This window comes from Capra hircus, chromosome 28 (genome assembly GCF_001704415.2).
Source record: "Capra hircus breed San Clemente chromosome 28, ASM170441v1, whole genome shotgun sequence".
Classification (NCBI taxonomy): domain Eukaryota; kingdom Metazoa; phylum Chordata; class Mammalia; order Artiodactyla; family Bovidae; genus Capra; species Capra hircus.
Window position 1 is genome coordinate 42,752,892 of NC_030835.1, and position 121,896 is coordinate 42,874,787.

General features: G+C 48.3%; 1 protein-coding gene across 1 annotated transcript; it reads left to right on the forward strand.

Annotated features, from left to right (window-relative positions):
• PGBD5 (piggyBac transposable element derived 5) lies at positions 23,630 to 121,456 on the forward strand. The gene is made up of 7 exons (XM_018042595.1): positions 23,630 to 23,964; positions 77,829 to 78,256; positions 83,415 to 83,549; positions 102,460 to 102,640; positions 105,519 to 105,716; positions 118,072 to 118,177; positions 119,515 to 121,456. The coding sequence occupies exons 1-7, from the start codon at positions 23,631 to 23,633 to the stop codon at positions 119,708 to 119,710; spliced, it is 1,578 nt and encodes a 525-aa protein (XP_017898084.1). The 5' UTR covers position 23,630; the 3' UTR covers positions 119,711 to 121,456.

A 121,896-nucleotide genomic window follows, 5' to 3' on the forward strand; every position in this document is an offset into this window, starting at 1 on the left:
GGATTGAAAGAACTATATGAACTCAAGTTCAAAATGTATAGCTATATAGAAGTAAATACAAATGGAAATGTTTATGCATGCTCAGAAACATGTGTACACTGACATACTTACATGCATATATGTACAAAGCAGAGCCCCCTGTGGCTCAGATGGTAAAGAGTCTGCCTGCAGTGCAGGAGACCTGAGTTCGATCCCTAGGTTGGGAAGATCCCTTTGAGAAGGAAATGGCAACCCACTCTAGTATTCTTGCATGGAGAGTTCCATGGACAGAGGAGCCTGGAGGGCTGTAGTCCATGGGGTTGCAAAGAGTCGCACATGACAGAGCGACTAACACTTTCATATATACTGTTCACGAAATCGCTCAGAAACAATGACATCTCAATATCAACAAGCACATCTAGGGTGCAGATCTTGGCTTCTATTCTATTGCTTTTTGCATTTAAAGGTTCCAGGAGAAGTTAACTGATTCTAAGACTGGGCAGGGAAAGTACAAACCTGGGACATGTTGCTGTGTAGCAATGCTGCAAGGTTGATGGGACATGTCAAAAGAACACTGAAGTCAGCTTGAAGGGTCCCCCCACTGGTCAGATTGGGGACGACATGAACATCAAATAAATAATGATAGTAACAGATTGCATTCCACTAAACAAACAGGAAAATGTGCATCCATACAAATACAAAAAATAAACAATAAATTAAATGCTTGATGAGGAATGAGATATTTTCATCATATTAAAATAATTCTGAATTCCAAAGGGGGGAAATGTATGCTCTACTTTAATCGAGTGATCAAAGATTATGTTACCTGTAATGGGGGCAAGTCAAAACCCTATGCCACCTCCTAGGATGCAGGGAGAAAAGCACAGCATCACTTCTGTATTATTCCTGCCAAAGACACACAACCTGGATTCAATCTTGAGGAAACATCAGACAAACCCCAACTGAGGAACATTCAAGGACATAACTGACCTGTAATCTTCAGAAGTATCAAGGTCTTGAAAGTGAAGGAAAGACTGAGGACTGTTTCAGTTTGAAGGAAACAGACTGACATCTACCTGCATCCTGTCGTGGGTTATCAGGACAATTGATGCAGGAGATGAAGGTTTGATCCCTAGGTCAGGAAGATCTAGGAAGATCATGGCAGCCCACTCCAGTCTTCTTGCCCAGAGAATCCCATGAACAGAGGAGTCTGGTGGGCTGCAGTCCATAGGGTTGCAAAGAGTTGAACACGACTGAAGTGACTGAGCACACACACATGAATGGCATCTGTGGATGAAACGGTAGTCTTGTATCCATGCGAATTTCCTGAATTTGATGCTTTTGTGGTGGCTGTGGGGGACAATATTCTCATTTATAGGAAATATATCATAAAGTATTCAGAAGCGATGGTACATCAAGACTGATGGTGCATCAATGAATTTTTAAACGGTTTACGGAAAATGGATTAGCTGAGTTTTTGTACTGTTTCAAAATACAGATAAGGTAGAGAAGGGATACGCAAAGTTCCAGAATACATGTTAAGTATGCTTCCTTAAATTATTGTGTTTTCCATGCACATTTGCACCATAGGTGCATTCCGGCTCAAATTACTTTTTCCTGCTGCTGCTGCTGCTAAGTCGCTTCAGTCGTGTCTGACTCTGTGCGACCCCATAGACAACAGCCCACCAGGCTCCTCCGCCATTGGGATTCTTCAGGCAAGAACACTGGAGTGGGTTGCCATTTCCTTCTCCAATGCATGAAAGTGAAAAGTGAAAGTGAAGTTGCTCAGTCGTGTCCGACTCTGTGACCTCATGGACTGTAGTGTCCAAGGGATTTTCCAGGCAAGAATACTGGAGTGGGGTGCCACTGCCTTCTCCTTATTTTTTCCTAGATTTGGCTCTTGTAAGTGTTTGATAGTATGTTAACTTAGAGTTCATAAAACTTTAAAGCAATTCAGTTCAGTTCAGTTCAGTCGCTCATTCATGTCAGACTTTTTGAGACTCCATGAATCGCAGCACGCCAAGCCTCGCTGTCCATCACCATCTCCCGGAGTTTACTCAAACTCATGTCCATCGAGTCGATGATGCCATCCAGCCATCTCATCCTCTGTCCTCCCCTTCTCCTCCTGCCCCCAATCCCTCCCAGCATCAGTCTTTTTCAATGAGTCAACTCTTCACATGAGGTGGCCAAAGTACTGGAGTTTCAGCTTCAGCATCATTCCTTCCAAAGAACACCCAGGACTGATCTCCTTTAGAATGGACTGGTTGGATCTCCTTGCACTACAAGGGACTCTCAGGAGTCTTCTCCAACACCACAGTGCAAAAGCATCAATTCTTTGGCGCTCAGCTTTCTTCACAGTTCAACTCTCACATCCATACATGACCACTGGAAAAACCATAGCCTTGACTAGACGGACCTTTGTTGGCAAAGTAATGTCTCTGCTTTTCATTATGCTTTCTAGGTTGGTCATAACTTTCCTTCCAAGGAGTAAGCATCTTTTAATTTCATGGCTGCAATCACAATCTGCAGTGATTTTGGAGCCCCAAAAAATTAAGTCTGACACTGTTTCTACTGTTTCCCCATCTATTTCCCATGAAGTGATGGGACCAGATGCCATGATCTTCGTTTTCTGAATGTTGAGCTTTAAGCCAACTTTTTCATTCTCCTCTTTCACTTTCATCAAGAGGCTTTTTAGTTCCTCTTCACTTTCTGCCATAAGGGTCGTGTCATCTGCATATCTGAGGTTATTGATATTTCTCCCAGCAATCTTGATTCCAGCGTGTGCTTCTTCCAGCCCAGCGTTTCTCATGATGTACTCTGCATGTAAGTTAAATAAGCAGGGTGACAATATACAGCCTTGATGTACTCCTTTTCCTATTTGGAACCAGTCTGTTATTCCATGTCCAGTTCTAACTGTTGCTTCCTGACCTGCATATAGGTTTCTCAAGAGGCAGGTCAGGTGGTCTGGTATTCCCATCTCTTTCAGAATTTTCCACAGTTTATTGTGATCCACACAGTCAAAGGCTTTGGCATAGTCAATAAAGCAGAAATAGATGTTTTTCTGGAACTCTCTTGCTTTTTCCATGATCCAGCAGTTGTTGGCAATTTGATCTTTGGTTCCTCTGCCTTTTCTAAAACCAGCTTGAACATCTGGAAGTTCTCAGTTCATGTATCGCTGAAGCCTGACTTGGAGAATTTTGAGCATTACTTTACTAGCATGTGAGATGAGTGCAATTGTCTGGTAGTTTGAGCATTCTTTGGCATTGCCTTTCTTTGGGACTGGAATGAAAACTGACCTTTTCCAGTCCTGTGGCCACAGTAACTGCTACAATACAATTAGTGGGCCAAATTATTACCAGATGGTCCACTAATTGTATTATAGCAGTTACTTTCAATGGTATGGAAATTTTGTTGGTCTATAAATTGCCTATTTTTTACATATATTATTACTTCAAATAAGTAATAATTATTACTTCAAATAAGTAATAATACATGTAAAAATAGGCAATTTAAATTTCCATACCATTGAGAGTAAGTGCTATAATACAATTAGTGGACCATTTGGTAATAATTTCTTATTTTAAGCAATATTTGGGGCTTATTAATTATAATGAATACTAGCTATTAAGTTATTTGTGTTACAACAAAAATACTTATAGATTTAAATTGGGAACTCAAAATACCATTCTGTTTTTTGCAAACCAATTCTGGAAGCTATGAACAACAAATCAACTTCAAAACATTAAATTTAGCCAGTATCTAATATTAACAGTGTTTTAATGTTACAAAGTAATGTAAAATTACTGTAGGTTGGTTTGTCAGTTTTATTTTGTTGCCAGGAGCCCAAAAACATTTACTTTGATATTGGAAGTACTTACGGCTAAAAGAACTTTGTGATGATATTGACTTTAAGTGAAATAGGTTTAAGCTTTGAGTTGGCGAGTCAGGGGGAGAGGTCTGGTCAGAGAACTGCAGCTCTGAGACTCTGATGGATGCTGCATCACAGATGGCAGGCCAGGAACTGACTGGCTTCCCTCTACACTCAGCCAGGGTGTTTCTTTAAAAAGCAAGCTCTTTTCAGACTTTCAATATTAAGCCTGGGATTTTATGGTAAAAACGAAGGTGCCCTATCTCTCTTTTAAAGAGTGTTCTCCAAAGTGAGGTTTGAAAGGTAGTCTAGTACAGAGCAGGAAGAAAACATTAGAAGTTTTTTTTTTTAATTTTGTGCTTAATTTTCATGGTATCCTTTTAAATGTTTATCTTTTATGTATTATTTATAATACACATAGTAATTTAGTGCAGCAGTAGAATCCTGGCTCCCTGTGTTCACTCTGGAGTCATTTGAGCCCCTTTGTCACCACATTTGTTTCCTGAGACACTCCTGATGCCACATCCAGACCTCATCCCTAACTCAGGCACTCACAGCCAGGGTGTGGGGAAAAGGGTGGCCCTGCTGGTTTGCTCTCCGCCCTTTACACAGGCTCTGGAATTAAAGTGAGTGCAGGTCCCTTGGTAGGGATGTGATTTAGGGAGAATCATGTGACTTCTCCCAGGATTTAGAGTTCGTCCTTAGCCTGGAGATGAGAACACTGAGACCATCACTGGGCTGCCATGAAGATGCTGAGACTGTGTGGCTCTGGTGTACCGTATTGCTACTATAGTCATTATTGGGCTTCCCTGCTGGCTCAGCAGTAAAGAATCCACTTGCAATGCAAAAGACATGAGTTCCCTGGGTGGGGATGATCCACTGGAGAAGGAAATGACAACCCACTCCAGTATTCTTGCCTGAAAAATTCCATGGACAGAGGAGCCTGGAGGGCGATAGTCGATGGAGTCGCAAAAGAGTTGGACACGACTGAGCAACTAAACAAAAACAACAATTACTCATGATAACAAAATATAATTTGAGATGACTTTAAAACAAAGTCTTACTGCCCAGATACCCAAGATGAATCTGTTTTAGGATAAATTCAGCCAGTTGTCAGTGGGTTTTTTCTGAATCCTTTCTAAATTTTTCAGGATTTTCCCTGGAAAAAACGATCTCAAGGAAGACAAAGTAGAGAAATGCTCTCTCTTTAAAAGAGTATGAGGTAGTATGAATCCTTATATAGACTGAATGCTTGTATTCCCCTAGAATTCCTAAGTTGAAACCTAACACCCAAGGTGATGGTGTTAGGAGGGGGGACTTTGGGGAGGTGCTTGTGTCATGAGGGTGTAGCCTGCCCACAAAGGATTAGTACGTCCATAAAAGAGAATCTAGAAATATCCCTCACCTATTCCATCAGCTGAGGTTACAGCAAGGAGATGGCCACTATGAAATAGCCACGAGCCTTCAGACAGACGTGGAATCTGCTGCTACCTTGATCTTGGACTTCCCGGTCTCCAAAACTACCAGCAATATATGTGTGTTGTTTAACCTATCCAATCTGAGCTAAGATAAATCTTGTCTCTTATGTTTAAAAAAAAAAAAATAGTAAAAAACCACATTGTGACCAATAACATGTCATCCCTCCTCTATGAAGCCAAGAACTTAATTAGGTTTGGACGGCTGAACAGATTTTTATTAAAAACAAACACCAGTGTTTGATTCCTCTTCCTGCTGATTTTCTGCTAGAACAAAAGAAAAGCCCCAGGTCTCTGTTGCCACTGAACAGAAAGAGGCCAAATCCCAAATTAGGAAGCCTCTGGGTCTGTTTCAACTGCAAATGTGTGGAATTACATCAAAGCTCTATTGTTCAATCCAAAGGATGAACCCTGCAAGGCTGCAAATACATCTCAGTCCATCAATCGAGGGGCACAAAAAATATAATTTTGCTTCTTTTTAAAAGTGTAAATTTCTGTTTTAAATCCAACTTTTCCAGTTGTCATGGGCTCAGCTGTGTCACCCCACTTTCACAGGTTTGAAGCCCTAACCCCCAGGAGCTCAGAATGTGACTGCATTTGGAGACAGGGCCTTTAAAGAGGTGATTAATATAAAATGGAGTCATTAGGGTGGGTTCTAATCCAATATGATAAGAAGATATTAGGACACAGACAATATAGTCCACAAGACACTCATCTGATAGCCCAGCGAGAGGATGGCCATGGAATAGCCAAGGAGAGCAACCTCAGAAGAAATCAATCCTACTCACACCTTCATCTTAGAATTCTGGCCTCCAGAACTATGAGAAAATAAATGTCTAAGCCTCCCAGTCTCTGGTCTTTGTTATGGGAGCCAGAGCAAACAAATACAGCTGTGTTTCAGAAATGGTTTCTTTCAGTCTGAGGATTCCCCCTTCCTACCCTAAAGCTTGGCTTCAGTTTTGGGGAGCTTGTGTCAGAGCAGGGGGTTCATGACATTTCCCCAATGTGCCTTTAAAGACACTACACAGTTGTTCCCAAGGCGGACTACATAATTTGCAGACACAGCGCATCATGAAAATATTGGCCCTTTCATTCAAAAGCATAAACAAAGCTTCGTTAAAGGTTCAGTTCAGTTCAGTCACTCAGTCGTGCCCAACTCTTTGCGACCCCATGGACTGCAGCATGCCAGGCCTTCCAGCCCATCACCAACTCCCAGAGTCTGCTCAAACACATGTCCATCGAGTTGGTGATGCCATCCAGCCATCTCATCCTCTGTCATCCCCTTCTCCTCCTGCCTTCAGTCTTTCCCAGCATCAGGGTCTTTTCCAGTGAGTCAGTTCTTTGCATCAAGTGGACAAAGTATTGGAGCTTCAGTTTCAGCATCAGTCCTTTCAATGAATATTCAGGACTGATTTCCTTTAGGATGTAATGGTTTCATATCCTTGCAGTCCAAGGGACTCTCAAGAGTCTTCTCCACACCACAGTTCAAAAGCATAAATTCTTTGGTGCTCAGCTTTCTTTATGGTCCAACATTCACATCAGGACTACTGGAAAAACCATAGCTTTGACTAGACAGACCTTTGTCGACAAAGTAATGTCTCTTCTTTTTAATATGCTCTCTAGGTTGGTCATAACTTTTCTTCCAAGGAGCAAGCATCTTTTAATTTCATGGCTGCAGTCCCCATCCGAAATGATTTTGGTTAAAGGTACTACTACTAAAATATAAAGCTCCAGTCCTTCATGGACTCTCCTTGACTCGTTGTGAATGGTGTTTCTTGCTATTTAATGTCATTCTAAATAAATAAAAATTTAATTATTAGCATGAGTTTTACTATTTTTCTTTCTATTGGGTAATACCAGTTTTAAATAATTTGCATGTGGATTTATGGTTCCTATCTCATACCTAGTAGGTGCACAAGTATCTTTTTCTCAGAACTGTAGAAATTCTGGACAAGACTAGCTCCGTTGTTTTCATCTGATACAGCCATCTGCTACCAACCCGCCTACCTTCAGCTTGCTGATGAATAAGGAACAGCTGAATGGTCAGAAACAGGGGGTTGCTTTTCTTTTCTTTCCCTACCATGTCCCTGTTTTCAGCTTTAGTGGTTGGTTACCATAGTGGCTACCCACTCCAGTATTTTTGGGGCTTCCCTGCTGGCTCAAACGGTAAAGAATATGCCTGCAACATGGGCATCACAGGTTCAAACCCTGGGTCAGAAAGATCCCCTGGAGAAGGGAACGGATACCCATTTCAGTACTCTTGGCTGGGGAACTCCATGGACAGAGGAGCCTAGCAGGCTTGTCCATGGGGTCGCAGAGTCTAACATGACTGTGCGGCTAACACAAACACCAGAGGAATATCACTAGTGAGAAGTGTGCTTGGTTGTTCGAAGAAGGCCTTTGTCTCCTTTCTGTGTTTAAAGTTCTGGTTTGCAGGTAAGGGTAGGGAAAGCATGGGTGTTCATAGATATGACTCACTTTGAGTTTCACTGAGCATCGCATGTCCACTTCAATGCTGTGTTCGCGGGCAGGGTGACCACTCTGCGCTAACGAGGTAACCGCTGACAAGAACAAGGGCAGTGGCTCACGCATGTGCTCTGCTGTCCCATCCACTTCACTCACAAAACACAAGTTCAAAAATAAAATTACTAAGAACTTCAAGGGACAGCAGAGCACTGAGTCTAGTGTGGGCCCCTTCCAAGGGTGGGCCTTCCAAGGGTGGGGCCTTCTGGGGATAGGGTCTTTGGGAGGTGGGGCCATGTGCAGTTGCAAGTATTGTCCACTGTGAATTCTAGGCTTCCTCCTCTCTGCTGCCCCTCCCCAAGGACCTTCAGGCTTTGGAGACTAGAGTCAGAACTAAAGAAATATGTTTTACTGCTTTACTGCTTTGGTGGGTTGGTACTTTTCTAATGTTTTCCTAACGCTTTACTGCTATGGTGGTGTTTTTCCAACACCTTGACTCTCTTCACTCAGCGTTTTCAGCACCCTCCCAACCCCCAGGCTTTCTCCTATAATGTGGTGTAAGTCTGGCTTTCTATTGAGTCGAACTGTTTGGTGAATGACCGCAAAAACCTGCCCCTCTTCCATTGCTCAAGAGGGTAGTGCTGCATCTCAAGGTAAACATAACTATATATATATAACATATTTACATGTTCATTTACATATACACACAGAACTATGGTGTGTGCACGCTCAGTTGTGTCTGACTCTTTGTGACCCCATGGACTGTAGCTCACCAGGCTCCCCTGTCCTTGGGATTTTCCAGGCAAGAATACTGAAATGGGTTGCCATTTCCTCCTCCAGGGGATCTTCCCAATCCAGGGATGGAAGCCATGCCTCTTGTGTCTCCTGCATTGGCAGACAGATTCTTTACCACTTATGCCACCTGGGAAGCCCCATATTCATATTTTAGCATTTACATATATAAATACAAAATATAAATATTATTTAAAATATGTGTGTTCAGTCATGTCTGACTCTTTGTGACCCAATGGACTGTGACCTGCGAGGCTCCTCTTCTGAAGGGATTCTCCAGGCAAGAATACTGAAATGGGTTGCCATTTCCTCCTCCAGGGGATCTTCCCAATCCAGGGATGGAAGCCATGCCTCTTGTGTCTCCTGCATTGGCAGACAGATTCTTTACCACTTATGCCACCTGGGAAGCCCCATATTCATATTTTAGCATTCACATATATAAATACAAAATATAAATATTATTTAAAATATGTGTGTTCAGTCATGTCTGACTCTTTGTGACCCAATGGACTGTGACCTGCGAGGCTCCTCTTCTGAAGGGATTCTCCAGGCAAGAATACTGAAATGGGTTGCCATTTCCTCCTCCAGGGGATCTTTTCAAGCCAGGGATGGAAGCCACGTCTCCTGCATCTCCTGAATTGTAGACAGATCCTTTATCGCTTGAGTCATTAGGGAGCTCCATTTAAAATATGATTTTTCCCTCTGTTTTGATAAGATGGAATGCACTGCATTCCAGAGACCTTTCTCAACTCCATGATAACAATTTGACATTGTCTTAATTAGTCCTTATACATCCCCACCTTTCAGATGTTACAGTCAAGGTTCAGTGAAGTCCAATCACTTGCCTAACATGATACACTCAGTGTATGGCCTCTGGCCTCAGTCTAGACGTGCAGATGGATGCTTGGGGTGAGTCTCTGGCCAGGGAGACAAAGCCAGAAGATGAAGGGAGGGGAAGTCTTGACTGGTGTTTCTTCTTGTGCTAAACTTAGGGTCCTTAGAAAGAGTCCTATTGGTCCTGGCTGGTCAGGAGTCTAAGAGCAGAGATCTCAGCCATGCAGGGTGCAGGCATTCCTGGGGAAAGCTCAAGTTGGTAGGGAGCACTGGGTTTTCCTCCATGCCAGTGTCTTAGTTGCCCTCCCACCTGATACTGTAACTTGTCACATGTTTGCCCACTTGTCACTCTTACAACAGTATGTTCAGGAAAGGGCCTGAGAAATACATTCAAGCTACAGAAACACAGCATATGGGCTACCATGTTGATCCATCTTGAGAGCTTTTATTGTGAGTGGCCAAGTGATCTTAGGGCAAATTAATATATTTAAAGAAGCAGGAAAATGACTCCAAGAATAACATAAGGGCTAGTGATCATTTACTGGTCCAGAAATGCTTCTGGGAGTGCTTCTATTAAAAACTAATTTATTTATTTGGCTGTGTAGGGTCTTAGTTGAGGCATGTGCGATCTAGTTTACCAATGAGGGATCGAACCAGGGCCCCCTGCATTGGGATCATGGGGTCTTAGTCACTGGACCACTAAGGTAGCCCCTCTAGTAGTCCTTCCTAACATTCCCCACCTCGCATCACTCCTCTTGTTGACAGTAAGCACTATTCAAGTTTTCTGAAAGAAATATGGATGACACAGTACACTGTGTGTGACCCTAAAGCTTAATTCATTTCTGAACAATGATACGCACAGTATGGAGGATGGATACTTTCCTGCGCAGAGAAAGGAGCTGAGCAGAACATATGAGGCAGCCCTGGATATAAATAATTGAAGCCAGCAGTCACCCGCTCATGCACAGCCACTGTAGTTTAGATACTTAACCCCAAATGGAAGTGGGGTTCAAGAAGGGGACAGTCAAAAAACTTAGTTTGGCCTGGAATTGGATGGTCTGAGTTCTAATTCTGATTCCATCATAGATAGACTACTTGTATGGCTGTGGAATGTGGTCTACTTGAGAAGGGAATGGCAAACCAATTCAGTATTTTTGCCGTGAGAACCCCATGAACAGTATGAAAAGGCAAAATGAAAGGATAATGAAAGAGGAACTCCCCAGGTCAGTAGGTGCCCAACACGCTACTGGAGGTCAGTGGAGAAATAACTCCAAAAAGAAGGAAGGGATGGAGCCAAAGCAAAAACAATACCCAGTTGTGGATGCGACTGGTGACAGAAGCAAGATCCAATTCTGTAAAGAGCAATATTGCATAGGAACCTGGAATGCCAGGTCCATGAATCGAGGCAAATTGGAAGTGGTCAAACAAGACATGGCAAGACTGAACGTTGACATTCTAGGAATCAGTGAACTAAAATAGACTGGAATCGGTGAGTTTAACTCAGATGACCATTATATCTACTACTGCGGGCAGGAATCCCTCAGAAGAAATGGAGTAGCCATCATGCTCAACAAAAGAGTCTGAAATACAGTACTTGGATGCAATCTCAAAAACAACAGAATGATTTCTGTTCATTTCCAAGGCAAACTATTCAATATCACAGCAATCCAAGTCTATGCCACAACCAGTAATGCTGAACAAGCTGAAGTTGAATGGTTCTATGAAGACCTACAAGACCTTTTAGAACTAACACCCCGAAAAAGATGTCCTTTTCATTATAGGGGACTGGAATGCAAAAGTAGGAAGTCAAGAAACACCTGGGGTAACAGGCAAACTTGGCCTTGGAATGTGGAAAGAAGCAGGGCAAAGACTAATAGAGTTTTGCCAAGAAAATGCACTGGTCATAGCAAACACCCTCTTCCAACAACACAAGAGAAGACTCTAACATGGACATCACCAGATGGTCAACATCGAAATCAGATTGATTATATTCTTTGCAGCCAAAGACTGAGAAGCTCTATAGAGCCAAAAAAAAAACAAGACCAGGAGCTGACTGTGGCTCAGATCATGAACTCCTTATTGCCAAATTCAGACTGAAATTGAAGAAAGTAGGGAAAACTGCTAGACCATTCAGGTATGACCTAAATCAAATCCCTTATGATTATACAGTGGAAGTGAGAAATAGACTTAAGGGTCTAGATCTGATATAGAGTGCCTGATGAACTATGGAATGACGTTCATGACATTGTACAGGAGACAGGGATCAAGACCATCCCCATGGAAAAGAAACGCAAAAATGCAAAATGGCTGTCTGAGGAGGGCTTACAAATAGCTGTGAAAAGAAGAGAGGCGAAAAACAAAGGAGAAAAGGAAAGATATAAGCATCTGGATGCAGAGTTCCAAAGAAAAGCAAGAAGAGATAAGAAAGCCTTCTTCAGCAATCAATGCAAAGAAACAGAGGAAAACAACAGAATGGGAAAGACTAGAGATCTCTCCAAGAAAATTAGAGATACCAAGGGAACATTTCATGCAAAGATGGGCTCCACGAAGGACAGAAATGGTCTGGACCTAACAGAAGCAGAAGATATTAAGAAGAGGTGGCAAGAATACACAGAAGAACTGTACAAAAAAGATCTTCAGGACCCAGATAATCAGGATGGTGTGATCACTCATCTAGAGCCAGACATCCTGGAATGTGAAGTCAGGTGGGCCTTAGAAAGCATCACTACGAACAAAGCTACTGGACGTGATGGAATTCCAGTTGAGCTATTTCCAATCCTGGAAGATGATGCTGTGAAAGTGCTGCACTCAATATGCCAGCACATTTGGAAAACTCAGCAGTGGCCACAGGACTGGAAAAGGTCAGTTTTCATTCCAATCCCAAAGAAAAGCAATGCCAAAGAATGCTCAAACTACCTCACAATTGCACTCATCTCACATGCTAGTAAAGTAATGCTCAAAATTCTCCAAGCCAGACTTCAGCAGTACGTGAACCGTGAACTTCCTGATGTTCAAGCTGGTTTTAGAAAAGGCAGAGGAACCAGAGATCAAATTGCCAACATCCGCTGGATCATTAAAAAAGCAAGAGAGTTCCAGAAAAAACATCTATTTCTGCTTTATTGACTATGCCAAAGCCTTTGACTGTGTGGATCACAATAAACTGTGGAAAATTCTGAAAGAGATGGGAATACCAGATTACCTGATCTGCCTCTTGAGAAACCTGTAAGCAGGTCAGGAAGCAACAGTTAGAACTGGACATGGAACAACAGACTGGTTCCAAATAGGAAAAGGAGTACGTCAAGGCTGTCTATTGTCACCCTGCTTATTTATCTTATATGCAGAGTACATCATGAAGACCGCGGAGCTGGAAGAAGCACAAGCTGGAATCAAGATCGCCAGGAGAAATCTCAATAACCTCAGATATGCAGATGACACCACCCTTAAGGCAGAAAGTGAAGAGGAACTAAAAAAAGCCTCTTGATCAAAGTGGAAGTGGAGAGTGAAAAAGTTGGCTTAAAGCTCAACATTCAGAAAACGAAGGTCATTTCATGGGAAACAGACGGGGAAACAGTGGAAACAGTGTCAGACTTTATTCTTTTGGGGGCTCCAAAATCACTGCAGATGGTGACTGCAGCCATGAAACTAAAAGTCGCTTACTCCTGGGATGGAAAGTTGTGACCAACCTAGATAGTATATCAAAAGCAGAGACATTACTTTGCCGACTAGGGTCTGTCTAGTCAAGGCTATGGTTTTTCCAGTAGTCATATATGGATGTGAGAGTTGGACTGTGAAGAAGGCTGAGCACTGAAGAATTGATGCTTTTGAACTGTGGTGTTGGAGAAGACTCTTGAGAGTCCCTTGGACTGCAAGGAGATCCAACCAGTCCATTCTGAAGGAGCTCAGCCCTGGCATTTCTTTGGAAAGAATGATGCTAAGCTGAAACTCCAGTACTTTGGCCACTTCATGCGAAGAGTTGACTCACTGGAAAAGACTCTGATGCTGCGTGGGATTGGGGGCAGGAGGAGAAAGGGACGACAGAGGATGAGATGGCTGGATGGCATCACTCACTCGACGGACGTGTGTCTGAGTGAACTCCAGGAGTTGGTGATGGTCAGGGAGGCCTGGCGTGCTGCGATTCATGGGGTCACAAAGAGTCGGACACGACTGAGCGACTGAGCTGAACTGATGGCTGTGGAAAATCATCTCTTAGCATCAGCTGTGTCTTCCATAGTTATAATATTTTTACTAGAAATTTTAAGAACTATTATCTTGGAAACTTTCAGATATACAATATAGTATTATTAACTATTGTCACCATGCTGTACGTCACATCTCCAGAACTGATTTACTTTATAAATGGAAGTTTGCGTCTTTTGACCGCCTTCCATCTTTACCTGTTTCACCCACTGCCAACTCCCTGCCTCTGTTCTCTGCATCTATAAATTCAAGTGCTACTGTTTTTATTTTTTTGCTTTTTTTGTTTGTTGCTTGTCTTTTAGGATTCCACATATAAGTGAGATGATACAGTATTTGTCTTTCTCAGCATGACTTATTTCAGTTAGGACTGTGCCTTGGGGATCCATTCATGTTGTTGCAAATGGGAAGATCTCCTTCTTTTTATGGTTGAATAATATTCCATTGTATATATTCAATATGTCTTTTCTGATATAGCAAAAATTATTTTGTGATTCAAAGAAACACTCTGTACTGATATTTTGTAAGAAAAATAGAAATATTATGCTACTTTAAATATTTCTGAATACCTAAAGAATGTCTTCTTTTGTGCTAATAAACTGGAATGTACATATAAATGTACATTAAATGTAGACTAAAGGGTAAACTATTGTTTTTTAATACAAAATGAAATTAGTGATCTCACAGGGTTTGTCCTGAGGATTACATAAGATCCTCAGGCAAACCCCTTAGCACAGTCCCTGGCTTACAGAAGGCACACATCAGAGTTGATTATCATTTTTATGGACCGCCATTTGCTTTAGCCTTCTAAAAGAACCAAAAGTTATCTCTGAAAAATATCAACGGCTTTGGATGCTATGGGAAAGTGATATCTGTGTTGACCTAATTAGAATGAAGTGAAAAATCCTTTTTGTGTAAAACTTGTTGAAAGTCTAAATTCTGTTAGTTCTTCTGCTTTAGCAATTAGGAGAAATGTTAAAGTATTTTTGATAATTGAATCATTCACTGTAACCAAGGGCATTATTAATTTCGACATTAATGCTTACAAAAGATTACCGCAAACGCAGATAGAGAAGTAATGGGAAGTTGCAGAAAATTCAAAGGGGCCCCTGACAAGAGTGTTTCCCCTTTAATTCTCTTCTTTTTCTTCTACAATTAGAATGCATCTGACATTTTACTTAGGTTCAGGTCTGCTGAGTGGGTTTCCAGGTGCCTGGCCTTTTACAGCCAGCCTCGTAAAAACCATCCTCCGATCCTTCTCACTGTAAGAAGCCTGAGGGACAGAGGTGCTTTAACACCAAGTCTACGACAACATCAGTTCAGTTCAGTCACTCAGTCGTCTCCGACTCTTTGCGACGCCATGAACTGCAGCATGCCAGGCCTCTTTGTCCATCATCAACTCCCGGAGTTTACTCAAACTCATCTCCATGGAGTCAGTGATGCCATCCAACCATCGCATCTTCTGTCGTCCCCTTCGACCCCTGCCTTCAATCTTTCCCAGCATCAGGGTCTTTTCCAATGAGTCAGTTCTTCACATCAGGTGGCCAAAGTATTGGAGTTTCAGCTTCAACATCGGTCCTTCCAATGAACACTTAGGACTGATCTCCTTTAGGATGGACTAGTTTGATCTCCTTGCACTACAAGGGACTCTCAAGAGTTTTCTCCAACACCACAGTTCAGAAGCATTAATTCTTCAGTGCTCAGTTTTCTTTATAGTCCACCTCTCACATCCATACATGACTACTGGAAAAACCATAGCCTTGACTAGACAGACCTTTGTTGGCAAAGTAATGTCTCTGCTTTTTAATATGCTATCTAGGTTGGTCATAGATTTTCTTCTAAGGAGCAAGTGCATCTTTTAATTTCATGGCTGCAGTCACCATCTTCAGTGATTTTGGAGCTCCCCAAAATAAAGTCTTCTACTGTCTCCCCATCTATTTGCCTTGAAGTGATGGGGCCAGATGCCATGATTGTAGTTTTCTGAATGTTGAGCTTTAAGTCAACTTTTTCACTATCCTCTTTCACTTTCATCAAGAGGCTCTTTAGTCCTTCTTCACTTTCTGCCGTAAGGGTGGTGTCATTTGCACATCTGAGGTTATTGATATTTCTCCCAGAAATCTTGATTCCAGGCACTGGAGCAGCAGAGTGGTGGCTGCCTGGCACTGGAGCAGCCAGCGGTGAAGAGGAGATATGCCACGTCCAAGGTCAGAGAAACCCCAATAAGAAGGTAGGCGCTGAGAGAGGGTATCATAGGGCAGACAGCATGAAACCACAATCACAGAAAAGTAATCAATCTAATCACATGGACCACAGCCTTGTCTAACTCAATGAAACTATGAGCCATGCCGTGTAGGGCCACCCAAGACGGATGGGTCATGGTGGAGAGTTCTGACAAAATGAGGTCCACTGGAGAAGGGAATGGCAAACCACTTCAGTATTCTTGCCTTGAGAACCCCATGAACAGTATGAAAAGGCAAAAAGATGGGACACTGAAAGATGAACTCCCCAGGTCGGTAGGTGCCCAATATGCTACTGGAGATCAGTGGAGAAATAACTCCAGAAAGAATGAAGAGATGGAGCCAAAGCAAAAACAACACCCAACTGTGGATGTGACTGGTGATAGAAGCAAGATCCGATGCCGTAAAGAGCAATATGGCATAGGAACCTGGAATGTTAGGTCCATGAATCAAGGCAAATTGGAAGTGGTCAAACAAGAGATGGCAAGAGTGAATGTCGACATTTTATGAATCAGCAAACTAAAATGGACTGGAATGGGTGAATTTAACTCAGATGACCATTATATCTACTACTGTGGGCAAGAATCCCTTAGGAGAAATGGAGTAGCCATCATAGTGAACAAAGAGTCCAAAATGCAGTACTTGGATGCAATCTCAAAAACGACAGAATGATCTCTGTTCATTTCCAAGGCAAATCATTCAATATCACAGTAATCCAAGTCTACAACAAAGTATCACTTCAATAATCCAGACAGAATCTGACCCCAAAATTCCAATTTACACTTTCAGTTGCGTCAGTGCCAGCTATAGATTTGTGAATTTAGCAACATTGAGAAGGTCTGCTCTCTTGCAAGGATCATCTTTCCCTCTTTCTCAGCATATCTGAGTTTCTACTACTAAGTGATCTATTATCTTGTGTTAAACACCGACCTCTCACTACAGTTTCTCCTCTAAAAGCAAATGAATTTTAGGCATGGTCTTCATATCAGAGCTCTTTCTTTGGTAGAACAGGTGTGTGTGTTTGGCGAGGTGGGGTGGAGTGTTGGATGTGCTAAGAGGGAAAATGTCACCAAGGGAGAAGGGAAAGGACACTAGACAATAGCACAAAACTGTGGAATGGGCTTCAGATTCAGCCCTGACTTCGTAAGCGACACTGTTTTCTAAGAACATGAAAAGTTAATGAGAGAGTCAATTCCTAGGCAGATGGATAAGAAGTCCAGGGTCCCCAAGGAGGAAAAAGGGGTCTGGGGCTCTTGAAGTGGAGATAGGGGTCTGGAATTCTCAAGAAGGAGAAAAGGACAATTTTTTTTTTCTCTACATTCCTTAGTCTTAGTCAATTATACAACTCAGTTTAAACTCTGTACTAGGGATTATACTGCCTCCCTGGTGGCTCAGATGGTAAAGCGTCTGCCTGCAATGAGGGAGACCTGGGTTCGATTCCTGGGTCAGGAAGATCCCCTGGAGAAAGAAATGGCAATCCACTCCAGCACTCTTGCTTGGAAAATCCCACGGATGGAGGAGCCTGATAGGCTACAGCCCATGGGGTCGCAAACGGTCGGATAGGACTGAGCAACTTCACTTCAGGGGTTATACAACAACAGTGTATCCTGCTTGAGGACAGTTTCTCCTTCCTGAAAACCTTCTGGCTAATTCTGTTATCTTAAAATGTAAATTATGGGAGTGGGTCTAGTAAGATCTTTACAACCTCCAGACATTCTTTTGATTCATTGTAATAACTAATTAAAAGGTATATAACTCCAATGCTAACACTAGCAGGGGGGTACTCTTTATGCTCTCTTCTGATGTCTATGCCAGAAGCTTTCTCTATCCCTTTTATACTTTAATAAAACTCGATTACACAAAAGCTCTGAGAGATCAAGCCTCGTCTCTGGCCCTGGATTGAATTCTTCTCCTCCGGAGGCCAAGAATCCCGTGTCTTTCGTGGTTCAGCAACAACCTTTCATTAACTTGCAGTGTGTACTTGTTTTTCTCTTTATTCTAAATGTCTCATGTGTTCATTTGATGAAAAAACTTATTTCAAATAAAAGGGAGGTTGAAATACTAATCAGAGTTATTTGTGATGCTTTGCAGGGGTTTAGCTGCCTTGAATTATTTTGTGGAAATATTAATTATCTAAACCACTTAGAAGAGAAAAAAGTCCTATAATTAAAAAGCCTTTTAACTAACTCCTTTTTAACATCCTTTAATGTTTCTCCAAATTCTCACTTGATAGATTCCAGGTCTATCATTAAAATCATTCCCTTCTGCTGTCACCCTTCACTGTACACACCTTGAAAAATCCCACTTGGGTAAAACCCAATAGTTGTTTGACCCCATGTCTCTCCTTGGCAGCTGAACACAGTTGGAGAAAAATACAACCATGCTGGCAGGTTTCATGTTAAATTCTCCACCACAAATCCAAGTGTATTTCTCTAGTTGACTGAGTCCCCACTCTTCTAGAGAACTGTTTCACACCTCTTTCCTCAAACCCCTCACCCAGGGATCCTTACCTCTGGCCACACCTTTGAATCACCTGGGAGCCTATAAAATGCACCAGTAGCCATGCCCCACCTCCAGAGATTCTAACTGTGTAGAACAGGGGACCTGGATATGAACGTGCTTTTAAAAATCTCCAGGTGACTCTCACGTACAGTCAGGATTGAGGATCAACTGCTTCCTCAGACACAGCTAATCACCCTTCCGATGACTGCACTGAGAAAATCGAATCAGTAAAGAAAGAACAGCCACAGATTCCCACCGAATCTACCTGCATGGAGCCTTTCCTCCACTTCATTCTGAACTAAGACCAACCCCTCTGCTTCTTCATTCCAGCCCGCCACCATTCAAGCCAACTAGGGCCTTGTTTGTCATTGCCCCCTCTCTCACCAGCATCTCTCTTGTATTCTTTCTTCTGAATCATGCCCACCACTATTCAAACATCTCTTGATTTTAAGAAATCTCTTCTCCAGTCCCCAAAAGCCACCTCTGTCACTCCCCTTTTCTCTGCAGTAAAATTCCTCCTCAACATTGATCTTTACTCAATACACAAATTTCTTTTCCCATTTTCTAAAATCCACTCCAATCACAGTTTCACCCTCCCCCCCCCACCCCATTGTCAAACCCAGTGGTTAATTCTCAGCCTTCATCTTACTAGATCTCTCAGCAGCATTTGGTCATTATTTCTTCTTTGGAATATGTATTTAGCCTCTAAAGCTTGGCTGTGTCTCAGTTTTCTGAATTCTCAGTCTCCTTTGATGGTTTCTTCTCATTTCCTTCATGTTTAAGTATGAGCGTGCTCTCAGACTTTCTAATCCTTGGGTGATCTTGTCCATCTACCATCTACCCGCTGATGATGCCAACATTTACCTCCAATCCAGGTGATTCTTCTCTTCAACTCCCTGCTTTCCAGATCCACTTAGATATATTAAATCCAACATGTTCACAACCAAATTCTTATTTTTTCTCTCTCTCTAATCCTGGTGCTCTTGCAGTAGCTCAAGCAAAAAAAACTATGGAATCATTCTTGACCCATCTTTTTCACTGTCCACTTTTGACTCTCTGTAAAAGCTGTGGGTTCTACCCCTAAAATATATTCTCAACCTGATCAGTTCTCATTACCTCATTCACTATCATTCTGGGCCAAACACCCCTTTCTACTGGTCTTTAGGATTCCATCTTTGCTCTGCTCCTTTGTTTCCTACTCAGCAGCTAGAGTAATTATCTAAAACACAAGTCAGATCTTGTTATTTCTTTGCTTTCAGCTCTCCAGTGGCTCCCCACTTCACTCAAAATAAAATCCAGTCTTATAAGATTTAACAGCCAACTTCCTCTCCAATTTCATCTCCTACACTCTGCCTCAGCTGCACCAGCCTCCTTAGTGTTAATTGAGTATAGCTAGTGTGCACCCACCTTGGGGGTTTGCACTCGTATCCTCTTCCTGAATGCACTGGGCTTGCTCTTAAGGATCTGCCCAATGTCGTATCAGAGCAATGTCCTCTGAGCATACACACACACACCCCACCACACACACACACACACACACACACACACACCCCAATTCCACTGCCATCATCACAATCACCATAATGACTGCCCATCTACTACCCTTTACAAAAAGTGATATATTACATGTTTATTTGTTTCTCTTCTCCCCTTCTGTTTGAATATACAAACTTTTTGGCCAGCCCAATGTGTGTGTGTTGTGTGTGGGTTAGTCTCCCAGTCATGTCTGAGTCTTTGAGACACCATGGACTGTAGCCCACTAGGCTTCTCTGTTCATGGAATTTTCCAGGCAAGAATACTGGACTATGTGTGTTAGTTGCTCAGTTGTGTCTGACTCTGTAACCACATGGACTGTAGCCCATCAGGCTCCTCTGTCCATGGAACTCTCCAGGCCAGAATACTGGAGTGAGTAGCCTTTCCCTTCTCCAGGGGATCTTCCCAACCCAGGGACTGAACCCAGGTATCCTGCATTGCAGGCAGACTCTTTACCAGCTGAGCTACAAGGGAAGTCCCTAGAAAGATGAAGTTTTACGAAAATGCTAGTCAATTATTTTACCATATTTTCATGTGTTCATTAGAGTGATACATGATAGAAATCTGTATTTGTGTTTAGATTTGATAATCTAAACAGTTGTCAACTATTTTTTTCCAATATGTTTAAATTTAAATTATTAGAGAAAAGGAAACATTGTATCATAGTTTAAAGTGGTAGTATTTTTTTTTTTGTAGAGATACATACAACAAAAGTGTACTATGCCATGAAAGGAGAAATACAGCTATTAGCCCCAGGTACCTAAAAGTATACACTCCTGGTTTAACAAATCAAATCCTAAGGAATCTATGACACAAATGAATTGCTTTTGCAATTTGGAGCTCATTGAGAAGACTATAAACCAAAAGCTCAGTATTAACCTAAAATTACTTATATTATGAAGCTACATTACTTGGAAGATGTTTTCAAATGACTCAAAATTAAAAGATCTTAGTGTAATATTGGTTTTGTAATTATCCTCACAAATACATTAATTATAAAAGTTAATGATGTGGAATCATCATGGTAGCATCAAGTAGGAAGTTGCCAGGTAGATGGGGAAGCTTTTTTGCCTTTTATTTTCCAGTTGTTTTCCTCCGTTTCCTCTCTTCCCTCCACAATGAGAAGCAGCCACCTGTCTTAAAAGTTTGGAGTATTTTTACTTTTCTTGGTTTTTCCTTAACTGGGTTAAACAATGTAATATGCTTAGCAGTGATTCTAAACTGGAATAGTCCTTTAATTTTTATTTGACGAGCTTTGGGGTAGCAATTTGATTTCCAAGTCTTTTGCGACCATATAATCCTCTTCCATTGTTATGTGCTGTGTGAGCTACAGGCACTTTGAGCCTAGGAAGCACAAAGCCTCCCTGGGATTAGTGCCATACAAATGCAGACTAAGGACAGTAGAAGCCTGTGTCCATACTTGTAGCTGTCATTGCTCAGTTTTGTGCTTCCTATGGGCAGCAAAGCAATCTATTGTTTTAAAAACACACAAGTTACCTTAGCTGCTGACTTTTTCTGAAGAAGAGAAGAAACTCTTTCCTATAGAATAAGCCTCTCTGGATCCCATTCAATTATTTTAAACTGTGCTGTGCTTAGTCACTCAGTCATGTCTGACTCTTTGTGGCCCCATGGACTGTAGCCCACCAGGTTCCACTATCCATAGGGATTCTCCAGGCAAGAACCCTGGAGTGGGTTGTCATGCCCTCCTTAAGGGGATCTTCTCAACCCAGGGATCGAACCCAGGTCTCCCGCACTGCAGGCAGATTCTTAACTGTCTGAGCCATCAGAGAAGCCCTGAAGAAGAGAAGAAACTCTTTCCTATAGAATCCAACTCTCTGGATCTCATTCTATTATTTTTAACAGATAACATGAAATCTTACAGGAGTCTTAGACAATTTCTAATTTCAGAATTTGCACTTAAGGTATGGAGTCTTATTTTACTCCCTGTGCCTTCAATCTATGTTTTACATGACCCTTTGTGGTAAGCATGAGAACCTGTACATATCTTCAAACTTTTTGGCTGGTTGGCACAGTATGTAGATATGCTGGAAATTACTTCTTTTCTGTGGCATAATTCTTCTAACAAAGTTGAAAGAATCAGTCAATCATGTAGCAAACAATGTGATGTGAATCCCTTCCTTTTTAATATATTGTCTTTTGGTGATTATCATGAATTTCTGCCTATACAGTGGCTCTGGCTTGGGAATAGGAATCTTGGGGACTGGGATGAGAGGTCAAGAATGGAATTACCTGCCTGTTGGTGGCAGAATGGTCCCCACATTTTCATTCTTTATGCATGCTTATAAATAGCAACATGCCTTTCCATTTTTGTGTAATTATTTAGTTAATACCCAGTTGGATTTGTAACCCCTCACATTGCCATGGGTTTATTTTATTTCAGAGCAATAGTGACTTTATGGCCCAATTACCATCAATGTGACTTATTGCGCTATTTGTGGGAGGGAGAGGGGAGCAAGAAGATAAGACAGAATGATCATATGTACCACCATCAACAGGATGACAGCCACACACTCCTGCCAAAGGAAAAGGGGCAGTTGGAACCTTTCTGTTCTACTTATCAAAGCACTTAAGTCCAGGTGATTGTGCTATATTTTAACAGATGACAGTGTTTCAAATGTGTGAGTGAAGGAGATACTGAGATAGTGTTGTTAGAATAATCAATGTGTTGGTTATTTTGATTTAAAAGATGTCAAATGTGAAGAACGATGACGAATGACTGTCTACCTAACTCCAGATGCTGCCACTGTCGAATTACAGGGGCGTTAAAGGGAGACAGAGTGAGCATCTGACCTCAGAAATGGACCGGTGAGGCTGGCTCCTAATTGGAACAAGGTTCCCTGAAGCCAGAAAGCCCTGTATTTATAGGAGCAAGCGGCGCACCCCACCGTGACCCATGGGCAGCAGCCAGGGAACTGTGACCCTCCGCCTACCTGGAGCGTTTCCGTAGCGCCTGATTCAGAACCAATGGGATGGACAGCTCCCTGGCGCCCGGCTCAGGGCGCGGACTGCGGAAGGGAACAAGAGCGCGGAGGGTCCGCGCACCGTCAGCGGGATTGGGCGGCGGAAGAGCACACTGCGTCTCTCTGCCACCTATTTGGTTCCTCCCTTCCCCTCAGAGGGCAGCGAGAGGCCTGCGGTGGCTGTCCCGGGAGGCGAGTGCCTACAAGCGAGGGGACCGGCCGGAGCCGCAGCCGTCCTCCCCCCGCTCACCGCCTCTGCCCGCTAGCAGTGCCAGATCGCAACGCCTCGCCCAGCCCCGGCGGGCGGACGGGTGGGCGTCCCTGGCGCAAGACCCGCCCAGCCCCTCCCGCCCCGCCAGAGCCGGGCACCCGATTGGCCGGCAGGCTGGAAGTGCGAGGAGGCGGAGCCCGCCTCTGCCGGCTCGCGCCCGGAAAGGTCGGCCGGCGAGCGCGGGGTGCCGCCGGGAGGGCGCGCGGGTACGCGGCGGGCGCCTAGGAGACGCAGCGGCGGTTGGAGCGGCGGCGCTTGGCTCGGGTCGCAACCTCTGCCTCCCGCCGCGGCCCGCAGTCCGCGGCGCCCGAGCTCCGAGGCGTTTTCCCGGGCGCTGGGCCCGCGGCGGCCAAGACGGCGGGCCGGCCGGGCACGGGGCGGCGGGCACTGTGCTGCGGGCTGCGGTGGTGGGGGACGGCGGGCCGCGGCGCGGGCCCGGGGCCCGGCGCGTGCGGCTGGGAGGCGCTGTGGGGGGCTGGCGCGCGGGCGGCGGCCGGGGCCATGGCCGAGGGCGGCGGGGCCGCGCGGAGGAGGGCGCCGGCGCTGCTCGAGGCGGCTCGCGCGCGCTACGAGAGCCTGCACATCTCGGACGACGTGTTTGGCGAATCGGGCCCGGACAGCGGCGGGAATCCCTTCTACAGCACGTCGGCCGCCTCGCGCTCCTCCTCGGCCGCCTCCTCGGACGACGAACCCGAGCGCCTCGGCCCCGCGCGGGGCCCCGGCTCCCCGGCGCCTGGCGCCCCCACCGCGCAGGAGTCGGAGGAGGACGAGGCTGGCGCGGGCTGGAGCTCCACACTGCGGGACCGCCCGCCCCCGCGCTTCGAAGACACTGGCGGTAAGGCGCGGCCCGGGGGAGGCCAGGCTGCCCCGGCGCGAGAATTCCAGATGCTCCGCCCGCCTGCTTGCGGGTGGCAGCTGTGCGTTTCAGGAAACACACGAGGCTGCAGGAGCAGGGCGCTAAAGTGCAAGCGAGGCTGCGTGCGGGTCTCGGCCGACTCTTCGTGGGTGGACAGGAAGAGGCGAGGCCGCGGCAGCACTTTGCGGCTGGCGAGGACGGGGCAGGGGGGTGCTTCCCTCACTTGCTAGAAGTGTCCTCGCGTCCTGCAACGGAAGCCAATCACACCTGTAGGGTCTCTCCTTAGGGGTGAGTTAGACTTTACTAGTTGAAGGAATACTGGAAACTTGACGTGTCTTGGGACTGGGGGAGTCATTTTGTATTGCTGGCTCCAGAGCAAGCTTACCCAGATGCTAGGTGTGGGGCAGGTAGCCGATGGAGGGAGGCTGAAAGGTTACCAGTGGCGTCTTCACTGGACTTTAGTTTTCTCCAGTTAATCAGAGAAACTTTCCGTGTCTTGCCATTCAGGATTTCTTGTGAAAAACAGGGAAGAGTGAAAGGATCAGTTTAGCAGCGTTAAGGTGCTTGCTTCAACAGAAGGAGCTTTCACGTGTTTCCTGCTTATTGCTATGGTCATAGACCAGCTGGAGAAGGTCGGAGAAAGGCTGGCAGCTCTGCTGTCTGAGATCCTCTTTGCTGCCTCCTTTTGGGGAGTTGGTTTTTAAATATCTCCACTTTCCCTTCAGAAGCTCAGCAGCCTCTGTCCTCTCTGGGAGGTGGAGGCCCACCGTTCCCACTTGTCCTCTGATGCTTTTGTTCCTTGCTCTGCGGCCTTCTTGGTCTTTTGTGGCAGTCCCTTGTTTCTGCACACTATTTTCATGGATGGACTTGCGTGCAGCTTGTAATGTTGACCACCAGGGAGTGGCTGCAGTGGGCTTGATGCTGGACGTTATGCAACTTTTCCTACCGCTTTCCCTGATGATTGTTCAACCAATGGGGAACATAGCACATAGGAGGACAGGCTCGAGGGACTCCTGGCTGGTCCTGGACTGGGATCAGGACATCATGCTGCAGCCTGCTGGTAGGGCTGGCTGGCTTCTCAGCAGGGAGTGGTCTGCAAACCTTAAGCAGGCTGGCTGCAGTGTGACTTTACTAAGCTACAGCTGGCCTTCCAGAGTCCAAGTTAGCTATACAGTGTTTGGGGTGGATCAGTTTAAAAGCATCTTCTTATTTGGGCTTTGATTAAGAGTTTGGGAGTTTTCAGTCACATCACTCTGTATAATCCTTTTCCACCCCTATTTTCCAAAATGTCATACGGTCTTCCAGCCCCAGACAATTGATTTCCTGTTGGCTCTTAAGAATTGTACCTGCCCAGAGCCCTGGTTTGGCAGGCCTTAGGCTGTAATGTCTGTGATCCAGTTTTTGATCTCAGAACACCTGAGATGTATGTCTGCTTGGGCAGATTACAGCATTCTGTATTGGGGAAAATAGGGAAGTTGTGTTAGGTTAAGCCTGGTTATGAATCAGATTTGTGAGGGCTGGTTTGAGAAGGTTAACATTTTTAAAGCAATGTTATGTTTCTTAGTAACCTATAAATGGGAGAAATTCTGCAGCAGAGCAATTTACCACTGCAGCAGTTAAATGGTCATGAAGAGCAGTTGGTGTTAGGTTTAAATTCTGCTTCCTTCAGATGTCTACTGAGTTCACACCTAGATCTGAGAATCACAGTCAAGCACTTTAACCAGACATTAGTGGTTATTTGTGGAGAAGGCGATGGCACACCACTCCAGTACTCTTGCCTGGAAAATCCCATGGACGGAGGAGCCTGGTGGGCTGCAGTCCATGGGGTTGCTAAGAGTCGGACATGACTGAGTGGCTTCGCTTTCACTTTTCACTTTCATGCATTGGAGAAGGAAATGGCAACCCACTCCAGTGTCCTTGCCTAGAGAATCCCAGGGACGGGGGAGCCTGGTAGGCTGCAGTCCATGGGGTCGCACAGAGTCGGACACGACTGAAGTGACTTAGCAGCAGCAGCAGCAGTGGTTATTTGATGCTATTTACACCTAGTTTTGTTTTCCTATTTTGTGTAGGAGCGCAGCTCTGCTTAAGAATTTTCTTTCTCTTTGCAGCACTGCTCCCTGAGGGAAGTTTGGGTGGTGGTGGAGGGATGAGGTTGATGGTTTATTATGCAAGAATTCAGGTTCCCTAAAACAATGGAAATGATTTATGGGGGCTGAAAATAGATGCAGAAATATGCTGCTGGTTAGAAAAAAAATCCCTGTATCTTAGTGGTATGGAGACAGATGTGTGCTTAGAGGCTTGAGAGCTGCACCCAGGTCACCCTGAGAGCAAAGAGGGTCAACCTGTGAAGTTTCCCAAGACTCTCCAGCCAGAGTGGGTTCCCCAGTTCCAGGAATGCAAGCTGCATTTCCCTGCATCTTTGTTTCCCAGTTTATTGATGGGTCTCACTGGGCTGATCTGGTGGGAAGAGGACCAAGCAAGAAGGTGACATTTTGATTTGTAATCAGCGCTCATCAGAGAAAACCCCTAACAGAAATTGCTGTTGTTGCTAGACTCAGATGAGGAAAGCAAAGGATTCTAGACTCATGGAACAGGTTTCCTGCTTGCCTCCTGCTATAAAAACAAACAAAAAAAACAATACATGTATGGAAATAGCATATACGCATGTGATTGTCTTAATTGTAAATGTATATCGCTTGTGCTGAGTGTGGGTGGTTTCTTCTGTCAGAAGGAACTTAATGACCGATGTCTCGGGACCCTCTTGATAACCTGGAACCCTTTTCAGACAGTCCCTGTGTAGGAGAGAGACACTGGGCACCATTTTGCTTTTCATCTGCATTCAGAGCTGCCTTTGGCCCCGTGGGAGGAGAGCACACAGTAGGGAGACTGAGGTGGCAGAGTGAGGAGGGTTGAGACTCTGACTGCCGTTCAAGCTGTTCTGGTTCCTCAGCCTCCTCCTTCTGTTTTTTACCCAGTGTATTTAGCTTCCTGGATCAGGCTCCCTAGAAGTGCAGCTGGCACTTATAGGAGGGGAGGTCCTCTCCCTCACATCCCCTTCTCTTCTTTCCCCTCTTCCTGGATCCCCTGGGATGATTTAAATACAAGGACATCCATTTGCTGCGCTGGCTGGCTGACAGGCTTTTAACCCCTATGTGGATGGAAGGTCAGCCTGGGAACAGAAAGTGGTTACTGGGGGCTCAGGGCCCAGAACTCTATCCTTGCAGGCACCCCCCCCCCAACCCCCCACCAAGACAGTCCCTGTCAAGCTCTCAGCCTCATCTGCCTGCTGTGGAAACAACCAACATAGCATGCAAACTCACTCTTTGGAAGCAGCGTGAAATTCAGCTGCTTTGGGGCTCCTGCCCTTTCTGAGCAGTCTGGTGATTCATTCTCTCTGACGAGGCAGAGGAACGGGCAGATCCGCAGACACTCAGGACCCTTCTGTTCACTTTGTGAGTCCTGTGTTGTGGCAGGCTGGAGTATGAGCTTGCTCTTTCCGTAAGAGGTTGGACTTCGCAGGAGTCTTCTTCCCGTGTACCATGTCATCATCAGTCATCATTCAGTAGGGAGCTTATGACCTTGAGAAGCTAGGGAGGAACATACTGCCTTGAAAATCAACACTGTGAAATGTCTCATCTCTTGAGTTTGTTGTTGGTTTATTTGGTTTAGAATCTTTTTAACTAACAAGGAAGAGAAACATCTTTTTCTTAAAACCAGAATTAAACCAATACCTTCTACTGTAATGGAATTTGTGAGCTAAGATCCTGGACCCCTCTCTCCAATGTCAGGTAAGCAGCTGCTCCCACCTTTAGCTCTGTAGCTCCAGGAGGAGCTCAGATCATGGTAAGCTGTGAGATGAATCGCATGCAGTCCTACCTGATACTGAAGTGTGTTCCCAGTCACAGAATTCAGAGAGGGGAGCTTTGTGGAGGAGATGTTTTGCTCTTTTTCCAGGAGTCTTTTCCTGTGATGGGGAAACGAGCTCACGATGAGGATAATAACACACAGTGTGCATCTGCAACTTGCTTTATCATGCATTATTGCACTGAATCTTCACAGGTACTTTGTGTGGGAGAAATTCTCTTCTGCACTTTACAGAGAAAGAGGTTGGTTTTTTCTGCCAGAGTCTTGGGGGTAATGAGATTACCTTGGCTAAGTGATCAGCACCATCTAAGTACTCAGACTTGATAATTCAGGAAAGGTAGTGAGTTGTTTTGTTTTTAATCTAGACTTTTTTCCAGTAAAAAATATTTATATTTATTTTCATGTTATGCATGGATGTACTATTTACTTTTTTGGAAGCATACATCGTTCTATGAGGCTTAATGCAGGTATGGATTTGTGTAACCAGTCCCACCATTGAGGAATGAAACAGAAGAGCTAGGATTTTATGTCATTTCTAGTTTAACCCCTGCGCCGCTGAGCACAAGGAGGTCAGAGCTCCTCTGCAGGGAGCAGGACTTTGGACACACCAGCCCCTGGGAGTACAGTGTGGTCTACTAGTCTTAAAGTCTAAAACTCACCCTTATTTTTAAAGAGCTGTGATTGTGTATTTTTTTCTTATTATATGTAATATATGTTCATTTTAGGAAGAAATGAAAAAAAAAAAGATAAAACTTAAAAATCCCATAATCTCCTGTTACTCAGAGATAATCACAGTTATCACTTTGAATGTATCCTTCATATATCTTAAGTTATGTGTTATTGGGTGACCTACTTTTAAATTCTAAGTAATATATTGTAAACATTTTCCATTTAAATTATAAAATGTCTTTTTTAAAGAATCTGTTCCCTTTGGGTGGGTATTGGGCTCATTGCCCCCCTCCCTTGTGCTTACAAATATTTATTTGTATTTTTTATGCTGTTATAAATATTCTTGAAGTTTAAGTTTGTGTGCACATTTTTAATATATTCCTCAGGATAAAATGATCAAAACTGAATTGAATGAAGATTTTGTACATTTTCACTTTTTCTTAATATCTGTGAAACAGCCTTCTGGAAATGCACCTATATAGACTCTGGTCAGCAGTGTACCAGAAAGTCTGTTAGAAAGTCTGGCTTCTAAGGCAGCAAATCAGTGTGTAATTCCTGCTAGCAGTGTGGTCCTGAGTGAGTGTTCCCTGTGAAAAAGCTCAGAGGTGTGATACACACAGTGCTCAAGTCATGCAGAGCATGACCGTAAGCCCCCCAGGCCCAGGTGAGGAGAATCCCTCCGTGCCTTTCCAGGCAGCACCTCTCTGCCCCAGGGGTAGCCATGCTCTGATTTCTGTCACCATCAATTACTTTTGCCTGTTATTTTGGTCTCAGTCTTAGTTCATCATTACATCTGAGATGTATGTAACAATCTATTTTTATTTTGCTGTATAGCATTCCATTGTATAAATACTACAGTTAGTTATCCATTTTTCGGTGTAAAGAGCAATATTGCATAGGAACCTGGAATGTCAGGTTCATGCATCAAGGCAAATTGGAAGTGGTCAAACAAGAGATGGCAAGAGTGAATGTCGACATTCTAGGAATCAGTGAACTAAAATGGGCTGGAATGGGTGAATTTAACTCAGATGACCATTATATCTACTACTGCGGGCAGGAATCCCTCAGAAGAAATGGAGTAGTCGTCATGGTCAACAGAAGAGTCCAAAATGCAGTACTTGGATGCAGTCTCAAAAATGACAGAATGATCTCTCTTTGTTTCCAAGGCAAACCATTCAGTATTATAGTAATCCAAATCTATGCCCCAACAAGTAACACTGAAGAAGCTGAAGCTGAACGGTTCTATGAAGACCTACAAGACCTTTTAGAACTAACACCCAAAAAAGATGTCGTTTTCATTATAGGGGACTGGAATGCAAAAGTAGGAAGTCAAGAAACACCTGGAGTAACAGGCAAATTTAGCCTTGGAACGCGGAATGAAGCAGGGCAGAGACTAATAGAGTTTTGCCAAGAAAATGCACTGGTCATAGCAAACACCCTCTTCCAACAACACAAGAGAAGACTCTAACATGGACATCACCAGATGGTCAACACCGAAATCAGATTGATTATATTCTTTGCAGCCAAAGATGGAGAAGCTCTATACAGTCAACAAAAACAAGACCAGGAGCTGACCGTGGCTCAGATCATGAACTCCTTATTACCAAATTCAGACTGAAATTGAAGAAAGTAGGGAAAACCACTAGACAACTCAGGTATGACCTAAATCAAATCCCTTATGATTATACAGTGGAAGTGAGAAATAGATTTAAGGGCCTAGATCTGAGAGATAGAGTGCCTGATGAACTATGGACTGAGATTCGTGACATTGTACAGGAGACAGGGATCAAGACCGTTCCCATGGAAAAGAAATGCAAAAATGCAAAATGGCTGTCTGGGGAGGCCTTACAAATAGCTGTGAAAAGAAGAGACGTGAAAAGCAAAGGAGAAAAGGAAAGATATAAGCATCTGAATGCAGAGTTCCAGAGAATAGCAAGGAGAGATAAGAAAGCCTTCCTCCGTGATCAGTGCAAAGAAATAGAGGAAAACAACAGAATGGGAAAGACTAGAGATCTCTTCAAGAAAATTAGAGATAACAAGGGAACATTTCATGCAAAGATGGGCTCAACAAAGGACAGAAATTGTATGGAGCTAACAGAGGCAGAAGATATTAAGAAGAGGTGGAAAGAATACACAGACGAACTGTACAAAAAAGAGCTTCACGACCCAGATAATCACGATGGTGTGGTCACTCACCTAGAGCTAGACATCCTGGAATGTGAAGTCAAGTGGGCCTTAGAAAGCATCACTATGAACAAAGCTAGTGGAGATGATGGAATTCCTATTGAGCTATTTCCAGTCCTGAAAGATGATGCTGAGAAAGTACTGCACTCACTATGCCAGCAAATTTGGAAAACTCAGCAGTGGCCACAGGACTGGAAAAGGTCAGTTTTCATTCCAATCCCAAAGAAAGGCAATGACAAAGAATGCTCAAACTACCTCACAATTGCACTCATCTCACACACTAGTAAAGTAATGCTCAAAATTCTCCAAGCCAGGCTTCAGCAATACATGAACCATGAACTTCTAGATGTTCAAGCTGGTTTTAGAAAAGGCAGAGGAACCAGAGATCAAATTGCCAACATCCGCTGGACCATGGAAAAAGCAAGAGAGTTCCAGAAAAACATCTATTTCTGCTTTATTGACTATGCCAAAGCCTTTTGACTGTGTGGATCACAATAAACTGTGGAAAATTCTTCAAGAGTTGGGAATACCAGACCACCTAACCTGCCTCTTGAGAAATTTGTATGCAGGTCAGGAAGCAACAGTTAGAACTGGACATGGAACAACAGACTGGTTCCAAATAGGAAAAGGAGTACGTCAAGGCTGTCTATTGTCACCCTGCTTATTTAACTTCTATGCAGAGTACATCATGAGAAATGCTGGGCTGGAAGAAGCACAAGCTGGAATCAAGATTACCGGGGGAAATAACCTCAGATATACAGATGACACCACCCTTATGGCAGAAAGTGAAGAGGAACTAAAAAGCCTCTTGATGAAAGTAGAGAGTGAAGAAGTTGGCTTAAAGCTCAACATTCAGAAAACGAAGATCATGGCATCTGGTCCCATCACTTCATGGCAAATAGATGGGGAAACAGTGTCAGACTTTATTTTGGGGGGCTCCAAAATCCCTCCAGAAGGTGACTGCAGCCATGAAATTAAAAGATGCTTACTTCTTGGGAAAAAAGTAATGACCAACCTAAATAGCATATTGAAAAGCAGAGACATTACTTTGCCATCAAAGGTCTGTCTAGTCAAGGCTATGGTTTTTCCAGTGGTCATGTATGGATGTGAGAGTTGGACTGTGAAGAAATCTGAGCACTGAAGAATTGATGCTTTTGAACTGTGGTGTTGGAGAAAACTCTTGAGAGTTCCTTGGACTGTAAGGAGATCCAACCAGTCCATTCTGAAGGAGATCAGCCCTGAGATTTCTTTGGAAGGAATGATGCTAAAGCTGAAGCTCCAGTACTTTGGCCACCTCATGCAAAGTGTTAACTCATTGGAAAAGACTCTGATGCTGGGAGAGATTGGGGGCAGGAGGAAAAGGGGACAACAGAGGATGAGATGGCTGATGGCATCACTGACTCGATGGACGTGTGTCTGAGTGAACTCCGGGAGTTGGTGATGGACAGGGAGGCCTGGTGTGCTGCAATTCATGGGGTCACAAAGAGTTGGACACGACTGAGCGACTGAACTGAACTTGTTATCTATTATCCTATCTGTGGACTTTTGGACTGTTTCCAGTTTGGGACTTTTATGAATACAGCTGCCACCAGGGTTCTTGTGCTTGTCTTTGATGGACATGTACATGTTTCCCTGAGGTGTACATACCTAGGAGTAGGATTGCTGAGTCATAGAGTAGATGCATGTTTCAGCCGCAGCACTGTGGACACTGTGGGCTGGGGGTCCCTTTGTTGCAGAGGCTGTCTTGTGCATTGAAGTATGTCAGCAGTACTCCTGGCCTCTGCCCATCGAAGGGCAACAGCACACCTTCGTCTAGTCACGACAGATAAACATATCACCGTGCACTGTCAGGTGTCCGGTGGGAACACAGTCTTCTGCAGTTGAGAACCACTGCTGTAGTAGATACTGCCAGATGGTTTTCCAGTTTACACACCCACCAGCAGTGTATGAAGTGTGCCATGTATTAATTCAGCAGGCATATCGAACCCTGCTGGGATAAAAGGGTAAGTAAGGCATGTCTCCTGGGGTCCAGTAAGAGAGACAAAGTGAAGAAAATGAGATAAGAGTCTGTGATCAAGGTAAACACGGATTAGATGGGATTCTAGAGGTGCCTCACCTAATCCAGCTGGGCTGGGGAAGAGGAGGTGCCTCTGGCAGAGGTGACCCCTGAGCTGCATCCTAAAGAATAAAAATGAATCCGGTGAAAAGGAAGGAAAAAGGCATCTTGAACAAGGGAGCAACTTGGGCACAGGCTGGGTGGGGTGGGCCATCTTTGCCTAAGGGCAGCCCCATTCTCCCTTCAGCTGAGCAGCCTTGGTGACAATGTCTTGAAATTTAATGTTTGTAATTGTTACCACTGCAACTAGCTGTAGCTAGAATCTGCATACTAAGTTCAGGCATAGATGCTGGATCCTGTAGGGAGTGGAATTTAGCAGGTTTGGCAAGAAATAAGTGCTCAGAGAGGGCAGAATCCTTGGAGAAGCACTGGGGTCTTTTTAAGACAGGAAGAGGGAATATGACAACCAAAGTTTCGGTGGTAAAACCTCTACTGGTAAGGGAAGCATAGCATTAGCTTCCAGAGGGGGGGAGATGTCACGCCACAAGAACAGTAGAGAACCTGAAATTTCATGTCACATAAAGGCACATGCTGCCTAGATTGGCACATCCCCACGCTCCGGGGATGGCCGGGGCCGGCCGGCGCCCCAGGCGTCGCGGGACCGCCCTCGCGTGCGGGTGGCGGTGGGATCCCGCGCTGGTGTTCCTGGGGGCCCGGCCGCGTGGCCCGGTCTTTTTCCTCTGGTCCCCGGACGGCGCCCGCGTCCCTGTCCCGCGGCCCCCGCCGTGCGTGCTTGCCGGCCCCTCCCCGCCGCCGCCGGCCTCGCCTCTCCTCTCCTTTGTGAATTCCAAGAAGAATTATTACAGAACCATGACTGGCCATACTTTTTTCAGTTTATTAAATGCCTAGTAAGTATTCGTGTATATTTAATTAATTTATTAATTAGGAAAAACAATCCTTTCACTTCTCCTATCTTTGCCATTGCTTCCAGCTTAGAACTGAGATATCCCTCATCTGGATGTTGGATCCTCTGTCAGCTGGGGTTCCCAGAGTCCAGTCTTGTTGATGCCCTGCCCTCTGCCTCTCTCTCTCTCTCTTCCCATTGTCTGTGGAAGAGTGATCTTTACAAACCTGAGCTTATCCTCTCTCTTCTCTGCTTAAAACTTTTCAGTGGCTTCAACTTCAAGTCAAAAGTAATTCCCAAGTCCTGCACAGGGCCTCCTAGCCGCCTTCCTTTCCCACATGCCTTTGGACGCTTGTCCTGCAACACTCTCCAGCCACTCAATCTGCCCATCTTAGAGCCTTTGTGCCTGCCTGCCTCTCACCTAGAATGTTCTTCCCCTCAATACTTGAATAGCAACCCTTGCTTGCTGGTCTGGTCTTGGTTCAAATGTCACTGCCTCCAAAAATCTAAAACTACCTTCTTCCCTAAGGTGCCTTTTTAAGCTAATTTTTCTCCCAGGTCTGAGATGTTGGATGTTTTGGTCACGGTAGTTCCTCAAGTTTTGTTGGATGAGCAGAAGAATAGATGGATGCAGAAGTAGATTTTTTTAAATGGCGTGGAAATTGATATCAGTGAATAAATGTTCACAAGGACCTGTGCATTTTTTAACATCCAAATTGTGGAAGTGTGGCTAGGTTGACTCACAGGGAGTGGGTTTCTTCCCAGAAAGGCACCAAAGCAAGTCTCAAGTGTGTTTTATAGGGATTTCCATCCAGGATGGAAGACTGGGGAACTCTCCAACCCTTGGGCTTCTACCCCCGGCCCACTTCCTAATTAACCCTCAAGCCAGGACTCTGTTAGGAATTTGTAGGGGAGCCAGCTGCTCGTGCTCCATTAATTTTTTAACAAACATTTGTGCATCACTTCCTATCTGTCAGATAGTGTCCTGAGTGCTTTCTAGCCTGTGTAATCCTCAACACAACAATGTGAGGTTAGCACTATTATTTTTCCTATCTTTAACTTATGGAAACTGAGTCACAGAGAGGTTAAGTGACAGAGTGGACTGGTCCTTTTGATTAGGGTATAAGCAAGCATCATGTACACCATGATTTATGCCAGTCAGATCAACTAACTAAAAAGTCCTTGTAGGGGGCTCTGAGTTGAAGGGCACTGTCATTCTCCAAATCTGTTTCACCTGTTGACTTTTATCCCAGGCATTGGCTGCACTTAATTTCCCAGCCCCCTGCAGTGAGAGGGGCGGCTGCCTGGGTTCTGGGCAATGGTAGATGAGGCAAAGTGTGGACCCCACTCTCAGGCCTGGTCAGGAGGGAGGCTCCTCTGGGCCTCCCTCTACCATCACCATCATCGTCATCATCTTCATTCTTATCATCGTCATCGTCTTCTTCATCACCACCATCATCACTGTACCCGCAGAAAACTGTGATGATTTCTTTTGCCCTGCAGGATAGAACAACGAGCGACTGTTCCCCAACTTTGTGCAGGGAGCTAGAAATTGAAGACTAGGACTCTGGACCAGGGAGTGGGTTGGAAAGGGAAGCTGGAGGGTGACCTGTGATGTGTCAGAGATACTGGGGCTACCAGGTGAAAGAACCTTGTGTCTGAATCACCATTTGGCGCAAAGCCACCCATGAATCAGTCATGTCTGCCATGGACTGCATTTATGAAGAAATGAGCTTCTGTCTTGTTTGCTCCATCATGCATTTGGCAGGGGCTTGGGGGAGTGGGTGGTTACAGCAGCCAGCAGAATTCTATTTGCACAGATGCTAAAGGAACGAGATAGATGCGGAAAAGCAAATTCAAATCAGTAGGGCTCTTATTGATTGTACAAGGATTCATAAGGAGAAATTATGAGAAAAAAACCTAGAGGGAAGAAAAATGAGTTCTTTGCATTCTCTCAGTGAAGTTCCCATTGTAACTTTGGAGCAGATGAAATGATGCAGGTAATCTGCCTGCACTGGACATTCTAGACTCAGTTATTACTTGCACGTTGGTGTTTTGAAGCAGTAGGGGATTGGAAAGAGGCTTGGTGGTCAGCTTCTGGTGGAGAGCGAGCATGCCTAGGGTAAAAGGCCCAGTCTCTGTTGAGTGCTCACCCTGCGATCTTGGGCAGGGGGCCCAGTGAAGCCCAGCCCTGAGAATCAGTAAAGACACATGGTTGAGCACAAAGCTGGTGCTTCATTCCAGGTAGCCGATTTTCATTCCTTCCAACTCCTTTTTTTCCTATGTGGCCAAATGGACATGATGGATATTATACTGCTTAGATTTTCAAAACTTTTTAGCAACCAGGAACCTCAGTACAAACCCAGGGGGGCTTCCTTTGAAGCTGGAGTGAGAGGCCCTCAGAACCTGTCCAGCTGGCCCTCCCTGGAAGCCCTGTGTGTGCAGCACCCTGTGAGTGCCCCAGGACCCCTCTATCAAGGGCTTTCAGCTGGGACCCAGGGTGAATGGAGGGAGACTTCCATAGGTGGGTGACAGACATCAGGGGAGAAGCAGTTACTGCTCTTGTATCTACTGGGCTCCATCCTCTCTGAGATGGTGGCTAGGAAGCCAGTAGGTGGATGCAATATTGATGTTTCAAAAACTCCAAAAGGCTTCTGTGGCAAAGGCAATTAAAAATTTAATGACTTTAGAAGAACCAGAACAGGAGGAGACCTGTTTTCTCAAGTTTAGAAAATAGACTTATAAAGAGAATATAAGGGATCGGGATAAAGGATGATTTCCTGGAAGAAAAAAATATAAATAAGTGGAATCATTTCAAGAATGGTTAGTGAAGGGCTTGCTTATTTGAGCTCCTACATTTGGGGAACTGGAGAATCTACATCTTAAATCAGCATCCCTGGGACCCCTGCTGAGTTGGTGAGGTATGCTGAGTAATGGTTCTGGGGTTCTGTGGTGAGCACACCTTCACTTCAGAATTCACATTAAAAAAATCTACACCTTCTTCATCTGTCGAGAATGATGCCTACTTCCCTGGCCCCCAGCATTTGAGGTAAATAAAAATGGTTCTTTGGTTTCTTCTTAATACTCATGTATTTCAACAAAATCTCCAATCTGATTTCCTTGGCTAGCTGAGGAACTGGACCATAATTATGGCATCCGAGGGGACATGCATTCTGAATTCCCAGTGGACTCTGGAAAAGTATGAAAGTGAACGTGTTAGTTGCTCAGTCGTGTCTGACTCTGCAACGCCATGTACTGTAGCCCGCCAGGCTCTTCTGTCCATGGAATTCTCCAGGCAAGAATACTGGAGTGGGTTGCCGTTTCCCTCTCCAGGGGTTCTCCCCAACCCGGCATTGAACCTGGGTCTCCTGCATTGTAGGCAGGTTCTTCAGTTTTTTTAAAATTTATTTTATTTTATTTGTGTGTGTGTGTGTGTGTGTGTGTGTGTGTGTGTGTGTGCTCGCTCTTCATTTTTTATTTATCTATTTATTTTTACTTTACAATACTGTATTGGTTTTGCCGTACATTGACATGAATCCGCCACGGGTGTACATGAGGCAGGTTCTTTACTGTCTGAGCCACCAGGGAAGCCCTGGAAAAGTATGCTTAATTGGAAATTGGAGATAACAACAGTGAGAAGTCTTTTAAGATTGAAAGAGGTGAATTTTAGGTAAATATCACCAACTGTAAATCCACACTGCGTATCTTACATTTACAGACACTTTTATCTTCAGGAACTTTGGCAGAGAAGAAATAGATTTTGAAAAGATGTAAGTACGTTCAGGGAGAAGGCAGATTACAGGAGGAAAGCTGGAGTGGCTGCCAGGGTACCGCCCAGACTCCTGAGGATGGTGTGTGGGATGCTTTGTTTTGTTGGGAGGGAGTGGGGACCTGTCCCAACTCGGCATTCAAAGCGGTACCTCCCACAGGGCAGCTCCAGGCATCCAATAATGAGATCCTGTCTGGTCTTTGCACTCAGCAAAGTACTCTCCCTGTTATCTTGTTGGGCTCCTGAGAGCAGTTCCCATTGTCCCTGCTGCCAAAGGACCAACCAAAGCCATGTGCCCCTGAGGTGTGCTAACATCCTTTCACTCCAGCAGGTTATTGGCAGCAGGGCTGGGAATCTAAAGCAGAACAGCCTCCCAAAGAAAAGTTCTTGAGTTCAGATTTCATATCTTCTTTTGAATACAGTTAATTCACCTGGCCTGTGATGGGCCAGGCAGTGTGTTAGCAACTGGGGCTTGAGAAGTGGATATAGGAAGCTTGGAGCCCAATGTTGAAAATGGGAGGTGCTCAGATACTTGGGGCCTGAGTAGTAGGTGCTGTTTTAAGAAGGGTGTCTGGTGCTGAGGGAGCAGCCGGGATCAGCACTTCTGCAGAGCTGTAGTAAACGTGACCAGGGAATGGCACCAAGGGAAGCCAGGGGTGGTTTGTTCAGATCCCTGCTCCACAGTGTCTCCCCCAGAGATAGGATCAGGAGCTGGGCAAGAAAGAGTCACTCTGGATAGAAGAGTCATGGCTGTGCCTACGTCCTGACCTGCAGCCAATACATATTTCCATTAAAGAGTCCAATTGAAGGTGATATTGACAAGAGAGTGTCTAAACTTATTACTGGGAATAAAAAAGGCCAGTGATACTTGTGGAGTTAAAAACAAAAGGAACACTTCTTTTTTTTTTTTTGTTTGTTGTTTTTTATATATAACTTTACAGTATTGAATTGCGCCACGGGTGTACACGTGTTCCCAATCCTGAACCCCCCTCCCACCTCCCTCCCCATCCCATCCCTCTGGGTCATCCCAGTGCCCCAGCCCCAAGCATCCTGTATCCTGCATCGAACCTAGACTGGCGATTCGTTTCTTATATGATATTATACATGTTTCAATGCCATTCTCCCAAATCATCCCACCCTCTCCCTCTCCCACAGAGTCCACATAGTTTTAGTACTGTACAATCTTTTAAAAATTGTACACGTGAACTGTCTAATTGTGTTTTAACTGCAATCCTGGCTTACCCCCTTTTTAAAGGATTTTTTAGAAGTCTAAAGTTTTTTAGAATCACTGCCTGCTTCCGTGCAGTCCACGTTGGCAACTTGTTGCTCATGTGTATGTGCGGGTGTTCGGTTGCTTCAGTCGTGACTCTTTGTCACCCTATGGACTGTAGTCTGCCAGGCTCCCCTGTCCACGGGATTTTCCAGGCAAGAATTCTGGAGTGGGTTGCCGTGCAACCCAAGGGATGAGACCCACATCTCCTGCATTGCAGGGGGATTCTTTCCTCGCTGAACCGTCTGGGAAGCCCTTGTTGCTCATACACAAACACATTTGTGAATGTACATCATGTGTGGGAGCTTTAGGGGTCGTTGCTTAACAAATACAGGGTCATTCTATATAGCTTTCTCTTAATGCTCTTCTCACTTAAGAATACTTTAATAACTTCCTTCTTTTTTGTGCTTACTTAATTTTAAAAGGAAGAGCTGCTAAACTTTTATCCAGTGCCTTTATTTTTATCAAAAAGCATTTATTGGTGTGGTTCTGTTTTTTTTTTTTCATATTTAATTTATTGACGAGGTAGATTTCATTGATTTCCTGGTACTGAGAGTCCCTTACTTCCCTGGAATACATCCAGGTTGGTCTCTCTGATAGATGGCTGAATTCTGTTGTTTGCTGGTGTTAGTTCAGAGTTTCTGTAACTAACCAATCATAAGCCAGATTTATTCATTGTTTCCCCTCTTATCTCTCTCAGGTCTGGGTATTAAAACTATCTGCAGCTTCGTAAAATGAATTGGTTTATTGTTTAATTGCTTGCTGCCATTCAGTGGTGTAAATATGTGTCAGACATGACTCAGCTGTGAAACTGTCTGGTCCTCCTACTTCGGAATTTGCCACATCCTGAATCATTTTGATGATTTATGTTTTCCTAGGAAATCATCTATTGTTCCTAGTCTTAAATGCAAAATTCCATGCAGTTTTGCAAAGTGGTTCTTTCTGATTTGCCTTTATGACCTGTGCTTGCTTTTGTGTGTCTGTTCTCAGTCTGGTCCTCTGGGTCTGCACAGCCTCTCTCCCCCAGCTCCTCGTCTCCTCCTGCCCTTTCCTTCAGTTTCTCCACCTTTTCTCCCCCCTGTCACCCGTCTTCTCTCTCTTACCCTTAATTGGGCATGTGAGGTGTCTTTCTATATTATTGGTCTTTTCAGAGAATTAGCTTTGAGGGAATTCCCTGGTGGTCCAGTGGTTAGGGCTCTTGTGCTTCCACTGCTGAGGGCCCAGGTTCTATCCTTGGTGGGGGAACTAAGATCCCAAGTGCCGCACAGTGTGGGAAAAAAATAAATTAGCTTTTGAGTTGTCCCTGTTGTTTTTTTAATTTAAAAATTTACCTTTGTTATAACTTCTTTCTTTTCATTTATTGAACCATCTTTTTATAATTGGTTTAGGTGGTTTCTTCTCATTTAAACCTCATGGTTTCTTCTCATTTAAAAAAATCTCTAGTGTTGAAGGCATTTGTCACTAAAATCTCCTTAGAGTGTACCTTCTGGTGTATTCTGTAAGTTTGATATGAAGTATTGTCTTTCTGTTGCTTTCAAGGTTTTTTTCAAGTTCTCCTTTTACTTTCTCTTTGATCTAAGTGTATATTTCTTAATTTATTAGTAATCAAGATTTTTTTGTTACTTGATCATTTAATTCTTTATTGGATTGTGGTCAAAGAACTGTCCTTTAAATCTTTAATTTGAAAGGTTTGTGAAGGTTTTCTTTCTTGCCAAATATCAAATTAATCTTTACAAATGTGGCATACAGAGGTAATAAAAAATGTATGCTTTTTATTTGAGGGAAATAAGGGTGTCTGTCTGTTTCCCTATCATCTGTGTGTGTGTTTGTTTTTTTCCTGTCAACTAGATATTCCCATGTGAAGAGCTAAATTTTTACCAGGAGGCTGCATTTTTAAGTCTTCATCTGCCGTGTTATTTGGTGCATGTTCACTTGACACCTTTCGTATCTCCCCGCTAAGCTGTGCCTTTAATAACACCCCCTTCTCTCGCTTTGATTCTGAGTCCAGATCGTTTGCCGTTAGTTTTGTCTTTTCTGCTTTCTCCTCCTTGGCACATTGCCGGCTGTCTTTCTCGCCTGGTGTGTTCTTCCCAACCCCATCTGCCTGTGTTTCACGAACAGCATATAGGTGGTCATATATTTTGACATAACATGATAGACTCTTTAGTTGGAGAAATCAGTGTGTACACACTTAAATCATGACACACAAGCATCACTTTCATTCTTTCAGTATTATTCAGTCCACTTTTTTCTTTCTCTCTTCCTCGTGTTTGATGTTTTGATGAAGTTATTTTTTTATGCATTAGATATAGAAATTCTTTCCATTTGGAGGTAAAAGCTCTTTCCCTTTGGAGGTAAAGTCGCAGGCCATACAATTCGCCTGTTTTTATGTGTACAGCTCAGTGGAGCTTCATATGTTCCCAGTTTGTATAAAGAGTCAGTTTTAGAACATTTGAATCATCCCCAGAGGAAGCCTGGCCTTAGGCAGCTGGGAACCTGCTCTCTGTCTCTGGGACGTGCCCATTCTGGACATGCGTGTGGGCGGCACCGCACGGCGTGTGTGGCTTGGGACCAGTTCTGTCGGTTGGTGCCATGCCCCCGCGCTCGCTCGCCCGCTGGCGGTCATGGGGCTGTCTCCACTCTTCCGCTGCCATGTTGCTGTGCTGTTATGCCCAGCTGCCCGTCGTGTCTGACTCTCCGCGGCTCCATGGTCTGCAGCGCACCAGGCTCCCCTGCCTTTCACTGTCTCCTGCCGTACGCTCAGACTCATGTCCACTGAGTCAATGATGTCCTCCAACCATCGCACCCTCTGTTGCCACCTTCTCCTCTTGCCCTCCATCTTTCCAAGCATCAGGATTTTTTCCAGTGAGTTTGCTGTTTGCATCAGGTGGACAAAGTATTGGAGTTTCAGCTTCAGCATCAGTCCTTTCAATGAATGTTCAGGGTTGCTTTCTTTTAGGATTGACTGATTTGATTTCCTTGCTGTCCAAATGAAAGTGCCATGCGTCTCTGTCCATGGAATTCTTCAGGCAAAAGTACTGAAGGTGGGTAGCCATTCCCTTCTCCAGGATATCGTCTCAACCCAGGGCTCGAACCCAAGTCTCCCGCGTTGCAGGTGGATTTTTTACCGTCTGAGCCACCAGGGAAGCCCTGCTGTCCAAGGAATTCTCAAGAGTCTTCTCAAACACCACAGTTTGAAAGCCTCAGTTCTTCAGTGCTCAGCTTTCTTTATAGTCCAGCTATCACAGCCCGCATACATACATGACTACTGGAAAAACCATAGCTTTGACTTTATGGACCTTTGTCAGCAAAGTGATGTCTGCTTTTTAATATGCTGTCTAGGTTTGTCATAGCTTTCCTTCCAAGCAGCAAGCACCTTTTAATTTCATGGCTGCAGTCACCATCCACAGTGATTTTGGAGCCCAAGAAAATAAAGTCTATCACTGTTTCCATTGTTTCCCCATCTATTTGCCGTGAAGTGATGGGACCAGATGCCATGACCCTTGTTTTTGAATGTTGAGTTTTAAGCCAACTTTTTCACTCTCTTTCACTTTTATCAAGAGGCTCTTTAGTTCCTCTTGGCTTTCTGCCATTAGGGTGGTGTCATCTGCATATCCCGGCAATCTTGATCCCAGCTTGTGCTTCATCTAGCCCGGCATTTCACATAATGTACTCTGATATAAGTTAAATAAGCAGAGTGACAATATATAGGCTTGACGCACTCCTTTCCCAATTTTGAACCAGTTCATTGTTCCATATCCAGTTCTGTTGCTTCTTGACTTGTATACAGGTTTCTCAGGAGGCAGATAAGGTGGTCCAGTATTCTCATCTCTTGAAGAATTTTCCACAGATTTTTTGATCCACACAGTCAAAGGCTTTAGTGTAGTCAGTGAAGCAGAAGTAGGTTTTTTTGGAACTCTCTTGCTTTTTCTGTGATCCAACGGATGTTGGCAATTTTATCTCTGGTTCCTCTGCCTTTTCTAAATCCAGCTTGTACATCTGGAATTTCTCAGTTCATGTACTGTTGAAGCCTCGCTTGCAGGATTTTGAGCATTACCTTGCTAGCATGTGAAGTGAGATCAGTTGTGGTAGTAAAGCCAAAACCTTCATGTACAAGTTGTAGTGTGGACATAGTTTTCATTTTTCTTGGGTATGTCTCTAGGAGTGGAATTGCTGGGTCCGCATGATAACTCTCTGTTTAGCTTTCTGAGGAACTGACAAAATGTTTTACAAGGTGGGTACCTGTTAACAATGTATGTGAGTTTCAATTTCTCCACATTCTCATCAGCATTTGTTTTTCTGGTTTTTGGTAGTAGCCATGCTAATGAATGGGCGGTGGTATTTCACTGTGGTTTTGATTTGCTTTTCCCTGATGATTGCTGATGCTGAGCATCTTTTCATGTGCTTACTGCTGTTTATGCATTTGTGTGTTGGAGAAACGTTTGTTCACATTTTTTGCCCATTTTGTCCAAATGGCTAAACATTTGCCTAAGGCAGGGTTGAAGCCAATTGTAGAATAAACTTCTAGGATAAAGATTCAGTCTGAAGTTTTGTTTTTTAAAACAATGCATTTATATTTTGTTAAAAAATTTAGGTGTCAAGATACTGGAGGTTGGCAGTGTAGTACAGGAATAGTAATTTTATATTCTGGGCAGCTCTCCTGTACCTGAAGCTGTGGCCCTGAACACTTGTGAAATGAAGAGATGTTTGCTTCCTGTTGAGCTGGGGAAGTGGCAGAGTGGCTATGTCTCCAGCATGGGGACTTACGTCATGACAGTGCACCTCCCTTCCTTGTATAAATAGTAGCTCTTGAAGGGAAAGACATGCTACTTTCCTTTCCATCTCCTGGACTTAAGAACTTGGCCAGTCCATGAGACGATGCGCTGTCACTGACAAAACCTCACGAGCTAGACCCTTGGTTTGCTGCTTACAGGTGTTCTCTTGAGTATTTTTTAGGAGTAAACTTCAGACGTTGCCTCTCATAATTTTCACTTCTATCATTTCTGACTGTAGTTGCCACTACTTCCAGCGGTCACTTGAGGAAAACTAGGAATGTGGCCGTGGACCAGTGAGGTTTTTTTCATGATAAGAAAATCATTTCCTAATTTCTGTCTGCACTTCAGATTTGGTGTGTGAGGATGGATGTGAGCATGGATTTTGGCATCTTCCTGAAGAAATGATTTGTATCATGAAAGGAACACTTGCCACACATAAATACAGGGGGAAAAAATCTCAAGTTTCATATTTTTCAGGAGGAACTTCACAACTATGATTCATAGTTCGGGATTCAACAGTTCTATATCTTCTGTTAATAACTACCCAAAATGATATTTACCCTATAGTCATCATTTCACAGCCACTTTGAGTGTAGCATTAGTTTCCATAGACTTAAAACTGCAAGAAATTGTACTCTTAGATGGCATTGTTATAAGGTAATTTTAAAACTTGGCTGATAGAAACAAAATTTTTCTACATCACTTTCTTAATACTATATTATTTTTAGTAGATTGAAAGTGATTTATTTTGGATGTTGTCCTGAAGGATTGTGGAATTTTTAATTAAGGATTGTTCCTGAATTTTTAAGCTGGCAGAGTTCACTTTGTGATTTTAATATATCTTTCTTAGGTGAGAAATTCCTGAATAAGAGTTTTCTTGGAATATTCATAGCCTGAGTGAAATTGAATGATTCTAAATTTACGTTAAATTCTTAAGGGCTGTTTGCTTTAGTCTTAAGAAAGCTAATGCATGAAATAATTCTACAAAAGTTATAATATAATCCAAACTTTTTCTGCCTTCCATCATTACTTCAACTTTATGAGTATTAGTTCTAAAGGATAAAAAATTTTTTCTAAGTTATCAAGACTACCTACTTGTAATATTTGTGTTAACTGTTATTCTGTTCCTTGATTTAAGTATTTGAAAGCTCTTAATCTCACTACATTTTAATTATAAAATTGTCAGCCATTCCGATCTTTAATTATTACAGCACTTTGAAGTAACGCCTCTTAATCGTGCCTGACTCTTTGCGACCCCGTGGACTGCAGTTTACAAGGTTCCTCCGTCCATGGAATTCTCCAGGCAAGAGTACTGGAGTGGGTTGCCATTTCCTTCTCCAGGGGATCTTCCCGACCCAGGGATCGAACCCAGGACTCCCGTATTGCGGGCAGACGCTTTACCGTCTGAGCCACCAGAAAAGCCCTTTACTCTTGTACTAATAATTACAGCACTTTACTCTCGTACTAATAATTTACATTTATACTTTAACTTATAGAATTTCACTATAGAAAGCACATAAGTTTATATTTTCAATCTGAGTTACATCTAGAATGCTTAATTGTAGTAAAAGTGACTCAGGCATTAATAATAAATCTGAATTGCGTGTCCTGTGCATGTGACTGAGATGATTACACTGCTTAGGCAAGGTGAGACTCTACACAACTAAATGGCATTGACCACTCATTGCTTCAGAGGCGTCAGAAAGGACGCTGAAGCAGGCATCAGCCTTCAGCCTTGCCAAGGCCAAGACCGTTTAGCTCATTAGTCATCAGTTTCCTCTCTTTTTCACTTCATGGAATCTTGGTTCCAGTTGTTGTTAGAACTTTCCCTTCCTTGTACTTCTCTTCTGTGGTATGTGGCGCCTGGCAGTGTATGCTCTGAATTCTTGTTTTCAGAGGCCTTTCATTTCATCTCAGTAGCTGAGGAGCCTCTATCTTGATGCCTGGGAGACTGTCTTCAAGCCCTGCGGTGCCCAGACGTGATCCCACCGTCCAGGCTGCTCCGACGTCCACAGCCAGTCTGTGTCCATCTCCGTATTCTGTTTTCTTTTTAGGTACGAGTTTGTTCTGCCCAGAGAATAGTCTTTTTTCTTTTTCTTTATCCTTAGATTCAGAAACCTTGGTAGCATATGGCTCTTGTCTTATGACATATGTCCAGAGCTGGGTGCTCTATACGGCCTGTCCTTCATCTGTCCTTTTCTCTCTCTCTCTCTGTCTTAGGATGTAGCTTGGCAGTCTTACAGCTTGTCCCCTATGCTCTTCATTTCTTCCTACTTATGGTCTCTGCTTTATTTCTTGGGCCTGATCTTCTGAATCAGTGACTTGAGAATGATTCAAGAATTATCTGTAGTCACCTTCTTCTCTTTGATGAGTTGTTTAGTTGGGAAATCTAGTTTTATAGGAAATCTTTTTTCTCCCCTGTGTGTGTTGCTGTTGCATCTCATTGAGGGCTGTTATTACCATTTTAATTAAAATTCAAGTTGGCGTCTGCATCTTCCAGCAGCCCTGTCTCCCTGGGTGAGTATTCTGTTTATTCTGAACCACTGTACTCCCTGTGCTGAGACCCTTGGAAGCGGGTTGTCTTTCTCTGTGGGCTTGTGGGCCTGGGTGTGTGGATTCGCTGAGGTGCTGGCAGGCCTGGATGGTGGAGAGAAGGCAGTCCCACATGTCCACCGCTGACAGCCGCAGTACCTCCTCCTCGTTCTCTCAGGCTCAGGCGCAGGCAGCACCTGCTCCCCAGCGGCTTCCCTGCCTCTGGGGGCTGAGAGTCTAGGTGAGCACACGGGCAAGGCTGGCCTTCCTCCCGGGCCCACAGATGTTCTCAGGCCTCCTGTGCCTGGGACCCTGGGGTGGTCTTTCCAGCTTAAGAAAGAAAAAGGAGGAGGCAGGCTCGCCTCCACCAGGAGCCTGTGGTTCTCCGTTGAGGGAGAGGCAGCGTGGGCAGAGGTAGGGCAGAGTTGGAGTCACACCATCTCCTTTCAAAGAGAAGCATGGAAGACTATCTCCAGGAAAAGAAGGAACGTTCCCTGGGTAGCATGTAAATTGTTTTCTTACACGCTTGGATAAGTACTGTTATCCCCGCCACACAGATGCAGCTGGCTTTGGGAGTTTAGGTTACTTACCCCGTAAGCAGCAGCGCTGGAAGCAGGGTTCCACTCGGCCACTGGGTCTCTTTCCTCGAGCACAGGCCTGGCCCGCGGTGAGCACCCACTGGAACACTGGCTCTTCCTGTCCTGCACTGCTCTGCATCCTCACAGTTATAAACCCGTGGAGAGGTGGGTGGCTTTCCCATGAGATGCATGTTCAGAGCTTCCATTCCTCAAACTCTAACAGGTGCTTGGTCTGGTAGTCGCCTGGATAAAGCTAAGAAACCATGATGGGGAGGAGTCTCCCTGAAGAACCTCATAAGTGTTGTTCTTGCTGGCATAAAAGGCTTTTAGTTTTGGACTTTTGGGATAGCTTAAAATTATTTTGACCTATTTTCCATACTTTCTACGTGAAGGTTAAAAGATCAGCTCCTCAGAGTCAAGAGGAGGTAGCCACGGTTTTCTGGTCCTGGCTTGGTTGGGTTCAGTGACGTTCGGCCAGCCTGTGAGTCACCATCCGTCACGTGGCTTATCAGATGCCTAAGCAGTTTCTGGTTTAATGTTGGTTGAAGTTTGAAAGTGTAAAGAATTTTTGAGTCAAAATTCCCAAGTTTGCTTTTAGTCCAGCCAAATTTTTGAATTCTCAGACTTCCCACCTCCAGTAATTCACTTGGCAACCTAAATTAATCTGAGCCTCGGTTTTCTAATCTATGACATGGAGACAGAGTAGATCCTTAGATCCTCCTGGGAAGGGATAACATGTTTGTAAAGAGTCTGTGTCTCACCCTTAGCAAGTCCTCTGACAGTGTTAGTCCCTCCTACCCTCAGCCTCTGTCCCCTGAACCCTTCCTGGGCCTTTCTTAAGGACAAAGAGGAGAGACGCTGGGCCACATGGGCAGCTTCTGTGGGCCCCCCAGGCTCACTTCCTTTGGCGCGACTACTCATGTGTGCACGTGGATGTCAGTTTCACTTAGAATCAGTTCACCTGGACTGTATTGCTCACAAAAACTGTGATTGTAGAATATATTTAGGAGAATTTGGCACAACCATTTCTTTTTTCAGCAAAGACTGGGAATGTCTGAAGATTCAGAGGTTTTGGCTGAACCCAGAGGCAGACACCCCTACGTCCATTGCTCCTAACACGTGCTCTGGTGGCAGGGGTCCTGCTCTCTTACAGCTCCAGCTCTTGGTCCGTTCTTTCCCAGCCCCCTCCGTATCATGCTGCTGTCCAGGTTGCCTCTCCTGCCTCAAGGTGTTAGGCCATTTGCTGCCTGGACACTGCTGCGTGTGCAGCGGGGGTGACGCAAGCACAGCTCTCTGGGTGCCACCCAGGAGCCCAGGCAGCTGGGGCACAGGCGGCGGCTGGAGGCAGGGAGCGAAGCCAGGCACCTCCAGGGCGGGAGACACCGGGCCAGCAGAAACCCTGATCAGAGGATGCGGAAGCGCGGAACCTGGTGACTACGCTGGCCTGTTTTCAGTGTTTCTTTAACCCTCAGGAAGTCAGGGGAGAGTGAAAACTTCATAAACGTTTCCTTCTGGGTCTGGCTGTTGTCGCCACATTTAGAAGGAAAATACTCAGTGCCGAATCCGGGCAGCTCCCTGGCATGGCCGTGGCAGCCCCCAGCTCCGAGGAGCCTCTCCCACGCCCACGGCCTCTCTCTGCCTTTGATCTCAGCCTGTGGAAGGCCTGCTGCTCTGCCTTCTCTCCCCAGGTCGGGGGCACTGAGGTCCTGCACGTGACCAGTCGGGAGTCCCCTGTGGCAAGAGCCACCTCAGTGCCGGCAAGCCATCACTCAGCTCCTACTGCGTTCTGAGGACCTGTGTGCTCTCGTGCTCCGCAGGCTGTGAGCAGGGCCATGTCTCATGGGCTTGCCTGCACCCCGCAGTGGGGGAGGGCTAGAGCTGAGGGTGGCCTGTGACCCAGGGGCCTAGGCCAGCATCCCTTCCTCACACCACACAACCTCCCTGAAGGTGGATGGCTCATCCCTGCCCAGCAGTCTGAATGGGGCCGTCCGTGCTGGTAAATGTTAGTATCAGGTGGGAGGGCCAGAGTGAGTGCTGAAGGGGACAGTGTGCTTCCCCGGTGCCTGCAGCCAACACACGTCTCAGGCGATGATGGAGTCGCCTGGCTTCCATGTCTGCAGAACCCCAACCTTATCACTTGGTAACCAAGTGACCCCCCATGTATTCAGTGGAGGCCCCTAGCCCGCCTGGCGTGTACAGCGTTTGGAAGGCCCCTTCCATGGTGCTTTGTATGTACAGGGTACCGGGAAGTGTTGGCCCTTTCTCTGCTCCTGGTCTCCTGTGGCCATGCGGTGGACGATGAAGTGTTTATTGAGCACGTTTCTGCCTCAGTCACTGTTGTAGGCTCTTAGGAATTCTTCATCAGTGAACAAGACAGTTTCCTGTCTGTGTGAGATACACATTCTTGAGGGGGATACAGATAATTAGCAATAATTGGGACAAATATATACCATGCTAGAATGAAGGCATTGGGAAAGATAGAGTGGACAGGATTAGGTGACTTGGGGGTGCTGGAGAGGGGCTGGGGTCTGCTGCACAGGGTGGAAAAGAAAGGCCCCACTGAGAAGTTGAGCTCTGAGCAGAGGTGAGAGAGAGGGATACCCTTCCCATGGAGGAGGGGAGTGGCCAGTGTAAGGCCCAAGGTTGAAGTGTGCCTGCAGGGGAGGAAGCCCAGGGGCTGAGAGCAAGTTGGGGGACAGTTCCAGAGGGAGGGAGTGGAGGTGGATCACAGGGGGACTCACTGGCCTTCATAGGGACATGGCTGTAACTGTGAGTGAGACCAGGAGCCTTTGGGGTGTTTTTAGCAGAGTAGCCTGGCCCGGCATTACTTTCAAAGAGATGCTTTGGCGTAGGTGTAGTATCTGGCCACGTGGGAACATGACAAGAAGTGGTAGAGGAGTGGAGGCCACGCGCTTTCAGATTCTGGATGTGTCTGGAAGTTGGAACCGGCTTTGTGCCCTGGTGGATTGAATGATCTGACCTTGGGGGCTGAGTGTTGGAGGAGTCGCCGGCAGTGTTGACAGAAGAAAGATCATTCCCCCAAACTTGCCTTGGTGCTGGTGCAGCTGCCATGAGCAGGGTCTCCTGGCGCCCTCCAGCCGCGTCCCCTCTGCCTCCTGTGGGTCATCATTAACGTCGTCGTTACTGGCGATGGCGTTCATAGCAGCCATCTGAGGATCAGAATACAAGGCCTGGTGTACGTTGGCTGTTATGGATGAGTTTCTAGGTGTCAAGGTGGTGGGCTTAACCGTTTCCTCTATTAGATGAGCCATATGTTCAGCATCGCTGGGCCCATGGGAGGGGCCGTGGGAGAGGGGCCAGAGTGAGGGATTCTCCCTGCTGGGGCCCCTCCTGGGAAGACCGGGCCCCCAGGCATCCCCCGCAGGACCTCCTGCTCTCTAAGTAGTTGGCACCTGAGAACATGCTGAGTGGGCATCAGCAAAGCTGGGAGGACTGTCCTCTTGGAGGAGGATTGCCAGACAGAACACAGGAGGCCAATTCAACTTGAATTTCAGATAAATCGTTGCTCATTTTTTAGTGGCAATTTGCTCCAACTATTGCATGGGCCATACTTGTATGAAAAAATTACTGTGTTTTATCTGAAATTCAAAGTGAGCTAGGCATCCTGTATTTAAATTTGCTAAATCTGTCTACCCTGTCTTGGTGTGTCCTTGCTAATTAGTGAAATGCACCTCTGTAACCTGTCAGGGTTGCCAAGGAACAGAATTGACTTTGGAAGAGTCATTTAATTTTGTGGGGAGAAGGTTCTGTATTCCTGGGTAGGTCTTTCCCCATCGTCTAGCAGAGAATCAGGCCTCATCTCAAGCTTTCATCAGAGCCCTGTGCAGCCTGCCTTTCCTCTTCTGCTTCTGCAACAGACTGCTGCTGGGGAACTCCCTGGTGCCCAGCTGCTGGGGGTTAAATCCTCCTGGATGAGGCTGTGCTCAGGCCTGAGGCATAAGGTCTTCAGCCCCAGGAAGTCCAGGACTGGGAGTCCTGGGAGTGGGGTTGGGTGCTGGGGCGCAAAGGCGGCAGGCTGGCTTTGCCCTCTGAGGGCTTGTGGTCTGTTCTCCTGGGAGACATCTGATTCCAGTCCTGTTCTGAGCTCCTGCTCGGCTAGGTCCCACCTCCCTCTCTTATGGGCTGATTATGTTTCCTCCCAAAACTTCTAGTTGAAGTCCTAGTGCCTCAGAATGTGACTGTATTCGGAGATAGAGTCTTTTAAAAAGTGATTTCATTAAAGTGAGATCATTAGACTGGGCCCTCATCCAGTGTGACTGGCGCTTCTGGGAAGAGATCAGGACACAGAGGGAGGCTCCATGGGGACACAGGGGCAAGGCTGCCGGGGGCCAAGGAGAGAGGCCTCAGGAGAAACCACCCCTGCAGACACCTTGACCTTGGACTTTAAGCTCCTACAACTAAGAGACGGTAAATTCCTGTTGTGGAAGGCGCCTGGATGTGGTACTTTGTTTTGTTTGTTTGACCAGATCATCAGCAAGGAGGCGTGAAAGGCAGATGAGAAAGCAAGGTGGGGAGGCTGCGCTCCCAGGGCTGAGATGCGGTGTCTCACTGTGTCCACCCAGCTCTCTGCCAGCTGGGACTGTGCTCGGGGCCTGTGGGGGTTCCTGGGACCAGATGTGCCCTTTCCAGCGTGAAGGTGACTGTGGGAAACAGAGACTCCCTCTCCAGAGCAGCCCTGGCCTCGGGAGGGCTTCGGGGCAGGCACTGGCTTCTGAAGAGGAGCCTAGTCCCCGGGCTGACCCCAAGACCAGCTCTGTGTTTTCATGTGCTCACAGCCGTAGAGCTGGACCCTTCCTGACAGTGTCTTGTGCTTTAGCTCTGCAGAGGACAGGTCACGTAAGGAAAGTATCACCCAGCTCTGAAGCTAGGAGCCTGTGGCTCTTCCTTGAGGACCCTGAGCTTCTCTGCATGCCTTAGTTGTCACTTACTCTGTAGCACATAACGGAAGAGCCGCGGCTCCACCCAGTTCTCTGTGTGCAGATACCCACGTGTTCTGGAGGAGGTTTTGAAAGAATATTCTCTTAGAGCTATTTTTATGGCAGTGACATCTCTGGGCAATTAAAATCATCTTTAGATCATTATTCTCAGGAATGAATCTGGTAAATATTCTTCAATCCCCTGTTGCCTAGTTTGCCATTTGAGGACTCATCTTCTTTTGTGAAAATGTCACCTCCAATGTCACCTCCAATGTAGAAAACTAAGCCTGGATTAGTTTGAGGGAGTCAGAGGAGAACTTCATTGTAAACGGTTGGTTTTGTTTTGCTTTAGAACTTCATGTTGCAAATTTTTAACTTTTTCTATGTAAATGCAGTTGGCAAGTTTTTGCTTAGATTCCACAGTTAGGAAAACAATGTCCTGACCTTAAATTGGAGAAGTTAGCCTGTGAGGTTAGCAACTTGAAAGCTGAGCTTCCCCTCCTTCTCTACAGTTTCCAGAGCTGGGATGGCAGCGGGGCTGAAGGTTTTGGGTGAGTGCACTGGCGTGTATGGGTAGCTGTAGATCTCAGGAGAGTATCTATTCCCAGCTCCTGGAGTTGGGCCACAGAGAGCTGACGATTTGGCCTAAACCAAATGGAGCTCCCTCTTTGTGGCAACAGTGTGCCTCTCAGGTGTCATCTTAGGAAGGACCCCGAGGTGTGACTCCAAACCTCCATGGCCCACAGGTGCGTGACGTTTCACGGCAGCCTTCTGATTTTAAAGCTTGAATGATGGTTTTATACGTAGTACCTTATTAATGCTTACACTAACCCTCTGGTTGTCCCATAACCACACAGGTGGGCTCTCTCCTGGTTTAAAAGGTGGAGGACCAGGTGCACCCAGGGCCTTCCTGTGATGCCCCTCAGCTGTGCTGACCTCAGCATCCATGGGGCTTCCTGGAGTCCGTGTGGAAGTTACCAGTCCAAGAGGAATGGGGCAAGTGTGGGGTCTGTTTGTTTTCCTGGGGGTGCCCCAAACCTGCCCCTGCTGTGAAGTCACAGGAGCACCCTAAGGCAGACACAGGCCTGCAAGTCACTAGGATAGAGAGCCTGCCGTGAGGAGAGAGGGCCCACCGGGGGCGGGAGCTCAGGGAGCTGGGAGAAGTGAGGTGAGGGTGGGGAGAGCAGAGGTGCTTGGGGAGGGGCAGTGAATGGGAGGGAGGCCTCAGAGGCAGAGGCCCTGGGCAGAAGGCGGGGGAGGGCGGAAGGAATGGCGAAAAGGAGCGTCTCCCTCCTGCCCCCTTGCTAAGAAACACTGCTGCTGAATGCAGGGGCGGGCAGGGTTGGGCTTGGGCCTGTGGAAGTTTTAAGGACAACCACAGAGGAACTGGTGAGGGTGATTGACCTGCCCTGGTTTACAGACAGGAAGGGCACCTTACCTTTGCGCTTTAGGAATAGTCCTGATCAAAGGGTGAGTGGTTTCCAGGGAGATAAAACATAATAGCATGTTTTGTTGAAAACCTGGGTGAAGGATGTGGCCTGGTTCTTTTGGGAGCCATATGTAGGATCTGAATAAGAGAAGTCAGGGATTATGGAGGATCCACAGCCCAGCTGGGGAGACTGAATGAGTGAGAGAGAAAGGAGGCTAGAAGCCTGGGGCTCTGGGTGCCGGTCGGGGTGGGAGCCCACGGCTGGGGGCAGCACACCTGGGTCTCTAAGCAGAGCAGGCTGGGTGGGCCCCTAAAGGGTAGCTCCTCTTTTCTGAACTCTGTTCCCAGTCTGTGGCGGATGCTGGGAGCAGACAGTGTGCCTATGACCAGACCCTCCTGTGTCCCCTAAGAGCCCCGTGAGCATCCCCCTCCTCTGTGACGCTGCCCTTCGGGGCTCCTGTGAGTGTGAGTGACAGAGCTCTGTGCTTTCTAACTGACTTTGGAGGGGGAAGGAGCCGCCTGGCATTAGACAACACTGGAAGCTTTAAGTTGAGATAGGTTCAGATGGCACTGTCATCAGAGCCTCCTGCCTCTTTGGCTGGGCCGCTCCCACCCTGAGGTCAGGGTGTGGGAGGAGGTGGGAGCCGGCAGGGCTTGCTCTTCGGGGCTGATCCCCGTGGACGCCTGCCCTGCCCCCCAGCCTGCCTCATGGCAGAGCCAGCGGAATGGGGGTTTGATCAGGGGCCTATGACCAAGTCCAGGGTTTACGTTCCTTTCTGAGTCCTCTCCTTTCTGCATCTTGCAGCAGTCAGCAGGCACCGCAGGAATAGTTTTTCTACTGATGTAGTTATTTCTGGTGATTCCTTGAGCCCTTTGGTGGGAGACCCTGGCAGTTGTAAGTGGCACTTGCCTTCTCCCTGCTTTCAGGACCCAGGGCGGGTGAGGGGAGGCAGGATGCCATCGCAGAAACAGCGTTGATGCTGCTGCAGATAGGATTCTCTTTGCTCAAAATTGTCCTCTGTTGATCGACTCTCCGGGGCCAGCTGGGGCCCCACCACATGTTCCCGGGTTCCTGTGAAATGCAGCTGACTTGGATACAGCCAAGGGCAGAGGAGCTGTTGCCTGTGCTGGGCCCAGAGTTAGGTGTTGAGCATTTGTTGTATTAGAAATAAGTGGAAATCCCTCATTTTACAGATAAGAGCACAGAGGCTCAGGGAGGTTAAGCTTTGGGTGAAGAGCTGGGTTTGGCCATGCAGCTCCCTTCAGGGCAGTGTGTGGGTGTGCCCTAACCGCCGGGAAGGCCACTCGAGGTGCCAGGAAGCAGGGTCTGTTGCTGACACTGGGGACTCCCAAGTACCAGCTCGCAAACTACTGCTGGTCAATGGGGAAGTTAGCATTGGTCCAGTGTATAGAGGAAGAATCTATAGGGTAATAATTTCTTGAAGCTAATGTGTCCTTGATTGAGAGTTTATTCTTTGTCCTTTTTCTTTAATGTTAAAATAGTAGAATTTTTTTTTTTCTTTTTTGAGGGGAGAGGGAGCTTATGGCAAAATAAACTTTCAGACTCTATAAGTACCGTCCTGTTTTTCAAATTGTTGCTGATGTGTATGAAATTGAAAAGCCTGTGGGCAGCTGTCCTAGCATCTGGACCAGATCGCCCACCTGCTCCCAGCAGCCAGTGCTTGCCTCCTGCCCCCACTTCTGCACTGAGGCCTGGGGAGGGCCAGCTGCTCCTATGTACTCAGCACCGTGGGAGCTCACCCAGGCACGTTAAAAGAGAATATTCAAAGCAGGTCAGATTTTCGTTTGGGCTTGAGATCTGGGAATGAAGCTTCACAGTCCCAGGAAGCATCAATCCTGCATTTTCCTGTGAAAAGTTCATTTCATCTTCTGCTTCTTTCTAACCATATCATTAAATGAGCAAATGCCCAGCAGGACACCTGTGTCTAGCTCCCTGCGACCTCTTCCCTGAGGCTGCTGTGGAGCCTGGAAGAAAAAGGCCTGTCGTTCGTGACTTTGTTTTGTCTAATAGTGTAATGAGATCACTGCCAGGCATTTGGGCCTGCTTAATAATTGTAAAGCCTCTTCTATTTATTGTCTGTTAGAAATGGTGAGGATGAGGTTTGTTTCTCTTGGAAATAGCACAGTCTCTTAATTGCCCCCACAGTACTGCGGGAGCTGTGTTTTATGGATGACCAAATACTGTCCTTTGTCCTCTGAGCATCACACATTTTGGTCCTGGTACAAGGCGAAAAGCATGTTGTGATTTAGCCTGTCAGGTGTTGATGACGGGGAGGAGCTGGTGTTACGTTTGTGTAGCATGTTATACTTTTTGCTGATACCAGCATCATATGTCAGTTACTGCATAGTATGTACCATTTTATAATGCGGCCATCTGGGAAGTTCTCTGTCTGTAAAATGTCTGTCGCTTGGGGAAGGAGAGAGCAAACATATTTTTTCCTGGGGAAGAAATGAAGGGGCAAAATTGGAAAATTACTAAGCTGTAGTACCATGTGCAGTTTCTGAATCCTTCTTAAATGTTTCGATGACTAAATACGTGAGTCTGGATCCTGTCTTGGACCCTCACTTTGAGCTGTGGTAATGAACCGCTTTCTGCCTTGTTCCGGATGTCTCCTGTCAGTGGCTTTGGCAGGTTGGCAGCAGCCCCACCCTCGCCCCCAGTTACACTCTCGGGCAGACTCCATCCTCAGCGATGATGTGCCCCAGGCTTTCCTGATGGATGAGCCCAGTCACCGACCCATCAGTATGAAATGGGAGTGGAGAGCCGGGTCCTGAGCCCTGCTACCAGGCACGGACGAACAGGTCCCTGGTGACTGAGCCGTGAGCAAGCCCAACTTCCTGAACGCAGGGAGGGTGGACAGCGTAGGAACATGCCCACAGTTCTGACGCTGAGCCTCTCTGGGTGGGACACCCAGCCTCAGGCTAGATTGGGCCTCCATCTAGCACAGAGACCACTGGCAGAGACAGCCAGGAGTGCCATTCGCTAACAAATGTAGGTTGATATCATTTGCTGCAGAGAGAGAGCTAAAGAGAGTGAGAGAAGGATGAGGCACTGGGAAGGCTCAGCATGGGGTCTGGGCTTCCGCTGGGTGACTCTAAGGCGGATTTAGGACACCAGCCCGTGGCCAGTTCTGAACTAGGGGATGTCCGAACGCATCAGTGATAGAGCATCTTGGTCACCTTTTTGTAGGCTGGGTTGGCAGCATGAAGCAACAGTGGCCGCCATGACGGACGGAGCCAGGGACATTCAGTTGTTTATGGTGCAGACGGTGCCTCTGCATGTCCCGCTTGTCTGTGCTGGGGCCTTGTTTGTGTTCAGTTGAAACTATCCCAGCCTGGCCGTCATTGTGAACTCCAGGGCTGTGCTTGATTTTTTGCAGCAACCCCTCCTCTGGAACCCACTATCCTTGTTTATAAAAGAGGTTGGTGATAGCTTCCTGCCCAGGTAAGCTCACTCTGGGACACAGTAGTATTCTCCACATCACATCACCTGGGAATTCTAAGTGATTATAAGTTGAGTTGGTGATAACGAATTGACACAAGACCACACTCTGTGGGTCTTAACTAACCATCATTAGTTGGGTTTTTCAGTCCTCCTTCTGTGTTACAGAGTCAGGAAAACCTTTTTCAGGGCTTGAGCATTTCCGCAGCCCTTCTGAAGGTGCCGTGTCTGCAGGGCCCAAGGAAGGAAGCGGCCCGCTTGTCTGCCTGCAGAGATGTGGGACACTGAGCCCGCAGGTCCATAGATGGGGTATGGGGAGCCCTTGAACCCTGCACACTTTGTGGAGCATTTTAGGTATAAGTGTGCATGTGTGTCTTTATGAGGAGAATCTTCACCACTCTTGTAGAGTCTGCGACGGATTCGCACTGCAGCAGAAACCCTGGCTGAAGCCCTGGAGCTGTGGCGCTTTCAGTGTGGATGTGTGGGGAGGATCCCAGCTGGAGGACCAGGCCCACACGGTCGCGCTCCCTGCAGCTGTGCCCACACCTCGGGGCCGTGTCCTCCTGGTCTCCCTAGGCGGTGGGGTGCACAGAAGGCCTGGCCCGAGGCCCCCTGCTCGTCTGTTCCCGTCTCCAGCTGGGACTCCTCTTGTTCCCGCTTGGGAACCTGACTCACTGGCACCTGGGGGAAGCTGCAGCTCCTCCCCGCCGTCCCCTGGGTGGAGTAGGCTGCCACCCTGCACATAGGTGGCCCCGGGACTGCTTTCGAAGGAAAGTCAGCAGATCTCCGTGTTGTTATAAATGACTTTGCCTTTCTCTTTTCAAGGACCTGTTCTCCACCGTGTGTCTCGCTCCTGAGGCGCCTGCTGAGGGGTTGGCCTGGTGGCATGTGGGGACATATTGTCTGTCTTCATTTCTGCCTGTGGTCCGTCAGGCCCGCCTCGCAGATTCCCTAGGGCTCCCTTTCTGCCTGTGGTCCGTCAGGCCCGCCTCGCAGATTCCCTAGGGCTTCCTTTCTGCCTGTGGTCCGTCAGGCCCGCCTCGCAGATTCCCTAGGGCTCCCTTTCTGCCTGTGGTCCATCAGGCCCGCCTCGCAGATTCTCTAGGGCTCCCTTTCTGCCTGTGGTCCGTCAGGCCCGCCTCGCAGATTCCTTAGGGGGCATCTGTCATCCCCAGAAAACGCCGCGCCCAGCGTGCACATTGGTTCCCTGAACCTGGTCACTGCAGCTTAAGTCACCTAAACCCCCAAACCTGAGTCAGTCCTACTTTGAATAGAAGTGGGAAAATGTTTGGTCATTTGCCATCATTTTAGGCTTCAGGTAGAGGTGATTCATGGGGCAGAAGAGCCCTGTTTCCTGTCTGCTCCCTAACCCGTGGCCTGGCGCCTCCCAGGCTGGGCACCACCCGGGAGCTGGTTGAAATGCGGGTCCAGACCCCTGACCCGCAGAGTGGCATGTGCCTGAGGTGTCTAGCAGGTTCACGCTTAGTGGCTGTTCTAAACACATTTCTGTACTCAGTGAAGTAAGCCCATCTGAGGAGCAGAGGAACTTGGGGAAATAGGCACTGCTGTCTGGAATGTCTCCTGGCACTGCTTCAAGATCAGAGAGCAGATATAAAGTAAATGAAGAGCATCTCTCGTCTGCTCCACTTCAGGCTGCTGGTGAGGGAAACTGTAACGCTCTGAGATGCCCGGGATAAATTTAGGGGCCAGGTCCCATGTGACCTCAGCCTCTTATAAGCATTGCTTTCCCCTCCTCCTTTCTGCCTGTTAAAAGACATTTAAGAAAGATCTGGTAGGATCTTTATGTCTAATGTTAATGCTAATGACTTCTTTCCCTTCTTGAGCATTTTGAAGTATTAAACATTTTACTTTTTATCAAGACACAAAGGTGTATCTTCAGCCAAAGCAGTGAAGTCTGAGTGATGGAATCTCAAGATTTTCCACAAGTGAGAGATTTTTCATTGTAATAAAGTAAAGAGAAGAGCTGTGAGTGCCAGGCCCACAGATTACCCGCTGTGAGTGAGTATTCTGCACTGAACAGGCTGTGCTGGCGATGGCCGGTGGAGCTGTGGCTGCTGGGATCTAGCATCCCAACCTCACGAGGTTGGTTCATTCATTTGCTGTCTTGAGGATCACAGGGTGACAAGCCATCCAAGGTTGCATGAGACTGAGGGATTTCCTGGGACCCAGGACTTTTTAACACTAACACTAGAATAATTCTGGGGAAACTGGATGGTTGGTCATCAGAGGAGATGAGCCTGTTTTGAAAGCACATGCAGGGTGGTAAGCGCTCTTTAGGTGCCAGGTGCTGACACTGCTTCACTGCAAGGATGCTGGCCCTTGTATTTAAACTTCCTCTGACTGGAATCTGGGGTAGGGGGGAGCTTTTGGGCCAGTTGTCCTGTGTCATCTGACCATCTCTTGAGAGACCCACATGGGTGAGTTTGAGGGCAACACAGAGCCACTATCCAGGACTGGTCTGCCTTTGAAGGGGCTTGAAGGTTTGCAAGCTCATTGCTCAGAGCCTGGCAGCGTGCACGCTCCTGGCCATTAGCTGGCTTTACCTGGCTTTTTCCTCCGTTTTTGGCTTCCCAGATGAAACACATTTCTGTGGGAGGCACTGGGCGTGCTCCTGCCTTGGGGATCAAAGGCCACGTGGGCTGCCTGGGTGAGCAGTGGTGGAAGCAGAAACCCAGGGGTGAGGACAGCAAGGTTATGATGGCAGGTGAGGCTCAGTCCCTGTAATTTTAGGAACAAGCAACAGTGGTGAGGTAACCTGGGAAATGCTGGCATCCTTGTCCGTCGAAGCAAAAATACTTGCATGTCCAGTCAAGCTGTTGAAAAACTTCTCGACTTAGAAGAAACCAGTTTGCTGTGTGGACAAGAATGTTCTTGATTTTGGGGGGTAATACTTTCTCGAAAGAGGATCTGGGAAATGCAAATGACAGTTGGAGAAACGTTGAATCATTCAACCATTTATATTCAGTTTGAGATTATTATTGAATATCATTAATGAAACAAGAAAACAAAGTAATCAAAGAGGGAACATGTGTTAGTACTTTTGATATCTTGACTGAATTATTTGGTGAGATGTAGGTTTCACAAGAGGTGTGGGAGACTGGGAGGGAGAGGGGGTTTGAGGGATGTATATTTTGGAAACTAGGCTCAGTGCAGTGAGACTGTGTGTAGGGATTCTGAGGAGAGAAGGACTGGGTTCATATCCGCCCTCTGGCATGTAGGGCTGGAGTCCTGGGCCAAGTGTAAACCCTCCTGCTAGCGCTTTCCATCTGCTGAGCACCCACCGTGTCCTGGGCACTCTGCTAGAAAATTGCCATATGTGCCCTCAATTCAGCTTCACAAAAATGGGAGGCAGTTTTATTATCCACATCTTACAAATAAAGAAGTGGAAAGGGAGAGGCCATAAGTGACTCATGCAGGGTTACCTAGGACCTTAGCGCAGGATCTCAGGTCCTCTGGACTCTCACATTGTGCCATGGAGCTGGTTCACCTCTGTTTCCTCATCACAAGAAATGGGCCTTCTTGTGGCTATAGGAGGTAGTGTTTCACGTCCTAACACCTGCCTCTGTACCAGAAGCGCTTCCCTATCTTCCTTCCTCCTTTTAGTGCTTAGTCGTTGCTCTGAAGAGCCGTTTGCAGAAATAGCAGTGCTGGTCCAGAGCCTGGCTGACTCTCTAGGCATCAGGGCTTACTCACTCTTCCCTATTCTGGTTAAAGGACTGTTGTTGAGGAAACATGATTTTAGTCACTGAACTCAGCTTTGCTCTTTGCAAAGTTGGCAGTTAAAATTGTGCCTTTTATTTTGCCCATCAGCCTAGTGTGCCAAGTGAAAGAGACCTGCTTTCTTTCATTCCTTCTCACCTGTTAGGCCCAGCCTCAGGTTTGAAGGTTTAGTCTTCAGCACGTGGTATTTCTGGACTCAGATGTAGATGCTCCCACATCTCCCTCCCTCCTCTTTGCTGAATCATAGTGTCTTCTGGCTATGGAGCCTTGACTTTGATTTGAGAGACAGATGCTGGGTAATTACAAGGTTTTCTTCCTACAGCAGGAGATTGTCAAGTAATCACCTTGTTTTTTAAGGGAGAATATTAAGCAGTATTTTAAAGAGCCAGACCCTCAGCTTTTACATGGCAGAAAAATGAAATGAATCCTTAAAATACTTCTACCTCCCTTCCTGATGCAAAATAGATTTTGGAAAAGGAAGCTTGACTTCCATTGAAGTGATGGCAGGATGAGAAAGGTTGGAGATTGTCCAGGGCATCTCCAGTGGGCACCGTGTGCCAAGTCAGAGCCAATTTCTGACCCACCCCTTTTAGAATACACAAGTGGGGCTCAGTTGTTGTAGGGAAAGTTAAAACCTATAAAAAAGTGAAAGGACAAATACCCAGCCTTCCCACATTTTGGTAAGTATCTTTCCAAACCCCTGGATGTGTGTGTGCATTTTTAATTTAAAGATGAGCTTATACTCTTTTTTTTTATAGCCTGATTTCCCACCATTTAACATGGATGGTAAACAAGCGTTTTTCAGTAATTATGTGTCTATATCCTCCCTCCTAAAACTGTGGTCCCTGGAGCAGCCTGGGAGCTTGTTGGAAATGCAGATTCTCACCAGAAGCAGCATTTTCACAAGATCCTCACTGATTTTTTTAACATGTACTTTAGAGTTAAAGATATACTTAACTACCTACTGTTAAATGGTGCCTAATATTCCATTTCATGAATGTGCTATAATTTACATATCTAGTCTCTCATTATCTGAATGTATAGGGTTTGTACAGATTTCCATTTTTATAACCAGCACCTGTATACGAAATGTCTTTGTCTCCCTGTCTGATACCTGGGACACATTACTGGAGGAGAAGGCCTGCCTTAAAATCTTTGATGAAAGTTGCCAAATTTCACTCCCGTCAGAGGTATGCAGGCCCATTTTCCCATGCAGAATTGGACAGTTATCCTTTATAAAAAAACCTTTGCTAGTTTGATAAAAATATAAAATAAGTGGTAAAAATAAAAAATATAATTAAATAATAGAAATAAAAATTTTTTATTTTTTTGAGAAAAATAAACGGTACCTCATCACTAGTGGTCAATTTGATTACTTGTATATTTAAACATGAATTCATTTACTTCTTTTTGTAATAAGTAAATGATTATTTTATTTTGATTATGTAAATTGTTCGGTTCTTTGTGGGTCTTCCTTTGAGATTGTCATTTTTCTTCCTGGTTTCATAAGAGCTCTTTATATGTTATCTCTCTGAAATATGTTACAAATGTAGTTCCGATTTCCGATATGGTGTTTTGTCTCATTATTGGATTATGTTGCAAATGCAGGAAGGAATCTTCAGAGAGGAATCCTGAGTTGGGAGAATGTTTAGCACAACTCTAGAGCCTTTTGTCCTTAAACTCGCATAAAAATCATTGCTTTAGACGAAGTGCAAAGTTATGGCTGACCAACTCCAGGCCAAGACTATGTGTCCCTGCTACTTTTGGGGCCCAGAAGAGCCTCACCAAACCTTGGAAACATGCATTTACTGTTTTCTTCTATTTTCTGATGCTGGGTTTTTTTAGAACATGGAACTGGAAGAACTTTTAATTTTTAAGTAAAACTTGTAGCCTAGCAGACGGGTAGCGTACATATTTGTGTGTATATAGAGTGTCCTTTATATAATATTTTAAAATTTTAAAATGGAAAGTAGAGGCATGGACAAAAAAAGAGTCATATTTTGAAATGACCTCACTTATAACCTCATTTCCAGGATTCATTATTTCTGAGCCAATAATAAACTCATCTTACTGAGAGTACCTTCCTCTCTTGACCTTGATTCAGTTACTTAGTAAGGAATTGGTATGGTTTAGATTCAGAGTTCCCGAGGGGGGCCATGAACAGGGGACCTCTGGCACCTTCTTGACCAGCAGAGGTGACTCTGCACTGAAACACCCAGGGCTGAGGAGCGTTCCTGGTGATGGGCCTGGGGCTCGGGACACACCACGCAGGGCCGAGGCTGACACTGGCTCATCCGCAGCAGGAGGCCACAGCGCAGAGCTGCGTGTGAGACAGATACAAGGTGCCTGAGAATTCAGAGGAGACAGTGATGTTTTTAGAGGTGGAGACAATAGGAAAAGTTGCGTGGGGGATTTGTGACCTGCCCTCTGTAGGTAGTTGGTGTCGGGCTGTGGTGTGGGGTGGCTGCAGAGAGGAGGAGCTGGCAGGCTGATGAGTGGCCGTGGCCTCGGCCTGGGGGCTGCGCAGGGCCCAGGGGAGCAAGCATTCATGGTGTGGAGCTGGGGAGAGCTAAGAGCTTGCCTGGGGAGAGGCGGGGCTGGATGGAGGGCTCGGGTGGCCGGAGTGACCCCAGGGTGGGGGTGCTGCACACAGGTAGAGGCCGTGGGCAGGAGCCGGGGTCAAGCAGGCTGGGCCTGAGGCACCGTGGAGGTGTCAGCCCCGAGCAGGGGCGGGGAGCTGGACTGAGTGTTGGAGGCTGTGGGGCCTGGGCTGCCCACTGAGTTCCTGCCCCCAGCTGGTCCTCGGGCAACCTGGCAGGCAGGGCTTTCCTATCTTTGGGGGGCTGTCACAGAGGAACTTGGGCGTCTCCTTGGGTTGACTCTCAGCCATAAAAGAGGATAAAATTGGCCCTAGCTCAAGATGACCAAGGAGAGGTGTGTGGGCCTCATGCCATGGACGCCATGGCCTTGAACCCGTTCCATACAGTGGCCATGCTGAGATTTGGCGGCTGCAGGAAAGCCTTGTGCTCAGGGCAGGCCACAGCTCAGGTGTAGCCTTATGGGGACATTTGTCCCCCGGTGTTTGTATAGAGCAGGTGAGGAGCAGGGGGTGTTCAAAGAGAGGGTAAGAGAGAAGCACCTTTCTACAGAGAACCACACACCATCAGGACATACTCCAGCTTTCCTGACTCCAGGTGGGGCCCCGGAGCCATTTCTTCCCAGACTCCCACGAAGCATGTTTCAGAGACGTGGGTGAGCAGATATGAACTAACCACGTGGCTCCCGGTGGCGGGGAGGGTCTTGAATGCCAAGAGAAAGGGGATGATAGGTGCGACCGTGGGGAACGGGGGTGGCAGTGTTTTACTCTTCTTTGCATGCAGCATCAACCTGACAGTAAATCTTGTCTGTGGTCAGTGAGAGAACCACCTGATGACCGTTTTCTTACAGTCCTGGCACAGGAGGTGAGATGATTCCTTAGTGCTATATTAGACCCTGTCCCTACAGAGAGGCAGTGGGAGGTGGGAAGCAGTCAGATACCATTTCCCATGTGGTGCTTTAAAATCTCATAATCAGGAATCGATGTGCCAAACAGTGTGTCCCCAAAATAGCTTCTGTTGCTCTTGATCCCCAAAGTGAAAGGTTTGTAATCCTGTGATGTGCTCTCCTGATGCATTCCTGGCCTTGGACTTGGGATGAACAGCCAGAATGAGGCCCTGATAAGGAGTCTACATTTTTATTTTTAGTCTCTGGATGTAGCTTTCCTCCTCCTCAGACTCTGGTCGAGTGGTGATGCATCCTCATTTGGCCTCACTGGTCTTTAGGAAAGAGCCTAGAGTCTCATCACCACATCTGTGTCAGGAGGCACGTGCCCTAGGGCAGCATTTGGCAAGCAGCATTGACAGCAGTAGCTGATGCTGTTTCCAAATTTAGTGTGTACCAGCTGCTGTGCTGTGCTTTCAGCAGTGTTTAATTTTATCCTCATGGCTACTCTTGGAGGCAGATATTCTAATCATCCCCATTTTACAGATGGGGAGACTAAGGCTGTGAAGGGTTATGTACCCTGCCCAAGGCTCTGTTTGATGGTCAGATCTGCCTGACTGCAGCCCCTGTTCTGTTCCTACAGTGCATTCTTGGACACTTTGCAGGGCCAGGAGCAGAACTGGTCAACTCAGTGCTTGGCCAGGATCTATGGTAGAGATCCACTCCCAGGTAGAGCTGCTCCCGTGAGGGCTTTACATCTCTCGGAACCAGGTTATCCTCCTTGTGTCATTGGCATCATCAGCATCACAGCTGCTGCTCGTCATGAGCCTGGCATCACCAATGGTAGCATTTCACACGAATTGCCGTTGCTTCTTCCTGTCTCTACTTCTGCAGTCACCACTTGCCTCTCTGATTCCACAAGCCCCAGCAGCACATAGCTTTAGAATCAAGACTGAGTCCTCTGCAGGACTTTTGTCCCTCTCTGCTGTTGGAGGCAGACTTCACCCTGTTTGTCTCAAGAAGTTTGCTTCATGGGGAACCAAGCCAACCCCTTGCATCCGTGCACTTAGACTCTCCTCCCACTGCAGGCGCCTGTGTGCCCCTGCGGTTAGGAAAGGGCGGCCTGGCTGGGGGGACTGCCCTCATGCTGGAGGCAGGGCAGCTGCTGCCCACTTCCGAGATTTCCACTGGGAGAACGGCCTTCCTTACTGGCTGCTGTTTGTTGAGTATGTGGGTTGCACCCGGCACTGTGCTCAGAACTGTTCAGATACTGTCTGACAGCCCTGTGAGTGAGAGAGGATGTTCCCTTGTTAAAGTGGGAGCAGTAACAATGAAATCAGGGGCTACTTCTTTTTTTTTCCTGGGGGATAACAGCTTTATTGAGATGTAATTTACTTACCATATGATTGAACCATTTCAAGTGTACAATTCAATGGTTTTTAGGATATTCATAGATAGGTACAACTATCATCACAGTCAATTTTAGAATATTTTCATCATCTCAGGAAGAAACACCTTATCTGTTAGCTGTCACCCCCCTACGCCTGCATGCTCCTCACCCCCACACCCCAAGGAGCCAGCGATCAACATGCTGTAGGTCTCGTAGGGTGTGCTTCCTGACTGCGGACAACAGCTGTTTCTCAAAGAGACAGACAGAACCTTAGATGGTCGAAGTCCAGCCCCTTTATTCTGCAGACGAATATTTGACCAGCATGCAGTTGCTCTCAGGTAGTGAAGCGAGCCAAAGGCCGTTCATCTCCAGGTGCAGCCCCCTCCTTCTGCTCTGCCCCCTGGTGTCAGAGACCCCCCCCACCCCGGTGCCCACCGCAGCCAGCAGGCCCTGCCCTGCAGTGCGTGCTGAAAGTGATCCTTGGGGTTAGAATAAGAATTCTGAGTAACAGGAGCGTGAACAGATCACTGGAGGATGACAGTGACAGCGCTGGGGCAGCTGCAGAGCCCAGGGGATGCCGCAGCGGGGCCCGGGGCCCACGCCCTCAGTCTGTCCGCTTGTAGACGGCGCTGCTGGTTTGGGTGGTGGCTGTATTTTCTGAGTCACCCAGAACCTCACACTGTGAGAGTCGTGTTGGGTGGACGGAGCTCAGTGCCGCAAGGTGCGGCCTCTCAGACGTTCAGGGCGACTCCAGGGCTTGGTGGGGCAGGGAGCTGCCGGCCTCCCTGGTGGCATGGAAAGCTCTCTCTATTGAATTGTCCTCATGAAACTACATAAAGCTCCTCCTCTGTAAAGTGTTCCTGGGAACTGCACCTCCTTAGGAAGGAGTCTGCACATTCCGCCTTGGACATTTCATGGCGCTCTGCCCTCACTCTGCTCCCATTAATTCCTCATCACACGAAGAGGCCATGTCTTGGCAATGAAAATAACAACAGCAGCAAGAGTAGGAATGACCCTTGGTTCCTGAGTGCATCCGGGTAAGTCGTGACTGCTTTAATCCTCAGTGAGGTAGGTAGCCTTAGGCGCACGGAGGAGGCATCTCATTCATGGTCGCACAGCTAACAAGTGTCAGATGCACACCCACGCTGCTGCTGCCAGAAGGGCACCGTCAGCCCTGGTGGTCATGGGGGATGAGAAACATCTCGTGTAGAAGCACCCACAGTAGCTTCTGACACTGGAGCGTGTTTGGGAAGGGGAAGAGAGATGCTCTTAGGTCTCCCCCCATCCTCCTGGATATTTCGCCATTTCACTGTGGGCTTTGTCTATATTTTTTCAAAACAGACAAACAGGATGGGAAAGCTCGGATGAAAACTCAAAGCTGCTCTCACATGTAAGTGGTTGGGAGGATGGAGAGTTTTCTCCTTGGTGCATCTGTAGCACCCAGGGTAGAGATGTCAACCTTGCTTAAATGTCAAGCCTGAGTTTGGGAGCAGCTCACAGCTGATTGGAAGATGAGAGTATGGGGTGGGAGAGCTCCCGCACCTCTTCCTTCATTGGAATAACCCCCTTCTGCTGGGGCTCTTGCTTGCATTTTGCCAGCATCTGCTCAGGCTGCCTTTTCTTCCCCAATCTTGACAAACAACATAAAACATAAGCAAATATTCGACTACCATGTTAGCAGTTGGGGGGGGTTCTTATATTTTTTCCGGCCTCATTAAAAATTCAACCCCCCACCCCCAAGGTCTGGACTGCATTCAGTTTCCATAAGTTGGGTGTTTGGGCTTATCTGCTCTCATTCTTTCTTAGAAACTTAGATCAGGGGAAGTGAAATCCCAAAGAGAAAGGGGCTGGAAGCCTTTGGAAACCTGAAAGGCTCTTACCCCAGTGCCCTCTGCCCTCACTGTCCTGTGGGGGTATTGTAAGGCAGCTAGCCATGGCATGGGAGCTGCAGGCTCCAGAAAGGGGGCTTGGGCCTCAGCCTCACTCCTAGGCAGATAGCCTGCGATGCACCGAATATCACTGTAGAAAGGATTCTAGGAAACCCCCTAATCACACTCTGGTTCTACAAATGAAACCAACCCGTTGCCTTGAAAGAAAAGTTGGAAGGACATCAGGACCTCAAGTACCTATTCTTTAAAATATCATTTGCTGTTCTTTTTCTAATTTTAAAGGCCATATGTTTAATTATACCCACCAGCTCTAGAAATCACATTCAGAAAAGTATTAAAAATGGAGATCACTTATAATGGTGGTCCTGCATGTGGCCACCTGGACCCACAGCAAGCATTGCTCATGGGTTGGCAGCACCCTTTACCAGGAAAGAAATCTAAAGAACTCAGTGGCTCCAAAACTGCTGTGTGCACATGGTCAGGGCTTTGTCTCACCGGGGCTGGTGGGAGAGGGTGTGACATGACAGATGTGCTGAGCTGAGAGCTCTTCTGGGCTCCTCATTAGAGGTGCAGCTGCTGTGCACCCTGAGCCCTTCTGCCTGGAAGCCCTGCTCACTTGTTAGGAGATGCTGAGGTGATGGAGGTCACCACCTTGGCTGGGGTGGCTGCCCTGCAGTGGGACCTTTTACTGCCTCCCACCCCGCCATCAGCATCCTCATCCTCAGGCCCCAGGAGCTGGTGCCCAGCCTTGATAGGCACGTGGGGCCCGGCAGCAGCATGCCTTCGTGACAGGGCAGCACCATGGCGTCAGGAGGCCACTTGGGCTCATTCCTGGGCTATGACTGAACAATTGGTCCTGGATCTATACTCCTCCGGTAGCTCAGATGATAAAGCGTCTGCCTACAATGCGGGAGACCTGGGTTTGATTCCTGCGTCGGGAAGATCCCCTGGAGAAGGAAATGAATGGCACCCCACTCCAGTACTCTTGCCTGGAAAATCCCATGGACCGAGGAGCCTGGTAGGCTACAGTCCATGGGGTCGCAAATAGTCGGACAAGACTGAGCAAGTTCGCTTCACTCTGCTTCTCCTTCCTTACCCATGAAACTCCCTTAGAAATGGGGTGGTGGCGTGTGAGTCCCTGAGCCACTCCAGGCACATGGCCAGCCCTAAATCAAGATTAGTGTCCCCTCCCTGTACCAGACACCTCAAGCTTAGAGACAGTGTGGAATTAACAGGTGCTCTGGTTTCTTAAGTTCTGTGACGCACAGGCTAGGTGGTGGCACCTTTGTGCCTTCGGTTCCCCAGGGAGTGAGTATTTTCTTGACTACCCCTGAACCATTTAGAGTTCAGGCCCTAGATAGCTGTCTTTCCAGTGGCCAGAGACTGAGTCGGTGACGCCACCAGGTGAAGGTGCCCATGATGCCAGGCAGTGCGTTTCCAGAGTGGATCTCATCTGGGTACTTCATCCTACCAATGACTGCATTTTCTTTAGAACTGAGCCTGAAACTGCATGACTTAAAACAGGAAAAAACATTGCCACAAGATGGCCGACAAGAATAGCATTTGTGTTAGAAAGCAAACTGCAGTTTGAAAAAGCAGACATCTGTCTGAGCTCGTGCTGCGGGGTCAGCGGGGCGGTGGTGCTGGAAAGTGGGTTTGCTCAGGGGATGGTGGAACTCTTGTGAAGTGGGTGGGCTCAGGCCCAGGTCAGGGTCTGCAGATGCCCGGCCCCATCTGGACACGAAGGGAAGGGAGGTCCTGGGGACCCAGCGGCCAGCCTTCACGAAGGTCACCCCTGTACCGCAACTGGGGTCCCGCCAACATGCCTATCATGGGGGCACCTTCGGGCACGCGCACATGCTCTCTCAGCTTTGCTGCGTGTGGAGCCCACCTCCTTCTCACACACAGAAACATCGGGCTTATGTGTCTTTGTTAAGTGGAATAAACATGATTTATTTCTATTTACTGATATATGTTCCCTTGGGCAGCCTTTGTGTAGCTGAGCTCTTGACTGTGGCCTGAGAGGCTGCTGGGAAGCTCAAGACCAGAGTCATCCCTGGTCACTCACTGTGATAGGGACCTTCTCTGGTCCTTGTTCCCTCGCGGGAAAGTGAGATGGGTGTGCTCTCTGTCCTGGAGATGGGGTAAACAGCGGGAAGGGGTGACCAGTGAGTTGGGGTCAACCTCTGCCCGAGGTGCCCTGGTGCCCTTGTCTGCCCTCCTGTGTCTGCACTGTAGGACCTGGCCCATGCCCATCCAGCCTCCACACAAGAAGCAGGAGCCCTGGCTGTTTTATTCTCTCATTCATGGTGTCTGCTGAGCACTTCCTATGAACAGTGTTCTAGATGGTAAAGGTGCAACAGGGAACAGACAGAGATCCCTGCCTGCAGACTCTACATACACTCCTGTTAACTTCTCCCCCAAGAGTCACTGTAAGTGGCTAAATCATCCTAACTTCCCTGACAATGTCCTAGCAGCATCCATGATTTCCTTTGTGTACATCAGCAGCGACCTCTGGCCACGCTCCTTCAGGCCCCCACCACCTGCACAGTTTTCATGGAAGGGTCATTTCACCTGAGCAGCACACTCGGTTCTAAGAATTTCCTTCAGCCGAAAGAAGACCTGCCAAGCCCACGGGATCTGTCAATGACCAGCTTTCAGTTTTCTCTCCTTCCTCCTGCCTCGGCCCCGCCTCAAAGCCATCCTCATAGTCAGAACTTCATCGCATACGTGGAGGGTCATGAGCAGCCACACAACTAGAGGAACCCGCCACCCAGGGAGTCTTAGTTCCATGTGTGGGGGCGGAGGGGCCGGGCGCTGCCTCTTCCCCAGTCTGGGTGACCTTGAGCGGGTTCCTCCCCTAAGCCCAAGCTCCTGCAGCTGTGAGATGGGCGCTCCAGCACCTCCTTCGTTGGCTGTTGCAGGGTCCATGTGGCCGGTTGCACATTAGTTGTGGTACCTGCTGCCAACAAGATGTTCCAGCGGCACGTCGGTTTTCTGTATTGTCAAGGGCGCGCCTGAAGCCTGGGATGGTGACATTCTTCTCATTGCTTCTCCCCCAGCACCTGGCGGCACGGTCCCTCCCTGTCTCCTTGCATGGAGGAGGGACTGGAATGCTCCGGGGGTGGGGGTGCCACGTTAGCTGGAGCTGGCCAGGGCTGGTGGCAAGTTGGGGACCTCAGTGGGCTCAGCTGAGGCCTCATAAACAGGAGGAGGTAGGTCTGGGGAAGGAGCCTGAGGAGGAAACAGTGCCCCAGGTGGGTGGAGATTGAGCCCAAGCCTGGTGTGGCTGGAGATGAAGAGCTGTGGTGGGTGTGTTGGTGGCAGGGAAAGCTGGGGAGTGACGGGAGAAGCTGACGCAGCCTCTGGGGGCCCGTCCTCGCCAGCTGTCCTGCATGAACTGGGACTGGAGGTGACGGGCCCTGGATGGCTCCTCCCCACCAGGTTCTCCCCAAGTGGGGAAAAACACTTCTGTTCTTTCTGTATCCAAGCAGAGCCTTAAAAATATAGCCTCTTATGAAAAACAGACGCAGCGTCTAGATGAAATACAGAATGCGGTCACCAAGGCTGCTGTTTGGTGACAGCCGTCGGTAACTGAACTCCAGGGAGAGGGACCAGAGCCAGGATGCAGGGCTCTGGGATGCTGTCCGCAGGTGATGGTGTACCATTTCTGGGTGTCAGCTGTGTGAGAGGCACCTGAGGCTCTTGACATACATTGCCCCACTTCATCTTCCCTCCCAATGTGAATTTCATACTACTGTTACCTTCCCTTTGCCGACACAGAGAAGGCAGCTCAGAGTGCTGTGGACTGAACGCTTGTGCCCCCAACTTCATGTGCTGAAACCCGATCCCTGCCCTGTGATGCTGTGAGGAAGTGGGACTTGAGGAGGTGCTCAGGCCCGGGGGTCTCAGCAGGGAGACACCCGCTGTGAACCAGGAGGTGGCCCTCGCCAGACACTGAATCTGCCTGCACATGATCTGACCCGCTCTTCGGGATTCCAGAACTGCGAGAAGTAAAATGTTGTTGTCTGAGCCACCCAGCTGGTGGTCTTCTGTTCTAGAAGCCCAAACAGACCAGGACAAAGAGGTTAAGGAGTGGGCCCAAGGTCACTCGCCTGCTGAGTCATGGAGCTGGGACCAGTCCAGGGCCTCAACTTAGCTAGATGGCAGCTATTTCAGAATCATGATATGAGACTCACTAATACGATTATTTATATTCCTTAAAATTACTTACAACCAATACAATATTGTAAAGTAATTAGCCTCCAATTAAAATAAATTTAAATTTTAAAAAATTACTCACACCATTGTCTTATTGTTGCATTAGTCTTGGAAGGGCGATGAGGCAAGTTACCAATGAAAAACTGCAAGCCAGAGAAACAGCAGTTTCCCGGAGGTTCAGGTAGACACAGAATCCAGAGCAGGACAGCTCCCCATCCCAGCCCCAGCTGTACACAAGCCCATCCTTAAGACACACCTCCCTCCTCAGCTCGAAGGAGAAGGGAAAGCTGAGGGTTTGGTGGAAGAAGATCTCAGTGGGATGAGCCTGGTCTAGGCCCGGGGGGTTGAGAGTGAGCCTGGTATGGAGGGGCAGAGTGGGCCTGGTTGAGGGTGGGGAAGGGAGCCAGGGCCACGCTTTCTCAATAGTGTCTATGGAAGGACTCACAGACACAGGAACCGTCACAGAACAGCCTTGTCATCTCCTGGCCTTTGGGTTACTGCCAGTAAGGGACTGCAGTTACAGTGACGTCTGTGATTCATCTGACTGACATCTGAGTCTGCTGTGTGGCAACACTGTGCCAGGCACACAGTTTACAACCTTTCCTGACTTGTTATTACCTCACTACTTATGTCGAGAACCAGATCTGATCAGAGGAGTCAGAGTTCCTTGTTCTGCCTGTACAAATAACGTCTGACTTGATTTCTTTTCACTGAGTCTGAAGAATGGTCTGTGCACCTGAGCTTGACTATAGAAAACCGCTGCTCCAGACAGAGAGGACACAGTAGGTCCTTGGGCCTAGGGGAGCCTCAGGAGGGCACCCGGGGGAGGGGGGCTGCCATCCTTTCTCCCCCAGTGGCTGCCTCAGCTCGGTGCACGTGGAGGTGATCACAGCACCTCTGCCCAGCAGTGAACACCCAGGAGATGCTTCAGAGCACGTTGACTGCTCTGAAGTCAAGACACTGGTGTTGCCTATCACACGTAAGCCTTGTTTTCTGTGGGACAGGTGATTTCTCACGTGTGTGTGTGTGCCTCATGCGGTGAACGTTTCTGAAGGTAGCATGTCATCCCTTCTCTTTGCACCAGTGCTTTGTCACGTGATTTCTTGATCCCTGCCTCCTGTATGATGTCACGAACTTCCATCCATAGTTCTTCAGCCACTCTGTCTATCAGATCTAATCCCTTGAACCTATTTGTCACTTCTACTGTAAGGGATGTGATTTAGGTCATACCTGAACGGTCTATTGGTTTTCCCTACTTTCTTCAGCTTAAGTCTGAATTTGGCAACAAGGAGTTCATGATCTGATCCACAGTCCGCTCCTGATCTTGTTTTTGCTGGCATGTATAGAGCTTCATCTTCGGCTGCAAAGAATATAATCAGTCTGATTTCAGTGTTGACCATCTGGTGATGTCCATGTGTCGAGTCTTCTCTTGTGTTGTCGGGAGAGGGTGTTTGCTGTGACTGGTGTGTTTTCTTGGCAAAACTCTGTCAGCCTTTGCCCTGCTTTATTTTGTACTCCAGGCAAAACTTGCCTGTTCGGCAGTACCAGGCCTTGGCTGTGGCGTATGGGATCTTAGTTCCCTGACCAGGGATGGAACCCAGGTCCCCTGCATTGGGCACATGGAGTCTTAGCCACTGGACCACCAGGAAAGTCCCATGCCTTAAGTTTCTTTTCATGTCTCAGACAAGAGGAATACTTTCGTCACAGTGCAGGACATTCCAGTTATATTTTTAACGTCTGTTTGATTTGGCCTGGAGAGAAGTTATTTTATTACTTTTAAATCAGTAATTAAAAATACTGTGTTTCTCATGTATGTTGCCACACTGCTGACTGGTTGTACCAAAAAGCGCCAGTGTGTGCAAAATGCAAATCTCATCTCAAAATGAAAGTGTCAGTCTCTAAAAGGTTGTGCTTTCAAAAGCACACAAAGCCAGCCTTTTCTTCCAGATGGAGCGGAGGTGGGGGTCAGTGCCACATGAGGGGTGCCCACTGGCCTTGGGTCTGCTTGGTGCGGTGGGTGGAAGGAGGGAGCAGCAGGAGCAGCTTCCTTGGCACTGGGACCCGCCTCAGTGGGCCTCAGGGCAGACTGGGCAAGACAGGCTATTGTCTGACTTCTCCTCACTCTAGGGTGGTTCTTCAGTTTAAGACACAGAGAGGTAATCTGGCATGCCCAAGGTCACACAGCCAGCAGCTGTGACAGAGAGGGGGAAAAAAGACATCAGAAGATGCAGAAGGGCCAGGAGTTCTCCAGTGGTTTCTTTCAGTTCAGGAAGAGAGTGAGGAAATCAAACCCAACAAGACCCCAAGCCAACTCATCCGAGCTGGGCACCTGGTGCATGTCTGTCATGCACCCCCTCCCACATCATGCCCGTGACCAAGCGTCTCCCACCCAGGGCTCACCTGGCCACCCCGCCTTGGTGTCCTCGAGGAGGTATGGCCAGTGGTGGGCCAGCCCCATGCCGACCTGACCTGTCCACCAGGCACATCAGCACAGGGGCTGTTGTCCTGACACCAGACCCTGCCCAGGGGGCTCAGCACTGAAGCTTCCCCTCCCTGGTGAGCGTGGCTCCTTCCTCCACCACCTCCTTTCCATCCACCCTCAGCAGGGATGTGTTGAACACACCATGTAGCGGGCTCCGAGGATGCAAGGTGACACGACAGCCTTGACCTCTGAGGGCAGGACAGCAGAGCAGACAAAGCAAGAGTGAGTTTCTACCAAAACACCCATAGGCTGATACACACAAGGAGGGAGACCCAGTAAGGGCTGAGATGAGAAGCCCCGTCAGGTGGGCAGGAGAGCCAACAGGAGGGGACGCATAATGAATCCGGAGGCCAGGGGGATGCAGGCCCTGCAGTGCAAGGAGACGCCAGGACCCAGGCCTGGCACCAGCTCTGCTTGTGAGCTCTGTGCCTGCTCGGCATGGAGAGTGGTCCAGAATGAGTCTGGGGGTGGGGCACGCGGGGCCCCAGACCCTAAAGGCTTTGCAAGGAACGTGGACTTGGTGTTAGTGCAGTGAGAAAGCATGAGGGTATTTTCATTAAGCAGGAGAGTATTGTGGTTCAGTTTGTGTTTTTAAAATAATTTCCCTGTTTCCATCAATTTTGGGGGGAGGGGGCATGCCCTTGGGGGAGGCTGTTTTCATTGTTCAGGCCAGAGGCAGCAGCCACGTGCGCTGGGGAGCTGCAGGGGCTGGTTGGTTGCACAGTGTGGAGGTGGGCCAGGACGTGCTGCGGGGGAGATAAGGGGTGCAGGAGACCAGGGGTTCATGGTGGTTCAGGTTTCTGACTGAGAGAACTGGGGGACTGGCAGGGAGGAGCAAAGGGGAGGGATAGTGGGAACCCGGGATGAAAGATTTCAGTCCAGGCACAATTTAAGGGATGAACCTTCGTTGCCTATCCTGTGCAAATGAGAGTGAGAAGTGAATGTGGCTACTGTTGGAAGGAGGCCTCCAACCCCGGGCTCAGGCCCCCCACAGCCTCACTCACCTGTAGTCCTTGGCTGTGCCCAGCACACCTGGAGGACACTGGCTGAGGAATCAACAGAGGGGCGTGCCTGGGCCACCCACCTGCTCTGCCAGCTCCCTTCAGGAGTAGCCCCAGACCTCACCCACTCCATGTGCAGCAAGGGACCCCCTCAAGTGGGGGCCACGTGCTAACGGTGCTTCACTGGCCCAGCCCTGGGGCCAGCCTAAGCCCTGTGCCCCTTCTCACCTCCAGTTGCTCGCCCTCTTGCACAGTCCACCAAATGTGAGCCGTCGGCTCTGGGCACAGGGCCTCTGCACGAGATGGTCTCTCTGCCTGAAAGACTCTGACATCCCCATCCCCAGCCGTCTAGGCTGATGCCTCCACACCCACACAGCCTATCCCACATGGCCCATTCAGGGAGCCTCGCAGACCTGTCCCCAGGATCTGGATTCGGGGTCGTCTTGTGGACACAGCCTCCCGCAGCCAGACATCACCTGGTCACTCTCCACTGCCTGCTTCCCTCACCACATCAAGAACTTCTGGGGACCGAATACCTCTCTTACTCCATTCTATTGCTGAGGGGACCGCGACACCCTAGTGTGATACTCCCTGCCACCCTCGAGTGACAGTCTCCTTTACAAATGGGGCATCTGCTTTCCTAGTTGCTGCTGAGGTTGCTTTCCTCGCTGGGGGTGGACTGGGGTGTCTCTCTGGGGGTGGAGCTTTGCTGAGTGCCTGTCAGTGCCCCTGGTCTGTGGGCCTCTGGGGTCCTGGGTTTGATCCCCTGGAGGATGAGGAAACCAGGTTCGTGGTGGTGATGGGCCTTGAAGGAGTGGCATGGTGGCACTATGGAGGGGTGGAAGTGGTAGGGGGAGAGGACTGTGTGAGTATATTAGCTGGACACCAGGATCGACCTGGGCAGGCACTGCTCTTCGCCCCAACCCACAGCCTCCCTGCTCCCTCCCCCATCTCCATGCTGCTTGTACATTTTTGCAAGGTGGAGTCTCCTTCCCCTCCAGAGTTGCTCCTGGCTGTGCTCTGGGACCCTTCTTGGCCCACTGCAGAGGCGGAGGGAGGTCCTGTGGTGTGAGGACTAAGCATCTGGCTTGAGTTGTGCACTTGCTGTGTGCAGACAGCCACGTCCCCGTTGGATGAGAGGATGATGGGGTTTGTAACTACAGGCAGCACCAGGCTACTGGGCTGGCCCTGGGCTCTGTGGGTCAAAGGTCACCACTGGAAGGACTTAGTGGTGGGTGGCCTTGGGCTTGTCCTCACACTCCTGAGCTCCTGTTTCCTCACCTGCAGAATGGGCTGATGGGAGGACTGCACAGTTAATCCCTGGAAAAACTCTTGGTCAGTGAATCAAAAGTGGGGGAGTCTTATCTTGGCTGGGGATCTGCCCACCTTCAGGACTCTGTTAGTTGATGGCAGGGACCCACTTTCCCTGCCCTCCTTGCCTCCCAGTGACTGCCCATAACAACACTTCACATGTGAAGAATCACAACTACTGAAGAAAGCCATAGAGGCTTCTTGTAAATCGAATTAAATAGTTAAGAGTGTATCTGCTACTTCCTAGTTTCCCATTAAGCAGTTGGCCAGGCCTGGATCTGTTGTGTGAATTCATTTTGAAGTAGCCTGGGAAACAAAATGACTTTAAACATAACTTTTGGAAGAGAAGATTTCATTCTGCTTACTCAGCGTGATGTAGCAATTAAAATGCTGGTTTTCCTCCTTTTTGAGAGCTACCCCTGAATAATTTATGACTTCACCCACCAGCGGCTGTAAGGTTCACTGAAATAAAATTAGTTCAAGCAGGGTGGCTGTGGAGCAGAGGCCGTCTTCCCAGGCTCATTGTCCAGTCAGCCTGGGCCGATGCCTGTTGCACCAGGACTGTCTGGAGCCCTTCTAAGAAATGACTGATGAAAGAAGATATGGTGGCCACTTTGCTCTCTGGGCCTTGCTTTCTTCTGTGAAATGAGGCCAACTAAAGCACTCTCTAGCCCTCAGCCCGCCATCTCTGGCTTCCTGTGGATACCGTCTCGGTAGAGGTCACCTAGCCGTGGGTGCCTCTGTAGGGCCAGGCACTGTGTTGCGTGCTTTCCCTGCACCCTCCAGTCAGCCTGCCCCACAGACAGCCCAGTGAGGCTGCTCTCACTGTGCCCATTTTACAGACAGGAGAGGTGAAATCTGCCCAGGACTGTGCAGCCAGTGAGAAGGGAGTTTAGGATCTCACCTCCCAAGTCTTCCCATCTGAACTCATCAGTAAGACCTAGGATGTCTCCTGTACATTGTCAGTCTTAGATTTGCTGTAGAAAAGGTGTTTTTCAGTAGAGACAGGTTGGGGTGGGGCTTGGGTTAAAGTTCTGAAGAATTTGCACAGCTTTGATTATAAATCATGAGGGTTTCCCTGGCGGCTCAGATGGTAAAGAATCTGCCCGCAACGTGGGAGACCTAGATTCCATCCCTGGGTTGGGAAGATCCCCTGGAGAATCCCCATGGACAGGGGAGCCTGGAGGGCTACAGTCCATGGGGTCGCAAAGAATCAGACACAACTGAGTGACTAAGCACAGCACAGCACATACAGAGGCAACCGAAGCAACGCTTGTCTCCCTTAAGGCTCTACCTACTGTTGGCCTGCTTTACCTGGAGTTGAAAGTGATGTTTCTTAAGGATGTATGTATGTGTGTGTATTTTTAAAGACTGTCCCTGCATCTGTAAAAACTATTTTTATTGCATGGGTGAAATTATCTAAATAAGCCCCTTCAGATTTATTTACTAATAAATTTAGAGACACCAGGTAGAGACTACGTGATAAATTGCTGTCACCTGAATGGAATCTTTCAGGCCCCAAGTGGTAAAAAGCATTCCAAAGTCACCTTAATTTACAGGGAAATGAGAGCCAGAAAGACCTGCCGAGCTCTTTGTTCAGAATTCAGTGTGCCTGTGGGTCTCCGCTGCCCTCCCTGTGCGTCTCTCTCTTCTGATCATGTTTCTGGGTTTGCCGGGTCTGTGGGGGTGGACAGGGAGGCGTGTGCAGGATTTCGGGGAGACACGGGGCCCAGAGAGCAGGAGCGGGGTGTCCTGTCTGGAGGGTGGGCAGGATGGCTTCCGGATGGGTATCTGGGTCCTCCCGGGAGGGCGTGGGGGGGGGCGGTGGTGGCACTCGGGCGGAGGCCCAGTTTGGGGACGCGGTGGCCGCAGCAGTAGCGCTTGGCCTGCCTGTCCAGGTCCCACCCGGAAGATGCCCCCCAGCGCCAGCGCCGTGGACTTCTTCCAGCTCTTCGTCCCTGACAACGTCCTCAAGAACATGGTGGTGCAGACCAACCTGTACGCCAAGAAGTTCCAGGAGCGGTTCGGGAGCGACGGCGCCTGGGTGGACGTGACGCTGCCGGAGATGAAGGCGTTCCTGGGTTATGTCATCTCCACCAGCACGTCCCACTGCGAGTCGGTCCTCAGCATCTGGAGCGGCGGCTTCTACAGCAACCGCAGCCTCGCGCTGGTCATGAGCCAGGCCCGCTTCGAGAAGATCCTCAAGTACTTCCACGTCGTGGCCTTCCGCTCCAGCCAGACCACACACGGCCTCTATAAGGTCCAGCCCTTCCTGGACTCCCTGCAGAGCGGCTTCGATTCTGCCTTCAGGCCTTCCCAAACCCAGGTGAGGCCGTGGGCCCCGGGCTGGGCCTCCCGGGGTGGCAGCGGGCAGGGAGGCGGTGGTGACCGTGGCTTCCCCCATCCTGCCTGTACCCCGAGGTCACTTGCGGGGAATCCCTGCGCGGCCACAACCCCTCCCGTCCCCATCTGATCAGAGGAAGGTGATGGAAGAACGGCCCCAAACCGCATTTAGCGTTCTGCTCCGAGAGCGTTTCCCTCCTCATTTCTCCTCGTCCTCCCTCTCTATTAATTACCCTTTCTCTCTCAGCTGTGGTTTGCAGGGTAGTGTTTGTTTTCTTGTGTTCTCTGAGTACTGTGCTCACCTGCTGGTGATGAAGGAAAGCGAGCGGCCTTCTAGGGGTGCAGGGAAGGAGACTGGGGTCCAGCGTTCTTAGACCGGGGGAGTGGCTCAAGCGCTGGGTACCCGGCGTGCATGGAGAGTGAGTGTCTTTGAGGGAGTTGCAGCCAGCTGTCAGCCATGAGCTTGACTGTCGCAGCCCCTCACCTTCCTCACTCCCTAAATGGGGCTGTGTTTGCTCTCAGTTCCGGGCTCCCAGCCCCGGCCTCCGGTGGACTATGGCAGTCGCATTTGGCTGTGCTGACAAAGTTCCAGAAGTCATCCTCAAAGTTGCTCGGCCGGTCTGGTAAACTGACAAGGTGACTCTTCCCAGAGATTGCTCTACCAAATCATCAGGAGGTTCCTGGCCTAAGTGAGCCAGATTCCCTCTGACTTTCCATATGGAGAGAAAAATCTTACTTCTCTGTCATTTGTACATTTAAACTTCCTTATGCTTTTCCTTAAGGGCCTTTGTAATAAGCCTCAAGCTCTTTTTGCGGTTCTCTTAGAGATACCCTCCCAATTTCCTATCCTATATTCACTGCACAGGGATTTAGCATGGGGTTTCTGTGGGGAAGATAAAGCATGGGGTTTCTGTGGGGAAGATAATGCCCTCTCTTCCTTTCCAGGCTTCCCAGCTCCAGGGCCCCCTGTGATTCCTGGTTTCCCAAATCCTGCCGCTGTTTACAAGGCAGCAAATGCTGTTTGATCTTGGCCTTCACTTTCCTTCTTACCAAGACATGGGGTCTTAGGGGACACAACCTCTGCCTTATATAGCCAACCCTACAGGACCAAGTACAGGGCTGGGTGTGGTTTGTTTGTTTGTTTGTTTCATTGAATGTTTGCTTGGTTGAAAATGAGCCAAACCAGAGACACATTGGCTGGGACACAAGGGGAAAAAACAATATTCTGACCGTACTGGAGTCAAACATTAGAAGAGCTGCTGGAGAGGTCTGAGTGCTTGCTAAGTCTAAGTGTCTTTTGAGAGTTAACCGACCAGCTCCTTAGGTAATTAGTATTTAACAGCCTGAAGATGAGGCTGCCGAAGGCCCTTCCAGCCCCTAGACAAGCTATACCCGTGATTATACCCATGTTTGTTGTGTGCCTGCCAGGTATCAACCCCGTGCTGTCTGATCCTTCTGGAGCAGCAGCATGGGACACTGAGACCTACATCCCAGGTGATCCCCATGGCCACCTGCGTGTGTGGCCCTGGGGTCTGCTTGGCCAGTGGGCGCCTGCAGCACCCACTAGCAAATTCTGAGCTGTGTGGACTCACCCCCTCCCAGCCCACACAGGGGTGCTGTGATGGGGTAGTGCTGCCCCCGCCCGGATCTTGCCCTCCTGTGCCCGCAGACGGCTGTGAGGAGAGACCCTGAAGAGGTGGTCACTTTATTCTTGCTGCCCTCATCTTTTCTTTGGATCCAGTCGATGACACTGAAACAAGAGGGACTGACACGAGCTTTAGATTGGGAAGTGGCTTTCTGGCCATGTTAGGTTCTTTTTTTTTTTCCCCTCCCTTTGCTTTTTTCTTTTTTAAATTTTATTTAGTTTTTCGCCTTTGTACTTGCAAAGGTATTTGTTCTTGCTGCTACCATTTTCCATCCCATGCTCTGTGTGGTGGTCAGGATCCCAGGAGGAAACAAATGCTGTGTTCTAAAAGGGCAGTTACAGAGAACTGGAAGCAGGGACTGTGGGCATTCAGGGTTTAGGCAGATCATCAAGGTGGCGATCCCTTGGGCTGGCAACAACAGGAAGCTGCAGTGCTGAGGAGGGAGAGCAATGGCTTCAGCCTGAGGGGCCGGATGGCACAGGCAGGCAGGCCCCTAGTCTCTTGTTCATCCCTCTCTTGTAGCCACAAAAGGCAGGCCCTGGGGGCAGGGCCCCCGGATGTGGTTTATAAGAGGTTGCCCTCCAGGCCCCAGTGCAGCGTGAGAAGGTGGAAAGGGAGTCTGGGGGGCAAACAGTACCTAGTACAGACCACCCAACAGACAGAACTTGAGGCAGAGGGGAAATCAGAATCCCTGGGGTCAGCTTTCCAATGTGCTGATGACCACCTGGAATTTCCTCTTCCTCCCAACTCTGGGCCCCCGTTGAGCCAGCTCTGTCAAGAGGCTGTCAGATAAAGGGGATGAGACCAGTAAGTGTGCGTGTAGTGTGTGGAGCACCCTCGGGCCTTCCTATGAGCTGCGGTCGTGCCAATGTGGGCTGTTGACCTGGTGGCTCTGGGCACATGCTTAGCCTCTGCCATGAAGGCCGCCTCATCCTTACACACAGAAACATTAGCATCACATATGTCTTTGTTAAGTGAAACAAAGGAAACTTTCAAGCTTTCCTGGCTTTCCAGTTGGCTCTGAAACATTCCATTCAAGGAGAAGGTGTGTGTGCGAGTCCCGCCCACCTCCCCTGAGGGCTCAGGGCTCTGTTGACGGGACTTCACTCTACCTGTGAGACCAGTGGGAACAGCCCCTGTTCCGTCTCCACCAGACATGTGGCTGCCGTGTTCCTGACTCCCAGGAGTGGCTCTGCATCCCCACCGTACACACACCCCACCTCAGCACACAGCACCCTCACACACCCTCTGCCCTGCAGTCTCCTTTTTATTCCAGCAAATGTGACCCTTTGGGTGAGTTTACACAGCCTTCAGAGGGTCCCCAGAATCGACCTGTACCCAGGCTGTGGTGTGTCTCCACGCATGGGTGTTCATACACAGATACTGAATGGGGAGACTGAACGCGTCTTCTCAAGCCTGGGGGCAGGTTAGCTAGAGGAGGATCTGGGGAGGGCTTGTGAAAGTACGCGACTGCCTTGTGCCCCTGCCCAATGCCTGCCCCTCACCCGAGCCGTCACACGAGGAGGGCCTGAGGACACAGCACTGGGTGAGGTGGCGCTGGCGCCCTGTGGCCTGGCGGGGAGGAGGCATTGTTTGGAGCTCTGTAGAGCACCCTGCCCTGCACTGTGACTGCTCCACATTCCTGCAAGGAGGGTGGAAAAGAGGAGAAGCCATGGAGGCCAGGAGCTGCTGCTGACTCTCTTACTTTGGTGAAACACCATATGAAATATAAATTTGAATGGATTCTGTGCTGTGGTGAGTGCAGATGGAATAGAGGACAGCAGCTTTCTGAAGAGCTGGGAGAGGGCCTCATCTTCCCCACTCGGCTCCATCCGCCACTCCCCCAGCCCATGTGTGGGACTTTCGGCCATCCTTTTAGAGTGGATCCAAATGGGCTCTGAGTATTTGATGAGCCACGTGGAGCTGGGCATGGGTCAGCTTCTCCAGTCTCCCCTTCATGAGTTCAAGGCGAGGCAGGCCTTGTTCAACAGCTCCTGCTTCCAGCAATAGAAGACTGCAAGGGCTGGTGTGCATGCCTGAGGCCCAACACTGCAGGGCAGTTATTTCTCAAGCGGAATTCAAGTTAACATTAATAGGAGAATGGAAGGCTACTGCCCATGTCACAGTTGGTGAGTGTTAATCTCTGTTCTGCCGTCATCAGGGCACGTTCTCACGCCACCTGGGAGCTTGTTGGAAATGCAGAAACTCAGGCTCTGCTCCAAACATACTGGAACAGAAGCCACATTTCAGTAAGATTCCCAGGTGACTAGTTTGTTCATTCAAGTTGAAAAGCCCTGATGGAGAGTGGCGTTGGCTCACAGTGGCCAGGTATTTTAGACTTGGAGGACCACGTGGTCTGTGTTCGGAGCTTGTAGCCTGAAAGCAGCTACCGACAATACATCAGCGAAGGGCATGGTGGGTTCCTGTAAAACTTGATTTACAGCAGGGAGTGGGCTGGGCTGCAGTTTGCCAGCCCCTGATCCAGAGAGTTGGGAAGAGTTCTTGGAATCATAGTGTTTCTGGCATTCTGTCAACACACTTCAGTGAACCACACATACGTACCAGTTCGTAAGCGCGCTTGGAATCGGATTGGAAGGGAAGTGTAGCAGGTTCCTAAAATTTACCCGCAAGTCTCCCCCAACGCTTTAGCTTGCAAAAACAGAACTTGAAACACCTCTGGAACTTGTTTTTATTGTGCCGTTTCTTTTTGCTTCATTGTCTTATAACTGAAAAAAGAGTCCTGTTATCATGCCATCAAAAAGCAGGAAGAGGTGCAGTGAGTTTAAAAATTGTCTGGGGAGTCCCATGTCAGAAAAGACGTGATGACCTGGGGGAGAGCCAGAGGCTGGGTCACGGAAACGAGGGAACTGGGTCATTTCAGGAATGGTTTTTATTTTTTTTTATTTTTTTTTTTAATTTTTTATTGTTTTTAAATTTTAAAATCTTTAAGGAATGGTTTTTAAAAAGAGAACGTTTGACTTGGGAAAAAGAAGGTCAAGGGCTAGTGTGAGAGCTGTTCAGAAAACCTAGAGAAATCACGTGTTTGTCTCCATTTCTCACAGGGGACAAGTCAGGTCAGTGGGTCTAGGTTAGATGTAGATCAGCTTTCAGTCAGTGAGCGATTGGAACGTCCATCAGTGGAAAGGTCTTCCTTGAAAGGAAGTAGCTGCCCTCCGCGGGCATGTTTAGCTGGGAGGTGCCTCTCCCAAGTGAGAGTTTGGACTGGGGACCTTAACGCCAATAACTAAGTATCATGACGATTTCCGTTCACCAGGTACTGGCTAAGTGCTTCGAGTACCGTTTCTTACTTAATCCTCCCCCAAACACTGGTGTAGACAACTGAGGAGACCCAGGGACACTCAGGATCAGAGAAATAAAGTAACTTAGCCAAGGCCACACAGCTGATCAAAGGCAAAGACTGGATCTGAGCCCAGATCTGATGAGCCCCTGAGCTCATGCTGCCTTCCTGAGTCTCTGCTTCGCCTTTCCCGGCAGGTGCTACATGAACCCCTGATCGACGAGGACCCCGTGTTCATTGCCACATGCACGGAGAGGGAGCTGCGGAAGCGGAAAAAGCGGAAATTTAGCCTCTGGGTCCGGCAGTGCTCTTCCACCGGCTTCATCATCCAGGTGAGCCCTGGGCCGGCCCCGGAGGGCAGGGAGGATTTGCCAACCAGTGAACTTGCTCACTTACCCTGTTAGTGAACAGGGTGGATGCTTGACAGTGAACGCTTGACTGGATGCTGCAGCTGAGGCTGGCTTGGGCTGCTCTCTTCCTTGCAGGGGAACGGGGGTAGCTGGCGCTGTCCCCTGCATGTTCCTTCATGCCCGCCCCAGCCCCTCTGATTAAATAACAGCTGTAAACACAGATCAGGGCTCAGTACCTGCAGTGTAAGCCAGCGGCTTCGCCAGAACGGCGGGCACAGAGGTGGCTGCCGTGACTCTTGAGAGCACCCCGTGTAATGTCCCAGAACGGCCCCCCATCCCCCACCGAGTCCCTGTCCTCCCTTCCAGTCCCGAGGACACCTCCTTGGGGCTGCAGTGGCCTCAGGAGCTCGATTCTCTGAGCCAGCCATGCCATCTGTTCCCTGCTCTGCTCTTCTCTTTTGGAAGACGTGGCCAAGCTCTGCTGTAGGAACAGCGTTAGATGTTGAGCTCCTGGAGCAGGCAGGGGGCAGAGCACACAGGAGGAAGCGGGGCTGGCAAAGCAGACCCCGCCTCACTGCCCTGCCAGGCTGCAGCACCAGGCCCAAGGCATGAGGGTTGGCATACCTCCTGCCCCCACAGGAAAGGAGTCATAGGAAGGTTAAGCTGAGCATCTCCTCTGGATGTGCCCCCATGCATGTGCCCCGCAGCAGCCCACCTTCCCCTTGGGCTTCAGGGCCTCAGGTGAGGCTGGGCCTGGGGTCTCCAGCTGGCCTCACCTACAGGTTGCAGACTGTTTTCACAGGGACCCACCCCAGAGTGGAAACCACTCTGGGCGTACCGCCTGGGCTCTCCGTTCCCGCACAGTGCCTGCCAACTCTGTAGTATCCTTTGTGGTGACACTGCTCTGGGGATTGGGGAGTCCATTTCACTGTACGTCTGACATTCAGTCATTCTTTGAATAAATTCTTACTGAGTGCTGTTGCCTACAGCATCGGGCCAGACAGTGACATCATGGCTCTGCCTTCTTAGGAGTCTGCCTGTGTGGCTTTCGATAGAATGTTCACAGGGGGGTCCTGTGTACCTCTGGTGCCATTTCCTTTTTGCTGTAAATTTAATGAGTAGCGAGGAAGCAGGACCATTCCCTGCAAGGCCGCAGGTCGTCTTCTCACTGTGTGTGCAGTTTCCTTCCAGTGTCTATGAAATCTATAAAATCCCCGTCTATAAAGTAAAGGGTTTGGATTGGTACCTTGAAGTTTCCTTTTATTTCTAAAACTCTCTGGTTCTAGGAGGCTTTGTGCAGCTTGAGGGTTTGAATTTAGAAGCCAGAATTGAAGCTGGCAGCTCCTGTCCTTGGTCTTGCCTCCACTGTGGCCGAAGCAACAGGAAGCCCCATTTGCGCAGACGCCCTTGGTTTCACCCGTCTCACAGCAGGGGAGTGAGGACTTCCTTAGCCTCCCCACTTCTCTGATCCAGAGGAAGGCGCCTGTGGTGGCAGCAAAGTAGGGAGGGACACCTCTGCCTGCAGAGGACCCACGTGGCCTGGGGACAGTGGTCTTTTAGCATCCTGACCCTTGTCTTGGTTCCCCAGGCCCTAACTCTGGTTAGGCAGTTGCCTGGGAAGGTCCAGCCATGGTGCGAGGGGCAGGGGGTGCCTTCCACCCCCTGAGCCTTCATACTTGCATCTCCTCTGTTCTTACACCCCCTACATTTCCCAGATGAGGTGGTCAATACTGCTCTGTCCAGGGGCCCCTCCTAGGTCCTGAGGCCCAGCTCTGCTGCTTTCTGTGTGAACTGAGCTGACTCCCAGATGCCCTGGATATCAGTGTCCTTATCTGTAGAGTGAAGGGATGGGGTAGCTTAATCAGTGAGGCCCCTTCCACTGCAGAGTTCTGTGATTCTAATCTTTTTTAGCATTATGTATGGGGTAATGTATGCAAGCATGTGTTCTTCATTTTAATTTGTTACATAAATTATTCTAAATGATTTTATCCACTGGAGAATCCAAGCGGCTGAACCTAAAGAGACTGTGGCCAGCCTGCTGCCCCAGTGGCCCTCTGCCCCCTGCTGTCCTCTCACTGGTAGCAGGCCGAGGCTGGCTGATGGCACGCAGCAGACGTGGCACGTGAAGGGGCTGGAAAGAGGGTGCGCTGGGTCTCCTCTGGCCTCTCCGCCCTGACCATGAGCAAATGTCCAGGCTGGATCACTGGAGTTGGGAAACCACGTGGAACAATGTCTCACGTGCCCCTGAGCACTGTGGTGGCTTGTTACACAGTAACAGAACTACCCTCCAGCCTGCCAGTTAGGGTCTGTAAAGCTGACCAGATAACTTTCTTATTTTTACCTGTCATGGACTCAGCTGATACCTGGAAGGGACGGGGGTTTACAGGTGTATTTCTGGGGAGACCAAGGCCTGGCTTCGGCTTTATGGTGTCATTCAGCCAAGACTTAAAGGTGTGCTGGCTGGACTGCGTGCTTTTGAGGTAAGTCCAGGTGATTAGCTCCACTTGAAAGATTCCAGACCAAGGGTTAAGTGGGAAAAGTATTCCAGATTGGTCAGTGATTTCTCAAGTGGTCCCAGTAAAGGTCAGCTCCAACCCTCAGATGAGTGAGTACGTCCCCACAAGGCACCTGCATAAGGAGGGAAGTGAACAGCTAGCCAGACAGTGCTGTTGAAAGGGAGGGTGCCAAGAAGAACCCCAGTGTTTTTAATGCCTTATATGTCCACTGCTCTTGAGTTCATTTGAAGGGGAAGCATATGAAAGTGGTTAAAAGTCCTGTGTGATATAACTCATGAAGAGACTGTAGGGAGGTATGTGGAAGAAGAGATGAAATTAACTATATTATCCTGAAAATTAACAGGTTAATATCTTTCACTCCTTGGAGTGCAAGAGGCAGGGAGTAAAAAGTTCCCAGGAGAAAGAAGGCATCAGAGAAGGAGTGGTCACTTCAGAGACAGACTTAGACCCTCATGGAGCTGCCGTCCCAGGCGGTGAGGTGGTACTGCCTCATCTTTCCTCAGACCTCCCCTCTGGCCCTCCTTCCAGAAGCCTCGTACGTGGGGTCTGACTCGTGGTGGGCCTGCTCCCCCGTCTGACATTTGTAGGCTTGCGCTGAAGGCCTGCTCACTGTAAAGTGCTTGGCCCTAAGATCTCTATCTTGCTGTCACCGTGCACCAAACACTGGACAACAGATCAGCAAGTGACAGTGCCAGCCTGCAGTGCTCAGGGCTGAGGAGCAGCCGCATGAGGCCCTCCACTTTTCCCTGTGAAGGAGACCGCTGCCTGTAGCAGTGGGCCCTTGGGCTTCTGATAATCTGGCAAGTTGTCATATGTGTGAGTGGGGAGGGTGAAATTTGTGTGGTGTATGTGGGCCTATTCTGAAGGAGTGTGTCTTTTTTTTACTGGGATAAAATAAACATAACCTGAAGTTGACCATTAGGTGGCATTAAGCACGCTCAGTGTGTTGTGCAGCCATCACTGCCATCCGTTTCCAGAACTTCGTCATCATCCAGAACAGCTGGGAGCCCCTCTCTTAGTAAGGGAACGATACCCTGTCGCACAGACAGAGTGAACTCCCTGCAAGCAAAGCGCCTTTCAGATGCAGCGGGGATGCTGCTGCAGCTCGGGGGAGGGTCACCTGGCACCATGGTCTGGTTGAATGTTCAGCACTGGTCACTCTCCCCGAGTCACGCTGCTCCGTCTGCGGTGCCGGTGGGACTCCTGGTGACGGGAGGTGAGTGGCCGGGACGGTGTATGGACTTGGCCCCTGGTCCCAGCACTGTCACCCTCCTTCCATGTGCGAGGAGTGCTTTTGGTCACCTGTAGCGTTCCCAGGAACTCTGCGTCAGGCTCAGACAGCGCTGGTGTTGCAGGATGCCCATGAGTGCCGGCTCCTCCTCTCCTCTTTCCCAAGCTGGCCTTTCTGGTTTTACCTTCTGGCATGAGCAGGGTTCAGAGGGTGTGATGGGTAATTTTGTGCCGATTTGGCTGGGTCACAATACCCAGATAGTCAGTCAAACACTATTCTGGATGTCCCAGAATACCCAGTGGAGGTATTTATAGATGAGATTAACATTTGGATCAGTAGACTTTGAGTAAAGCAGATTGCCCTCCATCATGTGGGTGGGCCTCATCAAATCAGCTGAAGGCCTAAATAGAAAGGAGAGGAAATTTTGCCAGCAAGACGGCCTTGGATGTGAACTGCAACTCTAACCTGGGTCTCCAGCCTGCCAGGCTGTCCTGAGATTTTGGACTTAACAAACCTCCATAATCAAACAATCAGTTTCTTGAAATAAATACCTATATCTCTTGATCGATGGATAGGACTCTCTCAATATATCTTTGTCTCCATCCTGTCATTTCCACTGCAGAGGGATTTCTGCTAGCCACTGACTCACACAGCCTGTGTGTGTCTCAGGTCTCCTGGATTCTGAACTCGTGGAGGGCAGGGACCATGATGGCTTCTTGAACCTTGCCTCTCTAGAGCCTAAGGGGTTTGCCAGCTTTTTTTTTTTTTTTTTCCTTCTAAAGTCAAAGACATTCCTGTTATCAAAAAGCTTACAATATAGACAAGAAAACAAGACTTTTATGAAGGAAAACCTAAGTGAAGATTGCTTTCTAAGGACACTTTATGGAATTAGTGTTGTGCTGGGCACTGAAGGCCTGGAGATGAATGGAACCCTCATGGCCTCTCTCGTAGGAGAGGCAGAAGATGAAAAATATTCGTGAGGAATAAAGACAATGGAATACTACACAGCTAGAAAAAGGAATGAAATAATGCCATTTGCAGCAACATGGATGGACCTAGAGATGGTCACACTAAGTGAAGTGAGCTGGACAGAGAAAGACAAATATCTGATATTGCTTACATGTGGAATCTAAAATATGATACAAATAAACTTATCTATGAAACGGAAATGGACTCCCAGCACAGAGACAGACTTGTGGTTGACAAGGGGGAGAAGGGTAAGGAAGGGCAAGATTGGGAGTTTGCAGTTATCTGGTGCAAACTGTTATAGGATGGATAAACAACAAGGCCCTGCTGCATAGCACAGGAAACTATATTCAGGATCCTGCGATAAACTGTAATGGAAAAGAATGTGTGTATGTATAACTGAGTGACTTTGCTCTGCAGTAGAAATTAACACAACATTGTAATTCAGCTATACTTAAAATATCAGTTAAAAAAATATTCCTAAGTACAGTATGAATGATGCAATCCTGGAGGGGTGTGAGGCTGTTGGAGGGCACCCGTGGGGCTAAGAAAGGCTCCTGGGGTGCAGAGACCAGGGCATGTGATGCCCTAATGGGAGGGCGGACCACGAGGGCAGACACTGAAGGGACGGGCAGGAGCCAGGGTTACTCACTGCAGGCCAGCCCTGAGCATGGCCTCCGAGCAGGAACACCTAAGAGGCTGAGTCTTTGATCCCAAATTGAAAGGCTGATAGGTGGAGGCAGGAGTGTGAGCTCCGGTGCTGGCTGGCTCCCTGTGCTGTGGGCACTGTTCCCAGGAGCCCCTCAGAGGGGGAGGAGAAGGCACCCCGCAATCCCGCTGGGGGCCAGGGTGTGTGAATGCAGCATCTGAAACACGGCTGACACCCACAAAGAAGATTTCCATGCCTTCGAAGTGTCCATTTCAGGAAAATGAGATGACCCACAGCATGTTTCTGTCCACAGTGAACAATCTTCAAAGCTGGTGGAGCCCCTTCATCCTCTGGGGCGCCCACACCCTGGGGTACTTGTCACAGATCCCACGGAGGAGCTTTAGGCTGTGTGACTCCATGTTTTGACAGCAGTGGAATAAGCATGCGGGAAATCATTTGTGACATGAGGCTCTGACAATACTGAGAAGGTCTTCCTCCCTAGGCACAAGTGCTCTGTGCTCTGAGACCGCAGCTGATGCCTTCTTTTTGCAAAACTGCTGCCATTTTCAGATCAGAGGCGTGTGGGGCACTGCAGAGAGTGTCTTTGTGTCACAGGCCTGCTGGGAGCTGCCTGGCCCGACAGGCACCTGCATGTGGCTTCTTCTGCACTCCCAGTGAGCTGAGTGAGAGTGAAAGGAGAGGTTTATACAGAAGGGTGCATATCCAGTTTTCAGGGGAGTCATGTCAACAGGTGGCTGGGCTCCTCAGTCTGGGGCACTGAGGTCACTTCTCTTGGAAGCCTTGTGTCCCTTCTGTGGGTGCAAAAGGAGACCATCTCGGTGGAGACAGTTGTTCTGTCTGTAGTGTCAAAAAGATTGAGAACACAGTGGGAAAAACCAACCCATCACATAGTTAATTAATGCTGTGCTGATCTATGGGGATTTGTTTAGCCCTGAGACTCTTTGAGGGGAAAAGAAAAGAATCTCCTAATTTAAAAAACAAAAAACAAAAACTGATATGATCAAAAAGGCCGAGTTCTCCCATTTGAATGTGTTGAGCTAGGCCTCCTGCCAGGACAGTTGAGACCCAGGGTCCCTTTCGAGGGAGGCGGTGAGGGGAGGGGCACCTGGCAGAGGTGGGTGTGGCTGAGCATGGGGGCCCCTGCTCAGCATTAGGAGCCAGTGCTGCGCTTGCGGAGAACGGCCAGTCTCTGGAGGGTCGGGTGCGGGGCGCCGAGTCGGGTAGAACCGTTCTGGACAAACATGGTCTCTCGCTCACTGAGTGCACCTGCCCTGGAGCACTAAACTTCAGAAGCCAGAAATCAAAACGGAGACCTCAGGCCAGTGGACCCTGCCGCCTGCCCCGAACACAGCACCAGGTGTGTCCAGGGGCCCCAGGAAGTATCCATGAGGGGCCCCACACCTTGTGTGGCTGGACCAGCAGCTCTGGAAGCCCCTCCTCCCTTCAGTCTAAGCCATGGTTTATGAGCTGCTTCTGCAGTTCAGAAAAGCACAGTTTGCATATATGGAGTATTCGCCTCCAGCCAGGTCCCACACTCAGGCACACTACATGCATCCCTCATTTTCATAACCACCTGCCCCTGTTTCATGGTGAGAAACCAGGGCCCAGAGAGATTTGCTGCCTCATATAAAGTCTCAGCCTCAAGGGGCAGACCTGGAATTTAAACCCCGCCTTCCCAACCCTGGAGCCCACCCTCCGGACCACTGAGCCATGATCTGTCTCCAGGGAGAGAACTGTTCTTTTAGCCCAGGGGTCCCCAACCTTTTTGGTACCAGGGACTGATTTCATGGGAGATAATTTTTCCAGATGTGGGTGATGGTTTCATGTTGATTCAAGTGTATTCCATTTATTACGTGCTTTATTTCTGATCTAATGCCACCACCGATCTGACAGGAGGTGTGGTCAAGCAGACGGCAAGAGTGAACGTCGACATGCTAGGAATCAGTGAACTAAGATGGACTGGAATGGGCGAATTTAACTCAGATGACCATTATATCTACTACTGCGGGCAGGAATCCCTCAGAAGAAATGGAGTAGCCATCATGGTCAACAAAAGAGTCCAAAATGCAGTACTTGGATGCAGTCTCAAAAATGACAGAATGATCTCTGTTCGTCTCTAAGCCAAACCATTCAATATCACGGTAATCCAAGTCTATGCCCCAACCAGTAACTCTGAAGAAGCTGAAGTTGAACGCTTCTATGAAGACCTACAAGACCTTTTAGAACTAACACCTAAAAAAGATGTCCTTTTCATTATAGGGGACTGGAATGCAAAAATAGGAAGTCAAGAACACCAGGAGTAACAGGCAAATTTGACCTTGGACTGCGGAATGAAGCAGGGCAAAGACTAATAGAGTTTTGCCAAGAAAATGCACTGGTCATAGCAAACACCCTCTTCCAACAACACAAGAGAAGATTCTACACATGGACATCCACAGATGGTCAACACCGAAATCAGATTGATTCTATTCTTTGCAGCCAAAGATGGAGAAGCTCTATACGGTCAACAAAAACAAGACCAGGAGTTGACTGTGGCTCAGATCATGAACTCCTTATGACCAAATTCAGACTTAAATTGAAGAAAGTAGGGAAAACCACTAGACCATTCAGGTATGACCTAAATCAAATCCCTTATGACTATACAGTAGAAGTGAGAAATAGATTTAAGGGCCTAGATCTGATAGATAGAGTGCCTGATGAACTATGGACTGAGGTTCGTGACATTGTACAGGAGACAGGGATCAAGACCATTCCCATGGAAAAGAAATGCAAAAAAGCAAAATAGCTGTTTGGGGAGGCCTTACAAATAGCTGTGAAAAGAAGAGAAGCGAAAAGCAAAGGAGAAAAGGAAAGATATAAGCATCTGAATGCAGAATTCCAGAGAATAGCAAGAAGAGATAAGAGAGCCTTCTTCAGCAATCAATGCAAAGAAACAGAGGAAAACAACAGAATGGTAAAGACTAGAGATCTCTTCAAGAAAATTGGAGTTACCCGGGGAACATTTCATGCAAAGATGGGCTCCACGAAGGACAGGAATCTTCTGGACCTAACAGAAGCAGAAGATATTAAGAAGAGGTGGCAAGAATACACAGAAGAACTGTACAAAAAAGATCTTCATGACCCGATAATCATGATGGTGTGATCACTCATCTAGAGCCAGACATCCTGGAATGTGAAGTCAAGTGGGCCTTAGAAAGCATCACTACAAACAAAGCTAGTGGAGGTGATGGAATTCCTGTTGAGCTGTTTCAAATCCTGAAAGATGATGCTGTGAAAGTGCTGCACTCAATATGCCAGCAAATTTGGAAAACTCAGTAGTGGCCACAGGACTGCAAAAGGTCAGTTTTCATTCCAATTCCAAAGAAAGGCAATGCCAAAGAATGCTCAAACTACCACACAATTGCACTCATCTCACACGCTAGTAAAGTAATGCTCAAAATTCTCCAAGCCAGTCTTCAGCAATGTTCAAGCTGGTTTTAGAAAAGGCAGAGGAACCAGAGATCAAATTGCCAACATCCGTTGGACCATGGAAAAAGCAAGAGAGTTCCAGAAAAAAACATCTATTTCTGCTTTATTGACTATGCCAAAGCCTTTGCCTCTGTGGATCACAATAAACTGTGGAAAATTCTGAGAGAGATGGGAATACCAGACCACCTGACCTGCCTCTTGAGAAATCTGTATGCAGGCCAGGAAGCAACAGTTCGAACTGGACATGGAACAACGGACTGGTTCCAAATAGGAAAAGGAGTATGTCAAGGCTGTATATTGTCACCCTGCTTATTGAACTTCTATGCAGAATACATCAATGAGAAATACTGGACTGGAAGAAACACAAGCTGGAATCAAGATTGCTGGGAGAAATATCAATAACCTCAGATATCCAGATGACACCACCCTTATGGCAGAAAGTGAAGAGGAACTAAGAAGCCTCTTGATGAAAGTGAAAGAGGAGAGTGAAAAAGTTGGCTTAAAGCTCAACATTCAGAAAACGAAGATCATGGCATCTGATCCCATCACTTCATGGGAAATAGATGGGGAAACAGTGGAAACAGTGTCAGACGTTATTTTTGGGGGGCTCCAAAATCACTGCAGATGGTAACTGCAACCATGAAATTAAAAGACGCTTACTCCTTGGAAGAAGAGTTATGACCAACCTAGATAGCATATTCAAAAGCAGAGACATTACCGACCAAGGTCCGTCTAGTCAAGGCTATGGTTGTTCCTGTGGTCATGTATGGATGTGAGAGTTGGACTGTGAAGAAGGCTGAGCACCGAAGAATTGATGCTTTTGAACTGTGGTGTTGGAGAAGACTCTGAGGGTCCCTTGGACTGCAAGGAGATCCAACCAGTCCATTCTGAAGGAGACCAGCCCTGGGATTTCTTTGGAGGGAATGATGCTAAAGCTGAAACTCCAGTACTTTGGCCACCTCATGCGAAGAGTTGACTCATTGGAAAAGACTGATACCGGGAGGGATTGGGGGCAGGAGGAGAAGGGGACGACAAAGGATGAGATGGCTGGATGGCATCACTGACTCAATGGACGTGAGTCTGAGTGAACTCCGGGAGTTGGTGATGGACAGGGAGGCCTGGCGTGCTGCGATTCATGGGGTCGCAAAGAGTCGGACACGACTGAGAGACTCAACTAAACTGAACTGAACTGGTCTGTGACCCAGAGATTGGGGCCCCAAATTTACACACAAGCTGTCTGGTTCTTACCCAGCTTCGTGTTGTATTATTGATGTTCTAACACTAGTTATGACTGATAACCCTTGTTTTGAGACATACTTTTCCTGTTGAAAGAATTTGAGGAATTTGTACTGAAGGGGTTTTTTTTGTTATTATTTAACTTCTAATTTTTTAATGTACTAGTGAGTTGCTGCTGCTGCTAAGTCGCTTCAGTCGTGTCCGACTCCGTGCAACCCCACAGACGGCAGCCCACCAGGCTCCCCCGTCCCTGGGATTCTCCAGGCAAGAACACTGGAGTGGGTTGCCATTTCCTTCTCCAGTGTGTGAAAGTGAAAAGTGAGAGTGAAGTCGCTCAGTCGTGTCCGACTCCCTGCAACCCCATGGACTGCAGCCCACCAGGCTCCTCCATCCATGGGATTTTCCAGGCAAGAGTACTGGAGTGGGGTGCCATTGCCTTCTCTGACTAGTGAGTTACTCCTGACCTAAAACTAATTTGGAAAATGAGGCTCAGAATGAAATTGATTAACTAAAGTGAAATTTGCTTGTGGAGCCAGAAACTGGGCGGGACGTTTACCCATCTGTTTAACTGTGCAGTGGCAGGGATGCCAGTTTCAATCTGGTGCAGGTCAGATGTGGTTACGTCCCAGGATGGGACTGGCTGTGGCACAGTACCTCTGTCACAGACCCCAGTGTCCATGAGCACATGGCTTAGCACAAATGTTTCCTCAGTCTGTTGAATGGGTTAGTTTGCCCAAACCTCCTTACCACATAGGGAAGCATAGACAAGAAAGAAATTATTAAGTGCCATCTAAGTGAATCAGACACTAACTGGATCAGATTACACCCCGGCCCTCTTCCCAAGGAACTGTATTCAGAAGGGTACAAAGAGCCCGCTTGTCCCTCTTCCAGTCTATTGTTGTTTTACTGATGTGGAGTTGATTTGCAAAGTTGTGTTAGTTTCAGGTAAACAACAGAGTGATTCATTTAAATATATGCATATATTCTTTTTCATGTTCTTTTCAGTTATGGTTTATTATAGTGAGTGTAGTTCCATGTGCTGCACAGTAGAGCCTTGTTGTTTATCTATTTTATATATAGCAGTGTTTGTTTGTTAATCCCAAATTCCTAATTTATTCTTTGGTGACCAAAGTTTACGTCTATGTCTGTTTTGTGAATAAGTTCATTTGCATCAAGTTTTTAGGTTCCACATAGAAGTGATACCTTTCTTTTTCTGACTGACTTCACTTAGTATGATAATCTCTAGGTCCATCCATGTTGCTGCAGATGGCTTTATTCCACTCCTTTTTGTGACTGAGCAATATCCCATTGCATATGTATACCACATTATCCATTCGTCTGCCAGTGGGTAGTTAGGTTGCTCCCATGTCTTGGCTGTTGTAAATAGTGCTGCTGTGAACACTGGGATGTGCGTATCTTTTCGAACTAGAGTTTCTCTTCAATCCATCACTTTGAAAGCCAGGGTCACCTGTTAGCTGAGCTTTGCACAGCTCTTGTAAGGCCGTATAGTGCTGCAGGTGTAGCCAGGGAAAACGGGGCAGAGAGCAGTCTCAGCACGTGAGCCCTTCCTGGCCGAGGCCATGGTGAGAGGTGGCGTGAGAAAACGCTGGTGGTGAAAACTGTCAGTGAAGTGATGTCATAGAGATTTTGCTGGAAAACCAGGCTGATGAGCCAAAGAGGGTGTGAGTGAGCATGTCCAGTAGAAATTTCCATGATGATGAAACGCCCTGTATCTGTTGCTCCATCCCGGCAGCCCCTGCTTTCATGTAGACTGAGTGCTTGACTACTTGACTGAGGAATTGGATTCTTCATCTTTCTTAATTTTTAGTTAATTTAAATTAAAATAGCCATGGGTGTCTAGAGGTTACAGCACAGATATGAAGCTTTGCCATAAAAAAGATCCTCTCTGTGTATGCAGCTTGCACATGATGGAATAGCCTTGCAAGGCACACAGAGCATTGTCATCTCATCGATGAGGAGACCAAGGCTCAGAGCAGCCAACTCTCCCCAAAGCTCACAAGGCAGTAGATGGCAGAGCCTTTGCCCCTTGAATCCAGGGCTGTGCCCTCACCGGTCTCCTGGACAGACTTCATTCCTCTTGTGAGTGAGCACCCTTTAAACTTGATGGTTCTCATGCATGGCCATCCCTCCACAGGTGACAGCCCTACCCATCTCCATGTGGCCATCCTGCGTGGTTTCCAGGTGTGCTAATGCTGCATTCTTGTGCTGTTTCCTCATTTCTGGGATTGCACCCTCCACCTGCTCTGCATCATTAATGAATACAAAGTTTAAGCAAAGGGTTACAGTCCCTAACGCTTGACTTCCCCATCACCAGATATGCCCCCACCAGCAGTGGAAAAGCCCAATGCTCTTCTGTTCTGCAGAAGTAGGATCAGTGGTCAAGACCATCAAGGCCCAGTGACGGCTTAGTGGAATTTTCAGCTGGTGCATCCTCATGACCCTTGAGACCATCAGTGATCACAGCTTTAACCAGTGTCTTTTTGGGAAAAGTGGTGACGGACTAGGTCCTGTCTCACGAGGTCTCGGGGCGTTTCAGAAGTAGGGCTAAGATAGCCAGACAGGTGGTGCAGGCATCTCCCAAGGTATTACCACTGTAATCCATGTTTCCTGAGATTCTTTCTGTTATGATGTCAATAAAAAATACACAGTATCAGTGATAATATCATGGGGCAAAGTGTAATACCATGTATTAATAATTTTCTTCCCTCTTTCTAAATGTGTATATGAAAGAGTTAACAATCATAGGAGCCAGAAAAACTTTTTTTTTTTTTTTTTTTTTAGGAAAAGTGAAAAGCTTGGCAACTGAAAAACACATTTTTCTGTTCTAAAGACACTTGCCAAACAAGCTGTAGCTCAGATAGTAAAAGTCTCTACTGCAGATTCCATTTTGCACGATGGTGGAAGCTGTCCTGTGCCTCTCCATGCAGGAGGAAAGCCCTAGTGTAATGACGCTCTCCGCATATGTGGATGGAGAGCGATAACTTAGTGAAAGGCTGGAGAGGCAGCAGTTAGGCGTCTAAATGAGTGCTGTGTCCTGGGCACTGTCTTTGGGAGCCCCCGGCGCAGTGTATGGAGGCGTGTGGTGCCCAGTGCTGCCTTCCTCGGGTCTGACGCAATTATTTAAGGGAGGCCCTCATGTTTGCACACGATCAGTTGCCTCTCTTCCCCAGTCAGAGCAGTGGTGCGTGGTAGATATAAGAATCCACAGAAGGTTATGATTTTTTTCATTCATCCCACTCAGGGATACAGGTTCACCTCTTAGACCAGCTAAGAGCAAACTCAGCCAGAGCAAACTCAGGCCAGCGGGAGCTGGACCAAGCTGACCCGGTGGCACTTGTCAGGCAGGTTGAGTCCTTTTGTGGCGTTTTGACTGCCCAGTTGACAGTTCATTGAAAACCCTGCCCCTCAGCTGAGACTTTTGACATTACTATTTTTGTTACTTATTTAAATATAGATCCTGTTTTATGTTCACTTTAAACTCATTATCTTCTAGTACTGAGTGCCACAGGTCAAGACCCTCCTTGGGTTCCCTGGCTCATGGCAGTTTCAGTCTCAATAGGAACAGGAGGATGTCTGACCCCGCACCTCCCCGCTTCTCCTGATGGAGCAGCTTAATACTCCTTGAAAGGAGGCTGCCTGGAATCTGGGAAATTGCCAGTGTTCGGACTTGCCTGTGGGGACAAACAAAGCTAAGTCATCTGAGATGGTCCTGTGACACCACCATGCGTCATGGCTTCTGAACTGTGTTATTTGCAGGGGAGGTGGGGGCTGTCATCACCTCCAGGCGTGACCTCAATGCACAGCATGTTAATAAGCACTGACTGAGGTGGGGGCTCTCAGCAACAGACGAGCTCCACATGGGCCTGTGCTTGGGTAGTTCTGACTGGGGGGCTCCTTCTGTTTAGTTTGTCTTTTTTGATTAAATTGGATTATGTGTTTAACATCAAAAACATAAAAATCTCAAAATATCTATAATTCCAACATATAAAAAGAGCCATTTAAGAATATAGTCAGCATATCTACACGCGCACACACACATACACACACACAGAGAAAGACTGTACCGTGGCAGAGTTCCCAGCAGGAGTAAACACTCCCAAGCCCTCACAGTGTGGGGTCTTTCGGTAAGGAGAGTCTCTGCTGGTTTATGTGCATCCTTGTACATTGAAATCAATCTATTTGCCAGAGAATAAAAGTTGATGTCACCACCACTCTGCTGCTTTCTTTAATAATAATGAGGTGGGGGAGCGTGCCCTTCATAAGCCATGGTGTTTGGTCCCGTGGTCATAGGCACGCAGCTGGTGAGCAGCGAGCACCATGGGTGGAGGCGGACCCTGAAGGTGCCCACAGATCCTGCCCCCATGTGGGGTGCCTCACCTGGTGCTTCACTTAGACGCTGACCTGGGTGTTGCTGTGGAGGGAATATGATTCTGTGGATATAACTGTGGCCCTAAGTCCGTTGATTTTAGAAAGGAAATGATCCCAGGTGGACCTGACCTAATGAGGCGAGCCTTTAAAGGAGCAACCTCTTCCTGGCAAAGAGCTTGGAAGCACAGGAGGGATTCAACTCAAGGCAGAGTCTCCGCTGCCAGCTTTGAAGCTGGAAGGGGCCCAGGGGCGGAGGGCAGTGACCTCTAGGGACTGAGAGGCCCCTCTGCCAGTTCATACCAGCAGAGAACCATGCACACATAGCCAGCAGTGCTGACTGTGGTATCCTGAACAGAGTCTCACCCATGCCCTGCAGAACCAGGTTTAAGTGGGTGCTGTGTGAACCACTTGGCTTGTGATGACTCAGTACACAGTGAAAAAGCAGCAAGAGTATAATGTATCTAAATCTGAGTGTGTATATCTGTCCAGAAACATCAAATAAGTTGTGTGAGGAGAGGATAGCTGTGTGTGTGTGAAAGTAGAAATCATCTATTAGGCTGGATTTATATAAATAATTATATATTTATATATATAAACAGTGATTTATATAATCTATATGTATATATAATCTATATATAACATTTATATATATATATATAAGTAATATGTAGTTAGAAACCAATTTCTGTTCTACTTCTGCCTTGAGCACCATGACCTCGGAGGAGTCAGCAGTGTCCACTGGCTGTACCCACCCCACTACCGCCACTGCTTTCCAGTCAGGCTGTTGGGCTTTCTTGATCTTTCCCATCCCGGGCAGTTTCCTTACCCTCCTTCCCCTGCAGGTCTCTGTGAGCGCCTCCTCCACGGGAGGCCCCCAAGTGCTGGTGACCTCAGGAGCCTGGCTCAGCTCCGTGCACCCACACGTGCTAACCCTCCCCGACCTTCTCCAGTTTACACCTTTCTCGTCCTGTGGCTCCTGTTTGGAGGGCCCTCCGCACCTCAGACTCAGCACCATCACAGCTGGGCTCAGGCATCCCTCATCTGTTCCTTGCCTCCCTGCACCGCCTGGGCCGATGGCTCCACAGCACTGCAGGACCAGTGCTGAGGGCCATAACATCTTAGGGGCTGACAATGCTTTTGTTTCTCTCAAAATCAGAAGGGGAAAAAAATAAAAACTCTTAAGTTGAAGAAAGTGCTTTAGTATATGATATTAATATATTTATGCCACTGCAATTGTAAAATATAATTTTAAATACTTTTTCATAGAGGACAAGGCCCATGGGAGCAAAAAGGCCCATGAACGTCACAACACAGCCCTGCCCCGCCTTGTTGGCAGGATGGTGGCGTTTGCCCTGACGGTGCCATGTGTTGCTGTGCCTATGGCACAGGAAGCAGGGCGGTACTTTGTGACCTGACCTCAGTGACATCACGCAGCTCTGAGTACTGGCAAGGGCCCTCTTCTGCCCTGATGGGCGAGTCTGAGTGAGGAATCCTCCTTACCTTCAGTTCCTTGCTGACAGGCCTTGGTGCTTGCGATGAGCAGAAGTGGCCAGCCCCTCGGGCTGGCGGGATCCGCTGTTCCCTGGCCAGACACTCAGTTCCCTTCCCAGCATTGTCCCCACAGGGACTGGGGCCTCTGTGTGCCAACAGCCTCTGTGTGCCAACCCTTTCCCACCCCCAACCCCGAGCACATCCACGCTTCCAAAGAGGGCAGAGAATGTATTGGGGTGGAAGGGAGGACACTAGTCTGTGCAGCTGAGTCTGGTCTGGAAATCAGAGGGTGACGTTGGCAGGTATCTCACATCTGAGAACCTGGATAACCTGCCTTCCAAAACACTGACTTTAATTCTGAAGACAAGTTTATAGGACTCTGGCTCACCCAGTACCTCAGCTGGGAAAGCTGCTGGTGAGACAGATGTGATTCTTTCCAGGGTATCGTTAGCTTCAGGAGAGAAGCAATGTTCCCTTTGCTGTTAGGACGTAAGCAGGGTCAGTTTATTCTGCTGGTGTTGGTCACCCTGATGGCCACGTTTAGATGCCTGCCCACTCCAGGCATCCTCTCATGAATCAAGGCTTGTGGGTTCATCAGGAGGGGTGACGTCTTATGTCTACTTTATTGGGGCCTCTGAACTTGGCATCTGTGTGGTTCTGAACCATCCTTTGGCATTGGCATACACCTCCTGCATGAGAAGCTCAGACCTTCCGAGCAGCTGCTGACTTGTCCTGGAGCATATCTGAGGCCATCCATTCAGTGCTTGAATAGCTCTGAGTGTTAGTAAGAGCTCTGATTCAAGCAGATCTGTTTTCCACCTGTTTGTTTACATTCAACGTGGTTCTGCCCTAGAAAGATTGTAATCATCATTCCGCAGCACAGCTCTGTAGCCAAAGAGGAGCTCTTGGAGTCCTCTGTGCTCCTCCCTGTGCTCTTTGTTATGGCAGCCCTAGAAAACTAATACGCCGACCATCACCCTTCTCTTTACACCTTGGGAAGTGTGGCATCCCAGAGAACCGACCGTGATGTGACCAGGGAAGAATGAGATGGTCACCACCTTGGTTTTTAATGGGAATCAAGATACGTATCTGAGGCCTGCAGTCATCCATCTCCAAGTGTTTAGTATTTTGCTTGTTTTAATATTCTTGCTGAGTCATATTTCTTGCATCCCATACTAGATGCGGTTAATTTTTTTAGCTTGGTTACAGGATTTTGCATTTAATCCTATTAAATGTTGCCTGCCTCAGGCAGAGTGTGCCAGGGACTGCCCCCATCTCTCCAGGGAACTTTGGAAAACAGGTGGGGTGTCATCGGGGTTGGGCCTGAGGGATTCCAGCACTGCACCTTCCATACTCTGCTGAGAATCCTGGGTGTGTGTGAATGGAAGGTTTCCTTTCAGGGGACATGTGGGACAAAACTACTGTCCTGAGGTAGAATGCTCAAACTACTGCACAGTTGCATTCATCTCACACACTACCAAAGTGATGCTCAAAATTCTCCAAGGCAGGCTTCAGTAGTATGTGAACTGTGAACTTCCAGATGTTCAAGCTGGATTTGGAAAAGGCAGAGGAACCAGAGATCAAATTGCCAACATCCTCTGGATCATGGAAAAAGCAAGAGAGTTCCAGAAAAACATCTATCTCTGCTTTATTAACTATGCCAAAGCCTTTGACTGTGTGGATCACAAGAAACTGTGGAAAATTCTGAAAGAGATGGGAATACCAGACCACCTGACCTGCCTCTTGAGAAACCTGTATGCAGGTCAGGAAGCAACAGTTCGAACTGGACATGGAACAACAGACTGGTTCCAAATAGGAAAAGGAGTACATCAAGGCTGTATATTATCACCCTGTTTTTTTTAACCTTTATGCAGAGTACATCATGAGAAATGCTGGGCTGGAGGAAGCACAAGCTGGAATCAAGATTGCCAGGAGAAATATAAAAAACCTCAGATATGCAGATGACACTACCCTTATGGCAGAAAGTGAAGAACTAAAGAGCCTCTTGATGAAAGTGAAAGAGCAGAGTGAAAAAGTGGCTTAAAAATCAGCATTCAGAAAACTAAGATCATGGCACCTGGTCCCATCACTTCATGGCAAGTAGATGAGGAAACAATGGAAATAGTGACAGACTTTATTTTGGGGGGGCTCCAGAATCACTGTAGACGGTGACTGTAGCCATGAAATTAAAAGATGCTTGCTCTTTGGAAGAAAAGTTATGACCAACCTAGACAGCATATTAAAAAGCAGAGACATTACTTTGCCAACAAAGTCAGAGCTATGGTTTTTCCAGTGGTCATGTATGGACATGAGAGTTGGACTATACAGAAAGCTGAGTGCTGAAGAACTGATGCTTTTGAACTGTGGTGTTGGAGAAGACTCTTGAGAGTCTCTTGGACAGCAAAGAGAGCCAGCCAGTCCATCCTAAAGGAAAGCAGTCCTGAATATTCACTGGAAGTAGTGATGCTGAAGTTGAAACTCCAGTGCTTCGGCCAACTGATGCAAAGAGCTGACTCCTTTGGAAAGACCCTGATGCTGGGAAAGATTGAAGGTGGGAGGAGAAGGGGATGACGTAGGATGAGATGGTTGGATGGCATCACTAACTCAATGGACATGAGTTTGGGTAGGCTCCGGGAGTTGGTGATGGACAGCGAGGCCTGGCGCACTGCAGTCCATGGAGTCACAAAGAGTCGGACACAACTGAGTGACTGAACTGAGGTGGGTTTGGGGACAGAGTACCCAGCGTGGTTGTGTCAGGATATCCTGTGAGCCAGAACTGGTGCAGAAACCTATGGCGTGGCTGTAGCATTGGGCTTTGCTGAAGGACATTCCTGGCCTGGTGGCAAAAGCCTGTGCTTCCTCAGTGATGGGACCCCAGCCTGGTCGTGCTGTGAGCTCACTGACCCCTGTGTGTTTCTGATGCAGATTTATGTCCACCTGAAGGAAGGCGGTGGCCCTGATGGGCTGGATGCACTGAAGAACAAGCCCCAGCTGCACAGCATGGTGGCCAGGAGCTTGTGCCGGAACGCGGCCGGGAAGAACTACATCATCTTCACTGGGCCCAGCATCACCAGCCTGACCCTGTTTGAAGAGTTTGAAAAGCAAGGTTTGCCAAGTGGGGACCAGATTGAATGAGGTCCCCCCGCCCTTGAGAAGTGCGGAGATGGGGCTGAGGGTTCGGGTGGGTAGCATGGCCCCCAGAATGCCTGATGAGAAAGCCTGAGCCTGAGGGCCTGCTGCCTGTCTGCCCTGCTTGGCCCCAGAGATGTAGATAGAGACCTGTCTCAAGCTTATGGTCTAGGGGACAGACAGGTCAGTACAGGTTTTCTGGGTGCACCCCTTTGTGTCCTTTGTGATGAGGCCAGGCCCTCCAAGGAGTTTCGCTAGCGTTTAATGGGCTGCTATAACAGAGTGCTACAGAGTGGGTGGCTCATACACAGCAGGGATTTATTGCTCCCAGTTGCAGAGGCTGGACGTCCAGGACGGGATGCCAGCATGGCTAGGTGAGGCTGCAGGTTTCTCCCTGTGTCCTCTCGTGGGGAAAGGGATGAGGGAATCTGTGGGACCTCTTTTCTAAGGGCACCAATCCCATTCATGAGGGCTCCACCTTTCCGACCTAATCACCTCCTGAAGGCCCACTTCCAGATACCATCACCTCACCTGAGGCGTTAGGTTTTCGATGTAGGAATTGGGAATGGGGCACAAATATTAAAGCCACAGCATCAAGGCACAGCTTCTCCTAAGGCCCTTAGGGAGTCTGAACTCCCCAGTCTGTGAGCTGTCATGTTACCGCTTCCAGCTGGACAGAGAATTGTGTGGATTAATACAGGCATCTGCACAGTGGGCCTCAGAGAGGTGTTGGCTCCCCTCAGTGCTAAGATCCCTGGTTCATTTGTTGAAAAGATTGAGCAAAAGAATTGGGGCTATAGAAGCAGACCCCGGCTGAGTCAGGGAGCCCCGTGGCAGGCTGCATCTATTCTCACTTGCTCCTGCATTGGGGATTTATATTCCGTTCACTCAGGAAAAACCTAGAACACCCCCACTCACCTCCTCCAGATGCTGAAATTGCAGACCTGTTGCTTAGCAACAGATCTGAAGTCTGGCCTTAAAAACAAACCCTCTCAAGCAACAGGGAGCCCATAGCTGCTGACCTGCGGCCTCAGCAACTGTGATGAGGCACCCCCTGGGCTGCTGACCTGGGCTGCACCTCACTACTCTGGTTCCAGCAGGGCTCAGGGTTTAATTGTTGAGAGAATTCAGTGTGGACATATCAGACTTTGTGAAACAGGGCTGTGGAAGTCAAGCTGGAGAAAATTGGCCCCAGTGCTCATGAACCCAGCGCCATGTGTCCCCGTGTAAGAGCATGTGGTGAGCACCAGGGCTGCCATGTCCCCTGGCCTGCTCGGCTCCCAGTAGGAGTGTCATGGGCATGGCACGAAACCCCAAGGGTTCCCAGAACTGCACTAACAGTTTCTGTGGACCCTGCAGGCCCGATGCTGCCTCATCCCACCTCGCCACCTGGACCGAGGGTCCCGCTCTCATAGCGTGGGCCTGGTGGGACTGGTAGGTACAGAGTGAGGGCACCAAAGGCTTCCCTGAGACCTGGGCCGCTGGCCTGTGTTCTGGGAAGAAGAGGGCCCTCCCTACTCAGGGAACTAGAGGATAGAGGAGAATCTTTTAGTGGAAAACAGTAATTAGACATGGAATTTGAGTCTTTCCCTCTCATATGACCCCCTGGGCTCCCCTTGCAGTGCCTGACGGGCGGGGAGGCGGTCTCCATGTTGCCCATGGATGGCTGCCCCCACCCCCAGGGACTCTGCACTCTCTGGTCTGGTGACCCCAGGAAATTCTGACGGGCAGCCCGGGTTGAAGTCGTAGCCGAGAGCCTGGCTGTGCCTCCTGGGCGCGTGGAGACTGCTTTGTAACGATATTCACATGAGAATCGCTATTTTCATAAATAAACTTGTGCACTGCTAGATTCTCTTCTTCCGTTAGAAAAATGCAGCTGCTCTGGGTGGTTGTGTTCATCAAGCCTGGTGGGCAATTTTAAACATTATCCTCATTCGTCTAAATTCTCTTCTTGTTTTGAAGACAGATTCTCGTTTGTAAATCTCGGAGTGTGGGTATTTGGATCATAGTGGTGGGAGCCATGGGGAGCCCCCCTCTTTTGGGCGAGACTGGGCGTGCCCCCCAAGGGTCTGACCGAGGCGGTGGAAGGACAGGAGATCATGAGTCCTTCCACCACAGGAGGTGACCGGGAATTCATCCCCATGACATCGGGGAGACCATTCCCCAGGCTCTAGTCAGAAGGCCGCTTCACGTCTCCTCTGGGCATGGGGAGAAGTGGGCTTCCCCGTGGCTCTCCAGGGGAGCCCATGAGCAGTGAGGACTGGGAAAGACCTCAAGTCCTAGAAGAATTTGGAGAAGCCTCCTTATTTCAGCTGGCCTCTGCTTGCAGGGCTTCTGCTGCAGGCAACATTCTGGAGTTCAGGGGCCCTGCTCAAGCTCTCCCCCCAGAAAACTCCGCCACTCACCACCCCCACAAAGCACGTGTCACGTGATGACTCCCCCCTCTGCCTTTCACAGGCTGCACACAGGCGGAGCTTCCCGAAGTGCCCTGCAGATGGCGAGTCTTGGTGAGAGGGGTAGGGTACATAGCTGGTTTGGGCTTAATGATGCCCGTCTCTGCCCGCCCAGCCAAGAGCCTGAGGTTCATGTGCATCACGTGAGCTCAGAAGTCCCGGAAGCAGACGGGAGAATGGGTCCGCAGGTCCAGCCCTGCACTGGCAGGTCGCAAGCCCCCGGCCGTGGGAACTGCTGTCCTGCTGCCGACGCTCTGCTCGCCTCCGGTCTTCTGTGTGATCTTAGATGCGTACAGAAGTGAGGGGGAGGCAGCATGTCTGGGATGAAAGCTCCCAAATTTCCCGTCTCTCCTGGGGAAGCGGGGGAGCCGCCCTGAGGCTGTGCGGTCCCTGTACCCACAGGGATCTACTGCTGTGGCCTGCTCAGCTCCAGGAAGAGTGACTGCACCGGCCTGCCACCCTCCATGCTAAGCAGCCCAGCCACACCACCTGCCCGGGGCCAGCACAGCATCCGGATGAAGGGGAGCATGTCCCTGATCTGCTGGTACAACAAGGGGCACTTCCGCTTCCTGACCAATGCCTACTCGCCCGTGCAGCAAGGTGGGCATACTGGGGGCCCCGGGTGGGGCTCTGGAGGCTGGGCTTGACCCCTGCCCCTCTTTAGCTCTAGGCCGTGGAGTGGGTGATGCCTGCTGCTTCTTACATGGAGGCTGGCCCTCCTGCGCCCACAGGCTGTCAGCGCCCTGGGGCTTGTTATGTCAGGAGAAGCCTGGCATTTGCAGATGACCCGAGCAGTTCCCCACATAGGTCCCTAGGTCATACATAGTGTGATCATTGGTTCTGTTGAACAGCATTTACGTAATCGCTTCATCATTTAGGATTCTGTGAAAAATCTAGTCTCATGGGAGGAGGGAAAAAGTCAACCATTCTTTTTTTTTTTTCTGCTTTTTATTTTTTTATTTTTTTTACTTTACAATACTGGATTAGTTTTGTCATACATTGACATGAATCCACACAGGTGTACATGAGTTCCCAACGTTGAACCCCACTCCCACCTCCCTCCGCATATCATCTCTCTGGGTCATCCCAGTGCACCATTCTTATCTTTTCAATGTTTGTATTTAAGGGAACCCACAGCTCAAACATTATTAAATAGCAGAAAAGAAAATTGCAATGACAAAGGGACCCTGTACAAAAGTACTTACAGCTTCCCTGGTGGCTCAGAATCCACCTGCATTGCAGGAGACCTGGGTTCAGAAAATCCCCTGGAGAAGAGAGCAGCTACACACTCCAGTATTCTGGCCTGGAGAATTCCATAAACAGAGGAGCAGGCCATGGGTTTGCAAAGAGTCAGACAACTGAGTGCCTTTCACTTTCAGTGTACTTGAAAAGTCCCTTGGGTTCCTTTACATTAAGACATCTTTGTCTTTACTGTTGGGCTTCCCAGGTGGTGCTAGTGGTAAAGAACCCGCCTGCCAATGCAGGTTAAGAGACGCCTTAACCTGAGGCGTTAAGAGACGCCAGTTGGATCAGTGGGTCAGAAAGAACCCCTGGAGAAGGGAATGGCAACCCACTCCAGTATTCTTGCCTGGAGAATCCCATGGACAGAGGAGCCTGGTGGGCTACAGTCCGTAGGGTTGCACAGATTCGGACACAACTGAAGCGACTTAGCACGGCAGTCCTTACTATTAAAGAAACACTGCCAAGGAACTCGGGGTGTGTGTAGTGTGTGTATTGCTATGCGTGTATGCATGTGTGCGGTACGTGTGTATATATGTTGTGTGTGTGGTATTTAGCATCTCTTTTCGCTTATCCCCATCCCTCACCTCCGCACACACCTCGTGTAACATTTCCGTGCAGGTTACAGTCAAGGCACAGGGGTGTTGTTACCCCACTCAGGGGTGTGGGGGTGGGGGTGGTGAAAGCCGTCCCATCAGGTTCTGTATCAAGGGCACCTAGAGGAGAGTTTTGGAATTGCCCTGCCAGCTGAAGGATCCGCTTAGGCCTCGGGGCGGGACCAGAGGATCGAAGTATCTTGGAAGGTGTAGGTCTAGGGTGTTGGAGTTGCTTCCCACCAAATTATTTTAAGTGATGGCCTCTGAAACGATGTCCCAAAGCAGGAGATTCCCCATGTCTGAACTGGTGCAATGAGGTGGCAGAGAAAAGATTGCATCTGGGAACGGTAGGGAAAAGCCTGCAACAGGGTCGAAAACCCTAGTCTCAAGGACTAGAGCCCTTTAATCAGACACCAAGGGAAGGAGGCAAGAGGCTGTTAAGGGGCAAAGACAATAAAATTTTGGGAGGGTTGGGTTTTAAATAAGCTGAAACGAGTATTCGTGTTCAATTCAGTGATACTTTCCTTTTCTAAAGTGTGCGCTCTGTTATTAATCATGAAATTCCAAATCCTAGACACCCTTAAAAATCTCGAGGTGTGTGTCCACAGCCTGGCCACAGACCGCCCCCCACCTCCAAGCCCCTGAGCCCTCCCTGCCCCGTTAGGGCCTGGGGACACTGTGAGCCCATCTGGGAGAGAGGAGACCCTGGGTATGGCCGAGGGACTCGCAGAGTAGAGGCTATGATGTTGGCATGCTCCCCACTTGGAGTCCTTTTCCTGGTTCTTCTAAGGGCCTTGCTGCTTAATGGAGATAGTTCTGGTGTGACTGTCCTGCTGTGCTTCAAAAACACGATTTTTTAAAACTACCTAGTATTTCATCCTTAAATTGTGTCATAATTCTTTATCTTGCTCCTATTAATGACCTTTTTTTTTTTTTTCACAATATGAAGAGTGATATAGTGAAGATTTTCATAGATAAGTCTTCAGGTTCATCTTTGGTCGCTTCCTCAGGATAAATCTAAAAGTTAAAGTTGTGCCGAAGCGTCTGAATGGTTTTAAGACTCTGATGCTGTGCTGCCAAAAGGCTGTACTTACTACTGCTGCAGTGGTTACAAGAGACTGAGATTTCTCCTGCTATACCAACACTGTATTTGTTTTCTTTCCTCAATTTGTCAATAAGATGGCTGAAAATGCTATAAAATTTTAACTATAAATTGCCATGACTGCTGGTGAGGTTGAACATCTCTTCATGTGTTTATTAGCTGATTTTCGATGATTTTGTCATGTTCTTTTAAATTTTTCATTTGAAGTACTTGTCTTAGGAACTTGAAATTTTATGAAAGATTTTATGCCTATAGCAGGTATTTTTATGCATTTGTCTTCCTGTTGCTTTTATTTATGGTCAGTATTTTTAACGTACAAAGGGTTTTCATTTCCACATAGGCACAGTTGTTGAGGGCCTTCCTAGGTGGCACTAGTGATAAAGAACCTGCTTATAATATGGGAGACATAAGAGACTGGAGTTCGATCCCTGAGTTGGGAAGACCCATGGAGGAGGGCATGGCAAGCCACTCCAATTTTTGCCAGGAAAATCCCATGGACAGAGGAGCCTGGTAGGCTACAGTCCATAGGGTCGCACAGAATCAGACTCAACAGGCACGCACTGCTGTGATTCATGTTATTTGTTCTCATGCTTAAAAAAAACCCTGCTCTGTCCCAAGGCCAGGTAAGTAAATAGTTCACCTGGTTGTTTTATAATGTGATTTTGTGCTCTTTGCACTTGGAATTTATTTTGGTATGTGGCATCAGTCAGGGTGCTACTATTTTTTTTGATAAGTGGCAAAGATTGGTTGACCAAGAAGCCCCACCTCTGTTCCTGAACCATTGATCAAATAATTATTTTTTCCCTACTTATTTTAAATACCACCCAGAAGATAGAGTCTCCTATGTTCTAAAGACTGCTTGCCAGCTTTATACTGTCTTCTATTATGAACATATATGCTCTTGTAAAAGGTGAGCAGAATTTCCCATTTCAGAAAACATGTAACTACTTATGAACATTCTGTTGTTTAGTTACTCAGTTGAGTTTTAATCTTTGTGACCCCATGGACTGCAGCATGCCAGGCTTCTCTGTCCTTCACCATCTCCCTGAGCTTGCTCAAACTCAAGTCCATTGAGTCAGCGTTACCATCCAACCATTGCATCCTCTGTCATCCCCTTCTCTTCCTGCCTTCAGTCCTTCCCAACATCATGGTCTTTTCCAATGAGTCAGCTCTTTATATCAAGTGGCCAAAGTATTGGAGGTTCAGCTTTAGCATCAGTCCTTCCAATGAATATTCAGGGTTGATTTGCTTTAGTACGGACTGATTGGATTTCCATGCAGTCAAGGGACTCTCAAGAGTCTTCTCCAAAAAAAAAAAAAAAAAAGAGTCTTCTCCAACACCTCAGTTCAAAAGCACCAATTCTTCAGAGCTCAGCCTTGTTTGTAGTCCAGCTCTCACATCCATACATGACTCCTGGAAAAACCATAGCTTTGACCTTTGTCGGCAAAGTGATGTCTCTGGTTTTTAATACACTGTCTAGGTTAGTCATAGCTTTTCTTCCAAGGAGCAAGAGTCTTTTAATTTCATGGCTGCAGTCACCATCTGCAGTGATTTTGGAGCCCTAAAAGATAAACTCTGTCACTGTTTCCATTGTTTCCCCATCTATTTGTGATGAAGTAGTGGGACCAGATGCCATGATCATCTTCTTTTTGAGTGTTGAGTTTTGAATGTTAAGTCAGCTTTTTCACTCTCCTCTTTCACCTTCATCAAGAGGCTCTTTTGTTCCTTTTTGCTTTTTGCCATAAGAGTGGTGTCATCTGCATATCTGAAGTGAAAGAAGAGAGAGAAGTCAGTAAGTCATGTCCATCTCTTTGCCACCCCATGGACTGTAGCCTACCAGGCTCCTCTGTCCATGGAATTTTCCAAGCAAGGGTACTGGAGTGGGTGGCCATTTCCTTCTCCAGAGGATCTTCCCAACCCAGCAATTGAAGCCGAGTCTCCCATATTGCAGGCAGATGTTTTACTACCTGAGCCTCCAGGGAATCTGAGGTTATTGACATTTCTCCTGGCAATCTTGATTCCAGCTTGTGCTTCATCCAGCTCGGCATTCTGCATGCTGTACTCTGTATCTAAGTTAAATAAGCAGGGTGACAGTGTACAGCCTTGACTTACTCCTTTCTTGATTTGGAACCAGTCTGTTGTACATGTCCCGTTCTAACTGTTGCTTCGTGACCTGCATACAGGTTTCACAGCAGGCAGGTAAGGTATTCTGGTATTCCCATCTCATGAAGAATTTTCCAGTTTGTTGTGATCCATACAATCAAAGCCTTTAGCATAGTCAGTGAAGCAGAAGTAGATTTTTTTTTTTTTAATTCTCTGGCTTTTTCTATGATCCAGCAGATGTTGGCAGTTTGATCTCTGGTTCCTCTACCTGTTCTAAATCCAGCTTAAACATCTGGAAGTTCTCGGTTCATGTACTCTTGAAGCCTAGGTTGGAGAACTTTGAGCAGTACTTTGCTGCTGTGTGAAATGAGTGCAATTGTGCAGTACTTTGAGCATTCTTTGGCATTACTTTTCTTTGGGATTGGAATGAAAATTGACCTTTTTCAGTCCTGTGACCACTGCTGAGTTTTCCAAATTTGCTGGCATATTGAGTGCAGCACTTTCACAGCATCATCTTTTATGATTTGAAATAGCTCCACTGGAATTCCATCACCTCCACGAGCTTTGTTTGTAGTGATGATTCCTAAGGCCCACTTGATTTCACACTCCAGAATGTCTGGCTCCAGGTTAGTGATCACACCATGATGGTTATCTGGGTCGTTATGATCTTTTTTGTGTAGTTCTTCTGTGTTTTCTTGCCACCTCTTGTTAATATCTTCTGCATCTGTTAGATCCATACCATTTCTGTCCTTTATTGTGCCCATCCTGGCATGAAGTGTTCCCTTGGTATCTCTAATTTTCTTGAAGAGATCTCTAGTCTTTCCCATTCTATTGTTTACCTTTATTTTGCATTGATCACTGAGGAAAGCTTTCTTCTCTCTCCTTGCTATTCTTTGGAACTCTGCATTCAAATGGGTATATCCTTCCTTTTCTCCTTTGCTTTTTACTTCCCTTCTTTTCACAGCTATTTGCAAGGCCACCTCAGCCATTTTGCCTTTTTGCGTTTCTTTTTCTTTGGGATGATCTTGACCCCTGCCTCCTGTATGATGTCACGAACTTCCATCCATAGTTCTTCAGCCACTCTGTCTATCAGATCTAATCCCTTGAATCTATTTGTCACTTCTACTGTAAGGGATTTGATTTAGGTCATACCTGAATGGTCTATTGGTTTTCTACTTTCTTCAATTTAAGTCTTAATTTGGCAATAAGGAGTTCATGATCTGAGCCACAATCAGCTCCCAGTCTTATTTTTGCTGACTATATAGAGCTTCTCCACCTTTGGCTACAAAGAATATAATCAATTTGATTTTGGTATTGACCATCTGGTGATGTCCATGTGTAGAGTCTTCTCTTGTGTTGTTGGAAGAGGGTGTTTGCTGTTACCAGTGCATTCTCTTAGCAAAACTGTGTTAGCCTTTGCCCTGCTTCATTTTGTACTCCAAGGCCAAACTTGCCTGTTACTGAAGGTGTCTCTTGACTTCCTACTTTTTCATTCCAGTCCCCTGTGATGAAAAGGACATCTTTTTTTTGGTGTTAGTTCTAGAAGTTCTTGTATGTCTTCATAGAACTGTTCAGCTTCTTCAGCGTTAATGGTTGGAACATAGACTTGGATTAATGTGATATTGAATGATTTGCCTTTGAAATGAACAGAGGTCATTCTGTCACTTTTGAGATTGCACCCAAGTACTGCATTTCAGACTCTTGTTGCCTATGATGGCTACTCCATTTCTTCTAAGGGATTCTTGCCCACAGTAGTAGATATAATGGTCCTCTGAATTAAATGCACCCATTTGGGTCCATTTTAGTTCTCTGATTCCTAAAATGTGGGTGTTCACTCTTGCCATCTCCAGTTTGACCACTTCCAATTTACCTTTTTCATGGACCTAACGTTCCAGGTTCCTACGCAATATTGTTCTTTACAGCATCAGACTGTACTGTCATTGCCAGACACATCCACAGCTGGGCATTGTTTCCACTGTGGCTCAGCCTCCTCTTTCCTTCTGGAACTGTTTTTCTGCTCTTCTCCAGCAGCATGTTGGCCACCTACTTGGGCATTGTTTCCACTGTGGCTCAGCCTCCTCTTTCCTTCTGGAACTGTTTTTCTGCTCTTCTCCAGCAGCATGTTGGCCACCTACCAACCTGGGCAGCTCATCTTTCAGTGTCACATCTTTTTGCCTTCTCATGCTGCACATTTTAGGGATTGATCTGTTATCCTTCACTCCGGATTCTAAGGGAGAATGAGCTCTTTCAGAAAGTGTGAGCCCTGTCATTGTTCAGTTACTCAATTGTGTCCAGTTCATTGCAGCCCCATGGACCGCGGCATGCCGGACTTCCCTGTCCTTCACCCTCCCAATGAGCTTGCGCAGACTCCAGTCCATTGAGCCAGTCATGCCGTCCAGCCCTCTCGTCCTCTGTCATCCCCTTCTCCTCCTGCCTTCAGCCTTTCCCAGCATCAGGGTCTTTTCTAATGATTTGGCTCTTCATATCAGGTGGCCAAAGTTTTGGAGCTTCAGCATCAGTCCTTCCAGTGAATATTCAGGATTGATCTCCTTTAGGATGGACTGGTTGGATCTCCTTGCAGTACAAGGGACTCTCAAGAGTCTTCTCCAACACTACAGTTCAAAAGCATCAATTCTTCAGCACTCAGTCTTCAGTGTGAGGGTATGCAGGCTCTTTAAGTTACATGCTGTCATTTACCCAGAGTCATCCCCATGAAGAACCAAATCCTTTTTGAGTCTTCCATCTCCCTCTTTGCCCATAGAGTTCAGAGTCCATGAGGCTCGTGTGGGTGTGGAATGTTTGCATATCAGATATCGGGTCTGTGTGTTAGGTCTTGACTCATTCATTCAGACTTAGAGAAGGGCAGAAAGGACGTCAGCCCAGCCCGAAAAAACCTGGAGGAAGCGGAGAGACAGACCCCTGCAACAGGAAGACAGGTAGTTCTGTCATAGGCCCATGTGAACCTACAGTGTCACAGAGGTTTACTCTTAGAATATAGATGTGCAGAGGGTCACACCCAGCCACAGACATACAAGGGTGCACCCAGAGACAACACATTATCCCTGGTTATGACGTCAGCAGAGACAATAAATATCACATAACCTCTTGTCAATATCCCAATGTCTAAAACTTTCCATTCCTCAGAAAACAATATTAATAGGACAGCAGTCTCACCCTTTTCATCTTGAGTAGTATCTGAAATCTAAGGTTTCAACAGGGAGGAGGCTGGACTGGTAATAACCTTGGAGAAATGCTCAAAGAGACTGACAGAAACCTGGATTTTGAAGCCAGTCTTCTATTTCCAGCTGTAATCCTCATTTAAGTTCAAAAGTGTGAAGGAATAGGGAGGAAACTTCTTCCGAGAGAAGGGGAGCAGGCCTCTCACACCTGGGTGAGCAGCCCTGAAGCTACTGCCCTGCCGGTGCTGAGGGCAGCTGGTGGGAACCGCAGGGCCCCAGCCAGCACCATGCCCTCATCCCTGGAGAGTGGACCCGACCCGCTGGGACCCTGCTGCCTCAGAGCGAGGCGTCCCCTGCCTCTGGGAAGAGAGAAGGGAGGGGATTTTATCAGACAGTCTGACCTGCTCATACCCACATGGATCTGGGAAGCCCTAAGGGGGCCTCTTTAGCCCCAGAGGAGGCTGTAGTTGAAAGTCAGGCAAATTAAAATAGAGCCGGCGATGGGAAGCCTCCCCAGGCCATGCACCCAGGCCAGGTGTGAGGTGGGGGTGTTTGCTCACTTGTGTTTGGGGTTGGGTGGTGAGCAGAGGCCCCAGGGCAGGTCCCCGCAGGAAGGGTGCTGTAGAGAGACCGCCCTCCGTGGAGGCGGAGAGCCCAGCCTTGGAGGACCTGCATGTGGCCGCGGCATCCGACAGTAGAGTGTCTCTGTAGAGAGAGGCTCTCAGGATCCAGGCCCCAGGAGCCTCTGACTGGGAGGAGGCCCTGGACGGGCACCATGGTTCTTTGAGGTCTTGAGGCTTTAGAAAGCGTGTTGCCTGGGTGCTGCCCAAGCGTCCCCACACCTCCAGAGCTAGCTTCTCAGCCTCTCATAAGATCTCCAAGCACTCCAGTGCAGAAAGTCAGTATTTGGGGAGCAGGGATGGGAGACAAAAAACGTCCTGGTTTAGGGCTGAGTCTAAGCAGATGGACCGGTGTGACTCTTGTCTCCCTCCCCCTCAGTGGGAAGGGGGTGACGAGCCATTTTTACTTCAACTGCTGGAGAAGGGAAGGCTACCCAATCTAGTATTCTGACCTGGAGAATTCCATGGACTATCCATGGGGTCGCAAAGAGTTGGACAGGACTGAGTGACTTTCACTACTCACACATATTTCAGTTCAGTCAGTTCAATTGCTCAGTCGTGTCCGACTCTTTCTGACCCCATGAATTGTAGCACGCCAGGCCTCCCTGTCCATCACCATCTCCCAGAGTTCACTCAGACTCACGTCCATCGAGTCAGTGATGCCATCCAGCCATCTCATCCTCTGTCGTCCCCTTCTCCTCCTGCCCCCAACCCCTCCCAGCATCAGAGTCTTTTCCAATGAGTCAACTCTTCGCATGAGGTGGCCAAACTACTGGAGTTTCAGCTTTAGCATCATTCCTTCCAAAGAAATCCCAGGGCTGATCTCCTTCAGAATGGACTGGTTGGATCTCCTTGCAGTCCAAGGGACTCTCAAGAGTCTTCTCCAACACCACAGTTCAAAGGCATCAATTCTTCAGCACTCAGCTTTCTTCACAGTCCAACTCTCACATCCATACGTGACCACAGGAAAAACCATAGCCTTGACTAGACGGACCTTTGTTAGCAAAGTAATGTCTCTGCTTTTGACTATGCTGTCTAGGTTGGTCATAACTTTTCTTCCAAGGAGTAAGCGTCTTTTAATTTCATGGCTGCAGTCACCATCTGCAGTGATTTTGGAGCCCCCAAAAATAACGTCTGACACTGTTTCCACTGTTTCCCCATCTATTTCCCATGAAATGATGGGACCAGATGCCATGATCTTCGTTTTCTGAATGTTGAGCTTTAAGCCAACTTTTTCACTCTCCACTTTCACTTTCATCAAGAGGCTTTTTAGTTCCTCTTCACTTTCTGCCATAGGGTGGTATCATCTGCATATCTGAGATTATTGATATTTCTCCCAGCAATCTTGATTCCAGCTTGTGCTGCTTCCAGCCCAGCATTTTTCATGATGTACTCTGCAGATAAGTTAAATAAGCAGGGTGACAATATACAGCCTTGACGTACTCCTTTTCCTATTTGGAACCAGTCTGTTGTTCCATGTCCAGTTCTAACTGTTGCTTCCTGACCTGCATATAGGTTTCTCAAGAGGCAGGTGAGGTGGTCTGGTATTCCCATCTCTTTCAGAATTTTCCACAGTTTATTGTGATCCACACAGTCAAAGGCTTTGGCATAGTCAATAAAGCAGAAATAGATGTTTTTCTGGAACTCTCTTGCTTTTTCCATGATCCAGCAGATGTTGGCAATTTGATCTCTGGTTCCTCTGCCTTTTCTAAACCCAGCTTGAACATCTGGAAGTTCACGGTTCACGTACTGCTGAAGTCTGGCTTGGAGAATTTTGAGCATTACTTTACTAGCGTGTGAGATGAGTGCAATTGTGCGGTAGTTTGAGCATTCTTTGGCATTGCCTTTCTTTGGGATTGGAATGAAAACTGACCTTTTCCAGTCCTGTGGCCACTGCTGAGTTTTCCAGATTTGCTGGCAAATTGAGTGCAGCATTTTCACAGCATCACCTTTAAGGATTGGAAATAGCTCAATTGGAATTCCATCACCTCCACTAGCTTTGTTCGTAGTGATGCTTTTTAAGGCCCACTTGATTTCACATTCCAGGATGTCTGGCTCTAGGTGAGTGATCACATCATTGTGATTATCTTGGTCATGAAGATCTTTCTTGTATAGTTTTTCTGTGTCTTCTTGCCACCTCTTCTTAATATCTTCTGCTTCTGTTAGGTCCAGACCATTTCTGTCCTTCGTGGAGCCCATCTTTGCATGAAATGTTCCCTTGGTATCTCTAATTTTCTTGAAGAGATCTCTAGTCTTTCCCATTCTGTTGTTTTCCTCTATTTCTTTGCCTTGATCACGGAGGAGGGCTTTCTTATCTCTCCTTGCTATTCTTTGGAACTCTGCATTCAGATGCTTTTATCTTTCCTTTTCTCCTTTGCATTTCCCTTCTCTTCTTTTCACAGCTATTTGTAAGGCCTCCCCAGACAGCCATTTTGCTTTTTTGCATTTCTTTTCCATGGGGATGGTCTTGATCCCTATCTCCTGTACAATGTCATGAACCTCATTCCATAGTTCATCAGGCACTCTATCTATCAGATCTAGGCCCTTAGATCTATTTCTCTCTTCCACTGTATAATCATAAGGGATTTGATTTAGGTCATACCTGAATCGTCTAGCGGTTTTCCCTACCTTCTTCAATTTCAGTCTGAATTTGGCAATAAGGAGTTCATGATCTGAGCCACAGTCAGCTCCTGGTCTTGTTTTTGCTGACTGTACAGAGCTTCTCCATCTTTGGCTGCAAAGAATATAATCAATCTGATTTCGGTGTTGACCATCTGGTGATGTCCATGTGTAGCCTTCTCTTGTGTTGTTGGAAGAGGGTGTTTGCTGTGACCTGTGCATTTTCTTGGCACTGAAAGGTCGCAGGTGGCCGCGACCAGCGCACATAGCGCGGCCGAGAGGAGCTACCCCACGTCCAAGGTCATGGGCAGTGGACGAGAGTGCCAGGCTGCGATGGCGCAGGAACGGCAGAGAGGAGCTACCCAAGTCCAAGGTCAGGGGCGGCGGCCGGGAGGAGCTACCCCACACATATTTAAGCAGTGCTAAAATTTCACAGCCCTGCGAACTAATCCCTGAAAACAGTGGCATTCTTCTCCCTCACATGGTGCTGCTGCAGGGGCGGCTGCTCAGAGAAAATGCTGTGTAACCCTCACCACACTTGACCGTCTTTCCAGCCCGCACATCACCTCTGGGGGTGCAGTGGACGGCCCCCCCATTCAGGGCAGGTCTCGGAAGACAGGTTATTGGGCAGCAGGCTGGAGAGGGCTGACTGATCTCTCTCTGCTTCTCACTCCTGGTCGGTGGAATGTTTCACTCTTGCCGTGACTTTGGTCGTGACCCTGGGACTCAGTTCCATTTGTGTTAAGGAGGATACCGTGTGTGAAGGCATGTGAGAGAGTGCATTTGAGGATCAGTAAAGGGTAAAGGGTTCTGTCCACAGTGGAGGCGTGGCGGAGCCTGGGGTCAGGCGGCTCCTGATTCTTCTGAACGCTGCCTTGAGCAGAGCAGGTGGACCGGATCCCTGGCCCCCTGACAGTGGTGGCCACCTCCTTGCACCGCTCTCAGACCTGGCAGAAGGAGTGGGAGCCTGGGGAAGGGAGTGGGGGCCTGGGGAAGGGCGCGGGGACGGGGGAAGGAGCGGGGGCGGGGGGGGGGGGCGGAGGGGGGGGCCTCGGGGAAGGGAGCGGGGGCTGGGGGAAGGGAGCGGGGCCGGGGGAAGGGAGCGGGGGCCGGGGGAAGGGAGCGGGCCGGGGGAAGGGAGCGGGGCCGGGGGAAGGGAGTGGGAGCCTGGGGGAGGGAGCAGGGGCCGGTGAGCCCTGGCCTCCGCTCTGCTCTCAGGGCCCCGTAGGATGCTCCAGCCCTGCTCCGCTCACACCCGCCTTTGCCATTATGTGCCGCGCGGGCCCTGCCCTGGTCTGTGCTGCGGCTCCATGTTCTTTGCTCACCTGCCCGTGTTTTCCTCAGCTCCCCTGAAGCTTCAGTGATGTTGTTGATAGTGTTTTTTTCCCATCTCCTCCCCTGCTGTCTGTCTTGACAAGCAGACAGGATGGAGAAGACTGTGCCCTGAACGGGGGTCCGCAGGGGAGGCTCAGAGGGGGGTCCCGCCTGTCTCTGCAGGAGCGATCATCAAGAGGAGGAGCGGGGAGATCCCCTGCCCGCTGGCCGTGGAGGCCTTCGCGGCCCACCTCAGCTACATCTGCAAGTACGACGACAAGTACAGCAAGTAAGTGAGCCGGCGCCGGCGAGCGTCGCGGGGCCTCACTGCCGAGAGCGGGGGCTACCGGGCGATCAGCTGCCCCATCAGAGCTGACAGATGAAGACCCTGAGAGAGAAAACCCTGAGCCCTGAGCCCGGCGTCCCCCAGGGCCCGGCCACGCGGCCACCCCCACCTCCCGCCGCCCGCTGCCCGCACTGTGGCCCTGCCTGTTCCCCTTCCTCCGCGTCCGCCGTCAGGCCCGACCCCGCCCGCTATCGTCCCTGAGGCCCTGCCCAGCGTCCCCTCCGCAGACGGGCGCGGTCCCTCACGTCAGTGGGTGAGCCGTGGTGACTTAGTCGTTTCGCATGTGAGTGTGGGCTCAGGCGCAGCATCACCATGAGTGCACACGTGTGGACCACACGCGTGTGCGTGTGCGTGTGCATGCCCCAGCGCTGTCTCCAGGCAGCTCCCATGCCCACATCAGGAGCTGTTGGACCTTGGCCTGTTAACTACTGGGCCTGAACCTCACAATCTAAAACAGGGTGAGACTAACCCAGAGGGCGGTGGGCGTTTTTCTCAGCCCTCCTTGAGGGTCATTGACGCCTCCCAGGCTGCTTGGTGGGGAGGGCAGTGCAGGAACCTGGGCCTCCTGGAAAAGCCCAGAGGTAGAGGGCGCCCCACTCCCTCAGAGTCACTGCAGTGTCTTCCTGGAGCCCTGGCCTGCCTGGCAGCTCACCGGCCTGGGCGGTGCTCACAGGGCAGTCTGTGTGATGGAGCAGACATTGCAGGCTGCCCTGGCTGGGCGCCTCAGGGGTGCTGAGGTTGCTGACCCTCCAACACCTGGCATTTGGGGTGCAGAGACACACATGCCTGCAGAGGGCAGCGGCACAGGGATGGGTCCTGAGGCGGGGCTCTCCAGCAGAGAAGGCTCTCCTGAGGTGACAGCTGTCCTCCGTCTGGGGGAAGGTGGGGCAGTGAAGAGAAGAGCGAGGAGCTGCGGGTGGTCGTGGCAGGAGGGGCTCGGGACGCGCCGCGCTTGTGCAGGGAAGCCCGCAGCCCTGTGTCCTCCTGAGCCCCAGCCACACCACACAGGCCTGGCTCCTGGTTCAGTGGCCCCTGCGGTGACCCACCTCCTCCACCTGATCCTTTCCTAGGGACTATTTTCATCTTAAGTAAAGTTCACGTGCCTGAGCCTCAGTGAGAGCTGTCCTCCCCCCTCCCTGTTCCCCCCTCCCCAGCCTGATTCCCACCCCCACGCTCCCAACAGCACCCTGTTGAGCCTGACAAGGCCTTTGGGAATCTCTCCTGCACAGGGCACCTGGGCACCATCTGAGTCAGCCCTTTTTACCCTTCTGTCCTCTTAGGTATTTCATTTCTCATAAACCGAACAAGACCTGGCAACAGGTGTTCTGGTTTGCCGTCAGCATAGCCGTCAATAACGCCTACATTCTGTACAAGATGTCAGATGCCTACCATGTGAAGAGGTACAGCCGGGCCCAGTTCGGTGAGAGACTCGTGCAAGAGCTGCTGGGCCTGGAGGATACCTCTCCAAGCCTCTGATGTCCTGGGCATGGCCCAGGCTAGGTAAGGACCAGGTCCAGGGAGGGGCGGGGGAGCCTGATGTCTGCCCTGCCGGTCAGAGACCCGTGGACGCCCTGTGTGTGGCTACAGTCCAGGCAGGGTGCTCAGGGCCTCTGGAGGCGCCAGGATGGACCTGGTCAGAGGGGAGCACCATCCGGTCTCCACACAGAGAAGAGCACAGCTTCCCTCCGGAGAGTGGCCACCACCTTGGAGTGAGCACCCTGCAGGTGTGGCCCTGAGCCAGACCTTCCGTGCCACCAGCGCAGGGCAGGGCACCCTTGCAGTCCCCCTGGAGGCCATTGGGAGCCCGTTCAGCACAGGGAACCCGGGAGGGCTGCTGCCATCATGGGCGCCAGGGATGGAACGACCTGGTGAAGATGAAAGATGTCCACGCCATGGTTCAGGTCACGCAGTGTCTGAGGGTGATGGGAAGGGAGCCAGCTGGGCCGTGTGCAGCTGGGGTTGTCTGGGGTTATGTAGGAGCCCAGAGGGTTTGCCAGTGTTTGCCTCGAGTGGGCAGCTCAGAACAGGGCTCGTAGCAGAAGAAACAGCCTGGCATCGCTGGAAGGCAGTGTTGGTATGGGGAGTGGGGCCACTCTGGCGTGTGCACAAGGCCCTCCTGCCTGTCCTGGAGTGGCTGGTGTATGGGGAGAAAGACGGTGACAGGATGGCGGTGAAGTGTGATGCTGTTTTTATTTTTAGATATATCTTCAGGTTATTTTCTTACTGTTGCTCAAGATCTTCTGTAAAAGGAAATGTCCCTCTTCTGTCCTCACCCTCTCACCCCACCCTGTTGTGGCTCCTTGCATGATCACGGGCCTGGGCCTGAACCTGGGCCAGAAAGGGTACTTTGCATCCATCAGGCCGTGGGGGCCTGTGGGCCTTGAGCTTTGCACAGACGCCGTCGCTGGCAGAATTACTTGTTTTGGAAAATACACAGCACGGCTGAGACAAGATTGTCTCTGTGGGTGACCACGCTCTCTCCCTCTCGTGTGGCCCCTGGGCAGTGCTGGCCAGCCTCACTGCCTGCCTTGTGATGGTGTGGCGGGCATTGGCAGACCCCCCTGTACAGCTTGGCTGGGTGTGACTCCCAGAGCCTGGGGTCTGCTCACCACCAGCCTGAAAGGCCTCCATGATGAGCAGCTGGCAGCAAGGGCTCTACTTACTTCTCAGAACACCTGGGCCTTCTCTGAACCAAGGTTCACACGTCTCCCTGGGAGACCTCCGCTAGGGTGGTCGGCTGGTCTGGCTGTCCCCACAGATAAGAAACGAGTAATCTCTGAAGTTACGTGATCTCCCTTCAACCCAATCTATGTCACCCCTTTATTTTTACAAATGCACACCTCCTCTACTCAGGCTTTGGGATGTTCTTCCTTGTTGTCACTCGGTTAATCACAAGTGTTGCTGGCGGCATGCTCCGGATCACATCGTATCTGTACCCAGTTCACGACGGCCACCTCGCCCTGTGGCTTTAACTCGATGCCACGGATTGTAGGCCGAATTTTAAATTGTGTTTCAAAACACCTTTGCCGTGTCCTTTAATTGGATTGAAAGAACTTTTACCACATGGAGAAATCTATTTTTAATTTGTGATGCTTTTCTACAAGGTCCACTATTTCTGAGTTTAATGCATTTCCAACACTTAGGGAGACTAATGGAAGCTGATGAATTTTCTTTTCTGTCCAAGTAAGTAAAAGAAAAAATAAAAGTCTATTTAGATGTTGACTCTTTGTTAATATGTGAGTTTGTTTAAAAGGTCACAGACAATACTCCAGGCTGCTCTTGCGAGTCTTGATTTCGTGTATAGTCTAGTCTATATGATCTTGCCACTCTAGTGTCATGAACCAACGACCAGTTTAGAAGAAAAACCCAGTTGACTGTTGATGGGTAGAAATGCACGTGATGCCCTGTCCTGTGACTGCTTAGTTGTGCTGATAGATGCCTCTGCCATTAGACGCATCATGCCTGTCTCCACCCGGGTCTGTTCTCTGCTAGGCCGTGTGTCATTCTTACTCAACTCCAGAGGTGCTGCTGTGACCAGTAGAGGGTGACTTCACATTACCAGGTAATTATAGAGTAATTATGCCCTGTTAGTGCTCTGGTTTTAAGATGGTGGCCCCCTGGTTTCTGATAAATGATAGAGAGACCAACAGGTTAGCTGGGTT

Bases quoted from the DNA above. Each gene is read 5' to 3' on its own strand.
- PGBD5 (XM_018042595.1), top strand. From the start codon at position 23,631: ATGGCCGAGGGCGGCGGGGCCGCGCGGAGGAGGGCGCCGGCGCTGCTC. The intron at 83,550-102,459 runs GTGAGCCCTGGG...TTTCTGATGCAG, and splicing joins CCACCGGCTTCATCATCCAG to ATTTATGTCCACCTGAAGGA. The intron at 105,717-118,071 runs GTGGGCATACTG...CTGTCTCTGCAG, and splicing joins CTACTCGCCCGTGCAGCAAG to GAGCGATCATCAAGAGGAGG.